The sequence below is a fragment of the Perca fluviatilis genome, chromosome 10 (genome assembly GCF_010015445.1).
Source record: "Perca fluviatilis chromosome 10, GENO_Pfluv_1.0, whole genome shotgun sequence".
In the NCBI taxonomy this organism is placed as follows: Eukaryota; Metazoa; Chordata; class Actinopteri; order Perciformes; family Percidae; genus Perca; species Perca fluviatilis.
In genome coordinates, this window is record NC_053121.1 from 2642422 (window position 1) to 2785945 (window position 143524).

Here is a 143524-nt window from a genome sequence, read left to right on the forward strand (position 1 = left end):
TGTGTGTGTGTGTGTGTGTGCAAATCAAGTATTCCATTTTGGCCTATGCGACTTGTCATTACTGTGTGGATCTTGTGTTTTGAAGTTAGATCCTTCAGGGGAGAACCCTGCAGGCTGAACCATTCCCATGACTCCAATCCTCTTTTGAAGCTTTTCTTCTTCTACAGCACGTCAGAGAAGACAACTCCTCTTTTATCTCGACTGTTCTAACTACACTAAGCCTAGACTACACTTCATCAGCCCGATAAACAAAAAGTATTTTAATTGTTATGAAAGAAAGTGAAAAAAGTGGCGAAGCGGTGCACATTTTCAGGAAAAGTATAAAAAAAGATTAGTGCGGGCAAGTTAGTAGCAGAGAGGGAAGGATGCTCGGGTCGGGTCTGTGATATGATTGGCTGTCTCTGCAGCCTCCCGGCTCGCGGCTAGAAAAGCCCACAGCGTCCCTCGTTGCGTCAGAGCTCAGCCGGAGCGGGCAACGGACGGTCCTGACGCACAGCTGGACAACAGCGGAAACTTTCAGTGCTGGAAGCCAGCGAGGAACTCGTAATTATTCACCGAGGATCAGGCCAATTAGTGGAACTCTGCTGGAATATTGATCATCTTTGAGCACACCACTACACCGCGGTAAGTCATCGACCTCGACTTGATCAAATAGGCTTCAGAGTTTAATTAAAGTGGCAAAGTAACGGTTTGACTGCGCGTGGTGTAAGAAGAAGTCGCCACAGCAACGTGACTGCAGTCACTGCTCCTCTTTAGATTTAGGCTTAAAACTTTTATCCTACTTTGTATGGAAATGTGTAGTCTATCTATCTATCCATCTATCAGTGGTGGAATGTAACTAAGTACATTTACTCAAGTAGGCAATTACCTACGTAGGCTAAACATATGTAGTTTATAAAATATGATGTTCTATTACAAATTAATCCAACAATATAACGGCCTACAAGTGCAGCTGAAACCTGCTTCTGCATTGAGTACTTTTACTAAAATGATCTGAATACTTCTTCCACCACTGCTATCTATCTATCTATCTATCTATCTATCTATCTATCTATCTATCTATCTATCTATCTATCTATCTATCTATCTAACTAAGCTATCTATCTATCCATCTATATTATATATCTATCTAACTTGTAATTATAGGGCTGGTAATTTAATTAACTGGTATTCTTTGGTCATCGTAAACCATTTCACATTTTCAGTAACTGCTGAATAAGTTTGCATGTCAAATAGGTTTCGATTTTTTGCTCACACACCGTCGAATTTCATTGGTAACACTTTATAATAAGGGTACAAATCATATAGTCAAGTAATGTTGAACTAAAGCATAACTCCTGATGATTTAATGCATGATTAAGGCATGATGTAAGATGAATAATTGTTGCTCCCCATTAACAAATGATCAAGTCACTATGGCCTTATGAGACTAGTTCACACCTAACAGATCAATTAAGAAATGAGATGCGACAATATCAACATCTATTCTCACAGAAATATGAAACTATTTTTTAATTTTTTTATCAAACTGGTCGTGAGATGCAAACATTTATATGTTGCACCAAACCAAAATCATCTAGCAGGTGCCAGTTGAGGAGAATAGCTGAGTGAAAATTAGAATTACTGTTCTGCTAAAAGAGGCTGAGCAAATGCATCGGTTTGAAAGAAACCTTTATGTAAACAGGCTCTCTAACCATGAAAATATGATTTTCATGCAGTTACGCAAATGAAAATATAGAAGGCCTGCTTTGTTGCAGCTCGAATTATCACAGTCCAATAGTGTTAATATCCAACCAGTCTAGACTATGCACACTTTTTCGATTTGACAACCTGCGTTGATTGTGCAGCTGATGTGATGGATGGACATGCCCTCACAATAACATGCTTAAATCCAAAGAATGAAACTGTGTCCACTTCCACGGCCTTTTTGTCATTTATAGACAGGATTTATTGGCTCTTTTCACAGAGAAGCCAGTGAAAATGGCAGAAAAAATATATTTCACACTTTGTAAAAGAATTGATGAGGCTATAAAAGTTAACCGTATTTAGAGGCAGTGGAGCTGAAACTCTGTTGATACTTTTCATTTTGAGTCTCATCCTTTCCCATCTTTATTAATAACAACATTGTGATGGTATGCGCGTTGTTGTTATCCCCAAATGGAGACGGGAGGGGGGACACAATGCAACACCGAAAACTACAAGCTCAAAATAACCACAAAGTTGAATCTACACAACAGTTTAATATTTGCATTAATTGAAAACATAATAATAAAAATAATAATACAGTAATAATAATAATACAGTAACAATAATAATACAGTAATAATAATAATAATAATAATAATAAAACAATAATAATGTTACTTGTATAACATCACCTGGGAAAAATGTTTTGCCCACATATCAAAGTCCTCTAACTCATAATCCCCCCACACACACACACACACACACACACACACACACCGGACTGAAGTTAGGATTCAAGTTATCGTTTAAAGGAAACCAAAGTTAAAAGTGGGAATTAGTCCCAAATAAGTTAAAGTATCCAATATTTCACAAAGAAATCAAAGATTAGAGAGAAGTGGAAAAAGTGGAAAATCTCCTGACCCCTCAGATTTATCTCATGAATCTTCGGAGGGACCCGGTCCCTAGGCTGGGAACCACTGGACCCAATAAAGTAGTTAAAACTAGCTCCACCTCAGCCAGCTATAACAGTCATATGCTACTTACACAATCTAATTATGTCATATAGGATACTATATCAGTCACAGGGGTCATTTTACTGCAGAATGAGTACTTTTACTTCTCATACTCTCAGTACATCTAGCTAATAATCCCCTACTTTCACTAAAGTATGATTTTAAATGCAGATCGGATTTTAACTGGTAATGTAGTACTTCAAAAATGTGTTATTGGTATAAGTAAAGGATCTGAGTACTTCTTCCACCACTGCAACTATAGATGCAAGATTATGTTTAATTCTGGTGCAGACAGCTACAGAAAATCAATGTGGTTTTATAATCTTGTAAAATGCTGAATTGTGTTTTTACTTAGTTATTCTTCATCAACAATCAAGCCACAGACCCAATATTAATATTAAAACTAATCCGATCAATTTAACGACTTCAGGTTCAGAGTCAAATTTAGTTTTCTTCTACTAAATACTGGACATTTAATTCTTATTTTTTACATTTAAAGGGACTGTACTCAAAATACTGAAAAAAGCAGGGTGGGATTGCCTCCACGCAGCTCTCACAAATCGTTTCCTAATATGTGAAATACCTAAATTCACGGCCCCGTGCACGAACGTGCACATGCGGCCGGACCGGCTATCAAAACAAAGAACAGAGAAGCTCAGATTACAACACACGCAGAGGGAATGTGACTTCATTCTCTGCACAGGATGCCATTGTTTCACTATATATCTACAAAGCACGTAGTTATTTACTGCTAAATGAATGTTCTGAATGTCCAGTGCAACCCCTTTAAATAGAATCCATTTTCCAAATTCATGTACCTTCCCCACATTGCTCTTTTAATGCCTGCAGGTCCCTCGCATGACTCCTGTCCTCTCAGGCACAATACCTCAGCTCTCACTTCTGACTTTTCCTTTCCTGCGCTTTCCTATTGTTCATCTTGCCATTCTGTTCCATTTCTGTTTCTTTTCTCATTTCTCATGCTCCTCTTCCTGTCCTCTCTTCCCACACACAAAGAGACATATTTTGACCACTAACTTCCTCCTCCATTTTTACCTTGCTGTTGCCAACTTTCCACCTCCTTTTTTTCTAAGAAGTGAAGCCAGCAGAGCTCAAGGTCGGAGATGGTTTCTTAAGTCCAATCTATGAGATCAAAAGGATCAGCCCAGTTAAAACTCAACTTTCCAATTAGATCAGACAAGCCTGCTCTGACATGTCCTAATGAGGTACCATGTTATACAACACAAGAGCGTTATTCAGATTATAATTATTCATTTCAGGAAAAAAATTCTGAACTGATTTCTTGTGATATGTGTGTGAGTTCATCCATGTGACTTTGTGTGTGTGCGTGTGCATGTGCGTGTGTGTGTGTGTGTGGTCAAGGTAATGGTGATGGTGTGAGTTGTGGGCAGGTTTAAGAGGTTGTCATTGTTTTTGGTGTCTTTGGTGTCTTTGATGTCTTTGGTGTCTTTGTTTGCAAATGTCCAAGTGAGTGAGACACAAACATGAGTGTGTGTGTGTGGTGGTGGTGTGTGTTTGTGTGTGTGTGTGTGTGTGTTGGTGTGTGTGTGTGTGTGTGTGTGTGTGTCTGCACCCTGAAAGCGTGTCTCTAAAGATATTGCCGCGATCATAAACCAGCCCATTTATTTCGAGAGATGCCCAAGGGCATCACATGATTCTTGAGAGGCTCAGAGCCCAGCTAGGGCCCTCTGTGAGAGAAAGAAAGTATCTCTACCCCCATCTCCCCCCTCACACACACACACACACACACACACACACAAACAACAGTTACCACTATTCCATTCGTCGTTTACTGTTTTACTGCTCTCTTCTATAATTGTTGCACAAAAATGTTCTCATTGTCAACATACACTGTATACATGTATGCACTATGTACATGTATCCCTATCTAAATCTAAATGCATTCCTGATGAAAAGTTGTTAAAATTTTAGTTTTCTTGGAACAATTTTGCCGTGGCGTTGGTGGACATTTTGTGCGTTTCCCCCTGCAACAGGAAGTTGTTGTACCTCAAATGTACATTGTCCAATCTGGTCCAAGTTTCTCATACTTGATAAAAGACTAAGCCAGAGGAAATTATACGAAATTTGCAATACATCATCTCCAGCGCCTTGCAGAATGTGCAGTATTCAACGGTCAGTCGGCCTCCCTCCTGTTGTCCACACGATGGGGAAGGTGTTCATCTCATCATTTTTGTTGGATATTGACAGCTATTTGGGGGATTAGTTTATGGTGAACAAATTCTTTGAAATTTTTTTTACTTTGTTGTACTGAAAGCCTAATGTCCACTTTATCTACTTTATCACAGTAACAATTAAACAAATCAAGTGCAAAATATTAATAAATGTAGATATACTTCATGATACAAATGTTGCATTATTAAACCAATTTCAAAGTCGTATTACATTTTTTTCTCCTAAAATCTACCCTTTGTTTGTTATCAGGATAATCACAAGTTCTTGGCTTAAAGGTAGGCCTATACCAATCCTACAACAGTTTTTAACACATGGTTTGATCCAGATCTAAACCAAAACTGAATTATGTGATGTAATCCAATTTCAGATTTTCTTTTGAACAACCCATTTTCAAGATTTGATCCAATCTGATAGGCGACTAACCAACAGGCATCAAACTTATTCAGTTTGATACCTAAACTGTGTATCTGCTTTGAACATTTAGAATATTTGGACCTTGAGTCTGTAATAAAAGTTTGATGATGAATAAAGCACTTTTCACAGACATAAACAAGACGGTCAAAACAGTGAGAGCACGATTCCCAATCAGTATTACACAGTAATTACACAGTAATACTATTACACAGTAATACTGAAAGTGCAGACCAAGTACATACAGGTCAACCAAACACCTGTCTAAACAGGTATGTCTTTATCTTTTTAACCCTCCTGTTTGACCCATTTTCAAAAAAATTCTATATCAGAAGTTATTGTTTCTTTCAACCAAATTGTCATAGAAATACCATGGATTGTTTCCATGCAACGCTCTTCACAAGTTAAATAAATAATCAGTTCACTACTTTCATTGAATTTGGGTGTTGAATTTGAGGAAAAAAATTGATAGAACATTGAAAAAACAACAACAGAAACTTCTAAAAAGCACAGAAGAAATGGACAAAGACATTGGAAAAAGTGACACAAAAGTTGTAAAAAAAAAGTTACAAAAAACGTCGGGAAAAGTGACAAAAACAAGGTGAAAAGCCAGAAAAGTGTCGGAAAAAACGAACGTTGAAAATAAAGTTTTTATTTTAAATTTTGACCCAGAAAAACAAAAAAGTTGCATGGTCAACGGGAAGACAACACAAGGGTTAATAGAATCAACAGAATCATCAGACCGCAATAGTGGAGGGAGGCAGAGTGTCCCAGAGTTTAGGGGCTATGGACTCAAAGCTTGATCACCTCAGGTCTTAAGCGTGGGAGGACAGTAAACGTCCTGTGGACAAGGACGAATTTACAGTAACTGAAACAGCAGGGGCAGGGCCAATAATTGGCAACGGGTTTAAAAAATAGAGAAGACTGTAATACATTAAGAGGCTAAAAGATACAGTAGCTCCATTTTCGGAATCAAATCCATCATATCTTGTAAACTGATGGGTTGAAAAGAGTCTAGAACCGAAGGAGATAGAGAAGGGCTAGAGTTGGTCAGGATGAATACTGGACCTATGATAATAATAGTATCAAATAAAATATTAAGATTTCGTTTTAAGCAGACCTGGCTTCCTTTACTAGTGCATTGAAAGAATTCCAGAGATCTTTAAGATACAGGCGGTGCACCTCAAGCCCAGTGGCTTTCCATCATAATTGTTCTGAGTTGGGACACTTCCGTCTCAGGTTACAGACATCATCTGTCAAGTGTTGCAGCCCTAGTCCTAGTCTCGCATTGCCAGACCTCCACAGCGCTGCGGAGGAGGGTCTGGTTAGTCTACACAGCATTCCTGGATGGGAGAAAAACGTGCTCTGGTTTATTGACGTTTCTTTAAACCAATTACAATCGTCTGGGGCGGCGCTAAGCGCCAGACACAGGTGCGGTGCCTCTGCAAAATAGCCTCGGGAAGAAACTTGTTTTGGTGGAACACGTGCACGTAGGGAGGTGAGCTCTGTGATTTAAATGGCTGTTGAGTGTGTGATAAGAAGTTTACTCCAAAAAAAAAGATTAATATAATTTGATTGTCGGTTCTAGCTCGGAGGATGTTTCCCAAATCGACCAGCGTTTAGAATGTCAACACAAAGAAAGTGGAAGGTGAGGGACATTCGGCAGAACCGCTGGCGGCACCAGAACGATCCCGTCAATGAAACGGCGTCGATATAGACTACCCTGGTCCTAACCTTTACAGGTGCCACTTTGTCCTGCAGTGTGGAGCACAGCTCATTAAAAGACTGAAATATAAGCTCTACATCGTTGACAGTAGTATTAATATCACAGAAAAAGTGCTGTGGAAACTGATTAGCCGTATTCCGAGTAATGATACGGGAAAGCAGTTTTCTTTTTATACATAAGGGGTCAACAAAATTCACAGAGAAATCAAAGAAAACACATTTATGATCACTGATCAGTAGGTCATCACAACGGATATGATCAAATACACCCGGTCCACACAGGGAGCACGTGAGTCTGCATGTTTGTTGCCTAGCAGGGGGGCTAGCTCAGCAGCAGCATCCTGAAATAAGACAAGAGAGGTGTGTGTGTGTGTGTGTGTGTGTGTGTGTGTGTGTGTGTGTGTGTGTGTGTGTGTGTTACTTATGCATGCAACTGTTTGTATGCTGATGGTTTTCCGCCTCTCTCTGCAGGACAAACGGAGTCAGACCCACGCTGCCATGCCCGGAGCAAGACCCCATGTGTGGATGTGCGTGAACATGTGTGCGTGAGCGCCTTTAAGTGTGTGTTTTTAGACTGCTTGAGTGAGCGAACATCTTGCTGTGTGAGTGTGAGTGTGAGTGTGAGGATGAGGGCCGTCACCGCTCTGCTGTGTCTCCTGCTGGTCGCCCAGGTCGGAGCCTCTAGATTGGTCCGCGACACCCAGGGCAGCCCCCAAGCTTCAGAAACGTCCAAGAACAACGCCTCTGTCCCGCTTCCGCCCCCACAGCCGCGAGGCTTCTTCCCCCCCATGTGCATTAAGCCTACGGAGATCAAGCACGCCTTCAAGTATGTGAACACCATCGTGTCCTGCCTGATCTTTGTGGTGGGGATCATCGGCAACTCAACGCTGCTCAGGATCATATATAAGAACAAGTGTATGAGGAATGGACCCAATGTCCTGATCGGCAGCCTGGCTCTGGGGGACCTGCTTTATATTATCATCGCCATTCCCATCAATGTGTTTAAGGTGACCACATTTATCCTTTGTGTCTGTCTGTTTGGTGATTTTTCTGTTTTATCATACGTGATAGATGATCTCTAGCCTGTAGACTTTTCAGAATTGATGATCGGAACGTTTCATATTTGAATCTAGCCATTAACAAATGATTTTTTTCAATATTGTTTGTTCAATATCAAATAATAAGATGCAAGTCTTGCGCATGACATAAAATCTTGATTCAACAATACAGATATTTTGCTGGGTCTGTGTCTAATTTAGTATGACTTTAATCTAAAGCAATCTAAAGCTGTGGGGGGTTTTTCAGGAGTGTATATCTGCGGTTTGTCCCTTCATTTAGTGTGTTAAAAGACTACACATAAACTACAAGGGACCACTTAAACTAAAAACTTAATCAAAGTAGATGCGAGCCAACAGATGGTGTGTGTGTGTGTGTGTGTGTGTGTGTGTGTGTGTGTGTGTGTGTGATGTGAAAACATCCAGGGGGCGTGGATGTAAATGCAGTCACTGCCAAATGTCCAACTGGTATGGTAACCACAACTGTGTGTGACAGTGAGGAATTCCAAAAAACAAAGCAGAAAACAACATGTGAAACTCGTTTTATTTTTCCAAAATCTGATCGAACACACTTTTAAGTCATTTTAAGTAAAATGCTGTGCTGCATTTTATCCAGGCCAATCTGAGTAATAGTCATATTTTCTTTGCCTCGGGGGTCCTGCCTTACAGGTATTTGTGACATGATGAGAGTAAATGTATGATTACGATATACAGCCTAGTGTTGCTAGCCACATAACTGCAGATTTTGATAAGTGGCTGGCAAGTGCAAAGCCCTCCACAGCAATCAAACGTGTAGCCCGATTTGTTGAGGACATTGTCCTGATGCTGAACTGATTTTATAACCCCTGGGAGATGAACTTGATATTGGCTAGCTGCCACAGTAATAATGGAAGACACGAGGAAGACAGAACCTCTACATGAACCTCAAAGATGTCTGTCATTGTGTGCACAGGGGACACTGCTCTCATTATAAACGTCTTCCCTCTCTTGTCTGCATTATTTTTCTCTGCAGTTAATAGCCGAGGACTGGCCGTTTGGCGTGTACGTCTGTAAGTTGATGCCGTTCATCCAGAAAGCTTCAGTTGGTATCACCGTCCTCAGCCTGTGTGCCCTCAGTATTGACCGGTAAGTAGACTTTACACACACACACACACACAATTTTTTATTTGTAAAGTAACTACAGCTGTAGGATTAGATTAGAAAGTGGCATGAAAACACTACACAATACTCTACCTAAGACAAAAATCTAACAGAAAGGTGACTTGCTTTCCTTTTCCAAACACAACCAATTAAAATGCTACACTTATTAACCAGGGCACACACCTACTCTTCACATGTGCAAACACTAATTGCTTAACTGATCACTAATCAATCACTGCTTTAGTATATTAGCTCTATAGGCACATAGGTCAAAGGTCAGATTACCTGTTTGGAACAATGGGCAGAACAAAAACAGAGAGCAGAGGGAGGAGGAGAGAGAGGGGGAGGGAGGAGGAGGAGGAGAGAAAGAGTTCAGGGCCACACTTATTCATGTGTGATCAAACACCTGATTGACCAATGAGGAACGAAGCCCATCTTGTACGTAGCGTACAGTGCCAAACCTTACTCAGAATAATGAGAACAGGCATGCAACTATCTAAGGACTATTTTAGCAAATCAAATCAATTAGACTTTGTTTTGCACAAAGGCTAATCTGATAACACCCCCGCCTCGTCTCGCCACGAGACACATACACACACAACACACACACACCCCTCTCAGCAGATTACTTTCCCTCTAGAACATTGTAAATGTAGATATAAGCCTATATAAGACAAAATAGCTTTAGATTTCGAACAACAGTGTGTACATGGTATATCCAAACATTTACTATTATGAAAAAACGTGTTTGCCATTTGATGCAAATGCTTCACTTTGAGATGTGTTTATGGCATTTTGAATGCAGTTTTTCATTTTGAAGGAGATGTGAGGCATTTAGCATTTTGTGTGTGCAGTTTTGGGAATTGTGTGTAGAATTTTGAAAAAAGGAGACATAGTTTTGAAAACGTGTGTAAGCTGTTGGAAAAAACTGTAAATGTACTTGGTTACATTCCACCACGTACAGTTTCAAACAATCGAAAAATCCATTTCCTTAGATGACGCGAGAGTAGATAGATAAAAAAGAGGCTTCATAGGAAAGGAGGATTGGTTCAAGGTAGGTTCACGCAGATAAGATCTTCAGAAAGGAACACAGTGTAACAATTTATGATACCAATTGAAACAGATGAGAGAGACTTTGTTCAGAGTTTTTACAGAATGGAATGTAACAGACTGCATACTGTATACCTGTGTTTGCGTAGCTACCACGCTGTGACCTCATGGAGCAGGGTGAAGGGGATGGGGATCCCTCTGTGGAAAGCAGTGGAGGTGACTCTGATCTGGCTGGTTGCCGTGGTGCTCGCGGTCCCTGAGGCGCTGGCATTCGACATGCTGGAGATGCCGTACAGAGGCAACAAGCTGCGTGTGTGTCTGCTGCATCCAGAACAGACGAGCAGCTTTATGAAGGTAGCCACTTCATTATAACAACATAATAAACACAAACAGCTGGATACTGGGATTGCATCATGCATTGTTTTACCACACACATATGGTCAAAACATCCTGCACACTGATTTAGAGCTCTCTATTAAGGCTAAATTAGAAGAAGAAAAGCTTGTGGATTTTGTTCAACCTGCACCTGATGTTAATTTCAAGTATAAACAGCGCCTGAACAGCATAGCGTGTTTCTTTAAAGATGTATTTTACCACTGGAAAGGGTCTTTTCATTAAACATGGCTGTTTATGCAGTGAAGTGGCACATTTTTTAAATTGGTTCTACATAGTCTCTATCCACAACGTTCCACTTCCGGGATTGCTCCGCCAGATGTCCTTCTTTTTGGCTGGATGTCCGGTACCTTCCGCTTTCTTTGTGTTGGAATTTTAAACTCCAGATCTCTCCAGACAGCTAGCTAGACTATCTGTCCAATCTGAGTTTTCTGTTGCACAACTAAAACTACTTTTGAACGTACACATGTTCCACCAAAACAAGTTCCTTCCCGAGGCTATTTTGCAGAGGCACCGTTGCTCCGTCCGGTGCTTAGCGGCGCCCAAGACGATTGTGATTGGTTTAAAGAAATGCCAATAAACCAGAGCACGTTTTTCTCCCACTCTGGAATGCTGTGTGGACTAGCCAGACCCCCCCAAGTCTGGCAATGTGAGACTATTGTTCAAGTAACAGGCCAGCAGAAAAATTCCAAGTCAAACGCGTCACTTGGAGGTTTTTTTAGCTGGCCTTTGAGTAGGTGAGTGCACTTGCACATGCTACCAGCACTATTATGATACAACGTTGGTTGAATATCGGCAAAGTATCTCTTTAAACAGGCTCTTTCTAGCTCTGCCAACAAGTAATTAGTTCTTCCAAAAAATTTAATATAAGCCATATACACTGCATGCAAACCATCTGAACATTCACAGTATGTTCATAAAGCTGCACAGCAAGACACAAATTCCATAGACATTTCCAGTATGTGGATACTTCAAGTTTATTTAAACCAGAAGGGTCTGAATTGCATGACACGGTAAATAAAGCACAAAGCTGCGATGTCTTTTCATCACTAGAGCTTTATGTCATTAGCAAAATAAGTCAGTACTAAGTGATTTTTATGACCAGAATATAATTGTAATATAGATAATGAAGCATAGTTCACTGCCAGTATTATTATAAAAACAGAAAAGTGACTTTTTTTGTTGAATTGAAATGTAACGCTGTTTTAGTCTACAAAGGACCTGTAGTTCAATTAAAAAATCTCTGACATAAAGATGTTGAAGTGTTTCAGGGGGAAGAATACCAAAATAATACACAGCATCAGTTTCCACTTGAAGTCTTTGTACAATCAATGTCAGTCAAAAAAACTTACTTTATTGTTGCACTTTTTTTACTGGCCATTTTTCTTTTTCAAGTTCTACCAGGATGTGAAAGACTGGTGGTTGTTTGGCTTCTATTTCTGCCTCCCACTGGCCTGCACAGCAATCTTCTACACACTCATGTCCTGCGAGATGCTCAGTCGCAAAAAAGGCATGCGCATCGCACTCAACGACCACATGAAACAGGTATAGGTGCCGGTGACTCATTCAGATCCACTGTAACCATGTAACCACCAACAAGACTGGTAAAGACAGACGCACTCAGTTGTAACAATATTTGTCTTTTGTGACTGTGTGTGTGTGTGTTGAACTGTGTGTGTGTGTGTGTGTGTGTGTGTGTGTGTGTGTGTGTGTGTGTGTTAGCGGAGGGAAGTAGCGAAGACGGTGTTCTGCCTCGTGTTGATTTTCGCTCTCTGCTGGCTGCCCCTTCATCTCAGCCGTATTCTGAAGAAAACAATCTACGACCAAAATGACCCCCACCGCTGTGAACTGCTCAGGTGGGCGACACAAATACACGGCAAACGTCATGAGGGCCCATTGTTCTCTGCTCTGTGACTTCCTGTAGTCCTTACTGTAAACTTTGCCCTTTCCCCCGCTAGCTTCCTGTTAGTGATGGATTACATCGGCATCAACATGGCCTCCCTAAACTCCTGCATCAACCCGATTGCCCTTTACTTTGTCAGCCAGAAGTTTAAAAACTGCTTCCAGGTAAGAGGGCACACACTGGCACTAGAAATATAATATTATTAGAAAGTGCATTTCGTAAAAAAAAGTTAAAAAGCAAAAACAACAAAAACACAATATTACCAATATTATAAATAACTTGAAAAAAGAGTAGAAGCAAAAGTGTATTTAATCCTACCCTTAAAAATAATAATAAATGATCTGTGAGAACACAAAATGCGAACACAAAGTGCAGTCAATAAAAAGCAGTGTGTGTGTGTGTGTGTGTGTGTGTGTGCATGTGTGTGTGTGTGTGTGTGTGTGTGGGTGTGTGTGCGTGTGTGTGTGTGTGTGTGTGTGTGTCCTGCAGTCTTGCCTGTGCTGCTGGTGCTACAGAACGTCTCCCCTGGATGAGCGAGGTTCAGGAGGACGCTGGAAGGGCTCCTGTCACGGGAACGGACTAGACCGCTCCAGCTCCCGCTCCAGTCAGAAATACACAAGCTCTTCATAAACACACACACACACACTTAGACACACACACACACACACACACACACACACACACACACACACACACCTCTACTGCCAAACCCATGTTCCCATTAGCTCCCATCACGGAGGAACAGCTGCCACTGCCAACAGACCAATGAGGAGGGAAAATGGAGCGAGGTAGAAGTCACTCCTTCAGGACTCCCAGCGGACTGAAAGACTGATAAAAAAACAAAAGGACGGACCCAAACTGATGAATGAAATAACCGGACTGTACCTGTTCAGACTGTAACACTAGCTGCCAACACTTATGATGGAACCAAGCCTACATGAATCTGTTCATACTGCGACACTGAGGCTTGTGTTCAGCGGACTAAAAGTCTCTCCGTGGACCAACATTGTCAATACATTTATAAAGAATGTTTATTACGATACTACGATTATATCTAGCCGTAGTGCTTCATGTATGAATAACAGCTTTGATAAGACTACATGTTGAAGCTTTAATACCTCACAGGGAAAGATAGAGGGAAACTGTGACCCTGAGTTATTTTCTAAAAGATTTTTTTCATGTATAAAAATGCACAAATGTGCCTCTGCATATAAGCACAATCAAAAGCTGATTGTCTGACAATCAACATGTATACAACTGCTGAGCTCCCCGACGCCCATGTGCCCTAGTGACATCATGCCAGAGAAAAATGGGCCCCACTGTCATGTGGAAGGCCAATTGTCGGAATCTTTTTTCAGTCTGGAAATCATCGCCGTTTCAAATCATGTGGAGGCCAGCTGTTGTCTGAGAACACTGACAAATACCAGATGATTCCCATCATGCTACACAGAAGAGATCATTTATTAGTAATTTTATTGTTGCGGTATTCATTTTGTTGTACGTGTTTCCACTGTATATAAAGTCTTAACCTGTCTCTTACAATTTAGCCTCTATTTTTTTTAAGGAAATATCAAAAAAACATGAGACGCTTGTTTCATCTTCTAACATGAGGTTATTTTTTCCAAATATTTCTCCTTCATCAGTGTGTGGTCATGTTACAAAGATGATCTGGCGACTGGAAACTACTTGTAAGAGCTGTTTGAAAAATGTTTTTAGCGGGGGTAACGTTTCTTCAACTGTGGAATGGTCATAGAAATGATTTACATATATAGTCGTTTTATATTAGTCGTTTCCATTCAATATAATCCAGGTAGAATTCAGGATCTTGAATGTGTGAAATTTGTGGGCTAAAGAAGGATCTAATCTTGAGAAATGAAATATGTGGGCTGCAGCACAGGAAGACAAATGTGTTCCTAAGATTTCATAATAACTGTAGAGTTAGTACACCTGTAGCTTGAGAAAACTGCTCAGTAATCACGTACTTGTGACACATTTTGTCATAATCGCAAAACAAAAACTTTTTACACAATGTCTGGCTCTTTAAAAAGTCAGACATGAGAATGAAAAAAAAACTGCAGATTACAATTCATTGTAAGAAAACTTAAAAACCTAAAGGAATCAAAATATTTTACAGTGACAGTAGTGAGAGTATGTACTTATGATAAAAGCACAAGATGAATCTGTTTTTTTGGCTCTTAGTATCGTGATATGGTGATGAAAACCTCCCATATTCTGAGTTCTCTATATCAAAGTGAAGAGCAAATGTGTCCTCTTTCAAATCCATATTTGCTGAAAAACCAGACAAGGTGTTGGTTCAACCTGAAGCATTTAAAAAAAGATTCAAGCAACGTATACATTTTCCGACAACATATTTCCATCCTCCTCAAATCAACTGATCACGCAGTATGTGACTCATACAGTAACTCATCATATGTGTTTATGCTATCGTCCCCGTTTTTAGCTACATGTAGAGGCAAATGTGTACTGGAAGGTCTGAGCGGCTTTGTGAACAAGTCAAGACTAATTTGACGTTGAAGATCAAATGTAATGTGAGTACTGGCCCTGATGTTTTGACTTGCATTGTATACTACTTATTTGTTGAGAGTAAACCTGTAATAAATATTATTTTATAGCATTTGTCTTGAGTTATTTAGGGTCATTTCTGGTCGCTAGTGATGCAGTCTCATAGTTGCTGACATAATATTCACATGTTGAACAATATACTGTATATGCGTATACTAAAAAACAAACAGTGTATAGACTCAAAAAGATACAAAAGTAATCCCTCTCAATCATCACCTATGACCCACTAGAAGTGTGTGGTGGTGTCTGTATCTTCAGAGATCCTGCCCTCCGCCTTTATTTTCTGATTGTCTTCTTATTTTGCTGTGGACATTCAGGACGTTTCTGGGCGTCAGCCTTTGGGCAGTGGGTGTGTTGAAAGTGTGAGTGTGTTGATTTGTGCTTTAGAACGTAACCGCCATGAAACAATCAGAAAATTAGAATGGCACTGGGAGAGCGCAGACCTTGGGACGTTGTTCTTCCCACTTCGTTGTGTTCATGAGCTTTATGTCGTAATGTGAAAACAACATGGACGCTACTCCTGCATCATCGAGACGACCTGTCGGGAAACGAACAGGACATACAATATGTGAACATAGAATGGGTGGTGCCCTACTCTGCCTAAAGTTATTATTGAGTGTTTTATTGAATACAAAGCCATTTACCACTTTGTTTGGATTCTTTTATATGTATGAAAAGTGCGATACAAAAAAAGTCTGATTGATTGATTTAGAAATCTTACAGAAATAGTTCGCCTCAGGGCAGATTTCCCTTGTCTTTTTTCGCAGAAAAAAACTGTTAATTGCATTTGCACTGCAAACGAACCGCTCCAGGGATCGATTGGAAGCGAGCCAAGACCACCCTTGGCGATCTCGTCCTGCTTGTTCGATCTATCATCCAAGTGCGATTGCTGTGTTCATATACTGTATGCCCAAATAAACCGAGCTTCCGAAAAAAAAAACGCTCCTGGTTTTGGAACAACTGCTTTAAACCAGCTAGGTGAGAACACCCTTACCGGTCTGCGCTGCGTTCCAGAGGGGCCACGGCGCAGCCATTCAAGTCAGTGCTTGATATTCCACAGCGTGTCCCAGAAGCACACATGAAGCGGCTCTCCACTCCGCTAAAGATACGCACCGGGTCTATTTTCTATCTTGGAGGTGGAAAGACATAATAGACATCACAGATCCTTTTTAACGCCAGAAAAGAGAAGGCGTGGAGTTTAATTACAGGAATGCTTGGAGTAGGGGGTAGATACTAGTTTAATAAACACGTGATTGTTCTGTAAAGTACTTAATGTGCGAGTCGGGCAGGCAAGAAGCTCCCGGTGTGGTATGGCACGTGGCGAAAGATGGAACAAAACTGGTACACAGCCAGAAGGCAGCACAGACGCACCCAGTGGAGAATGGCTGTTACACCTGAGTGTGAACAGAACTAATTTGTACAAGAAATCTCCACAGGGCACCTTTAAGTAGGGTGCTTGTAAAGTTTACTGTAAGTAATTTTCACTGTTTATAGGGCATGCTGACTTTTCCTTTAAAGTGCTCATATTATGCTCATTTTCAGGATCATAGGTTTACATGGTTTAATTTTTTTTTTTAAACACCATATTTTTGTTGTACTGCACATTGCTGCAGCTCCTCTTTTCACCCTGTGTGTTGAGCTCTCTGTTTTAGCTACAGAGTGAGGCATCGCACTTCTGTTCCATCTTTGTTGGGAGTCGCACATGCTCAGTAGCTAGGTAAGGACTACTAGCCAGTCAGAAGCAGAGTATGAGGGCGTGCCCTGACAGTACCTAGGTAAGGACTACTAGCCAGTCAGAAGCAGATTATGAGGGCGTGCCCTGACAGTACCTAGGTAAGGACTACTAGCCAGTCAGAAGCAGAGTATGAGGGCGTGCCCTGACAGTAGCTAGGTAAGGACTACTAGCCAGTCAGAAGCAGAGTATGAGGGCGTGCCACGCTAGCAGCTAGGCGAGCATTATAACGTGTGTTCCAAAGTGACCACGTTTGTCTCTGAAGTAAAGGCTGGACTACAACAGAGCTGTTTGGAGCAGTTGGTGAACAGTGTTTTCTGTTGGAGATGGGAAGTCCCTTGGGGGGGGACTTTGGACTTTTTCACTTTGTAAACCTATAACGTGCACAAAAAAGATGTATAACACAATAAAAGAAAGGGTGAAAAAGCCAAAAAGCATAATATGAGCACTTTAAATGTATCATGTAATGTGCTTTACATCTCTTTTGTTATATCAGTTCCCTGAGTATAACACGCTTTCACAAACGCTCAACAATTCCTTGACTTCCCCTTTAAAATCAGAGTACAGCTGTGTTAAGAGAGAGCGATGCGAAGAGCATTCTCTTGACAGGAATGAACATAAACAATCATCTCTGTTATTAACAGCCTGTCAAAGGTTAAATGTGATTCCTTGAGTTGGGCGTCACGTCTTTCTTTCTTTTTTTCCTTGAGGAGGCGTTTCATTTGGTTTACATCCGATTTCAGACAGAGACCCTCAACAGAAACCATATCAAATGTGTTACAGATGACCTTTTACAAGCCTTTTCCTGGTTTGAAATGATTGCTTTGGACATTAGGTCCCAGGGGCCAGTTCCAAGAGGCAGCTTTATGGAAAGAACTGCTGAAACTCAAGTTCTTTCACATCAGTTTTTGTTTTGAATGTTTTTTCATTCAGTAAATCTGTTTCTTGGAAACTATTAGCAGTTACATTAATTTCTTATTTTGTAATTCATATAGGTTTGCTTCTGAGGTTCAATGTCCATTTTAGAGAAAATTATTATTATTTTTTTTTTCTTAACATCTGAAAAACCAATGAACCCGGAAGTCACACATACTGTACGCTGCTGCATTAAAATATAGGCTAGACAAAAATCTAAAAATAAATCATTAATGCAAACTGACAGTTTTACAAGTACTGCAATAAAGACATTTAAAAAAACAAGGAGAAAGAACAAAAAAAAGAAATCATATCGATTAAGAGTGAAATTATGTCATAATAATGTGTTTTAAATAAAACTTGGTCTGAGCGAGGACTTTGTGTAATAAATTCTGGGCTTTCTGACAGCGGGTCATTTTCAACAAAACCACATTAAACATGGCACAACACTGCAAAATATTGTTTGCTAGGAGAAACATTTGTTCACAGCAGCAAGCTTTAGTCTTCCTGTGTCGCTGAGGATAAATGATTTTCTCAACATACAACAGAAGTCTTGTGGTCACCCTTGATGTGGTCTTGGACATATCGCGGGTTTGGGGAGTTTCCCTTCTACAGCCAGCACTTTAAATTGTGCTGGACATTTTCAAAGTTGAAATGTAATCGTTTTTAAAAGTGCTTATGCTTTTTGGCTTTTCCCCTTTCCTTTATAGTGTTATATATCTTTGTTACAGGTTTACAAAGTGAAAAAGCCCAAAGTCCCCCCCAAAGGGACTTACCATCTCCAACAGAAAACCCTGTTCACCAACTGCTCCAAACAGCTCTGTTGTAGTCCAGCCTTTACTTCAGAGACAAACGTGGTCACTTTGGAACACACGTTATAATGCTCGCCTAGCTGCTAGCGTGGCACGCCCTAATACTCTGCTTCTGACTGGCTAGTAGTCCTTACCTAGCTACTGTCAGGGCACGCCCTCATACTCTGCTTCTGACTGGCTAGTAGTCCTTACCTAGGTACTGTCAGGGCACGCCCTCATACTCTGCTTCTGACTGGCTAGTAGTCCTTACCTAGCTACTGAGCATGTGCGACTCCCAACAAAGATGGAACAGAAGTAAGATGTCTCACTCTGTAGCTAAAACAGAGAGCTCAACACACAGGGTGAAAAGAGGAGCTGCAGCAATGTGCAGTACAACAAAAATATTGTGTTTTTTGAAAATTAAACCATATAAACCTATTTCTGGTACAACCTCTAAATACAATTATGAACCTGAAAATGAGCAGAATATGAGCACTTAAAAACTAACATTTGCTGTTTGCATCCGGTCATTATCATTATAGTAGATTTCAGAGTAAGAAGATATAAGACATTCTTTCTCTTAAGAATGATAATCAAATTCATTAGCGATAAAATGTACCTGGTTAATAAACCTTAGATTAAACTTGTATGACTCTTATCTACTTGTGCTACGGTTACACTTGGTACTGACACTTACACTTTATCATCATCTCATATTTACCACTTGTGGTCACAATGGCTGCTGTTCAACCAAAGTTTCAGAAGTTTGCTTTACGAAAGTTTCCTCTTTCTAGTGTTAGGACCACTAGAACGTTGCGGGAGTTATCCCAAAAGGATCAATAAATAGAAGTCTAGAACTGATCCTGTCTTTCTTATATACTTTCTTGTGTTGCTCTTCATATATGCTCTCTTCACATATGAAAATAGATATGTCCATTTCAAACGTCACTGCCCACATAGTTTCGTGCGTCCTTCATGTTGGCCTGGATGTTAAAGCAATACAATACATTACAAATCAATCTCGCACTGACCTCACTTTTTCTTCCCTACGGTCTAACTCACATTTAATTCTTGTCCAATCCCCGACCAGCTGTTCTGTAATAACTGATTTTCCCTGTTCCTGAGCAAAGTATGTTTTCAATTTCTGACCAACTTGCCAGGCCAGGCCTCTCCTCAAAAAGTTTTCAAATCTGTTTGTCGCATCTTGCTTGAACTATTGGCAACATTGCTTCCAGGATTTCTGCTGAGTACTCATGAACTCAGAGTACAGACAAAAGGCTCTGTCCGTATACGCATCGAACATTGAACATAAATGAGCCTTTAGATGAGAACTCTCACAATTATTTGTAACACTAAATATAAAGCTAAATCTATCTCCACTGCGCTGTGTCAGCACTGAAGTATGGTCTGGCTACACTGCTTATCTATTGTATGTGTATAGGAAACATTCTACATTGGGAAGGTCAATCTGGGATCACCGTTGTTTCCCTCAAGCCTACAACATTCAGTACTTTATTACTTTACAGTAGATTATGTAGGCTTTTTTGTATTTTATTGTCTTGTATGTCTTTATGGCATTGCTCAACGCTGCAAAACCAATTGCCCGTCGGGGACAAATAGACTAAAGTTGAAGTTGAAGTATTCTGGGATAGGGAGAAAAAAAAACGCCCTGGCTTGTTTGCATATCTTTAAACCAATCACATTCATCCTGGGCTGTGCTAAGCCCCGGACGGTGACCTGAGCCACATGTTTTAAACTGAAACGGGGGTGCGTTGAACACCATGTTGTGAGTGCAAGCTATTTGCCTTTTTATTACCACAAGTTTACAAGTTTCACGTCTCTGCTGATAGGGTATCACCTGTGACACAGCCAATCAACGAGAGACACGTCCACCAAACGAGAGAAAGCATAACTCAAAGCCTGATGCACACCGTTCTGAGGAAACATGTAACCAGTAGCAAAACGGTGCACGCCATATTGAGATTGAACTTGCCCCCTTGTAAAAGAGATAGCGGTAGGGGAGGGCCATCCGGCGTGATGTCAGGCTTCATCCCAGCTCTGTACATCCGTTGAGCCAGACAACAGCTTACCTGACTCTTTCCAAAGGTCTTTGCACAAATTGAACAAACAACATATAGCATGTTAATTAGTCAGCCTTAGAGGTAACCTAGAAATCTAGACGCACCTAGCGGCAGCAAATGTAATTTTCAGCCAGGGTCAGTCTAGCAACTCTCCGTTGGCTTGCGAGCTGGAAAAACCAAACACTGGCCGGGGCCAATCACATTGTGTATAGAGTCGGTGGGCGGGCTTATGGCTGCTGCTGCTGGGAACAGCAGTTTTTCAAATCGGCTTTGGCCGCGACTCTGGAAGACTTGGAATTAAGCTTTTCTTTGAGAACATTAGTAGCATTTTTGTAATAACTGCTATCCTGATTTAACTTATTTGTCTCACCTTTTCTTTTTCCCCTTTTTTTAATTATTTTTTATCTATTTATATTTTTCTTCTCTCGTTCTATCTGTGTACGCCACAGTCATTTGGGGTGGGGGGGGGGTTGATGTTAAATTATGATGACTCCATTACATTGTTGTTGGGTTTTGTTGTTGTGGTGAACATTTTCAATAAATATATTGTTAACAATTCTGATAGAATTTCCATTGCTGCACATATATTTAATCAAATATATAAGTTCTACCCACAGAGACAGCCATGCATGATCATGTGAGGGACAGAGGTCTATATGGTTAAACTCAAAAAGTAACTTTAACCTCGTTGGCTACACTCGTCTCTCCTTATTTCCCCTCTCTGTCTTCCTGGCACTGCGTGTAGACCCTCGCAACACATTCCTCTGCTAATTAAGGACATTCTAGCTAACACTTCATCCTTCACTGGACAAACATGGCTTCAAAGGACAGATGAGAGTAATTTTGGGTTCAAGAGACCCATTCTTTAGGTTTGGACATCTTTCAAACACTTTACACGAGTAGTTATGAAAATAAATATTTCAGCACAAGTCAAATGTCTAAGAGACGTGTTATTTGTGTTTGATTTCTAACACACACACACACACACACACACACACACACACACACACACACACACACACACACACACACACACACACACACACACACACACACACACACACACACACACACACACACACACACACACCACACAAAAAAGAAAGAAAATCAAAGTCTTTGTTGACTAAGTTTAATGTCTTACATTTATTACACTAATCATTCCAAAAATCCAGGACTGATGAACACAGGAATGATACACAATGACACATCATGCATCAATCCCAACATAATACAAAAAATGAAAACTGTACAAATGTTTAAATATGACAAGATCAAACTATTTTGAGGAGAACTTTTCATACTACCTTATAGATATATAAAAAGGGACATAGGTCTGTAGAAACTGTGTGACAGCTTCATAGTCACACATATGCAATGCTCTTCACTCCATGGGCTGCTCCTGCCTCTCTTTGAACTCATTAACTCTCGCCTGGAACAAAATACAAGAAAATGAAGTCAGAACTGGAGTAGAGACAGTGTGGTGAGTAGGGCTACACAATTAATCGCAATTTTATCGAAATTGCAATATGGACTAGTGCAATTTCCAAATATATTAATTTAAGACAAAATATGTGTCAAACCAGACGTCCCGGCCTACGAATCCTATCCATCAGATGTAAGAAAAAAAAAAATCTTTCTTTGGTACAGATCCTCACAAAAATCACACTATACATCGTTTTAATTATAATATTTTTCAATGAAAATAAGAATAAGGATACAAAATGATCATTCCCTCCAATATCGTGAATTATATCGCCATCGCAACATCAGTCAAATTAGATATTGCAATTAGAGATTTAGATAAATTAAATATTTAGATATTTTCCTCCTATCGTGCAGCCCTAGTGGCGAGTGACTTTCCTTTCACTATGGGACTAATAAACAGAGCCCACCAGACAACCCAGGGGCTGTTTTTTCCTGCATCCCAGGCGAAAATACTAGTTTTCCCATATGTGAAAATGAAGGTTGGCTTCTTGCATGCCCTCCCCACTGCGGAGAGGTCAGAACATTGGGTCAGCCTCTGAGCAGAAGCCTTGTTGTGGGCAGAGACCCGGACCCGTCCAGCGGGGAAGTTGCTGCTACACACACACACACACACACACACACACACACACACACACACACACACACACACACACACACACACACACACACACACACACACACACACACACACACAGGCTTACTTGAAAGGTGTTGAGAACATGTTGACAGACATCAGTGAGGTCATTCAGGCCTCTCCGCAGCGGCTCGGTTGCTGGAATCCCCCCTGAAACAGACGGTAGATACATCTGAAGAAAACCACCGCCACTCATAGGAATCACAAAAACAACCACGACTGAGGCATTCACTTCGTGGGTCAATCATCTCCACGGGATTCAACAAATGTTTGAGCCCACAAATTTCACACTTAAGCAGCCTACGCATGATCCGCGAGGTAGTGGCGAAGAGCAAACAGACAAAGCGCAGCGCGGGAACGTTCTGGAATTGGTTGCGCCTTGAAAAGGTCAGCGGCAACTAGGTCAAGGTTGAAATCATTTCCCCCCGCGGGGGGGGGCCGCCCCCGCGGCCCCGCGGGGGGGGGGGGGGGGGGCGGGGGGGGGTCGGGGGCGTTTTTTGTTTGGCGGCTTTACACTTGATTGTTTTTTTTCCCTTTCTTCACTGATGATGTAGGCAGTCGTGTGAGGGCTGCCAGAGTCGCGAGAGAAATCAAGAAACCAAGCAGGAGCGACATGCTGTTCAGGGGCCCGTTTCACCAAATTTGCAACATGCAAGCTGCAATTTACAGCGTGGGATCGTTTCTCTCCTTTGCTCACTGATCAAAACAAATGACCTATTTAATCAATGTCACATGTATCGACACATTGGCAAGTGACATTCATTTCTGTCATCTCTGAAACATGACACTGCCACTAAGGGCAATTTGTGTGCAAGCACTGGTTTGCAAATGGCTTTTATCCCTCCTGTTGTCTTCCGGTCAAATTTGGGTTTCTTTCAACCAAATTGTCAAAAAATAATGTGGATTGTTCCATACAACCATTACTCTTCACTAGTAAAATAAAAGATCAGCTCAGTACTTTGGGTGTTTTATTCAATTTTATAGCATTTGAGAGAAGAAAAAAAAATGATAAAAGAACATTGAAAAAAAAATAACAAAAAGGAAAAATGTGACTAAAACATCTGTAAGAAGTGACAAACTTATAAAAAACTTTGGGGAAAAGCAACAGAAGTGTTGAAGAAGAAAAAAAAAAAAATGTAAATTTTGACGCAGAAAAATAAAAAGCTGCACGGTCGACGGGAAGACAACTCAAGGGTTAAGGAAAGGGACCCCAGCACTCAACCAAAGTCAAATTACTGTATATTAGTACTTTGTACTTATATAAGTACAAAGAAATATAAAAATGTTATTCAACAATCAATGTGACGAGCCCGCCTCTCCTGGCTGCCGCTCTTTCCCTTCATGCTTTGTGTTGCAGGTGCCGGTGGGTGTGGTGGTGCCGTCATTGTTTCTTGGCATCTCTTCAGTGTTCCCTGCGTAGGAGAGAGGAGGAGGGGGAGGAAACGCTGCTGAGAGGAGAGAGAAAGAAAAGGAAACTGCAGCGGTCCAGAGGATAATTAACTAGTTGGGATTTGGTGTGTGCCTCCAAAGCAGCTCCAATGTTCACTCTTTATTCTGATGACGCCGGTCTCTTGCTCTTTTCAATATCCGTTTTCTTATTCTGGGCGCAGAAGAAGACTCCTCTTCCTGAAATTTAGATTTTGAATACGTGTGGTCCTCCACGTTTCCTTCTTCAAACTTGCCGGGGCCGGGAAGCTACGATACCCATTAGCAGCAGCTGGGAGTCGAAAACGCGAAAGGCGGCGCAGTATAGCCTGTATGTCCCTTACCAGCTAACGTATTTCAAGATGGCGCATCATTATGGAGCGTCTACCCCAGTTCATGCAAGCGCAAATGTAAAATTCCAAGTTAATAGGAATACTTGGAATTGATGGCGGCGGTCAATATTCATGAAAAAAGGACAAGTTTGTGAACGGGCAACACAGATTTTGATAATGAACAACTACAAACGTTACACACTAGGGCTTTAAACACAAAATAATGCAGCAGCTGATCTCAACAGGAAATGAATAATGAATGGGAATCGACTAGGGCTGCAACTAATGATTCTTTTTCAATTGTTGATTATTTTCACGATTAAAAAGGTGCTGTAGGTAGGATTGTGAAGATCCAGGACTTAGCCAAAAAATGTGAACATCGACAACTTCTCAGTCGCTCCCCCCTTTCTGCTAAAGCCCAAAACGGTCTCCTAAGCCCCTCCCCCCAAAAGGGAGAATGAATGAGACGCGGTGATGATTGACATGCAGTTAGACACCACCCCCTGGCCCTGATTGGTGCATCTGAACAGGGAGCGGTGGATTCTTGCAAATCCCACTACAGGCTGTAGGTGGTGCCAGAGGAGCTGGATTGTTTTTAATGACCGGCTTCATGTAGTTCTACTGGAACATAGGGGCAGTTTCAGCAGATATGACAGAAAGTTAGTTTTATAAGTCTTACCTACTGCACCTTTAATCGATTTGTTGTTAGTTCCTCCAATGTCTTGTTTTGTTTCACAACATGAAGACATATTTAGTTTACTGTCATAAAGAAGTGAAGAACCCAAACAATATTCACATTTAGGAAGAATCAGAGAATTTTAACATTTTCAGTCAAACTGATTAATTGATTAATAAAATAGGTGGCGATTAATCGATTAATCTCAGCAACTCTAGAATCAACCAAAAGTGATTACAACTGCACACATGTGCAAAGAGTTACTCGTTTCTTTTCAGGTTCTTATTGTTATAAACAGACTGCCTTGGCTTTGCTGGAGGTTGATTAAACCAAGCACGACATTTTAAGACATTACTCTAATCTTGCTATAGTCATCTAATCCATTAGTACTGAAAACCATATGAATGAAAAGAATTGTTAGTTGCGGTCCTGGCCCTCTTCTCCCAATTGACATGGGGTCCAGCCACCCTTTTTCATTGTGGTCATGGTGGAGAGCAGTAATAACAGAAATGAATATAGAAAAGTCTGCTAGCTGAACATCTGAACACACAGTGGGAACTAGGGTTTTTCCTGGTGCCTGAAAGGTCATTGTGTCTTGCTGTGATGAGCCATTAGGAAAGATCCTCCCGGCATCCTCAAACTTAGTTCAACAACAAAAACAAGTTGTTCTCTCAGTCTTGCCGAGTCCTTTCATGTGATGGGGCGGCTGTAGGCACTTTGTGCAATGTGGTTATAGTTCTATGTGGACAAGAACAGGAGGGGGTGTATGTGCATGTGTATATGGATGTGTGTGTTACTTAAAGCCAGCCACTGGCCTTTCTTGTTCGGCTGATTGGACAAAGTCAATAAACAAGACTCCAATCAACATGTTTACTCTGCAACACAGCCCGAGAAACGTTTCCTGTCTAGCTGTCCGACACATGTACACACACTAGAAACTAACGCAGATTGTAAGAAGAAGGATAAGAAGATGAGTGACAGGTCTCTCACCTCGTGTCTGAATGCGAAAGTTGATCTTGCTCTCAGACGGATGGGTGATGGTGTAGCCACAAAAATCCACATCCACACTGACGGGAAACAGGAAAGTGAAAGCAAGGTTTGTTATCGTTATCAATGGTTTGCTTAAAAAAAATAAAAAGGGTGTTATTACAAGTTTTCCACTATCAACTCATCCCAGCTGACCTGGGAAAACATGTCCCAGAGAACGTTCAACTCGGTACACGTTATTAACCCCTAGTTTCATTTTGCCCCGGAATTGTCCTTTAAGAGTCCCTGTGTGATATGACCATAAACTGTCAGAATGGCTTCTATGAGTTATAAGGAAAAAAAAAACTCCTCCAGCTGAAGTCAAATCAAAAAATGACAAAAATGAACCATCAGTCATGCTCTTTGTCCTCAAAAACAGCATCCTACGGGAGTACAGGGGTTAAAAGGAGAAAAAAAACCTGTGACCACTACATGCTTGAGTTTAAAGTAGCACTTGTTTAAAAAAAACAAAACCCTTACGTCTTCATGATCATATATCGGAGGGAGTTGCCCAGCGTATGGTCTTCATCGTGCAGCACAAACGTCACACAGCCCTCGTCAGCCCCATCAGCCTGGACCTAAGGATTTATTAAAAACATCACACATACACGCCAGAAGACTTTTAAATCCCTTGAGCTCATCACTTGTCACGCTACCATTAGAATCAAAAAGGAGTTTATTGCCACAGTAGTTACCCTACGTGGAATTTGGCTTGGTGACATACATACACAAACATATTAAACATGAATAAATAAACAATAAATACAGAAACAAATATATACAAAATAGCTGTTTGGTATATAAGACAAAGGAGGCTGAAGGCGTTTAGTGCAGAATGCAAAGAAATATATAGTATGTGCAATGGGCAGATGTATAGTCCAGGATGAAGGCAAGTGCAAAGTGTAGTGACTAGGGATGGGTGGGGGGGGGGTCAGTGGGGTGTTATTGTTAATAAGACTGACTGCAGAGGGGGAGGGGTTCAAACAGTTTGTTATACTGCCACTTAACTTTCTATACTTATTGTTTTACAAGCTGTATATATACTCAGCAAAAAAAGAAACATCCTGCCACTTTCAACTGCTTTGATATTTTAAGCAAACTTAACATATGCAAATATTTGAACATTAAGAGATTTAACAATCAAGACATAAACTGAACAATTTTCACAGACATGTGACTAACAGAAATGGAATAATGTGTCCCTGAACAAAGGGGGGAGGGGGGGGGGGGTCAGAATCAAAAGTAGCCCTCAGTATCTGATGTGGCCACCAGCTGCATTAAGTACTGCAGTGCATCTCCTCCTCATGTACTGCACCAGACTGGCCAGTTCTTGCGGTTGTTGTTTCCATCCTGTACCTGTCCCGTAGGTGTGATATATTCGGAAGTAGCGATCCTGTGCAGGTGTTGGTACATGTGGTCTGCCACTGAGAGGACAATCAGCTGCACTTCCTGTCTCCCTGTAGCGCTGTCTTAGCCCTGGCCACGTCTGCTGTCCTCATGCCTCCTCGCACCATGTCTAAGGCACGTTCACGCAGATTAGCAGGGACCCTGGGCCTCTTTCTTTTGGTGTTTTTCAGAGTCAGTAGAAAGGTCTCTTTACTTTCTTAATTTTCTTATAACTGTGACCTTAATTGCCTACCGCCTGCAAGCTGTTATTGTCTTTTCGACCGTTTAACAGGTGCATGTTCATTAATTGTTTATGGTTCATGGTACAAGCATGGAAAACATTGTTTAAACCCTTTACAATAAAGATTTCTAAAGTTATTTAGATTTTTACAAAAGTATCTTTAAAATATAGTGTCCTGAAAAAGGGGCGTTTCTTTTTTTGCGGAGTATATTTATTAATTCTCATTACGAATAGGCTATATATTTAGGGCAGCAACTAAAGACTGTTTTCATTGTCAATTAATCTCTCGATTAATCTCTCGATAATGGATTAGTTGTTCGTTTATAAAATATCAGAGAATGGTGAAAATGTGGATCAGTGTTTCCCCAAAGCCCAAGATGACGTCCTCCAACGTCTTGTTTTGTCCACAACTCAAAGATTTTCAGTTTACTGTCACAGAGGAGAGAAGAAACTAGAAAATAGTCACATTTAAGTAGCTGGAATCAGAGAATATTTACCTCTTTCATAAAACAATTAATCAAACCGATTAGGCCTAATTAATTATTAAAACAGTTTGTGATTAATTTAATTGTTATCGATTAATCCTTGCAGCTCCTTTCTGTTTGTACTACATTCTGTACTACAATGGTACTGTTACCACACTGCACATAGCTGTACATAGGGCTGGGCGATATATCGATATAAACAAATATATCGATATATTTTTAAATGAGATATGGAATTAGACCATATCGCATATATCGATATAGTTCAAATGTGATCCTTGCTCCCATAGATATGTCGCCGTGAGGTTCTAAACATACGTCAAAACCCGCCGCCATCTTGGAACAGGGGGCCGAAGCATTCAGATCAACGCTAAAGATGCCGGACTTTTGTACTGCTTAATTATGTTCGATAGAGGAAATGAAAAGAACAAACAGCAATGGATAACATTTAACAGGTGACAATGTGTTTTATGATTATATATGCCGCCTTCGACCAGCAATCTGAGCTCCGGCGGGCCGGAGGCGGAGAGCCCGTGGCCGGCCGCAGCGTCTCTTCCCCGGCCAAAAACACAGCTTAGCCGCGCTGCTGCGCTGGTCCCCGCTGATCCAGATCGGACCAGCCAAAGACAGAGTGGTGAACCGGTAGGATCTTACACGTAGTCCAGGACGAACTGTATGTCGATATCCGGCGGAAAGTTCCACTAAGTTTGCCGGCAGGCGGTCGGAAAGAAGCTACAGCGGGCAGCGCACCGTCTGCGGCTGCAGGATCTGGAGCTCAGTGCCCGTTAAAATTACATGTAACGCATAAATACATACAGAAATAAATAGTGGAGGAATGAGCCTGGACATTTCAGTCTGTTTAAACTTCACCTTGAAGCAGAAACTCTTAGTTCAGAAGGGTGAAGTTTCCGTTTGGACTCAGTTCTGTGAACCGATCATAATAAATTTCTTTGTTTTGTAGTCGATAGTTCATCTTAAGTTTATTTAAGTGGAAGCAGTATCAAGTGGAAGAATGGGACTATAACCTAGGCTTACAGGCATGAGGCATTACATTTTGAACAAAGTAGATTATATTAATATCTAAAGCTTAATTGACCTTTGGAACGAATCACAAATAGCCTATGGAGCTTTGATTTCAAAAAAGGTACTCCTGTTATACAGTATTTAGGTTTACATTTTATTGTTATTTGAACAGCTGAGCATTTAATCATGAACCAGGTGAAGAAACCGGTTTATTATTTATTTGATTTTGCAACTGTTTCTATGAAACTACTTGTGACATGTCATATTTGATTTGGGCTTTGACTGAACATTTGCTCTCACTTCGCGGAAAAAAATATCGGGATATATATCGTATATCGATATTCAGCCAAAATATATCGGGATATGACTTTTGGTCCATATCGCCCAGCCCTAGCTGTACATACTGTACATATCTGTCTTTATGGTTCATATTGAATATCCATATTTATTCTGTTTTTCTTATAATAATACACTGCATATATCAATATTATTCTGAAAACTATTATTATGTCACTGCTACTTAATGGCACATATCTGTACATGTTGTTAATATTACATAGCCATATCTATTCTGCTCTTATAAAGGTAACTGCTAATACACTGCACATATTTATATTTAATTTATATTACTCTTACCCACCTTCTGTAAACAAACTGTATACTACTGTCTGCACTGCACTATATTTCTTGTCCTTTCTATACTTGAATATGACATTGCACTTTTCTGCTCTTTTTGCACTTCTGGTTGGACGCAAACTGCATTTCGTTGTCTTTGTACTTCGCACAATGACAATACAGTTGAATCTAATCGAATCTGATTTAATCTAATTGACCATACTGAACAGCATACTGAAACTAACTGTGGGAACACTCAGGTTTGTTACAATACTGCCCCCTAGTGGAGAAACTCGGAGTCAGCTATGGACTAGAAGCAACTGTAAAGTAGGCAAAGTAATTTATGTTTCCTTTGTCATAACATAGCTTCATATAATGCCACTCATACTATCAGTCTACAAGCAATGTTGCATTAAAGAGAACAGCGTTAAGTGAAGTTTGGATTCAGGTGGAATAACTGCTAACGCTAGCTTCTGTAGCAGTTAGCTACCCACGTGAGACGTTTACAAGCAGTCGAAATGCTATTGATAGCTTCTTTTGTTGAATATTTTCACACAAACAGAGTTTAACAATGGCAAATAAATGTAGCTATGTCTATAAAAACTAAATCATAAGTCATATAAGCGTCTTACCATCTCCAGGACTGGTTTCTTTTCGCCTTCCACAGCCATGCTTCACATTCCAACTCTCTACGTCAATACAGATGTCGTGGAGCGTTAGCCCTCTCTGCTGTCTGATAGGCAAGACGTAGGGTAGGGCCTTTGTTCCACAAAAGGTGTTTCTTTTTTGTTGTAGCATAGTCTGGGTGTGTGATTATAGGAGTAACATTGATCAAATATTCAGAAATACCTGACTTTTTAAAGTTATATATGTGGGTACAACGTGAGAAAAAATGTCTGAAAAATGTCTGTTGGGGAAATCTGCTTGGCTATAGTAAAAACAACTAGCCTACTCTCAGAAAGCTGCCATTGGGGCTGAAAAACAGTAAGACATACTTCTAAGATGCATACTAAAATACATTGCATTTTTTAATTTTCTGTATTTGAATAATCAATAAAATGGTTGCTTAATTTCTTTTAAGGGGGTAAAAGAGGAAAACTTAACCTCTCTCCAACTGAACACCTTATGTACTGTACCATATCAAGGACCCCTAAACTGACACAAATTCGACCACAAACCCCCATTTGATAAGATGTTGTCCCCAGGGTCCCCCATCTTAGAGGATGTTTTTTTTTAGATGTTTTATTACTAAAGTGTATGAAACCCATGACTAAATTAGTAGCTAAACATTCTGTCATTTTGTTTCTAATGGATGGAATTACAGTAAAACATATATTATTTCCCTTTTTGCTGGGGACCCCTGGAACCCCCTCAAGGACCCCACTTGGGAGTTATCCATTGCAGTAGCTAGCTTTAAGATTGCCTGTAAGACATTGAAAAGGGCTCCTTACCAACCAAAAACAAAACAAAAATGTCGCCGTAACATGACGTATTTTTGAAAACATGTGACGATAGCACGGCATAACAGGAAGTCATAAAATGTAGTTCTTAAAACGAAACAACACTATTGGGTGCATGGCATAACGAATGTGGTACAAACTACATTACCTAGCCTAGGAGCGAGTTTGTTTTCCGGTCTGGAGGTCTGGGCGATTTGCAAAGCAGAAGTCACTCGAAAGGGATTAGCAAGCTAGCTTGCTAGCAAATTAAATCTCTTTAGATGTTGGAAACTGGCGCTAAATTAGCTTCTTTGGACAGCGTTGACACATCGAGGTATCGTATTAATTTGTATATCACTGTTATTGCGTCAGCTCCATTGCTAGAAACTGGTAACGTTAACGTTATTGCGGCAAACGTCTAACGTTAACGCCAACGTTACCCACCAAACGCCGTGCTACATTGGTCAACAACATCATTAGCTAGCTAGCTAGCCTGTTGTTTTCCAGCCCCCGTTAATCTGTCTTTCGTTTTCATTTCTCGTGACAACTGGATTAACGTTATGTAGCTAGTAACGCATGTTATTTTAGTGTATACTAACGTTAGTAACGTTAATTAACACACATCATCCCCCCTCATTTCTTGATGTATTATCTGTAACCCTAAAACGTTTCACCAGAATCATCCTCTGTTAAGCAATCTCCTCTTTCCCCAGCCTCAGACTCTGCCAGTAACATCTCACTGTTCTTTGTGTGTTGTCAGCGTGTAATAGAGCTGTAACACTAGCTGTTGCCATGGCAATCCTGTTTGCTGTGGTGGCTCGTGGAACCACCATCCTGGCAAAGCACGCATGGTGTGGCGGCAACTTCCTGGAAGTGACTGAACAGATTTTAGCCAAAATCCCATCTGAGAATAACAAATTGACCTACAGCCACGGCAGGTAGGATTTCTACTCACTTCCCTTCACATAGCAGTCACACACTGGTATTCTGTGGCTACATGGGTCTGCATGTCTTAGTCTGCATTAGTGTTAGGAAGGTCCGTATCCCACTAGTATGTACAAGGGGTGATGGGACCACCAGGTAAGTACCATAATGGAAAGTGCACCATGGGTAAAAACAGTGGCAAATTTACCTAGAGAGCTGTTGCTGTATAAAATGCCTCTTATCTGCTGGACAAGTCATGAAGGCAGACCTACTCCTACTAAGTTCACTGACTAATTTTTAAAGGTCCCATGACATGGTGCTCTTTGGATGCTTTTATATAGACCTTAGTGGTCCCCTAATACTGTATCTGAAGTCTCTTTTATATAGACCTTAGTGGTCCCCTAATACTGTATCTGAAGTCTCTTTTATATAGACCTTAGTGGTCCCCTAATACTGTATCTGAAGTCTCTTTTATATAGACCTTAGTGGTCCCCTAATACTGTATCTGAAGTCTCTTTTTATATAGACCTTAGTGGTCCCCTAATACTGTATCTGAAGTCTCTTTTATATAGACCTTAGTGGTCCCCTAATACTGTATCTGAAGTCTCTTTTATATAGACCTTAGTGGTCCCCTAATACTGTATCTGAAGTCTCTTTTATATAGACCTTAATGGTCCCCTAACACTGTATCTGAAGTCTCTTTCCCGAAATTCAGCCTTGGTGCAGAATTACAGCCACTAGAGCCAGTCCCACAATGAGCTTTCCTTAGGATGTGCCATTTCTGTGTCTGTAGCTATTGAGGAGGAGAGAGGGGGGGGCAAGGTGGAGGGTGGGGGTGTGGCCTTGACCAACTGCCACTTTGCTCGTTTGAAAGCCATGATGTCTCTCTCTCTGTCATGGGTGGGCCAAATTCTCTGGGCGGGCAAAGCAGAGAAAGGGGAGGTAACCTTGCTCCTTATGACCTCATAAGGAGCAAGGTGGGAATGCATATTAATTAGGGCTGTCAGCATAACGCGTTAATTGTTTTTTAATCGCATGCCGCCATTTATTAATTTATTTTCACTTCACTCTGCTTCACGTCGTGCCTAACAGGCTACTATTTTGACCCTTTGCCGCACCTTTACTTATCATCAAGCTGTCATACTTCCTCCTAACACATCCTACTGCTGCAGGCTGCAGGCATGATGGAGAAAGACAGCAGAAAACACCATTCTGAATGGCGCTTTTTACTTTCCAAAACTCCCAGACGGCTCAGTAGACAAGTCGAAAGCCATATGCACATTGTGTAAAGCCGAATTAAAATATCACCGAAGCATGTCAAGCTTGAGCTACCAGCTACGAGCTAAGCATAGGACAGTTAACGGGACTCAGGTTGATGCTAGTGGGCTCAGGCAAAGCACTATTTTTTTGGGAGGGGGAAAGAACGCCTGTGTGGAAAAAAAAAACACAAACGCTGTCTCATCAACCGTTGACCACTGGACGTCAGTGAGTAATCAAAATTATTTAGAAGTTACTGCACACTATATTGACTCTGGTAAGTAGGGTTGGGTACCGAAACGTGCCAACCTAAACGGTAGTAACGAGACCGAATAATAATTTCTGTGCCTCATTTCGGTGCCTGACTTTACACTACACCTGACAACAGGTAACGTTAGCCTACCTTTAGCTAGCAGCTGGATTAAACACGGTTAAAATGCTGACAGCTAACGTTAAACAGTGTAAAGTGTGACTGTATTTCACTGTAGAGGATTCCAACAGCAGGACCTAACAGTCTGCTCTGCAGCGCAGCAGCTGCCGTTGTCGGAATTAAACAACACAGACAGGTAAAACAGGTAGCCTCGTGGTGCATTCACAGTAATTGTAAAATACCATTTTCCCATCTGGTGCTTGTTTCTGTCGTTCAACAGCAATTTACTGGTGAAATAAGTTTTTGTTATAGTTATTACATTATTATTAAATCTTTAATTTTGACCATGGCCTTAACAATAAACAAGTTGCTGACTGTTGTTTAGTACCCTTCTTTTTTTTCTTTTTTTCTTTTGTTTACAGTAAATAAATAATAAACTAATACAAATCTTAAAGTCAAGTTCATAAAGTAACTTTCTTTGCATTCATTTGATTTCCAATCAAGATACACTGGTAAGAATTGCTTTCCATTGTTAATATGTACTTAAAAACAGTTCTGAAATGCAAAATAATAGACTTTTAATCATCTGATAAAACATGTGATTAATCGCGATTAACTATAGAAATTCAGCGATTAATCTTGATTTAAAAAAATTAATCATTTGACAGCCCTAATATTAATGTTAAAAAATCTCTTAAAGTGACATTTTCATGCCATGGGACCTTTTTAAAGCCTGAAAAAGGTAATCGTGTTTGCATTTACATGGACATAATTCTGTATAAAGTGGAGAATAATCTGATTATTATAGTGTGTGTTTAAACGCTACTTCAACATGAGACCAGAAACCAGTGATTAGCCTTGGTGTGGTAATGTCCACACGATTTAAAGCGTTTTCTTCAATGATATAATGATTTCTGTGCTCAGTGTGGACTGCCATATATTAGCGCATATTATGTGACAAGCTCTAGATCACTCAAAGCTCAGACATCAGAGCTTACAGAAGGCACACTGCAGGAAACCACAACCTGAAACAATAAAGTGGCATCAAGTTCGAGTCCGACCGATAAAGGATTAGTTATTTGTAGTTATTTATGGGTCCTCACTAAAATAATATGATAATGCAGTTTCAAAATAAACTTGTTTGTTTTATTGTCACAACAGAACAGAGGAACATTAAAATATATTAAAGTTCTGATAAATAAAATGTATAAAAATACAAACTATATATATGAAACTTAAAATCTTTAGAACAAAAACACAATAACAACAACAAAAATCAAAGAGTGTTGCCAACAGGGAGGTTGTACAGCGCTCTCTGGTGGACAGACTATGCAACAGCAACACTCATAACATGGTTGAAGGGTGTTTCGTCCGTTTTTATTTTGTTATTTAAATATGCATTTATCGGCCATTATAAATAGTTAAACCAATAATTTGAAAAAATACCTAAAATCGGCCGATATCAGCCCACCGATATATCGGTCGGGCTCTACATCAAATGCCACAATGGCAAAACGCAATGTGTCCTCACTCAAAACTCTACGAGGAGAATACCACGGTCATTTAGAGTTACAGCCCATTTACCACCTTTTTATGTAGTTAATGTTTCCTTAGACGTTTTACAGTGCATATAGTGTACTATGTTCAACTTTGTACTTTCAACTGTATATCTAATGTAGACACATTTTTTTCTTTTTTTAGCTATCTCTTTCATTACATCTGCCATGACAGAATCATATACCTGTGTATCACTGATGATGTAAGTATATAAATGGCTCCGATATCTGTGTTTTTGTTTAAGGTTAAGTGGGAAGTTGAGTGATAGATATGTAAGGTTAATTGAAATGCACTTTATAGTTGAATATAAAGAAGAGTTGAGAAGTAAGTTGAGTAACCCAGCCACTTGGAGAAACAGAAATAATGTTATGGCACCCAAATACATCTCCAACTCATGTTTTTAAAGTAATCTCTTGAGCCGATTACGACAGGAAGCAGGCTGATACATTACACATTAAGAGTCACAAGGTAACAATATAGAAGGTACATTTTCTGGGAATGTACTTCAAAAAAAGTAACTCTTATATTTAACTTTTTTTGAACTAAAGGACTTTGAGAGATCACGGGCATTCAGCTTCCTCAGTGAAGTCAAGAAGCGCTTCCAGACAACGTACGGGTCGAGAGCACAAACTGCCCTGCCTTACGCCATGAACAGTGAGTTCTCCTCAACACTGGCAGCTCAGATGGTGAGTATGATAAGAGCCTGACGTGAGCATCTTTCTACCACACATACAGATTTACAGAATTTCAAAATATGCTTAGATCACCTTTCCATTTCCATCTTTTCCCCTACCTTTCTTTTTGTAGAAACACCACTCCGACCAACGAGGATCAGATCGTGTCACTGAGACTCAGATGCAGGTGGATGACCTGAAGGGCATTATGGTCCGCAACATAGGTGAGCTTCTCATGGGTTTCCCCATGGCACAATGATGCTTTCAGAGCCAGATTAAATGGAAAGATTACGCTAGACGTACAGAATTTATCAGGCCCCCTCCAAATGGATACTTAATTTGGTGAATAAACAAGATCACTTTTAACTGCCACATGATTATCATGCTAACTTATTTATGTAGGTATTTTAATGCATCTACTTTAGGCTTATTTGAAGGACCTGAGAGAAACTTGTGTAAACCCCCTCTTTCTCCTTTTTTTTTTTCTTCTTCTTTTCCATTTTTCTTTTTTTCCGCTTTGCTGCAGCCAAAAGCATCCCAGAAAAGTCGCAGTGTAACCGTAATGGCTAGCTATCATACAGAACCGGAAACACATTTTCAGGCAATTGGAGTTTTTACTTTACTGTACTTTTTATTAAAACAATATAATAATAATATATTCATTAAAACATATATACAAGTTTAGATTAAGTGTTAGATTGGAAATTTACATTTAAATTTCTTTTATTATTATTATAAAAACATATTTTATAATAATTACTGTGCCCCCTAGTGGCAGATGGGCCCTAGGCGCTTGCCTAGAATGCCTTTGCCTAGATCTGGGCCTGCTCAAAGGTGCTATATATTCAGAGTTTTCAGAGTTTCAGAGTCTGGGCCTGGATTGCCTGCATACAAATCTCACCTCTTCTTCTCCTAGTTTTATTGCGGTTGGCATCCAGCTTATTGGTCCAGCTTCCAAAAACAAAGAATAGAGAAGCTCGGGTTAGAAAATGGGAGTGTGACTTCATTCTCTGCTCAGGATGTCATTACGCCACTACATCTATACATAGTTGTTTGCTGCCATATTAATGTTCTGAATATCGAATATAGCACCTTAATATGACCTCTTTTGAGGTAATAATGAAAGAACATATCCATTTAATTGAATCAGAAAAAAGCTTACTATGTGTTAGTGGCATAAATGAATGCCGTGTGCTGTGGCTGCATCAGTAGCCTCTTCATTATGCTGTGCCAATGATGCACAGCATGATAGTATATAAGTTGGCCTTCATGCCCAAAGCAAATGTTCTGGACAAAAAGTTATGCAATAATTTAATGGCTAAAAGATCTGATGAAAACTGGAGGATTACTGTCTCAAATGTCAGTCACATTTCACCAAGCATTTGATATGAATCTCATTACACTGGAGCCTTTGTGTCTTTTCACAGACTTGGTAGCTCAGAGAGGAGAGAAGCTGGAGTTGCTGATTGACAAGACAGAAAATCTGGTTGATTCAGTGAGTTTAAAGACAAATTTGTTTTCTGGTGCATGATATTAAATGGCAGTATAAATGTTTCTGTACTTTCAACAGTAATCTAGCAAGCTACTGATACACAAATATTGTCCCTGATGTTGTTTTCTCCATTTAGTCGGTCACATTTAAGACCACAAGTCGTAACCTGGCTCGAGCCATGTGTATGAAGAACATCAAGCTGACTGTTGTCATTGTGCTGGTGTGCCTGGTGAGTATGGATACAAAAAAATGTAATTGTTGAGGTGTTGGTTGTTAGTGGGATGCAATGTAATATGCTGGATTATTACTTATAATAGATTGTTGTTTTATTTTCCCATTAACATGTTAAATTAGGATAGATTTTCAGCTATGATGAGGCTCAGCTGTCCTGTACAACTCCTGTATTAACTTAACATTAATAATAATGATCCATTGCAGCAATGATCTGTCCTCAGACGGCTCTACAGCATTGTTTGACATTGACTGAAGGAACTCCTGTGTGTTGCGACTATACGGCTCACTGCACGATTAATCAAACAGTGGCGCAGGAAGTGAACTTTGTTACTGTCCTCTTTTCAGGTGATCCTTTACATAATCGTTTCTGCTGCCTGCGGAGGCCTCAGCTGGCCCACTTGTGTCAAATGAGAGGCGAGTGGGAATAAAAGAGAAGGAGATAAAGGAAAAAAAGGAAGAGGGGGAGAAGCGCCTGTTCAACTCTGCCTGCCAGTGGACACAAAAGGAAACACAACTTTCCTTCCTCTACTCCTCTAGCTTCAACATCCCCGGAAGACACACGTTGCAGCTTCTCCTCCTGCCTCCTCCCTCGCCCCCCCTCTTTGATAGTGTGCACATTCACTTGCCTTCTGGACAGGGAGTCCCACCTCATACCACCACTAATGGACAGCAGCCATGTGGCCTAAAACTGATGTAGAACAATAATCTTGTTTTATAGTAGTCCGTTACATCCATCCTGTCTCATGCACGTAGTGGCCTGATGTATGAGTTTGTGATACTGTCCCATTTATTTATTGAATCCATTCAGAATGATAACAGAATGGAGCACAAAGATAGCAATGATTGCTTTGTTACTGTCCTTTCCTTTGTCCTAATTTCCTTTGATGTCAACAGAGGTATGTGAGACCTGCAAGTATAGGTAGCATGTTGCAGATCTATTAAGAAGGAATACCACAATACTGATGCAGTATACAGTATGTCTCAATTGGCAAGTGTCTAACGAACCATTTTGGCGGTGTGTCATGAATGCCCCTTTTTGCTGAGAAACAGATTCCCTTCATCGTTTATCACCAAGCAGAGTAGTATATTCTAAAATGGATGTTGTAAAATACCAGATATGATCATACAAATAAATATTGTAAATTTGATTGATATTACCGACTGAAAAGATGTAATGGTTCTTTTGAATGCAGCTTGGTTTTTGAGGAAATCCTTATCTCTTTAACACTTTAGTAGGAGGCCATCTTTCACCTTTTACCTCTGCTAGGATGTTCAGTGAGCTCATATGTTCTTTTTGTTAACACAATGCACTTTTTACACTGTACATACATTTGCTTCCTGGCATCATATGATTTATAATCATGTAATTATTGTACATCCAGATTTGAAATAATAAAATCTGATGTATCAAGTGGTTGATCTCTTCAGATGGAAAACAATAGAGATGTCTTGATATTTGTGGCTATCATGTTGGACGTCTGACCTAATTACATTAATAAGAGCTAAACTGAGCAGGCAACTGTAAGTGACTTTAACTGTTGGTTGTAAGGGGACGCCAACTTATCACTAGTCAAAGTTCTAGCTAACAATTTCAAGTTCATCACTTCTACGGGACAATATGAGCTGAACTCCGGTATGACCGGTCGGTAGTTGTGAATCACAGTTTAACACACGTTTGTTTGATAAGGAAAAAGGGAAACGACCAGGTGAAAGTAATTGTTGATTAGCACCTCCTCAGCGGCGCGCTCCCGTCGGTGCTGCTCGCTCCTGTGACAGGTAACGTTAACGTTACAAGCGTGTTGATTTGTAATGTTAAACTATGAGTTTTTACTAACTTAATTGACTAACGTTACTGTATTTATTAATTATTGGGCAATTGGTAAGGCAGTTTATATGTTTCTCCCACATAACTTACCCACTTAAGTTTAGTTTATTGCTACTTACTAAATGTTCAGCCTCCTGTCAACAAAAATGATCTGTAGCGCCTGGGGTCTTGTTTGCTTGATAGGTAACTAGCTAACATTAAGCTAGCTAATTGTAGTGTTTATTGTCAACCGCTGTTTGCTGTGCTCCATTTTTGTTTTTGCCGTTACAATTCATGGTTGGAGCCCAATGTATGGCTAGTAGTCCGCTATGTTTGTAACTTTATTCAAGACCGCTAAAATTAGGTAATACCTGGGTATTTTAACACAGTAGTAGCTTATTGCCCACTCTTTAAAGTGTCTCAGACGTAGTCTAAAGTTACTGTGTTTAAAACCATGTATTGACTTGAAAGAGTATTTTCCTTGCTATTTGTAGATGGATATGTTTACTCCTGATCTAATTATAGCTCAACTGGCTGAAGGAGGGCTCACACAGGGATAATCTGTCAGTCAGGTGCGGAGGGCGCAGTTGTATAGATCCGAAAATGACCTCATGTTTTACGGGAACCAGGTATGAATGAAGTAGCTACTACTCCAAACACACCCAGCAAAATTCATTCATTTGATTTTGGCTTTTAAATACGTGTACATGTCTAACTAGATGACTGTTGACTGCCTGTAAATGCTTGCAACTAGTTTAAACTGTAATTTTATATATATATATATATACATATAAATAAAAGTGTAAGCTATGTTTGTGGTGTTAATCACACATTATTGCAAGGTTAAATCATTTTGTTCAAAAGGTGCTATACAGTACAAACATACAACACCCAAACACTGTTCTAAAATGTGTTACTGCAGAATATAGTTGAATATCCAACACAATTCGGTTTGAGCTTGTGTTGTAATTCTTGACCTGCATCTCAAAAAAGTATCTTAACACAATGTGCAACTTAATGTTTGTTATTGTTGTGGTGTATTCCATGTGAGCCTCACAGTTTAGGCTAACTGAATGGAGAGCAAACCAGGATACATTTGCACAGCTGCTGACACATCTGACATGCCTCTTATTCACTAGATGACATAGGCCCACAGCTTTATCTTGAAAGCCTTTTTTTCTATTTATTCTTGCTGGAGCAGACTGACTAATATTCTGACTGTTGAAAGACAGCCATGCTATTCTCCCTAACCAGGCTTTTGTCCCCCTGTGCTTTACAGAGGACAGCGTTGTCCCTGGTATGCTGGTTGGAATCCCCCAGCTTGACCTGCTGCCCTGCAGTAGTGTTGTGCAGCTCTGTGCCTGGCCTTTTGATGGCTGGCCCTGCTACTCGTAACTGCTCACTGTATGATACTGAAATGTTCAGTCACCCATGCAAAGGCAAGGAAAGGCCATTTGAGCCTTTCTGCATAGTGCCTGAGGGGCTTAAGAAATAGAGGAGCACTGTTCTGTTGATCTCACTTGGTTTTAAATGTATAATGCAATCTGAAGGCAGCAACTTGCATTGGACAAACTTAGTGAGGCCTTGTATCAAACAGGAATGTTGAAAATGCATCTGAGACAATTACAAAATAACCGCATTATATAGTTTGACAAGGCTGAATGGAGTCCCAAAACACAGGGTCCAGTAGACCACACAGTAGCGAGTGAGGGTCAGATATCAGAGGGAGTTTGGCCGGTAATCCTACTAGTTTTGAATGTATTGTATCCACTTTCAGAGTGTATACTGGTTAGGGTGCAACATGCATCACTGAGGTTTGAGGTCTGAATTTCGGACTGGATACTTTTCCAAATTCTGCTGAAAATGGAAATCAAATTCTTAGTTCTTAGAATTCTTATCAAATGTTTAGATTACATAACTAGATCCACTAAATAACTGATTTTACAGGATATAAGACTCATTCTCAGAACTCTGAGGCAATAATACCTATATCTATACCATGGTTTACATCTTGTCTCTAGTTAAGATTAGACAGTGGTTCCCAGGGTCAGGGGCCTTGTATAGATTAAGCATAAATAGCATACGTCTTAGGGGTCTTAGACTGGTGTCCGGGTCAAGTGTCGTTCTGTTTGTGTACAACATGAGGCAGTGTCATCAGACAGTGACATCAGTGGAGGACTTCGGAGAACTTATCAGCTCTAAACAACATTGTAATGCGTCTTGCCATCTTGGATGGAAGTGATTTGTTTTTCTATGCAAATTGTGGTTGGGAACTGTCCTAGTGTAACATTCCCAGAGGAGCCCAGGCCTCCCGCCATTCTGCTCCCATTTTCACTTATCCCTTACTAAAAAAGCAGCCTGATCCATTCCCTCATAAAAGAGGCACTTTGGCTGCTTAGCAACAGTGAATGCCAACGCAGCCTGGCAGGCCGTGGCCACTCCCCTAGAACTGGGCTCGGCATGGATAAGGTAACATGTTGCTTTTTCCTTGCTTGCTCCCTCTGTTAACCTGGGACTGGAGCTCTACACTGAAGCACAGTCCTTAGCTGGACCTTGGCATGCCTGCACTGGGGAGCGTTGTGCAGTCACTCATGGTCTCTGACACTGTGGCTAGTTGGAGAGATTGCTGTCCACTGCTGCAGTAGGCCTGCTGGACTAAGTCACGTTACCTCAGGGAGGGGAGGGGAAAAAAACAGAATCTAATGCCTGCACAGGGGGCACCCTCATTCAGGCTGTGAAGTTACTGATGCACGGTTGACTCTGAGCACAAGGAGGGAGGAGTCGTGGGACGGTTGTCTAGCTGAAGCACACTCATACACCACTGCCTGCCCAGTTGGCTGGATTTAGCGCTTTGGTAGGAAAGCCGTAATGGGATTGTCTCTGAGACGGTAAAATGAGCTGGGTGAACCTGCAAAAAGTGAGTAAACTGACGTGATAACAGCAGGCAACACAGCACACTGTGGAGGCATTTTCTTTTTCTCTTATTATTGAATAGAGAGGACAATTGTGTCAGTATTGAGTTAGTTCATACCATAGTTGATCCGTTTTTTAGTCAAAGGTAAGTGTTGATGACCTGTTCTATTATTGGCTCAGTGTCTTGTAGCCTATTTTCGTGGTTTTATTTTTCCATAAACATTGTCAAGTCATGGTTTGTCGTAGGTGCAGTTGTGCTTTACATAAGTTAATGCCTAATCACGATTTGAACCAGCTAAATCACTGTTCTGCATTGTTATATTGTGTGGGACGATACTGCAGTGGCGTTGGGAGAGGCAGTTCTTTCCAAGGTTCAATGTGCACAGCAGTTTGACAAGGCTGTATATTTTATTTGACTGTACATAGATTGTAATGGACAGTAAGGTGTGCTGTTTCTCTGCCTGTTAAACAAACACATTATTCAGTCAGATATGGATTGTTGATAAAAGCATAGCTGCTTTGATACATCTATCAGTAGTGATGTCGAAAGTAAGGCAGATTTAATATGAACACCTAATAGTTATTCTGGCATATTTATATATAAAAAAAATGTAATTCTCCCAGATGTTTAACCGAAAGATCCCTTTAAAGAATAGAGTAGCGCTCAGATATTCCAGCTCAGGACTTGATTTATGGTGTAGCTGTTGTCACTACAGACTGAATATTGCCCTAAGGTCGAACATTTTTCTAATTAACATTTTAAAGTGTGCATGTCTAGGTTGGGGCCAGAATTATAGTCGACCACGTGTTTGGGATTTCTCTATTACAGTGTCTCGGTTAGAAAAATATCAAAGCATATGAGTTGACACTTGCTGAATGTGTCATTTTTAGGTTCTGATTGAGTAAATGTGCTAGCAAAATAGGTTTGTAAAGGTGGCTGATATTTTTGGTTAATTATAAAAAAACTGTCAGATGTAATTATAATTTTGTGCACTTCAGACCTGCGCCTAACCCTAGTATTATCAGGTCTTTAGACATATTTACAGTTGTCTATGACTCTTTAACTATATAGTTACATCACTAACTCTATACTTTACACTTTATACCTTCTATACATAGGGAAAGAAATGGCTTATTTGACACCCAGACCAATCAACTGCTGCATGACGTTTTGATATGGCTGCAGAACAAACTTCAGTCTTAGCAGAGAAGAGCCAAAGGCAAGCAGGCTGCCACTTAAAAAAGAAACATGAGGTTAACATGCTGCATATTATTAACCCTCTCTTTTTCTTTAGCTCTGGCAACCAACAGAAACCCCTTTTTTTTTTTTAACATAACATAATGTCATAATTTTAATAACATAACAGGTTATGTTTTCTGCATTTTGTTGTGCATTTCCTGGGAAGGTCATGTAGCTTCACTGATCCAGCCCCTGCTTCCTTAATCAGTATACTGTCTGCCTTATTAAGCCATTCAGAAGTGCAGCAGACTATGCACAAATCTTCTCCCAACAAACAAGCTATATGTTGCCGTTTCATTCACTATTTTGGGGTGAGGACAACCGGGAAAGACAGACAATGCCAACTTGTTGCAATAGAAACATGTTAAAGGGACAGTTCAACACAAAATCAAAAATATTTTTTTTCCTTCCTTACCCATAGTGCTATTTATCAATCTAGATTTGCTTTGGTGACTTGCCCAGTGATGGAGAGATTGGCTGAGAAATGTCTACCTTCTCTCAAATGTAATAGAACTAGACGGCACTAGGCTTGTGGTGCTCAAAGCACCAAAAAAGTCTGCTTTCTTCTGTGCGGTGATACGGATGGCTAGCCTGGCTCTGCCCTCCCTGTACTTCCGCTCAATTTTCCTTTTCCTTCAGTACGTCTTCTGGGTTTGCGGTATATTCTTGGGTTTTCTCTGGCCAAATCTTTGGCGGTCCAATCAGCGAACAGAGGGAGTGGCTGAGAACGATGACGTTGAGGTTCTGCGCTAGTTTGAGTTGTAGTTCCGTAATGGTGGCGGAGAAAGATGCGAGCGAAGCCATTTGGTCCGTTGTGGCAACGCTGCCGAATATCCAGAAGTTAAAGTCCGAGCAGGAACAATCTTTGCTGAGTTTTGTTGGTGGCCATGATGTCGTGGCCCTCCTCCCCACGGGGTTTTGGGAAGAGTTAGATTTTCCAGCTCGCTCCGTTAGTGGTGAAGGAGTTGGCTAAGGCTAACGCTAGCGATGCTAAGCCAACTTCACGACCAAATGTTAGCAATTGGTTTTGGTAGATCCAGCATGGCTCTGGGCAGATCCAATAGTTTTTAATCTTTAACAAAGTACCCGCCTTCAAGGAAGTTAACACTTGTCAATGGAGAGTGGCCAGACTCTCTGTACAAATGAAATGTACCAGAGTCTGGTAGGACCAGGCTAATGGTTGGCAGGTGTAATTCAGTAAAAAGAAAGTATTTCCTACATTAAACTGCTCCCAACCAGGTCTGTGGATTATCTTGAGCAATCAGGTCCTGATTTCTGGAAAAAGACATTGCCGTTTCTTTATTTATTTATTTATTTTTTGGCGCTTTGAGCGTCACAAGCCAAGTGGCATCTAGTTCAATTATATTCAACAGAAGGCAGACCTCTATGGCCGATATCTCCAACATTGGGAAAATTATGCCATAACAATCTCAGCTGATAAATAGCACTACAGGTAGTTTAGCTCAAGTGTTCAATTTTCTTATATGCACTGAGATCAGCATCTGGGGTCAGCATACTGAAACACTCTCAGGCAGTTGGTGACTTGATACTCTCCGGTGGTACATACCACAATGGTGCTTTTGTCGTAATAGCGGCTGGCAAGCTTAGCAGCCCAGTTAGCTTAAATAAACACAACAGTACAAAACAAAGAAGTTAAGACTGCTGTTTACTTCTCATGCCAAACCCATGTTGGCTCATTTCAGAGTAGAAAAACATGGCTTGTAACTGCTGGTCCAACCTCACGTTAAAGCTTTTCTGAAACCATGATTTAACAGCAACAGCAGGTGTGTCTGGTAAAATATCTTTAGAAAGGGTACAGATACTAAGGTAATCTTATATTCAACAACCTAATGATAAACATATTGTAGCACATAGCACAACTAGGAGATAATTTAGACAGACTTGGATTACAGCTGTATTCCCTAAACATGATCCTGATGACTTTTGCATTTTTCATTGAGCTAAGTCATAAATAATTAGAGTATCCAGCTACTGTTACAGTGACCAAAGCCTTTTCGAAGCCATGAGCTAAAGTTTACACGGGAATATCTGGGCACAAGTCTTCAGTGAAATTACAAAAATGTGGATTGTGTAGTAACCTGCTTAAAATATTTGGCTTTTTCCTCCTTTACAGACATCTGATCAACAAAATTGATGGATTACTGTTCTGCTAAATGAATGTCCGGGCATTTAGAGCAACAGAATAGGTAAAAAAAAAGTTCCTGACTGAACTCCAAAATGTCAAACACAACATTTTCCATCGACCAAGTTGAGAGCACAGTTCCCCTGCCCCACAGAGAGGCCCTCTCCCTTGAGAGTCATTACAGCAACTCGTCATTGTCGCCTTCACCTGACTCCAACAGTAGTATTTCAAACCTGAGTGACAGAGAAGCCAACAGCTCCCCTGACATCAACATGCTGGAGTGCTGCCTCAGTGACGGCTCCTCTGTGGATAACTCCTACAACATCACCTTACCACAGGATAATGTATTCTGTGGCATAAGCATGAACCTGAACCAAAGTTTCATTGCCACACCTGTTAATGGCAGTGGGAATTTCTGGAATAGAAATTTGAGTCTGATGAGCAACCATGAGATGGGATCAGATAACCATCAGACTTTCTGTAAGAACACAGATGATAGAAGTAACAGTGCAGCGAAGCCAAGTTTAGGGGAGACTTCCCGTAGAGGATCCGCTGAGAATGACTGCTGCTCCCTGAGCTCTGGGGAAATGGTTGTAAGGAGCAACAGTTTTTGTCTGGCGGATCAGTCACTCTTGTTAGTCTCTTCCCTAGAGGAGTCCTCTATCTCTCTGGCTGCAGGCCATCCAGCATTGCCTGCGGAATCTAACCTGTTGTCAACCACTCGGTCGGATCTCCTTGAAAAATCCACAGAAGAAGTCATTGAGGAAAATACAGTTCCTCCGTGTCTTGGCATGACTTTCATTCAGGCAGAGCTCCCCACTGAGGAGAATGATGAGGCAACATCCAACTCTCTTTTAGCTCTGCCAAGTGAGAATGAGAGTGGTCTTATGATGACCTTTGTCTGTGAAACATCTCCTGCAGATTATGGAAAAGAGGTTCAGTTTGCTCCTGCTGAAGCAGAGCTGTTGCCCCGTTTCCCTGAAGCATTTATACCAGATCAAGGCAAAAATGTTGTGCCCACTGTGTCGGCTGTGCAAGACACTGGTAAGGACGTTCATACTTCCACTCCAGTACAAAACACTGGGAACATGATACCCAGCCTCCCCTCCTTTTCAGAGTCTCCCTGCACTGAAAACCCAGGCAGCCCAGGATTCCACCCTGTTAAACGGCTGCAAATCTCTGTGACTCATAACCATTTGGTTGCAGGACTGGTGCCTTCAGACAGCAAAGTCAAGAAAACGGAAATTAAAAAGTTTCCCAAGTCAGACTTCAGCAGTGTAAAATCTAAAGTCGGGACAAGAATAGTGCCAGGCCCTGCTTCACAGCTCAAACCATCTCACGTTAATGTGAACAATAAACACATTGAAGCACATAGAGTTGCAACTACCAGGGTTACTCCTGCCAAGTTGAGGAGTAGCACTGCAGTTCTCTCTGCCACCACTAAAATGGTCAATGATGCCCAGCGTTGTGTGAATACAGGCGCTGCCAGTTTGGGCGTGACAATTATACAGTCATCTGGGCATACTACTGAGGATGGGCAGGAGAAGGGTAGAGCATCCCCACCTTACCAGCACCCTCCTGCAAATAAACATGCTTCAGCAGTCCAATGCAGTAAAGCCAGCTCTGTAACCGAACAGGCAGCCTCAAGCCAAGTAGCAGGCACTGCAGCACAGCATTCTGTCAACCAGACCTTCTGCTTGTCAACCTTAGAAAAATCCCCTGATAAAAACAAAAGTGGCCAAACGAATCACAAACCAACTCCAATAAAGGGCGTATTAAACAAAATTGACGCCAAGGCCAGCTCAGCTTTAGGTCAGGACAAGCCTGCTGTTCTCAAGACGCGGCCTCGCTGCTCATCGGAGAGCTCAGCAGTGTCCTCCAGGCCACCCAGGGAGAAGAGAACAACTGTAAAGCATTCTAATAGCTTCACCATTCACAAAGCTAACACCCAGCTTGGCCAGACCAAATCAGCGCACCTGGACTGCTCTTCTCGGAATAAACAGACAATTCCCACTGAGGCTACAAACCGAAGTGCTGAAAACTCCACAAGAGATGTTAAGAGGATCAGCCTGGTGGTGAGTATGCACTTATAATGTGAACAATTAAAAATTCAGCAAGACTTTATTACTTTATTATTATTATATTATATATTATTATTACTTTTTTTTTTCAAGTAATGCTTATTCATGTTTTTAAATCCAAGCCACATTAAATCCAAAGAATTTTGGACACCGATTTGGTTGGAGCTGGCAGGGATCTCTGGGAAAATGTTTTGTGTTGTGAACCATCAGAGCCAATTGCATAGAGCTGAGGGACTGAGTGAGAAATGTCTCTCTTTGCAGGCAGAGTCCAGCAAATCGTCAACATCGGGAGCCTCGTGGGATGAGCGTAAGAGCAGATTTCGAGCACAGGCATTTCCTAGACAAGCAAGAGGAGCACCGCTTTCACTACCTCCAGCTGCCAGTCCCAGACCAGTCACTCCATCAACCAGGCAGAGGCAGGGAACCTTTGGGAGGGACGAATACAGGACCTCCAAAGCTGCAGGGACGCCACAGTCCAAGCAGAAGAGCAGCACAGGTAAGACTCGTATTAATTGGGCAATGTTAAATACTGTACATGCTTTGAGTTTTTTTTGTTATCCAGTTAAGCTGAGCCTGTGATAACATTGCAAGGGTCTTGGGCAAGTTGTCCTTCATTCGTTTCACAAGTCTCTGTAAATAAATATTAATTTGTTAGAATCAATTCCAAGTCTCATGACCTGCCTTTGACTAAGCAGAGAGCTAATGATTTCCTTTGTGTACACAGAATTGTGCAATAGTTCTGTTTAACCCGAGGTGTAATTTCAACCAGGCACAGTAAAGAAGTTGACATGGCGTGTACTTGAAGGGCCATGTAGGATTGAAGGCATCACCAGAGTTTGTGGGGGGTTTATGTACTTAAGCTGATACACCAGGATCCTTCAAAGAAACACAGTAATGTTATAAGATAATGCTATATACTCTCCAGATGAGTAATAAACAGTTTGATCATCATTTCAGAAATAATGAAAATGCCGTACAAATAATTCATTTATTATTTAAGTTTCAGTTTGCGTAGCTCTGGTTCACTTAGACATGCCAATAATTCAGGTTGTAGTAAAGCAGTTGCCCCATCAGAGGGTAGCATTTAGCAGTTCATCTCGTGCTGATGAGCTCAGCCATGTCCCACAGGAACAGTGTTGGATACAGATGTCACCTCCGGTCTCTTGTCCAGGTCTTGTGGATAAACAACCAGCTCCCTCTGCCCTATTGCTCTTTATAGAAAGAGGAGTTCTGGGGAAGGAGGGGGACTCTTCCTCTGATGGGAAGCCATCTGTACGAGTGGAAAAAGCAGGGGAAGGAAAGGGAGGTTTTAAGCTCACCAGTAGTGTTAAAGTGAGAACACAATGTTTGAAACAAGTGCCCTGAGCACAGTAAAACAAACCGTTAAAAAGTTAACCTTCTCATGCTTCAGCTACAGGGACACTTCACCGGGGTGCACTTTTTTTGCTAAAACTGCAAGATTCTTATATGATAATATTTAACATGTTTGCTGTAGTCAGTAAGAAACATGCAGGTAGGTTTTGTACAATTTCTATATTAAATGTAACAAGAAATGGGTAAGCTGTTAATTAATAGAGATTGTTTCCTAAACATTCTTTTTCATTAGTTTTGCTTATGGAAAAATGTATCTTAAATATCCCATGAAAAGGACTCATTATACTACTACCTGATTTGGCCTGTTTGGGAGCTCTTTAGATATTTTTACTGCCCGCGTTTGTGCCTTTGTACTAGGTTTATGACCAATACACTGCTAAGGTCAGTATGTGTATTTGCACTTAATAACAGGATCCATGCTGCTGATCTTCAATGATTTATTTGTGCTACATTGCCTCCCAGGCAGTCACAGAGTGCAGGCAAAAGGAGAGCCATCCCTTGGAACTGTCTCAACAGCAAGTATTAAGCCTCAACAAAATGGATCCCAACCTCCTCATACTCCCACTCGACCCTTTCTTATGGGCCCTCCTCCTACTTCTAGACTACCAGTACCACACAAGACCCCAGGGCCATCCAGGAGCCTTACTGTGGCCAGGGTTTGTTCTGAGCTGAGTGAAGGTGCTGGAAGAACACAAGGTAAGCCTAACAAGAATTTACATAGTTTTTAGAAATATGATGTTCAGTCCCCACAGGCTATTACATAAAGGTATAAAATCTGTGTTGTACACATGTTTTCTAGGGCTAAGTGTTCACAGCGTTCATTGTGCTTTTTAAGAACACATCTGGACATGAAGGGGAGGGGCCTCTGTTCCAAATAGTTACCCACTTCAGGCCTGGGCTTGGATGTTAATCTCCCTGGGGCAAATCTGTCTCTGTAATACCTCTGCATCTGCCAAGATACATCAGCTTGGCATCTTAAAAACATTGACTTTTTTTTTGTTTTGTTTTTTTTAGCTTTTTCCTATTTTAAGCTCTGTACACAAAAATCTGTGTGAATGAGCTGAACTCCAGTCCACTGCCAGCAAATCCTTCTGTGGTGTGTTGATGTACTGTATGAGGAAAAGGAGTGCTGTTAGACAGTGGGCTCTTCTCCTCCCAGCATCTTCAGCAGCATGTAGGTTTGGCTGAGAGGACCTATTCTCAAACTGGAGACCGGCCCCCTCCCACTTGTATGGTTGTCATGGCAACGGGTTCTATTCCACTCTAGTTCACACATAGCGTTGCCTGGAGGAAAGTGAGCAGACATACACTACAACTGATGCCGTGTGAGGTGCAGAAAAGGAGCCGCATTTCTATTATAATTTTTAGATTTAAAACCAATGGCTGGTTACACAGGACTTCGAAGCTGCACTTGGACTGAATTTCCAGCTCATATTTTCAACAGCTCCTCTTCAATGGCACAGGGCAGTGCAGCATCCAACTGTGATCTCACCCTCTTGACATGCCTGCTCATTGGATCCTATCGTTTTTGTGTCATCCCTTTGTTATCTTTATTTAATGGAAAAGATAGAAAGCTTTGGAGACGTAAGTGAGACTGGAAGTTGAATCATAATACATTGGTTATGATTCAATGTTGAGTCCATGGTGAAGTATTGAGCTTCTGAATATTTTAATCAGTTTAGCTGAGACAACATCAATATTTGTTTTACATGCTAGGTATTCATTCAGTTACTGTTTTGAAATGTGCTCCTATATTTGCTACCTCTTGCTATGGATCAGATTAACGTCACCCTGTGTTAATCTGATTCGTCATCTTTGTGCTTTGCGATCTTATAAGTGTTGCAGCATGATTTGTAGTATTTAACCAGCACTTCTCTACTTGTTCAACAGTTTTTGGAGGAGCTGCACATAAACCATCCCCTTTCAAAACTGTTGTGCTAAAAGCTAGACTCGTCACAACCCCTGGGAAAAACGCTGGACCATGTGAGAGAGACACACACACACACACACACACACACACACACAAACACACACACACACACACACACACACACACGGATGTGTCTCATTTTTAAGCCATTTAGCTTACATTTTGAAGACTCCCTTTCTGAACTCATGTGTAAAGTTGTTTACATCTCAAACACTGGCAAGTACTCACTATGATAAGGAGACCGCCCTGTTGAATCTGACTTGATTGAAAGTAATCTCCCCCAAAACACTCAACTACAAAAAGCTATTGTTACTTACTAATGTAATCACATTGGTTTTTTTTCAGCAATCCAATCGTTTATTTCAGTTGAACAATATGTTTGCTCTAACCTAATGAATTAGTTCTAGCATAAAAGCTGTCTGCGGTTGTGGCTAGCTGCCAGTCTGTGCTACATTATGAGTCAGATTAACTCCAGCTGCTTGTCTCACCTGGATCTTCGGCTCGTAACAGCTTTGGCCACAGCATGCAGACCTGCACCTTCCTCCAGCAAAGGTGCTTCAAACTCTACAGTCAGTCCTCTGAAGAGGACCGCTTCTGCAAGACTTGTACGTCTCACTTCAAGTGGAGCTGGTAAGAGTTTAAATTGTCTCCATTATTATCTGTGTTTTAACTACATATTTAGGTTATTGTGCTTTCTGTAATAATGGTATAGTATACCATTGCTATACCGTGCTAACCCTGTTTGGTTTTTCATAATATAAATGTTGTAGCCAGTCACCCTCTTAAGCTGCATACAGTCCCAACAAGCTCCAGCAATAATGTAGGGCAACCTGTATGCATTCTATGAAGCGAAACCAGGGGCACATAAGTCCAAAAAACACTTGCTGATGCTCAGCGTGCACAGTAATAATTAAAGCTGACCTAAATAAGGTTATCAAAATAGTTATCAACTCCTCTGTTCTCATGTAGATATGGTGGATGGACAGTAATGCCCAGTTCAGTTCACTGCTTTGTTCTTCTAACGCCTCTCTTCAGTGACTGTCTAGCACGCTTGATCGTATACCGCTCGTTGAGCCTCTGTCTAAAACTCTGCCATTTTGACCAGTCTGACTTGACAAGCTGAGTCGCAGGCGACTGGAAAAAAAAAAATTCTGCATTTTATAAAACTCAATTTGGTCAGCACATTGTTTTGAGTCTTGGATTAAATATGTTTCATATAGCTAATAATGGCTAAGGTCACATTTTCACAGAGAGTTGTGCCAGCCAAGCAGTTTTAAGCTCAGCTCATCAGACAAAACCACAAGAAGTCTGTCATCTCTCCCCATCCCACTGCTGGGGTAAGCGAGTAAATGAGAGAAATAGTGGGGGGCGGGTTTTAAATCCCATTGGCTGCAGTGATGCTGTTAGCCCCTCCCACTCCTTTCTCTCCCCCCTCCCCCTCCCTGCTCTCTTTAGCATCTTGGTTCTGCTACAGCACCGCCATCATTAAGCTTGGAGATGCTGCTTTGCTCTGCTGTGAGAGATTCATGTGCTTGGTGAATGGCTGGAGCCTGGCTTTACCAAGAGGATTAAGGGATTTTTACCCTTTTTTTTCTGCCCCCATTGCATCAATCAGGCTGTGCCACAAAACCACTGGCCAGCCTTTCACCTTCTCTGTATCTTCCAACCTTCACAGCTGGGAATTAGATTTTGAATTGGGAGACCTGCCATGCTGAACTGGGTGCCTTCACTCTTTTCAAGGCTGTCTCAGTGGTCGAACTCTTTATACTGTTTTTTTTATTGATTTATTTATTTTCTGCTCTATTTATAGTCAGTTTTGCTGTTACCTGAGGCATGATACAATGAGGCACACCATCGCCTGTGGTTCATAGTCAGCATCAAGCTTCTGCATTTGGAAACTTGTTTATTTTTTAAAGTAATTAAACAGTGGCTGTGTTGCTTTATTTTTGAGAGATGTTATGGTCTCCGAAGCTCTCCCTGTCGAACATCCACGTGCGTCTGACAGCCAAGGGCTTACTCCGCAGCATTCAGCTGCTGTCAGGATGCAGGAAGAACGCTGTGGTTTTCCAAGCAGGTCTGTCAGTTAAATGTTTCTACCAACCATTGTTATTGATTTGGGGTATCTGTGCTATAATACTTAAACCGAGCTTTGCCGTGTTAGCCTCTCACTCAGACCTGCGCAGTTAGCGGTTTCTGAAATCTAATTTTAGGATGGCTATTTACTAGTCTGCAAAGCAGGAGGTTCATCTTTCATTTACCCACCTTGGTCACCAAAACATGTCACCCTGAGCAGAGGTATTGTAGCATACAAATTGTCTCCTTTTTTTGTCATATTGACATTTCAGAATGGCTTTCATTATAAGACCTTTTTTTATAAGACTGTATGTCAAGAGGCACTTTGTCTTGCTCTTCTGCTCACTGGAACACCCAGTACTCCTGTTTCACTCTCACAGAGATGGACCAAGGTTATTTTGGTTCTTGGTCTCTAGGTTGCCCCATGGGAACCTTGTTGTGTTGTTGAACAGGTCTGTGGGAACACATTAGCTTCCTGGGGTTCCCACATTATTTAAAGCATTCTTCTCCTGTTTTTGAATATAATTTAATTTTGTTATGACCAAATATGACAATTTAGATCCATAGTCTCAAAGGCTTTAATAACTCAATGGGATTATGTCTTATTTAAACAAAGGGAATTATTATTAGTTTACTTCAAAGCAAGTCATGGTTTTAGTATGTACAATATGTCCCATGCCTCAGTTAGTTAAACTCTTATTTATGTATTTTTTAAGTGTACAGTGAATGTTTCACTGACAATGATTGTCTGTTATTGTGTCAACCAAGCACTATAACAAGTGCCTGATTGTGAGGGGTCTTATCACCCATCATGCTTTGTGCTATGGTGTGATATCCCCTTACAGCAGCAGAGCACTATGCTGTGGAGTCAGTAAATCACTCAGCGTTTTGATGTTAAGCGTACTAGTTGAATTGGTACAAAATGTTTCTTTGAGCGTGGGAGGACATATGAAATAAAGAGGGCAACATGTGTCATCAACTTTGTTCAGATACTTTGATGAAAATAGCTGCAGGTTTTCTGTTGCCATGGAACAGCAGTCAAGGCAGAGACTGTCCATGTGCTTATATTAAGTCACTTTCAAAGCGCAGAGTAGTAGTATTAGTTTACTTAGTATGTTTATGGAAAACAAAAACCACATTAGTTAGAAATACTGTTAAAAATATGAGATGATAAAGCCAGGGATAGTACTAATTCCTAGACTATTGGTGAATGTGTGAATATTTATTTCTGTTTTGTGAATAAGTGTTAGAATTACACTGGGCAACCCTCAGAAGAAATGAACGTCTAAATTACCGGTAAGCAAATACTGTAGCCTGAAAATCGGGCTGATTTGCCATTTAATTCACTACATTAATCTCTGAACCGTCCACCTCTTTAGACCACTTTGAATTATTTAAAAAGGTGAGCTCATGAATTTTTTAGATTTAGCAGAAATCTGTTGCACAATGTCCACATCTGTTCTTGAAAGCAAGCACAAGATAAAAGCTGGGGGAACATATTCCATAAACATATTTGGAAAGATTTCTGTCTGTCAGTTTCTCTTTAAATTGACATGTTAAAAGTGGCATCAACGAACATGGCTATGATCCCACTTTTCTTTTTTAAATGTCTCAGGAGGGCAAGCGAACAGAAGTAACTACATGTTGCTTTAAGTTAAAAAAGAATAAATTTATAAAAATATAAAAAAAATTAACTATTACATTACAGAGGGATATAATATAAATGTAGATATTTCCACTCTGCAGTAGCTCGACAGACTGAGTTTGTCATTGATGTTGGCTTGATTCTCTATGCAGGCATGTTTGTCCTACATGTTGGCTGTAATGCAGCTTAAGATGTTGTGCCTTCTGTGCTCTTTGCTCAACCAGCAGAGGGCACCCTAATTTAAACAAAACCCATTTTAGGTTTACTGAACTGCAGCTCGATCGAAACGATTTAAGCTGAGCAGCACAGTTGAACTGTTTGTTTGGATCTGTGTACCCTACATGAAGCAAAAATAAAAGAGAAAAACATCAATTCGTAGTGTAAAAATAATGACATGTAGATTAGGAGGATGCAGTCAGGAGATTGAGATGGAAATCTGTTTTGGATGATCTGGGTCCCCTATAACACAAAATATTGAAAACAGCCTTGTGCACAGTACAAGCTTCAGAACATTTATGTAAAACATTTTACCAAGTGAAAGCAAAAGTGAACACATTCTGAAATTCATTGTCTTGTTTGTCTTGAAGGCTGTGCCTTACTTTCATGCTGAACAGTTTACTTTGGCTGTAAGACAGAGAGATGTGAATTGCACATCCAGATACAGAGCTATGTTAACTCAGGTCTGGCATTAATGCATTATATAATTATTTAGATGAAATTAATCTGATTATCCTGTTATCACATAGGTGGTTTTTATTTACTTTTTTGCTGGCGTGACTCCTCAGTTTGGTCTGTTCCCTCTGTTGGCTTTGCCAGCCTGGAATGCTATTTTCTCTGCAGTATTGTGTTGCCCCAATCAGGCCAGGCTGTTCACTCTGCAGCTCCTGGTTTGGCTGTCTACAGTAGGCAAGGAAGATATTTCTTCATGTTAATATTAAATACCTTCCCCTCACTGCCAATAGAAACTGCGGCGTCTTAATTTGAAAGACATCCAGTAAATTCAGCATTATTTTGCTCAAAATGATGTCTACACCCCACAGTTACATGCTGGTGTTATTCTGGGATGTTGTGATGTTTTAAAATGATACCCTGCTTAGTGCATCTATGCTCCCAAGGTTCATAAAGGAAGGGAATATAAACACTTCATGGGCCGGGGTTGTGCGTACATTGTATCAGGGGAGCACACTAGGGTGGATTAATCTACACAACCTTATTTAAAGTACATTTGTCATTGGTGTTACTGTTTTCACTTTTCACTATGTCAATATTTATTTGCATTTTAATTATAATTGTCTCTAACAGCTGTCATCTAAAACAGCGGACAGAGCTGAGTGAGTTTCCCCACTAGCCACTGATGGTACTTTCCACTCACTGGTATTGTCCATATAGCTCAGGTTATTCTCACTGCTGTGTTACATGACACTCACTACAGTCTCCTCATTGACAAACATTGCTTTCAAAGAAACGCACAGATATGTCCCGATATCAATGATGAATGAAGTTAAGAGGTAGTGAGTTGTGCTCCTCTGTTCTGATGTCCGCGTTCTAGCAGAGTAAACAAAATGTTCTTCATTAGTAGGATTGACGGTAGCTATTGTGTGGGGGTGATGTATTTATAAAGCTGATGGAAATCAAAACTACAGTAGTACGGCCTCACTAAAATAAGTTGTACTCGGTGACCAGTGTCTGCAGAGCACTAGATAGATTGAATTAGAATATGGAAAAGTAACTGCATTCAGAGGATCCATTTTTATGTCTGGGCTGTCGGATCAGTGCTGGGAATCCTCAGACTGGCTGATTGGATAGAACAGTTCTGGACTGCAGAAATATATTTGACACTGGAGATTGCTGCATCTCTGGCCCTGACAGGAGTGTAGAGGGTGGGTGGTGCTGCTGTCAGACCCGCTGTAACAGTTAATGGAGGGGGGTTTGATGATGATCAACGTTGTCACGACACTCAACACATGTTCTTTCACAGTGGACAAGAACAAGCCCAAGGCCAGCTCCCGCCACCAACACCCTCAGCAGCAAGCGTCTCAACCAAATCAGCGCAACGGAGCTGTAGATGTGGTACCAGCGAGCACAGCCGAGGGCGGGAGGAAGGACCAGAGCATCCAGCAGCTCAGAGGACTCCTGGCAGCTAGTAACTGCAGATTTGAGGCTGTCGCCATCGTCTTGCAGCAAGCTTTGGCTGAGGTATGAAAAATTTATTCATGAGGGAACAGCATGGACATGGCAAAGAGAGAAAATAATGAAGCAGTTTGCAGCCTCACCAACCTTTTTTCAGAGAAACGTAGAGAGACCTCTTTAAATAGCAAAGACGTGCTGCATATTATAGCGGTAATATTTGCTGTAAGTAATCAGGACACTTCTAGAGATCACTGGCTTAGTTCAGTTTGTGATCGTTGATATTCAATATTCTATTACTCCTGTAATACGGCTGAGTCAGAATGTGGCTCACATTACCATGTTATGGCACTAGGTTGCCCAGTATAAAAAGCTATCACATGTATGTAATATGTATAATATATCTCTACAGTTATCTATAAGAAATCACTATATCTTTCCATCTAGTCGAAACCATGCCCATAATATAATTCAGAAATCTATCATATTTTTACTGCATTATGCTTTCCATTTTACATTATTTACATAGAAAGCTGAGATTAAAACAGTATGCATGTACAGATTAAAAACAGCCGTACAGTGGTAAAAACACAGAAATGCCAACAGCGCTAAAATGTCCGGAGTAAAAGTCGGATCATCTTGATCTCAGACTCTTAACATATCACCTCCTGATCTAAAAAAATTACAATTTGAGGTTTAGTACACGTAAAGTCTAAATGTATCTTTATGACATAACTATAAATGTTGCAACATCAAATCCTGTGTTGATAATACAGGGCAAACCAAATGGCATTTCTATTTACAGCAATAGCAAGGGGAGATGGGGGGGGCGGTGATTGTAAGGGTATATGAGGGTCTGCACACACAGACATACTTGGAAGCTGTCCAACACAAAACGACCCTGTTGTCGTCCACTGAACAACTGAAGCAATCCTGGATCAAAGAGAAATTTAAAAATGAATTTTCATTGCAGCATGATTTGCATTTTAACAGAAGAGCTGAACTTATTCTGGCTTCTGTCTAAAAGCTAACCACAAGTCTTTCAGTTGTACCTTTTTATAGATTCATAGGTTATTCAGGTAGTCTGGCATGACCCTGGAAGCCTTTTAAAATATGGATGTTTAAACTTACTGTTTGTTTTGGATCTGTTTTAATAGTGGTACCATGTGATTGGCTTCCAGGAACTGAATGCCCTGAGGGATTAATCTTCGCACAGTGCAGTACAAACAGGCTTATCCTATCCGCTCCCCTCCACCTGACCCCCAACCATCATACTCCCTCATTTAGTTGTTGTCAAAGCAAAATTATGGTTTGGTGCTCTGACTCTAAAGTATATTTAATGAGAAGCTCTCCAGTCTAATATGAGTGAATTATAAAATAGAATTAAATTGGCCCAATGCAGTTAGTAAAAAAAATCAGATACTCTGTGGCCGGTCACAAGCTATTTCAGTCCCTCTGGTTTACTTTAGAGGTGTCCTTGTCAAACATTTCCCCACCATATGTGTTGGTTGAGTGAAACAACTGCAATGTACCATCCAAATATAAAATAATTTAAGACAAGATTGTATTTAGTGGCTCCTATTTAATTGTATGACCCTGTCTTTACTTCATAGAATTACACAACTCAACCTTTTCCCTCATCCACGTTTCATAAATACAGTACTTAGAATGTTAGTGTTGAGATGTCTCTAATAAGCCACTTTGTCTTTTTCTTTATTTATTAGATTTTAGTACTTTTAAGTCAATAACATGACGTTTTTAATCTTGTTTTGAGTACACATGGAACAAGGGGCAGAGTCAGGCATCAGGTCTGCCAGGACTTCCCTCCAGAGGTCGCTGGGAACTTTCCATCATTGTGTTGCAATCCAGTGGACCTTATCTGACATTGTTGCTATGTCTCTGACACATCAGCACAGGGAGCTGAGGCCAAATCTATTAAATGCACAGTGATGAGGTTGTAAAAAGTAAAAATATAAATATTTTTTTCTGTTTAGCATCCCTGTACTGCAGGTACAGCAGACTGCAGAGGAAAATCACTACAGTAGTGACCCTATTTTAAACCCTACTGTAGCTGTGGTGCTTCCAGCTTAGTGGAGCAGTCCAGCACACAAAACGGCAGTGTTAGTGGGTGAGGGATCATAAACCTGTTGCTGCTATACTGATTCCTTCTGGTTTGTTGCTGCCGTGAAGTGAAAAGTGACTGGTGAATCCATCAATTCGCAAGTTTGTTTAAACAAGCTGTTGTTGCAAGCAATGTTCTACTGTATGGAAGTGCCACAGGGACTCGGGAGGAAAAAAAACAGAGTCTCTTAGCTTCTAACGTGAAACATGTATCTGAGAAACAAGGGGATGTTCATTGACGAGAATTTAACAAATGTGTGAACATGGTCTGTACAGCTGAGAACTATTTCAGAAAAGTGAACCACTGCTTCTTTTTAATTTGTAATACAGAAAGTCACTCATGCATTTATTTCCTTTGGCCTAGATTACTGCAACTCCCTTTACTCCTGCCTTACTCCCGAGTTTGACACCAGACAGATCCCTTGTGGCAGCCCTCTGGATAGTTGCAGTTGTGACAAGAGTTCAAATCAGTCCAAGTTTAGCCTCAGTGAGCTTCAGTGAGTACTGTTGTTTCTTAATTTCTGCTGCCGGAAAGGTGAAAAAAATATAGGTATTCTTATTATGCAGTCAAGTGTCTCCTCAGCTGTTGAGGAGCCATATAAACCGTCAACTGTTTTTGCCTGTTGTAACTTGAGTGCATATGGGTGTAGACAGCTTCTAGTTATGTATTTTCAGAATAGTGTGGAGACTATTGACTGATGGATTTTTGTAGTCATACAGAACATGTATCACATGCTGGCCCATGTAATGTGACAGCTGGTGTTTAAGGCTCAGTGTGTGATCTCCAGTCACCGATGTTTGACTCATGTTTGGGTGGCACTGGTTGTGAAACTGATTACATCAACAAATATAACCACGACAGTTTGTTCCTCTCACTTACTCAACTTTGACTAAAGCATGTGCTGCTGTCCATGCTGTCCCTCCAGTGGACACTAATACAGTACAGTATCTTAAATGCACACAACTTGCATTTAATATCAAAACCTCAATTAAATAGACAAGAATAACAGATTTGCGTGGCAGGTGTGTTGTTGGACGAGTCTGTGTGCATATAGTGTGCAATGGAATCCGGTGGCCACTCATCAGACCAAGAATAGGAGGCAGGTCCTTGCCAGCATAGTGTGAGAATGTCCCAGCTGTTGACGTGATATGGTTATGAACAGCAGCCAAACACTAAGCAAGGGCTGAGCACTGTTTCTTATGATCTGTTTTGGATAGAGTGTAAGCACTGGACCTGGTTCGACATACCTTCTCTCAAAGAGCAAAATGCTTTAAAACACATTGAATTTCAGTGTAGGAATGTAGGTACATTCCCAAATAGCTCGCTTTACCTCACTTGCTTTCTGATATTCACAATATTTCTGGGAACTTGTACATGTAACTTGATCTGGAGCAATTAGTCATTGATCTTAAGTCTAGCATCAAGTGTTATTCTACACCTGACATGGTATCATATTGATATACACTGGGGTCATGTCTACTCTTTGCACTCGGCTAGATGTCCCTCAGAGTTGCATAGCCTTTACCAAGATGGTTAAAATGTGTGGTTTCTAATGCAATCTGAGGAATGATTACCAAGGTGGTTAGTCAACAAGTGACATCATTTTCTTTGATTCTATACAGTGACTGTAAAATCTCCCACAGAAGCTGGAAATATGATTTGTCTCAGAATTCTATCATCTTGTAATGGAGAGATTGTACCTATGAAGCCTGTAGCTGCACAGCCGATTGTAAGGTAGTGATGCAGAGGGGGTGAGGGAATGATTTAATGTAGGTTTGGATGAGTGGTGGGGGGATGGTGCTAATGAAGCCTCTCCATGTATCTCCTGGGAAGGTCACTGCACAGTACAAGTCCTGCTCTCATCAGCCTGATGTCAGGCAGCTCTGAACAATTTATCCGTTTGCTCCACTCTGGCTGCCTTTAGTGCTGTCTTAAAGTGACCTCAGCTCGCTGATGTGGAGGCTGTTCCTATGCACACTGTAGCCTGCCCCCTTTCCTTTTTTTTTTTTTTTTTTAGGTGTAATACGGTAATGCACTCTGCAGTCACTCTCCACAGCCAGTGAAGCGGCTTTTTCAGTCCTGCCACAAATGTAGTCGGAGCAGTCTGGGAGGTGGTGTGTGGAGGTGGTGCGTCCACCTGGACCACTCTTTGTACTGGAGTACTGGCTCTCCATAGCTGGGGGTGGGAGACTCCGGCTACCAAGCCTCAGACTGAGGCTAGATCATGGGCTGTTCTGGCAGCCGAGCGTGCCTTAGTGCTCCCTGCGCTGCAGATCGGGTAACTGGCTTCTCCATTGTTTTACTCTGCAGTGAGGAATAGATGTAGATCTGGGGCATAGCAGGACAGGGTGGACTATATTTGCTTTTGTAAACTGATCAGGGAAGTAATATTTGGCTCATCCTACTTGGCTATTCTGTCACGGGTTCATAATTGAATTAGGCAGACTGTGTGATGTACTGTTTAGTGTGTCAGGGTGTTTCTGTGAATCAGCATAGTCAGAGATAGGTATTGCATGAGAGGTAAACAGTTTTTGGATTTGGATGCGTCAGTTGGAAGTCTGGAGGAGCACTGCAGCTACAGTGCAGCCTCCTCTTTACTGCAAAACTGAGTCAGAAAGGGAGAAGTAAAAGAGTTTGGCAGACAGAAGGCATGTGCTAAGACTGACAGCATGGGTATTTTTCCTTAGTCTTCCTCCCTTGCTGCTGTGGTGCTGTTAATGTATTTGCATTTGGTAGTCAAACACAATATCGAATAAGGAGAATATGTATTTATCAGATATGTGTCAGGGTGTTGCCCTGTCAAAACCTTTCTTCTAATAGAGAAAAACCTTTTAGATTCATAATGCTGGCACTGCTCATTTGTGATCTGAAATGTGGCGATTTAGGCTCATCAATTGCATTGACCTCTTAATGAGCATGTGCATGACTGTTTACTTTTTTTTCTCTGCAGCGTGATGAAGCCAGAAGGCAGTGCAGGGATCTGTCCCAGGAGCTGGGCAACCTTCGAGGAGAGCTGGGTAAGTTAGGTCACCTTGGTCACACAGCCGTGTTTAAAGTTGTTATCAGTAAAGTACACACTTCTGGTTAGGGTCTGCTTTTAGTTCCCCTTTTAGTCCCCCTTAGATGACAAGTCAGGAAATATTTGTATAGATAATGAGGACAATACAGTGTTCCTATTGTTTGCAATTTTTTCATCTTGAGTATTTAGTTGCTTACTTTGTTCACTTATTGTGTTGCTGTGATCTAATGCAGTTATAGATCTGACTCATTGGTACTTTAATTTAGATGTTTATAATATGTTTGGCATTATTCTACATTGATGAATTTAGTCACCCATTCATTACATTGCGCAAATAACCTTCTGGACTGACAGTCATGCAGTTCAATGTAATCTTTATTTTACGTATTAATGATAAAATAGTTTAGTGCTGTGCCTTGAAGTGGTGTGTGCTGAGATGGGTTAACTGTAAGCAGAGGAGGTCTTGCTCCTGTTTGCTTTTGCCCACCACGTAGATACCCTTAGATATGCTTTTCCTCCACTTGTTAATTGCTTTGTCCTCGGCTGAAAATCACATACCGTGTGAAGGCATGTGTGTGTTTAAGCGTTGCTGAGTAAAGTGGTCTCGGCCCATTCCCCAGGGAGTGGCAGGCTGACCTCTGACCCCACCCACACAGGAGGGGCTCCCAGTGGTGGAATGCCACACCACCTGAGGCCTTGTGAAGGCTTAGGGACAATGTTTTCTGTCTAGCCTGTGTGCTCTCCCACAGAATAGCCTTGCACGTACAGCCACACTTACGCTCACACACCAGCTTTCATCTCTCTTACTAAAGGCAGCAGCAGTAGTGTTGTGGCTCCTCCCCTCCCTCACAGCCTCGGGACTTCCACATGATTGCTCTTACATGCTGAGCGCTGTTATATCTGTGCTTTAACACATTTTTCACTTCAGAGAGGCTGTAAGACCAACACTGACCTCACATGGACCTTTTGGATTATGTGTAGTAAAAGATGTTTGAAGTCCAGACACGTTCTTATAAGTCTGCTTTTAGTTAATTTCCTCCTCCGCCTGCATCCCTGCCTGCTGCCACAGTGATCTCACTCCTCATACAGCAATAAATTGCAGTCTTGGGCCACAGCCAAAACTGTTATACGACCACACCCCCTTTTGTCATTCTTCGCACGTAAAAAAAAAAAGCCTCTGCGTTATCTGTGACACTTCCAAACCCCATCACCCTGTTGACTGCAGCTAACTTAGATTAACTGGCCGTCCTCCCACCTATGAGCCATGAGGTGTTTTTGTGAGTTGGGTTAGTACTAGAAAGGCTAATATACCAAATCTCTGTTGCATATGGTTGCAGAGTTCTGGGCTCCGTTTGTTGAGCTGTACATGCCAAAGCCTGATAGATTGTCCCTATGTTGGCTTGGCCACTGTTCCTGGATCTGTGAAGGGGAATCTTCATGCTCATGCAGTGCCGTGTTTATACTGTAGCTCAGTTTTTAGCAGTGCAAAAACACAGACTCTGGGACTTTATTTACAACCAGACAACAGGAATACGCAATTGGATCAACAGGATTTGGCACTATTTGTCTGTGACAAAGTTGTTCAACATGACTAAAATTGCAACCCTCAATACAGATAAGTGTGAACCAGTAAAGATATTGCATGTTGCACTCATGGCTAACGAGGAACCTTCAACTAATAACCTTTATTCGGGAATAGTACATGTACCTTTATTGTGCCCCGATGATTGGTGAATACAGTCAATGTCTCTGCCACACATGTAGCGTAGGACAGCAACATCTGCGTTCAATATTATTTTACACCCACTACTGAAGTCATACATAGTCTCAAGCTCTAAGTAGTTGTGGTTTATTGTCATACCATGTATTTAATACCAAACCTTTGAAAGAAAATCACCTGCTTAACATGACAGCAGACGTTCTTGTTCTGCACAGCTGTTTTTCTAACTGTACACAATTGGTGCGACTTCTCTAGTGAGTTGAAGTTCACAATTAATATCAAGTGTTTGTGTACAAGCACTGAGACTGGAGACAGGTTATGGAGTTTGTCACTGCCACCCACTCCAGAGCAGATATAAACACTTGGCAATTGGAAACAGTTGGGAAATATTGAGACTGGTTTACACAACAAAAATGAAAGCCACCAATTGCACAAACTTAAAAATGACCAGGTGTGGAGGGAACAAGCCTGCTTTAAGAAATGTTACTTATGTTGCTGGTTTCAAGAGATTGTGAAACTTGTTCCCATATCTCCATCTGCCTATAAATAACTGCGGTGTAGTTAACATTTGCAGTCAAGTGCAAGAGGAACCTCCCCTTGAATGTCAGTTTTTCCATTCCTTTTTGGAACGTATTTAGTGTCACATAATTTCATCAAGAGAGAAGTTTGCTAAACAGTTCTTCAGTGGACGTATCTCTTTTTTTACACAAGCAGTTACTCATAAAAATTTTCCTTACCCTCTACACAGCTGCATACAATCCCTGAACACCATGCCAATGTCCTGCCACCCTTTTACCAAAATAAAATAAGTTGGGTTTTTCTCATTTCCAGTTTGCTCCGTCCATTCATCTGAACGCCTGGAAAAGGAGAAGGATGAGTTGCGCGTTGCTCTGGAGGATGCCCTGCACACACTGCAGGAGCAGCACCAGAAGGACCTGGCCGAGCTGGAGCAGAGACTGCAGGCCTTCTACCAGGCCGAGTGGGACAAGGTCCACCTCAGCTACCAGCAGGAGACTGACAAGTGCAGGTCTCTCCTGCACCAGCAGGTTCGTCCCTACTCCACCTTGTTATTAAATTAATGTAATGAAAGCTGCTCTCTCTAAAGGCTCAGACACAAGTGGAGGGTGGGGCGTTCTTTGTTAATTTTCTGTCATTGATGCAATAAAAAAGTTGTTTGTTTTGAACTTTTCTGTGCGTCAGGAGAAAATAAGTGTGAACCATCTCAATGTTATTCTAAAAAGTCTATCCTGTGTTCTTTTGAAAGATGGGAGAACTTAAAGACAATCATGAAGTCATGAAGCTGGAACTAGAGAACAGCCACGCAGAACAGCTGCAGTCTGTGAAACAGCAGTATGAAATGTCACTGGAAGGTGAGTCAACAGTATTCATGAAACTTGATCCATTCTCTGATGCTGAGTTTTATAAGATTATTTGAAACTCTACAAACTCAAGCTGAGAAAGCTTTGGGTGTATTTTAACTAAGGATATTCTACTTCAATAAACAAATGTGCATGTGTGCATTTTTGTATTGCATAATAAGATTACATTGTGATTAGCTTTGAGCTTTGTTGTACAGTTTTGAGATTTCTAAAATATTTCTGATGTCATAAAACTTGTTTAGAGCTCAGAAAGGTCCACAGTCAGGAGCTGCAGTCTTTGGAAAGAACTTTGAAAGAGACAGGAGACGCTCTATCTGTAAGCTTTTTATTAACGATATTCACACAAACAATAGCATGTCATGACATGAGGATAATTTATGAATTGATGAGTGCTAGTGTATAAAAGTGACTGAAGTATACTCAGTGACTTTGTTGTCCTGCATACATCCACAGGGACAGATTGAAAAGCTGACGATGGAGAACAATGCCCTAATTGAGAAGCTAGCTGCAGAGGAGAACAGGAGGAAACAGCTGGCCGATAAGAGTCAGGTAATCTTATCAATGTGCTTATTATAGCAGAGCTCCACTTAAGAAACATCTCATGACTCCAGTGTTGCTTTCCTTTAAGCATAAAAGGTGACAAAACAATTTTTACCAGAGATATAAACTACCAACAAACAAAAATCATGACACAACCTTATTTTTAAGAGCTGTCTATTAAGGTCAATCAACCATTCTTTACTATGTAAAACAGTGTGGGTTAAACCATGTGTTAGCTACAACACTGCCCTCCCTCTGGGCCCAGAGTGTAGATTTTAATTTTCCCAGAGTGCTGTTGTACAGTGAGGATGCCACTCCTCATCAGTGTTAAGTGGCTGCCCCATGTACCCGGCATTCTGCCCTGGCACAGCAGAGTCATTAATGTAACTACCTCACATTACCCTACCACTCCACATCTCCTATTAATAGATAAGAACAGCAGTAGCAACAGCTCACTGTTACACACTGACCACTCGTAGTTAAAAAAAAAAAAAGAGAGACTAGGAGTAGTTTAAACACTTCCTTCATGCAGAACACATTATTTGCATGTTTATAATTTTTTGATGTCATGTGTGACGTCTAAGCTTCTTTGTCCCCGTGAGCCCAGAGCAGAGATTAATGTGTAAGTGATTCATGGCGCCCTCTGTTGTGTGTTTCTGGATTTATGGCCACATGACATTTATGAGGCTTGCTGTACTCATTTTTGAAGTATTTTTGAAAGTCCCTGAACCTCTGGGCACTACTTATTTGTCCCCGCAGAAGGACTCCCACGCCCTGTATCTGGAGCAGGAGCTAGAGAGCCTCAAAGTGGTGCTGGATATTAAAAACAAACAGCTCCACCAGCAGGAAAAGAAGCTGATGGAGATAGACAAACTGGTGAGACCTGAGGGGGATGACTGCTGGGCATTGAGACGAGCAATTCTGCTGCTAAATAAAACCCACTGCCATCACTCAATCATTCTGTGGATTTTTATTTCTTTCCAGATGGAGAAAAATGTGAAGTTGGATGAGAGCCTTAACAAGGTCCAGCAGGAGAATGAGGACCTCAAAGCCCGCATGGAAAGACACGCTGCACTGTCAAGGTAAGACACGTGCGTAGGGATGGAAACTACACTCTGAAGCATCTAACCGCCCGTCTCCGTTCACACTCCTTAAGCTTCACTGAACTTTTGAATCACCCTATTCAATGAAATGCCTGCTCCTCTGTGCCATAGACCAGCATCATTTTCTAATAACTATTAATCAGTGAGCCACCCTATCACCCAATTACAAAAGCTGGCCAGTCTGACATCATGTTGCCTGAGCTCATTACTATTCATGACCTCGCCCAGTTGCGCTGGGTAAAGGATTCTCATTCGCCAATAGGAGTCAAGCAGCTTAGCTCGTTGAATATTAATGAGAACTGGCAGAAATCGAGCTGAGTCTTCCTGCAGGCTTTCTATACCACGCTAGAATGGCTTGAAACAAGGTAACCAAGGCATTTTTTCCACAAAAAATGTTCCAGAGTCCATGGTAGAACTTCAGACATTACCACAAAGTCATGAAATACGTGTGACAGGGCACCTTTAAGGCTTTCCGGAACAACCTTTGTAATGGTAATTTGATTTGATTCATACTGTAGGTAGGAGCTTCAGTTGAATGGTTGAGTATTTTCTGTCTGTAAACCTTTCTAACCTGTGTGTTGTGTTGATGCGTTGCAGACAGCTGTCGACGGAGCAGACAGTGCTGCAGGAAACCCTGCAGAAGGAGTCCAAGGTGAACAAGCGTTTGTCGATGGAGAACGAGGAGCTGATGTGGAAGCTCCACAACGGAGACCTGAGTAGCCCCCGCAAGGTGTCCCCCACCTCCGCCTCCTCCCCCCACTCCTTCAGCTTCCAATCGCCACGCAGCTCGGGCCTGTTCTCCAGCCCTCCAGTCTCACCCAGATAACCATGGGCCCCTGCTTCCTCGAAGCACACCCTCTCTTTTGAGTTATCCCTCTGGAATTAAGAGCCATGTTTGTTTCCTGTTTGCTTAGCAACACAACAGCCTTTGACTCCTTGGAGATTGGATGAACTCTGACACTTTCTGTACAGAGGTACAGACCATTTAAAAAAAAGAAATGCTGCACAGAAGCACTTAATAAGCAAGGTCTTCTTGTTTTTTTGCCTTTCACGTCTGATACTATGGATGGGGGGGGGGAAGGAAATCTCAGGACTTCAATGAAACACTATTTTTGTTACTTGTTGGCAGAGGCTTTTCTCAGAACACTCCCATACACCGTACATGCAGTAAAATATACACACACCTGCATGCAGATATAGCCCAGTGTGTGTGGGAGAGCACTTGTTTGTGTCTCTGGAGACCACAGCCCTGGAAAGTCTGAATTTAGAATAGCTGTGAATACAGATGGCACTGTCCCTTCTCGTATTGCCTTTTATTTAAAATACACATGAAATATGGAATTTCTTTCTGTTGGATCCCTGCACCATTTCTCACAGCTAACTGTGCAAGAGTGACATTCAAATTGTCATATTACTAACATCCAGCTGCTAGTTAGTACACCAGGGCTGTACAAGTCTCAATCTATGTTCAGAATTTCTTTGAGGTATTTTATATATATATATTTTTTTTAAAGGTTGTTAATTTTACACCTAGGTTATCGGTTTAAGAATCATCTGTGGCCTCAAACGTGTTTTTATTTTCCACATAGGTTTGTTTGTTTGTTTGACCAAGGGACCAATCCAAGTCTTTGTGCATGTGTTTGAGTCTTGGTGATCGCCCCTCACTGAACCCTCCTAATGCAGCTTTAAAGTTGGGGTCTTTGCAAAGAGTTGACCAGAAGAGGCTTTGCTTGTACATGTCACTGACACTGCAATGTCTCAAAAAGTGTGGAATTGATGTTATTGGTTTGTTGACCCTGTTTGAAATATGCAATTAATAAAGTCTTGTATTAAATCTGGTGTATCAGATTTGAGCTATTAAACTGTGATCCACATATTTTTGAGCTACTCGCAGCAGATGACACTAATTAGTTACATTTAAAAGGTATATTATAGGAATTCAGTTTTTCCTGGAACTCGGCAGTTATCACTTCAGTCTCCTAAGTGTTGTGTTTGAGCCAAATATACTTAAATGTTTTATAAACCACAAATATTCATATCCTCAGCTAAAGTATATTCCAAAATCATAACAACCAAAACAACTTCTCAGCAAAGTGGAAACTGCAGCAAGTGTTGCATTGGACCGAAATAAGTTCTGGGCCCGCAGATCACATTCCACATACGGAGTGCATTAGGACGTCAGCCTGGCACACAGCTCAGCTTTAAACCAGATTCTCTTCTTCACAGCGTGCCAGAGCAATTCTCTTGTCCAGCATCATTATTTCATTTCAATGTAGCGCAAAGGCTAACTATGACAAGTCAGGGATGTTTAATTAGGTGTCCAACACAGAGTGCCAGGGTTTACAGCAGGGTGTTGTCCCTGTCAGAAAGAGGCCCATCAAAGAGCACATTTGTTTGTACTTTTATTTTTTTAAATGTATGTACCACTTGCATTAATTACAGCTGACGTTCTTCACCCAGTGTCATTCTGATGTACAATGTGAGCAAACATGTAGAGCTCACACACACACAGATACAAAGAAACCCTACTTTATAAGAGAAGTCTGAACACTTGACTCATTTTAAAATGTTCCAATTAATCTAGTCATTTTTCAAAGCCAGATCAAGGAGAGATGACATATTTTAAAGTGTGTTTGGTAGGTATTCAAGTGACTCCCGCTTTTCCATCTCAAAGCCTTGAACTAAGGGACTGTTCTTATTTATTTCAGGGGCCACCGGAGGAGTTTTGGGACCTTTAGACAAAATAGACATGACCATCTCCTCGCCAGTAATAATTTTTCTATGACCCTCCAAAACAAATTGGAAAAGAGGCATGACCCTCCCCCAGCAATTCGATACCTTCTGTACTGGTTTGCACTTGGCAAAGATGCACAGACTGTCATTGCTTTTTTACAGCAATGACATTTTTGATTTAACCTGTGCATTCTCATCAGACGCATCCCACTCCTCTGTTATGGTCTGGCGGCCATTTCAGTAGATTTACTCACTGACGTTGTTGTGGAAACAAAATAAGCATGGGAACTAAATGCACACTTACTGCATTACTTCAAATACTAATAAGTTACTCCTCTAGTAAACTAGTATTCACATGAAATAAAACAAAACATTGAGACCATTCAGCAAAGGACACTGGGTAACATTCAACACACAAACTGGTTGCTATGGACTGTCACTAGGCTTCCTCCACTTCGCCGTTTAAACAAAGTGGAATAAACGTAAATCCAAATCTACACAAAACCCGCAATCAATTAGTAAACTGACATCAAATGTGGCATTTAGGAAACCTTTATTGCAACCTTGGCATGGTAAGATGTCCAGACTAGCAACAGTCATTTTCGTTTTTTACGTCCTGATGCTCGCATCGTCAGCCAGGTAATATTTTTTTTACTAAAGCAGTATATGAAATCAGATGTATTACCTACCACCATTTAGTTGTTTTGTGTTATTTAAGATATTTATAAAATATCTGGTCATGCCAGACGTAATTATTCCACAAATTTTTTAAACGATGCAATTATCCGTTTCAGCCACCAGGGGGGCAGTGCTCCCCCTGCCCCACAGCAAACTCATGACCCTCCCCTCAACAAAGAATAAAAAGACATGACCCTCCCCTATTTTCCTCCAGTGGTCCTTTCCATAAATACTGGCTAGTCTGCAGCAGAGCTTTTAAGGTTCTTTTCTGTCAAAGAAATGTGATTACCAAGGCCTTCCTGCATTGCTGTTTCCTCGAGGTCAGACGTGAAAAAACGCTGAGAAACAACAGTCAGTGTAGTCATAAAACTGCCACGCGTTCAAGCATCAAGGCCTTATGAGACGCAATATTCAATATTGTTTTTAGAATAGTCTAGCTGCACAAAGTATTAGTAATAAGACAGCTATGCAGAGGCTAGTCAAAACACTGTAGCAGTTGAAAGAAGGAAAGACCCTGAAAATGACATTAAAAAACATCAAAGTAACTTCATTATTATCTTATTTTTTAAATAAAGTTTAAATATTCTGACTCAGAAGTATGCAGTGCTGTATAAGATGTAATCACAGTGCAGGTCATTCCTTCTGGTCAAATTTAATTGAACCATCTACAGGTTGTCTGGACCGAGTCTGGACTGACGATTCCTGTTGTCCCTGTCAGAGAGAGGCCCATACCCCACTGACTCCACTACCCAGAACTCATTTGTTTGTACTTTTATTTAAAAAAAAATAGCGCTTGCATTAATTACAGCGTACTCTTTGTCATCCATTCTGCAACGAGTTTAAGAATCTATCTTAAACCCATACTCCTGTAGAACATATCATGAAGCATGTTGGCAACCAGTTTGGGATTTTCTCTCCAAATGTTCCCAGAGATGTTCAGTAGATTTAAGATCTGGTGGACTGTGGAGGAAAAGCCCTGCAGGTCAGCACTCATTCTTCTCTGGACTTCAGATAGTGTTGCGTTCATGTGCGTGGGCTGATCGTCCTGCTGCAAAGTGAATCCTCTCCTCAGAGCTTTAAGCCAGATGAAGTGTAATGTGTCTGCACAAATACAACTTTTTTGTAGTTGCTCCAAAATAAGTGAAACTTTTTCAAATGAACTCTTCAACAAAAGATGTAGCAAATCTTTATTATGTTATCACAATCTGCAATCTAGAAATACACCCATAACACTGGTTCTGTTGCCGCGGCTATTTGGAGATGATGTCGATCGTCACAGTTGTCTCACCGTACTGGTTCTTGGCGTTACAGACGTAGTTTCCAAAGTCGATGGTCTCCATGTCTTCTACAGTCATGACATTCTGGGACAAGCGCGTGGTGTGGCCCATTCCTCTGTTAACCAGCCTCCAGGACGTTTGGATGTGAACTGGGCGGCGGCCCTGCACAACAGAACAAACAGGATTTATGTTAATTGTTAGTGACAATCAGGGCAGGAAAATGATTGATCCATTGTTCACAATGGTTAGGTAATCCACCATGGTTTATCAACAACAAGACCTTAAAGTCCCCCTCCAATTTTTCTTGTGTTTTTCTTATTATGACCTCACTTGAATGCTTGAGCTTCAATGTGCAGAGTGATGTGTGTGTGATGTGCATGTGAAAAAACCTACTTGGCAATAAAGCTTTTCTGATTCTGAGATTATTTTAACATCCATCTGCTGAAGGGGGAAGTTTTAATGTGCTCATATTATGCTTTTTGGCTTTTTCCCTTTCCTTTATAGTGTTATATATCTTTTTTGTGCATGTTATAGGTTTACAAAGTGAAAAAGCCCAAAGTCCACCCCAAAGGGACTTACCATCTCCAACAGAAAACCCTGTTTACCAACTGCTCCAAACAGCTCTATTGTAGTCCAGCCTTTACTTCAGAGACAAACGTGGTCACTTTGGAACACACGTTATAATGCTTGCCTAGCTGCTAGCGTCATACTCTGCTTCTGTATGGCTAGTAGTCCTTACCTAGCTACTGAGCATGTGTGACTCCCAACAAAGATGGAACAGAAGTGAGATGTCTCACTCTGTAGCCAGGGGCGGATCTACCGGGGTGGCATAGGGTGACACCCTTAAAGAAAGCCTTGCTATCCCTGCTGCCACCCCAGTTGGCAGCAACGAATTAAAAGTTATGGCCAGTTTGACAATTTACGAGTGTGAATCTCCAATGTCCAACTGCAGTGTGTACATACTATTTCTCATCAAACTGTGATTAAATTCAGTATATGTCTGTCATATGTTGCCCCCCCTCAAAAATTCCTGCCCCCCTCTTGCCACCCCATAAATATTTTTCTAGATCCACCCCTGTCTGTAGCTAAAACAGAGAGCTCAACACACAGGGTGAAAAGAGGAGCTGAAGCAATGTGCAGTACAACAAAAATATGGTGGGTTTTTTGTGTTTTTGAAAAACCATGTAAACCTATCCTGATATAACCTCTAAATACAATTATGAACCTGAAAATGAGCATAATATGAGCAGTTAGACACAGGGGTGTCTAACTGTGTGTCAATCACTGTTCATGCACACACATTTATTCTCACTTGAGGGGGGAGGGGCTTAGGAGACCGTTTTGGACTGAGAAGTTGTCGATGTTCAAATTTTTTGGCTAAGTCCTGGATCTTCACAATCCTACCTACAGCACTTTTAACTGATTATTATTTCTAACCACTGACAAAGTGTCACACTTGAGACTCCATACATCTACTGTCAGAATACTATATATATACTTTCTATATTTCCAATTACTACTGAATGTATTAGAGTTTTTTTTAACCGTTGTTCTACAGGGCATATAGTTTTGTTGAATTACTCCTGGTTACAAAATAAATGTCTCTGTTGGACATATTAAATTGTCCTCTTACCTGACCAGGATAAGTCCAGGTGAAGCTCACGTCCTCCTCTGGCTCCCCCAGCACGCTGCAGGTCACGTTGACGTTGTCTCCTCCTCTCACAGACTCCGGAGACACTGCTAGGCTCACAAATGGTGCCCCGCTAGGAACTGTCAACAAGAAACAGAAAACAACAATGTCAAAATTTGTAGAAAACATTTATAGATGAAAGCTTAGTTGGTACTTTAACGTCAGTCCAAATTCTATTTCTCTCCATCTGCCGGCCAAACTTGCCATGGCAGCTAATTTGATCTAAACAACACACAATTTCCATTTCATAAATTCACCTCCCATCCTCCTCCCATTTTTTAAAATCCAAGCTGTGTTTCCATTTCTGTTGGCGAGCGTTCACATGTACCAAGCTCAGCAGCGAGGAGGATTTTGACAAATGTGAAATACAACCTTTTCCTGAAAGCTAATGAAGCACTGGGTTCATGACTTTGTAAAAATGCCTCTCACGGTGGTTCTTGGTGCTTTTAACCAGGACTGTAGTCAAGTCCACCTTTGTCGAGTCCAAGACAAGTCCAAGACCAGGACTAGTCGAGACAGAGTCAAGACCGAGTCCAAATGAGAGACTGTAAAGCCCGAGACAGAAAAAAAAGAATCCTCTACAAGACCACTTACTTACCTGTTCATAATGTATGTGATGCGAGAGACAGTATATCCTCTCATTTGGTAATGATCAAAAAGAAAGTGCAGCACTGTAGGATCAATTAGGCCATATTATTTACTTTAAGTAGAGCAAAAGTCTGGAGTACTACAGCACTGCTTCGAACCAATAAAGGGACAAGTAACGTGGTTATGTTTGACAGTTAAAGGCACAGGAAAAATGGTTACTCATCACTAAACAATGAATAAAGTATTCAGATTCTGATTCTGCACTTGGAGCAGCATCACCATATGTTACTGTATTTATGGAAATTCCGCCGGATGTCGCTCTTTTCCGCCAGATGTCCCGTTTCCTTCCGCTTTCTTTGTGTTGGCGTTCTAAACTCCGGTGGATTTCTGAGGACTGTGTTTAACTTCTCCTCAGATCTCTGCAGGGTTAATCCAGACAGCTAGCTAGACTGCCAGACCCTCCTCCGCAGCGTTGTGGAGGAGGGTCTGACAATGCGAGACTACTGTATTTATAACCACATTGAACTGCATCCTTACCCTCCACGTAGAGCAGCTGGTACTTTGTGGAGATCTGAGGCGTTCCCTTGGTCACAGCCTTGCAGTAGAAGACCCCCTGATGCCCTGGGCTGGGGTTCTTCAGGACAAACCCCTTGGTGGGGTCATAGGTCACCTGTGTCCTGTTGGCTGTGATCTCCTCCGGAGGGACTTCTCTGTGCAGGGACACCTTGGCCTGCGGGTCGGTCACGCGGCAGGGCACCACGGCAGGCCGGTCTGGGCGCAGGTACACGATCTCAAAGTGGATGGCGGAGGGGACGAAGAGGTTGTCTTTGTCTGTTTGGACAGAAAACAGTCAAATAAACTGTAGGGTTCCAGGGGATCCCCAGCAAAAAAGGGAATCATTTATTTTCACTTTAATTTCATCCATAAGTAGTCGGGATTGACGATCGTGACCGGTGGATCCTTTTATTTTGGGAAACAACAACAAACTTCGCGCTAGCAAGTTACACGCTAAAAAAAGGCAAGTTTTGAAGAAAATTTGGATCGTACAACAAGGTAGGTCTGCTTGGTTGGTTTGGGGAATTATTGTAAAGATTTGCCAGGAATATGTTTATGATATTTACATTCTAACTTGGATGTTTTGGGACCGATTGGTGGGGACAAAATACACACGGCGATACACAGTAACAGTTAACTTCATTTAATATTTCATGTGGCGTTTTCTTTTGCGGGGTGCAGATAGGTCTGGCAATGGGAGACTAACCAATAAGTAACACAATGACAATGACAGAATGTATGACTCATTTGGGCCTGGGTTTCATACACTCTCTGTAATATAACATCTAAAAGCGAAAATCCCAGATACAGGATTACTGATCTTATTAATAAAGCATTAATAAATATCATACATTATAATTCATCATTAACCATTCAGGAAAGTGACATCATGTACTCTTGTGAATATCTCTTATTGCTTATTTCAAAAAAAAATTTTTAATGTAAAGTGCTATGTGCTATGTATCCCATGAATCACCTGTGAAATAGATGTATGAGACATAGGTGCGATCGTGGTCCCTCTCGCACTCTGTGCCGTCGCACACGATCACCCAGCAGCTGTAGGGCCCCGTGTCAGCAGCAGAGGGCGACGTCAGGACCAGCTGACTGTACTTGTCACTCTGCTTGATGCTGGACACGGGAAACGAAAACATAAGACTTTCACATTCACATCAACGTACGGTATAGCATGACAAAAAGCTGCCGTGTAGGATTGGGCATCGAGAACCAATTCCTGCTTGGAATCGTTTCAAAAATTACGATTCCAGTAGAATCGTTTCTTTATTGGAATCGTTTGGAGGATTTGGTTTCAAATCCGATCATCGCTTCCCAATTTAACATGCGCAAGTTTTGGTTTCCGTAGCAGCCAGGCGCTTGTGTTGCAGCCGTGGAGCACAGTAAGCGGCGCTCTAGTCTGGCTTTATTTTACATTGAAAAAGCTGTAAAACTGCAAACCAATATTGAATCAAAATAAAACTTTCCTCTTATTTGTGAAAATAGGCATGTGACCCGCTTCAACTCCACCCCTCAAAGAATCGGAATCGATAAGCGATAAGAACTGGAATCAAAAGGAAGAATCGCAATTGGAATCAGAATTATTAAAATCCAAACGATGCCCAACCCTAGTGACGTGTGCTTCCAGCACCTGAGGCGTGAGTCGTTAAAGGTGTCCAGGTAGGTCGGGTATGACCAACCAATAGAATCGCCTTTGCAGCGCAGCTCCATGTTCTTCCCAGGAGTCAGAGTTGTGGTCTGGCCCAGGCGCAAGAAGCGTCCCTTATCTAAAACCTGGGTCAACAGGGACTGTCCTTTCCCTACTCCATCTTTCGGTTTGAATGGTCGTCGCTTCCCCCCTGGACGGATGCGGTTCTCTCCTACATCTTTTTTCCGCTTGGCTTGCTGGCAGGTACCTAGATACACAGAAAGAGGAAGGTGCGTTATAGAGGCAAGAGCAAAAAATAAATAAAGACAACAAAGATAAGTCGCAAAATCATGTGTTACTGTACTGTGCCAAAGACTCCGGACTGGTGTTCAGTATGCCTTTCTGGAGAGCTACTCTTTGGGTTTCCCCAGCTGTGACAACAATGGAACAGGAAGAGTAAAATCCTTAGTACTGGCAGAAAATGTCCAGCACCCAGCCTCAGCAGTTTCTCAGCGGGCACAGAACACATAAACCATTAAAGACAAGGAACAAACGAACAGTCCATAGTGTAGACTTTCAGGGTTTGTTGTTTTATTCTTCCCTGCAGCATTAACAAGGAGGGTCAGCAGTGAAGGCCAGTTAATTAGAACCATCTGCTGCATGCTTTGGATGCAGCTGGTTTGAGTTGGTCTGCAGAAATACTTTGCAAAAACTCACACAACTTAACGCAAACTTTTACAATTTCCATGCATTATTTAAAATTCAAATATAGCAGAGAAGTTGCAATGTACATCTGAAGGAAGACAAAATGATTGACAATTGTGTTGATCAAGTGATCAAGTCTTTGCCTTATGTGAATGTGATTTACTTCTTTGTAAAATTCACCTCCTATTCTACGCCCCTTTACAGAGACTGGTGCCCCCAGCCAGTATTTACACAACCTCAGATTATCTAATCCTCCCACAACCCCCAGGTTACACTCCAAGTTCTCGTGATTTAAATAACAGTCTTTCGGTTCAATCATAACTCGTCAAGACAAACACTTTACTCACCATTTTGGAGCTGCACCCAGAGCAGTGCAAGGCAAAGCACAACCCAGAGCTTCATAGTGTGCTGACGGGATGGTCTGCTTTGCGGGGCCTGGAGAGATCGGGGAGGTTTGGTGAGGGGCTCAGTAGGAACACTGCAGGCTCCCGCTGCCCTGTTCAGATTTCCAGCTCCATCCTCACAGACTGAGAAGAAAAGGGAAAATAACTCCAGAGCCCTTCTGTTTACTCCCTCTCCTCAGACCAAAAGAACATCGACACAGACTCTGGAGCCCTCTGCTGGACCTGAGTGTGAATCAAGGATAGCTTCACCAAGTTTCATCTTAAAACACTACTGAGTTGAAACAGGTGATGTTACAGGCAAGGTGAAGAGAAGAGAAAATGTTGTTACCAAGATGTGAACATAGGTTGGTAAGTAACAGTTCATGCAGTTCAATGTCTTATTGTAATCTGAAATGAAAGAATAGAACAAATGATCAGAAAGTTCTTCCCAACTCTGTTGCAGAAGTTCCCATAAATGTGTGGCACTTGTAGGTTGCTTTGCTTTCACTTTTCTGTCCAGTTCATCCCAAACCAGCTCAATGGGGTTTAAGTCTGGTGACTGTGCTGGCCACTCCATGTTTTTAAGCTTACCATCTTGTTCTTTTTTGCTAAGGTAGTTCTGACATAGCTTGGACTTATGTTTTGGGTCATTATCTTGCTGTAGGATGAACCCCTGACCAACTAGGCACATACCAGAGGGTACTGCATGGCGCTGCAAAATGCTGTGGCTTTTGGTTCAAGGTGCCTTTCACTCTGTACAAATCACCAACCCTGGATCCAGCAAAAACTTCCTCCTCCATGTTTGACAGTTGATGTCACACACTGAGGAACCATCCTTTCGCCTACTCAACGGCGTACAAAAATCCTGCGTGATGAACCGAAGATTTCAAATTTTGATTCATCAGTCCATAGCACCTTCTTCCAGTCTTCAGTAGTCCATTGACGATGTTTCTTGGCCCAGGCAAGCCTCTTTTTCTTATTCTGACGTCTTAGCAATGGCTTTCTTGCTGCAACTCGACCTATCAAACCTGCAGTTCGAAGTCTTCTCTTTACAGTTGATACTGAGACTTGCTTATTACGACCACTATTAAGCTGTGCTTGAAGCTGTTGTCCTGTGAGCCGCCTATCACGCAAGCTGTTGACTCTCTTGTCAACTTGTCTTCTGATTCTGTTGGGGCTTTGGGTCTGCCAGACCTCTTCCTGTCAGAGTTTCCCCCAGTTTCTAAGTGCCTTTTGATAGTGAAGAATGCTGTACTCACTGACACCTTGACTTTCTTTGCAATTTCTCTGTAGGAAAGACCAGCATTCTTAAGTGGTATGATGGTCTGTCTCTCTTCCATTGTTAATTGCCTTTTTCCCGCCATTTTTATAGCAACACACTACTTTCTGCAGTACAATACTGTTGAAATAATGCTCACGAGGGTACGGTACCACAGTGTGTTACAAAAATACTTTTATACAAACAGAGGGGGTTGTAAGTAATCCAGACAAGTGTGAACACCTGTGGGAATTGGTAGCACCAACTTTCAAAGCTTGATCAACCTCCATTGCTGCAGAACAGCTTTACATTGTTTACCCATTTCTTGTTCCCTGAAAAAGGCCTTTTTGTAAAATACTGAAATGTACATTATTTTTCAGTTTTGGGTAACCTTACTTTTTTTTTTTAACCTCAGGCAGTTCACCACTTACCTTTGTACCATTTCAAGCTATTCATTGGACTTGAACTGCTAAAATTTCAATAAAAAACAAAAAAAATGGGGTGTTCTAAAACTTTTGACCGGTAGTGTACATTCATACATTTATACATACATACATACACACGTACACACACACATACACACATACATACATACATACATACATACATACATACATTCATACATTTATACATACATACATACATACATACATACATACATACATACATTCATACATTTATACATACATACATACATACATACATACATACATACATACATACATATAAAGAGCTACACCAAGTAACTTAATTTAACTTACATTAAGCGACTATATAAATTCAATTTATTATATTATTATGATACATACATACATACATACATATAAAGAACTACACCAAGTAACTTCATTTAACTTGATAAATATGTAAAACAACCATTGAAAACACGAAAATAAGCAATATGTCAAATTTGTAAAAGAATGCAAAACAATGAAGTTATACGTTTATGATTTATTCGTTTGTCTAGAACATCGAACATGTATATTACAGCATGTAATACTGCATGGACCATTTTAGAGGGATTTGCCGGATGTGGAAATGAGGGTTTCATGTCATGCACATCCAAGCTAGACCAAGATGGACCATCACATGCTCTGATGTCATGGAGTCGAAGAAGGCCCTCCTGATATTTGCACGCTCTTCCCCAGTCGATCCATAGATGAAGCAGTAGGCTGCTGGGATGATGATGTTAGAGTTGAAAGTGGCTTCACAATTGTGTGTGTACACAGGGGACTCAAAACACCGCCTTGTGTTGAAGAGTGTACGTGTCCCCCCACCATCACCACCTGGGCTCTGCCTGTCAGGAAGTCAAAGATCCAGTCATTGAAGATGCCGCAGCCTAGATCCACGTATCCATGGAATTTTCTTATTCCAAATGCTTCAAATGGCCCCTTCATCGCATCACAAGGGCACTTTTTTCCTCCTGTTTTCTGTCCCCCACATGACCCCTGATCGCAGTAAAGGCTGGTTTTGTGATGTTGTGATGTGGCAAAACAAAGTCAAAGCATCCATGCACATAATAGGCTTTAACAGAATAAAAATGCAGAGTGATGGCAAATGAACGCAATTTCTCAGTCTCAGACCCTTGAACATTTTTCCTTCGTTTAACTGTCAGCAACGCTTTTGACACTTCACTTAAGGAGGCTTCCAGCATCTGTGCAGACTGGTGAGATTAAAATGTTCTCCTTCAGCTTACTGATAACCTCAATTAAACAGGAAGTCTTTCTTTTCAATCGTCTATAGTCTTGTTTCTTTTTTTTAAATACAATTTTAGTCTTTTACGGAAAGTGACAAATTGTTTTCCAGATTCCAGATGTAACTTCCATCTCTGACTGTTCTCCAGAGGTAAAAGAAATACCTCTGTGTGCATACTTAATACTTGACAATGGGGAAGGCAAAAATAGTTTGGACAGCAGTTAAACTTGGTTGTCTTCTCCCACTGCCAGGGTGAAACCACTCCATGGTGAAATGTGCAGTAGAGCACACATGCAGGAGTTAGGAAATGGCTTCCAATTCTTGCAGTTCATGTTGCTGACCTCTAGACGCATCCTTGCCTTATCATGGACTGGAGAACTGTAAAATAGTTTTGTCATCAGTTGAATGGTAAGACATCTCATTTTTGTTCTTTAACTAAGGATGCTGGTACACTACAACATACTATACACACAAGTAACTTACCAATAATAATTGTGTTATGTTAAGTCATTTTTCAAACCTGATCCTCTCCAAAAGAAAATGACAGTTTGAAAAGTAAGGTAAATGGAATAAAGCTATGCTAAAACTTTGGCTATGTTATTCATCTTGCTAGCATTAGCCTAAATAAAAACACATAAATTGCTATACTATAATGAGCATTTATTTTTCACATACCAGAACGGAACAAATTGATTCACTGGCATCTGTTCGCTTCACGCAGTTGTTGGCAACCCATGAAGACATTTTACTGTTCTTAATTAAGTTATTACTTGTGTAAAAACCATAAACTGCAAAAATAAGATTATTAATAGTATACAATCTGCCTGCGCTGAATTCGAGCCCTCCCCCTACCTCACACGACATGCCCACTTAGGGAAATTTGCCTTTGTGAAGCCTTTTTTGCTGAAAGAAGGTAAGATTAGAAAAAATTATATTTTAACATTAAGTAATAATTATTCATTTGCAGGCAACAGCAATAAACAGCCCCAGGTTTACATGTAGCAAACCGTCATATTAGCTATTAGCAAAAGCATTAACGTTAGCTAGCAAAAGTTGTTGTAGCTTAGCCTTAGCTAATGTTGGCTGTTATCCAAATACCGGTACAAGTATAGCCTACAGCATAATTCATGGAGCTAACAGGACAATAGTGTCATGAACATAGACAGTATAAAACAGGTCATGACTCATGAGAGCCTGATAAAAGAATAGTAGCCTACATTTTACACTTTACGTTGCATAAATAAATACTATTAGAAGTAGAGTAAATATGACATATATTTCTTTTTAAACACAGGATTTAACTTCTTCTCAGAGGTAAATTATGCACAAATAAGCAATGTGCCTATCCTCTGCATGTTTTTCTCTGAGGCTGACCTGAAATTCAGCCTTTAGTCTCTCCAGGGTTGCACCCCAGGGTTGCACCCAGGGACACCCATCAATGTCTAGATGTTGCCTCTGCAAAAGCCACATGGATGGAGTCATGAAATTCAGGTGGCAATCTGTCTCTACTGGCTTGCATGTGGCACCTCATACAGAGATTTCTATCTATGAGGATATCTTCGCCATGAATAGTCCACAGTTAAGTGGAAGAGATGATGGCCATCCTTCACAAGTGGAGGCAGGCTTAAGGCTGTTTTATGCTTCTGCAGCAACTCCATGTCGTAGCTACAGCGTCGTGACCCTTTCAGAGTTCTGCGTCGAGGTTGAACGCGTTTCTTTGCATCGCGGTGCATTTCACCGCCGGAACGCTAGGGGGTGTGTGGTTTCCGGAGAGTCAATCGCGAAACTCTGCCATTTCCGACGAAAGAGAGAGAGCCAGTTTATGTTATGTTAGCAAGCAAACTTTAGCACAACTGCCCACAAAGTACTGCTTGCCGGAGAAGTGCTAATTTCAAAACGTTACTGACATAGAGCCACTTTACAAACAGATAACCCAGTCATTGTAACCAAAATATGTCTGAGTTTATTTGCAAAGCTTAAGTCAGTGAACTAGCATGTTGCTACTCCCCACAGTAGGCTGCTTGAAACACCGACTATCAACACATAGGACCTGTTGACCAATCACAGTCCTTGCGGTCTGTTGCGCCTCGACGCAAAGTTACTAATTTTTCGAGGTGCGCGTTGAGCTACAGCGGAGGGCTCGGAGAGGGGTTCGCGTCAACGCAGAGGGGTCTCCGAGGACTACGCCGTTGATTCAACGCAGAAGCATAAATCAGCGTTTAGCTCGCCTTGATGACCATGAGGCATTCTGCTGCACTGCTAATGCATTAGATGGGTTCCACATCTACATACTCCCACCTGCTGAACCACAAAAGAAATTGTAATGCAAGTTCTTCCCTTCAGTGGTAGGCTACTCCAGGGTGTGTGTGACAGCAAAGGGAAATTTCTGGATTTCTGGATCTGGACTGTATTGGACTGAACGAAACATTTAGCAGAAACACAAAAAAATACATGCTTCTATGTCCTTTCAAAATGGCCACATGATGGCAACATCGACCTTAAAAATGAATCAGTTCGTTGATTCATGGCCTAACCTTTCACCAGATTTCATTGAGAGAAGTGCTTTTTTAGAGATCCTGCTAACTAAGACGAATGGAATTAAAACGCAAGCGCTTCTTCTGTGGTAATAAAAAATAAAATAAACACCAAACACGGTCTTACTGGAAAATACATTTATTGTACTAGTCTGCAGTTGGTAACAAATGATACTGACATCATGGTTACTTCTATGTACTTTATAGCCTGTAACCTCACTGGAAGACTCTACACTATTAATGTAGAGGTTCAGTGTAGTAGAACCTCACCTTACATTACTCCTGCTGAGACTAGCTTCTGTATTTGTTCCACATTCATTTAAACCACCACACTGCACATATCAACCCATCAATCCCCAACATCCTACAGCCTCAGTATGTGGCCGCTTAAAGGACTATTTCAACGCAAAATGAACCTAGGGGTTAATAACATATGTGTACCGAGTCAAACGTTCTCTGGCATATGTTTTCATGCTAATCAACTGTGTCTCTAGCTTGAAACAAGCTAACGCAAATCGGTGGTTAGCTGCTAACGCTAGCTTTCGGGGCAAATGGTATATCGCTGTTTTATACCACAAGGCTCAAAATAGCACCACACTTCAACGGTAGCATAATGAGAGTCCCTACATGTAAACCGAAACATTCAGAACTTTGTAAGTGTACAGACAGTTTATTAAAAAGATAGATCATAAAGCAGCTAACCACCTGTTTGCGGTAGCTTGTTTAAAGCTAGAGACACATTCGATTAGCTTGAAAACATATCCCAGAGAACGTTTGACTCTGTACACATATGTTATTAACCCCTAGGTTCAGCGAGTGTAGGATTGGTGTAAAAACTGGCAGTACAGCAAACATGTTTTTACTTTTAACTAGAGCTCACTGAGCCTTACAAGGGTGGGCCCTGAAAAGCTCAGAGGAAAGAATGTAAGCACTGAATCTTCATGCAGTTCAGTACAAGCCGGTTATAAAGCATCACAGACTCCAGGCTTTGAAGAAAGACACTGAACACAAGAGAAGAAACCTAAAATAAATGCCCCAATTCATCTAAATGATGTGGCAAGACATACCTTTGTTTATATACAGTAATACTTTAACTTGGATACACACTGCTAGTCCGACATGCCGCCACTCCGACATGCTTCTATTCAGACATGCCGCTATTCCAACATGCTGCTATTCCCTAACCCTAATCCCTAACCCTAACCCTAATGGAAACAAAAATTGTCAGAGTCGTGGGTTTGAAAAGAATGGAAGTGCCGCCACTCCGACAATTAGACCTCAATGTCGGAGTGGGGGTATGTCGGAATGGATGGCGGAACCCCTTTAACTTGTCATTAATTGTTGTGCTTCTTGTTAGGTGGCAAAGTACTCTGCTTAAGAGATAATCATTTCATGAAGGTTATAATAACAGCATGTCTGTAACTGTATCAAAATAGCACAACGTATCAGACAAACAGGAAAATACAGCAAGATGTTATCTGATAGAAAGATACTACTACTAAAAATACATTTGGAGTAAAGTTCCGTATCAAATAACAATCTTCATATTCAGATTATAACAGTTCGTAGATAAAACAAACCCAAGCAAAAAAAAAAGAAAAAAAAAGTAAACCTGTCCTGGATGAAGCCACCACAACAGCTACAGCTACCTCAATAAGTACAGCAAAGATTGATATGATCTGTTACATAACACCTACAAAAGCCTGACATTCTCCACCAGCACTTATGGCCTACTTCTATTAGCCGAGTGGTAACATGTTAAGTGCCGACAAAACTATTTGACATGTTGTACATTGTGTCTAAATGTGGCGGCGTCTTGATGGTGTTTTTATACATATAATCCCAATTTCACATGTATGCAAATAAAAACAATTCTGCACAAAATAGCTCTAAAATATATTTCAACTTTATGATTGGCAGCATATCTTTAACTAATGTTGGTTCTTTTTCAGCATCCTACACTTATGTCAAAGACAATTACTCTTAATAGTAGTACATAATTGGTGCAATGAAATCTAATAATACTGTTAAATGGATAACACAGATTTTCAAGACTTTACTCTTTTTTTTTTAAAACACTCGTACAAACCTGTTTAAAATGCAACAATTAACAGAAAAGACAAAATGTGTGTCATGTACTAAAAAGTCCATAATGAAAGAGAAAAGCGTTGCTGCAGTCTTGTATCAGCTGCTTCAGTGTTAAAGAAAAATGATCATCACCCTCCAGTGTGTTACCTGTCCTTTCAATTCTGCCTCCATGCTGTCCATGAAGCGCAATGGGACCTAACGGGATGTGGATCCATCACAGTGACGGAGCGGCTCCCCATCGTGTGGCCGCTGATTCAGAGTACTGACGCTGCCATCGCAGACAGAATGTGTTTGTGACTGACGCACACATGGTGAAGCTGTGTGAACAGGTGCATCAAGGCAGAGCTGCTGGGTGCTTTTATGCATCTGTCACCTCACAGAATCTTTCACTCTAACACCGGCTGGTCTTTTCTGGGCAAATCAAACTATCCTGGTCTTTTCCCGCTGCACCCACACCAACCGGCTTCTCCCCGCCTGTCTTGTTGTGTTTCTGGGTGCTGCTGCTGTTTAAAGGACCCTGGAGTTTGCGCTGGCGCTCCACACTGTGCCACATTCCGTAGCCAAAGTAGATCAGGAAGCCTGAGAAAAGTGTTAAAGGAGATATGAGGTACTAAAAAAAACACTGGCTAAGGCATCACATCTTAGAGGGTGAAGTTTAGGGCTTGACTAAAGAAGTGTCGACTAACACTCATATGATTTTGCTGGTGATAATTGATAAGTTGATTAAATTTTTTTAATTTAAAAGATATGTGTGCTTTGAGTGGTCTTTAAGAGCAGAAAAGCGCAATACAATTGCAGATTGCATTTCTCTTACAAAGAATAAATAAGCAAAAAAAAAAGACTAATTGACTAAAGAAATCTTAGTCGACTAATTGACTAAGCAGGGGCAGCCCTAGTAAAGTTTGACATTTTGGCAAATGTTTTTAGATGAGAACATCAATACAGCTCTCATATGTTCACTAAATATGAAGCTACAGACAGGAGAGTTTAGTTGAGTTAGTTTAGCTTAGCTTGTACGAAAAATAACGACAAAATCCATCTACCAGCACCTCTAAAGCTCATTCATTAACATGTTAAATCTTGTATGTTTGTTTAATCTGTACATAAACCTAAGTGTGAAAAACATCTCTGGTCACTCGTCACTGGTCCCGGCAGAGACAGAGTACCTTTGGACAGAGCCAGGCTAGCGGTTTCCCCATTTCCATTCTATATGCTAAGCTAAGCTAACCATCTCTGCTTTTAGATTCATATTTAACATACAAGTGAGAGTGGTATTGATCTTCTCATCTAACTCTTACGCATATTTCCAAAAATGTCAAGCTACTCCTCTAAATGTTCGCAATGGGTTGAATGTTCGGACCAGTAGTTAAAAGGCACTCACCAACAGCCATCCACACGGAGAAACGTATCCAGGTATCTCCACTCAGCTGAACCATGAGGTAAATATTGACAAATATGCTCAGAATGGGCAGAAAAGGCAGAAGGGGAACCTGCGATGGCAGCAAGCAGAAGAATCCACCATCAATGTATTTGCATCGGATCAGTCTCATCCCATAATGCAGGTATGAAAAGTGTTGGGTCTTTGTAAATTATCGAGTGTGGTCTAGACCTACTTTATCTGTAAAGTGTCCTGAGATACCTCCTGTTATGATTTGACACCATAAATAAAATTGAATTAAAACGGTGCTCTCATTGAGCTGACACGCACCATGAAGGAGACCTTGGTGCTGGTCTGAGGCTGTCGGCAGACCATGAAGACGCAGCCGCTGAAGATGAGGAGACACACAGACAGCGACGCCAGGATCCACACCTCCATACCAAGGATGGAGTAGATGTGGTACGTGGTGAGATAGCTGACCACGCACACTACCAGCACTGGGGTTTAAAAACACACACACACACACACACACTTAATTCTGACGTCTTTTGTCCCATAACATTTTTTTTTTAACCTGGCCTGCTTACCTAGCACACAGACGGACATGTTGACCACACTGGAGGAATGCTCAGAGGGTGAGGCGGGAGGGTGCAGGACAGTCTGCAGGGTGGAGCTGCCACCCTTCAGCATGTTTAGGTGGGACTCCGACTCTGTCAGTTCAGACTCACCCTCCACAGAGGACAGGTAGTCCCTCTCACCGGTGCCTGCCCGCCGCTCTAGGACTCCATCTGGCTGGTACCTGGACCGCGGAGGCGTCAAGGGTTAAAGATCATAAGTCTGCATTTCATTTCATTTCATTTTCACATGTTCAATGTTTTTAGTGTCTATGAACGCTACTCTTTATACAGCTACAAAACCCCTTTCTTTGTGAAATAGTTTAGGGTGGTTTGGTTTTACTTTACAAAACAACTGAGGCGTATAAATAAATGTTTAAATCAGGGAACGAACACTGTGTCTGTGTTTACTGCGACTGTGGTGATGAGTCACTTCGGTGCAACCGGCAGAAGTGTACGGCAGGTCCAGAGTTTTAAAAGTAAGTAGCCTACAGGAACATAAATGAACACCTTCATTCGCTCAAGCAGCCCCTTCATGTTCCTACAATGGGAGCATTCACAGCTCTTACATCACCAATGTGATGCAATAACACAAGGCGCGTGTTACACCAACGGGGCCTGTGGGCTTTTAGGAACGCTATAAGGGCTGTTTCGCAATGTTCGCCAAATAAGATTTCTAAAAGAAAAAACACCCCCAAAAAAAAAAAAAAAAAAAAAAAACCACCCAATAGGCAAAGTTTCAATGGACATCATGTCAACCAGAGCTTTTAGGTCGAACAGGAAGGCCATGATGGCTATAGCAAGCAAAAAAATCAAAAATATGCAATTACCATAAACACTTTCCCTTTTACAAATAAACATTTATGCAAGAAATATGATCACCTCTGATTACTGGAGCAATCATTCTCACAACATACACTAAAAAGCATTTACATCCACACCAATAATAGTCTAGCAATTATAAATGGAAAAGCTGCACCATCAAACAAATGCACATGAACACGAACAGATGCAAAGAAAACTTCATGCAGACATGTTTTCATAATAAAAAAGACCCCAAAGAGCTAAATGTTTTCATTGGCTGACAGCTGTAATCATCTCCATTACGAGAAATATTTGATGTGAGATACACTGCGGCGTTCGCTCTCTTGTATCTCAGCACCAGACTCCAGTATGGAGCTGATCTCAGCAGCACAGGTTCAAACACAAGGTGGTGGTATGTCCGCTGCTCCCAGTTCTACCAGTTGCACAGTTCATGGGCTGTGCTCTAGGAGAGTTGGTGTGTTACAGGTCCCTCCCAGGGTTCACATCTGCCTGCTGCAACCACATACTTCACCATATCGTAAGCTTTAGAAGTAGATGTTTGTAACAATGTATGAGCACCACATCAGTCCCCAAAGGCCAACTGTTCTTCAGTATCTATATTAATGGACCAAGCTTCTAGTCTGAAAAGTGAAGCCAATGTGGAAGTGCCTTTAACCTGCGTTCTATCTAATATCCAGTAGGGGGCGACTCCACTGGTTGCAAAAGGAAGTCAGTTTCTATAGAGGTCTATGAGAAAAACAAGGGGGTAAGCAAGCATCCGGAAAGCGTACCTCCTGTGGGGAGATTCTGAGGCTAACAAGCCATCACCTCCCGTTAGCATCCCATTGACTGCCATTCATTTTTGCGTCACTTTGACAGCGAATAACTTTACATCTGAAGCGTTTAAAGACTCTATTTGTCGATTGTTTATTTCTAAAGAAAAACGACAATGTATAAAAGGCTCCATTACCTTGTACCTCACGTTATGGCTCCGTAGAAGACGTTTTTGTAAAAATAGTCTAACGATGTGTCATAACCACGCGACTTACTGTCGTACAGTAGAGAAATTACCGTATAGTACAGGAGAAGCTCGCAGGCAATTACGACTCACATTAGCTGTTTAAGTTAACTAGCATTTTAGTTAGCAATAATTAGCCTGTGCCTATGTTATCTCCTTACATATACCTACGCTCTCTGTCTCTGCAAGATTGGGAATGATTGAGATTTCTCTTGGCACAGCTACCAGAAGACTTCACACTTTCAGACAGGTTACTCACGTCACATCTACGTCTTCAAGCTCAGTTGGAGGCTGCGCAGTACGGAAAAGTGACTTCACTGGTCTCCGTCGAAGTATATGGCATCGCTATGTCCATTTCTTATACTGTCTATGGGAAAATGACCCTACTTCTGCCTTTAATTTATTACCTCAGTAAACATTTTCATGATGAGTTTATGGTCTCAATCGCTACTTTCAAGTCTTCTTCGATACAGCATGATGTTCGTTTTGGAAAATAATGGTCCCACTCACAGGAAAATAGACAATAAAACAGGGCATGCTTTAGGGTGTGGTCGCACGCCGACATTAAAAGATTTTGACGATTTTCTGAACCGCCGTATATGCAGATTTTCCACTTTAGCATTTAGTTTAGCGTTTATTTTGGCTCAGCGCCATTGCAAAACAACACTGGCTTGGCTGCGTCATCCAAACTCAAGGATTCAAAACAACAGTCCACAAACCAATTGGTGAAGTCTATGCTGCTACGTCCTTTATTTATTTTATCTGTATTTCTTCTTTAATTTTGAAGGTAGAAAGTTTAAATTTTGTTTCACTGTGTGGTCAGAATTGTATTCTGTTCCAACTGTAACTACACCCTGGAGTACACTTCTACATCACTGCAGCAAGGTGAGAAGGTAATGCACTGAAGCAATAACTAACTCCTAATTTCCAATGGTTGCGGAACGGCTCCGCTGCAGAACGGGTTCCGTGCTCTGCCGTCCGTCAATACCCACCAGGTCCGGATTTGTTGCAGAACGGCTGCGGCCATGACTGACAGCTGAAGTCATGAGGACCCACGAGATGTTTCTGTGCTCGACTTCCTGTCCCGTACAATCTGAATTGTGCTGAATTGATGCGGAGCGCTCCGGCGTCCGCCGTTCCGGAGCCATTCCGGAGCCGTTCCGCAGCCATTCTGCAACCATTCCGCAACCAGTGGAAATTGCCAGTAAGAATAAAGTAGGTGATAAGTGGCTCTTAAAATATTGTCAAGTGGATGTGAAATGACTACAAAGGTAACTCTTAAAGCTTTAATGCATAATTATTTGTTAAATTAATGAACGTCCGTTACATTCAAGCCATTGCCAAATGAGTTGCTACAAAGATAATTAACTATCAGCTCTACAAAACTCTCTCTGTATATTTCTCAGCATGGCTATGTTCAGAAGATTGTGTCGTCCGATGACTTTGGTGCACAGAAGCTCGAGTGAAGATAATGACCTCTTCTGAATAGTCCATCATGTTATTTTTTAATCCTCCTTGTGGAGGCGGGGTGGGGGCACGTGCGCAATTACGGAAGGCTTGTATCATGTGGATGCAACAACAGTGGTGTTGTCATTACTTAGAATTCTACACACTATAGCTTTAAAATAGTACATGATCATGAACAGTGACGCTGTCCAATGTGGTGACCATGTTCTGTAAAAAAAATTAAAGCTTTTTTTGGATTGCATTTTAACAGAAAAATTGTACAGTAGGCTTTCCTGTAACTGTTAACAATTCTTAATCAACAATTTAATGACATGGAAGTAGATTTAAAGGAATAATTTGACATTTTGGGAAATTCGTTTATTCGCTTTCTTGGCAAGAGTTAGATGAGACAGTACTTTTAGTTACAGTAGCTTTACCGTCCCGTAGCTTATTCTCTCTTTTTATATTTAGAAAAGTGACTAAAAGCCAAATGTATCAGCTTTAAAGTGCTCATATTGTACTCATTTTCAGGTTCATATTTGTATTTAGAGGTTGTATCAGAATAGGTTTACATGGTTTAATTTTCAAAAAACACCAGATTTTTGTGGTAGCTCCTCTTTTCACCCTGTGTGTTGAGCTCTCTGTTTTAGCACAGAGTGAGACATCTCACTTCTGTCAAAGAGTATAGAAGTAACAAGAGGCGAAACTCAATAGAACGTTGTGTTGCGTTCAGTCCAAGATGGCAGAGCTGCACTCTTTAGAACGTTCCATTGCAACAAACGCACCCATGACCGAGCTGCAGCTTGCAATGGAACGTTCTATTGAGTGCAGCTCCGCCATCTTGGACGGAACGCAACACAACGTTCTATTGAGTATTGAGTACTTCTATACTCTTTGCTTCTGTTCCATCTTTATTGGGAGTTGCACATGCTCAGTAGCTAGGTAAGGACTACTAGCCAGTCAGAAGCAGAGTATGACGGCGTGCCCTGAGAGTACCTAGGTAAGGACTACTAGCCAGTCAGAAGCAGAGTATGAGGGCGTGCCCTGACAGTAGCTAGGTAAGGACTACTAGCCAGTCAGAAGCAGAGTATGACAGCGTGCCCTGACAGTACCTACGTAAGGACTACTAGCCAGTCAGAAGCAGAGTATGAGGGCGTGCCACGCTAGCAGCTAGGCGAGCATTATAACGTGTGTTCCAAAGTGACCATGCTTGTCTCTGAAGTAAAGGCTGGACTACAATAGAGCTGTTTGGAGCAGTTGGTGAACAGTGTTTTCTGTTGGAGATGGTAAGTCCCTTTGGGGGGGACTTTGGGCTTTTTCACTTTGTAAACCTATAACGTATATCTATATATATATATAGATATATTGTGTTATGTATCTATATATATATATATATATATATATATATATATATATATATATAGATATATAACACAATAAAGGAAAGGGAAAAAGCATAATATGAGCACTTTAACAATGTTTCTAATGTTTTCTCACATGCTTTTGGAAACACCATCACCAACTTTAACATGCAAGTACCAGCATCACCAACGTGCATAGATAAAAAGCAAACAAACAAGTCCACAATACAACCCCATGATATATACGAGTCCTTGTCTCGGGAGCTTACCCGCAGTGGTACCTGCCGCCATGGTGGCAGCTACAGGAGACTGCCGCTTACTCACTTTGGACATAAAACTGAACAAAATTCCATCTCGTGCCATGGCAAAGAGAATGCGTGGCAGAGGGAACATGGAACCCAACAGGCTAGGGAGAAGAGGGTTCATGGTTACGTTGAGGGCATTCTGGGAAAGAAAACATGACACCTGCACAACTGTGAAAGAACAACATGTGTACATTGAGGGAAAACCTCCTACAAACTGGAAGTGTTAAAGGGTGGGTCAATTTTGGGAAGAAAAAAAACAAAAAAATGTCTGCATCTTTGACTGTGTCTTTCACAGTTGTTTGGTGGAGAAAGATTAGCAGGAATCTCCCTGGACTCTCCCCGGCTCTCACCTGCTACTACACCAGATGTCATAGTGGCAATAAGTGGGGTCTTCGTCTTAGGATTGATTCGGGCTAAGACTTTGAAAAGCACCCCATCCTGTGCCATAGCATAGATTACACGAGGCATGGGGAAAATGGAGCCCAGCAGACTGCATGAGACAGCAGAGACATGCAAGACCAACACGTTAATCAAAAGTCCCAAACACAGACAGACACACACACACACACACACACACACACACACACACACACACACACACACACACACACACACACACACACACACACACACACACACACACACACACACACACACACACACACACACACACACACACACACACACACACACAAAACCACACACATTTACACCAACAATCACATCATCAAAGCTTAAGAGCATGATTAAAGTCAATGAGTGTCTTTCTTTCCTGTTGGAACTCCTGCACATAGCATAATGTATTGCTTTTCGCACAAATCAATTAAATCAATGGAATATAATAGATTGAACAGTTTGAACAGGCAAATTACATATCACCAGTGTCTTTAGACAGTTAAATTTGAATGTTTAAAAATAGATTTTTTGTTGTTTTTCTCAGTTTTGAGAGCCAGTTTGGAGTTGAATTGTAGGGTGTTCAGGTGCCCTTGAGTGAATCCATTTCTCAGGAGTGTAAACATTTAGTTCAAGCATATAAAAGCACCACAATGTCTGCCAAAGGGCTTTCACAAATGGTAGCAGTGTGAAAACAACTGCCAAAGGGCAGACTCCGAAATGACAGCCTAAACGCCAATTGACTGACTTATCCAAAACTGTATTGTTTTGAGTCAAATTTGATAATATGCACATGAGTGCAGACCATGGGATAAGATGGTCACTGATATCCACCAGTGTTTTTTGATGGAAAAAAAGAGGGAACTAATAGATCAAACCTTCAGGAAAGTAAGACGGCATTAAGTCAAACCAATATCTTGTTTAAAGACAGCCTTATTTATGATACTTTAATTATAAATCGTATATCACAAACACATGCAGGTCTCTGAAAATAGAGAGAATCAAGCACTGCGCCCACTATGTCCCATTAAGCAATACGAATCAATCCAATTATAAGACAGATAGACAGAGATATGTGGTCAGAACTTTTGCCCAGATCTCCCTCACCATTGTCACCCATTTATAGCATGCACATCGATCAGAAATTAAAGTCATTATAAATTCTGCTGACTCAAATACAGTATGCTTTCGTCTACCATGAATATTGATATTTTGCGCTCAACTTATTACACCAAAGGAAATCCAGTGGTTACCTGGTGGAGAGGGCACACAGTGAACCTGCAGCGACCACATATTTTGCAGGGCCCCAGTCCACATATTCAAAAGCCATGGGCAGAGGACTCTTCTCGTCCAGCAGGTAGTAGGGCATCATCAGCGTGAGTGCGGCTGACACGCCAAAGTACGCCAGGAAACACACGGTCAGTGACACCACGATGCCGATGGGAATGGCTCTCTGAGGGTTCTTCACCTCCTCGCCTGTCACACACAGATACACAAATATCTTTACGTTGAGCCAGTGGCGGACTAAGGGCGTGGCCTCAGTCCGCCACTGGCTCAACGTAAAGCCCCCGAATCTTAACTTCAACTTTGTGTCATTTACCCTCAGTCTCTTTGACTGAACCGGCAAATTAATAGATCTAAAGTTCTATTGATTGCTCTGTCTTCTTTTTGTCTTTGTGAAGCACTTCGGTGCAAACTCGTTTCCTTTAAAATTCTATATAAATAAAATAAACTTGCTATATAAATGAAATAAATTTACTAGGGAAATATTGCCTTTGTTTCATAATTAGAAATGCTGTTTACGCCAAATTCTTACCATACATCTGTTATGTAACTTAAAAATAGATGAAAATGTTTACCTCTCTTCAGGTGGCAAGAGTGAAAATGAGTCATCCTCAACATTTGTTGTGTTTCAGAATGATGAAGACAGTTTCAGAATGATGAAGACAGATACAAAAAAGGATGTTGGCTGTGATTCTTTTTCTTTGTAACTATCATGTTTCTCCCAAATGATGTACAGATTTGTAGGCATTCAATAACCAAATAGCCTGAAAAATAGTGCATATAGCTGCTGTAATTTGAGCATGCCCCCAGACCCCCCTCTAGGGTTGTGCTGAGCCTTGAATGTTTACAATGTTTGGCTCCGCCCCTGCATTGAGCTTCGAGGAAGTCACACTAAATCCCAACCTATCACTGGCTCACCTGTAGTTGCAATGCAGTCAAATCCAACAAAAGCATAAAAGCAGGTGGCAGCCCCAGCTAAGGTCCCACTGAAGCCGTAGGGCATAAATCCTCCGACTCCATAATCACTGCTCACGTTGGCCGTCACCGTCAAGTTCCTGCAACATAAATAGAAATGAGAAGTTTGACCACTGCTGCCTTGTGTGTGCAATTTCTTAGCACTGCATTAACACAAACAAACCAGACTAATAGTACTACTGATAGCTATGTTTTGCATGTAGTTTAGGGAACAGCTTTGCATTAATGGGCTTTACAAACATATTACTGTAATAGTTACATGAATACATTACCTTGTAACTATGGTGACATTTATAAGGGATTCTTCAGTTATCTTCCAGTTGTGTGTGTCTCCTTTGACGAAGCCGGAGATGATGACGAACAAGAGTACGAGCACGTTGATTGACGTGAAGACTTTATTGACCCAGGCTGACTCCTTCACGCCAAACGACAGGAGTCCTAAGATGAGCAAATGGGCAATAGAGTTCATAACACTACTTTGCTGTCTGTTGTAGTTTGATTGAAATGCCAGCAATACTTCAATCTATATTTTATCTGTCAAGTAGTTGCAATGTGTGTCATCGTTATAATTCATTGATAATATTATCGAGTTGTGCCACTTAACCCAGAAACCTAATACCTTTTTAAAAAAACACTGGCACTTGATGCATTTTAAACATCTTACATATGAACAAGAGTACTGCAGTTCTGTAAGGCTTCACAGTGAGAATCATTGCATTGGCAGTCCAATGGATGCAACACGTGATAACATTTTAAGTTTGAGCTGGAGGGTCATTAAGGTGGAATTTAATGTCCAGTTGAAATCCCTGGACTGTCATGAATCTGACCACAGGAAATGAAAATAAAGTACTCCAAGTCATAAACAGCTACTGACAATCCTAAACCCTCAGTTACTACAGTGCAGCTTCTCAGTGACCTGAGGTTGTAATCCAACTGTAGTTGCACTAAGCAGTTCCCAGATGTGATTGTGTGTGACTGTGGGAAAGCGAAGCGGTGTGCTGCTGAAGACTGGCAGGATGATCAGGGAGTTTTAAAAACAGAAGGTGGGGAATGTGGTCTGCTCCATAAAGCACTTATCCTGTGTCCTGCCATCTCTTTATTGGATTATTCCAGCTGTGGCTCATGAAAGATGGCTGTGTTAAACATCATGCACCGATCCTAATTTCCGTTTCATAATCGACCTTAGGATTTTAAGCTTTCATTTGCTGTCTTACCAGAAAGCAGCAGTATCAGGCAGACGGCAAAGAAGTCAGGGTACTGAGCCAAACCAGGAGAGTTCATTCTGAAGTAGTTCTTACAGAATACCTCTATGTGTCCCCCTATGATTTCATCAAATGTGCCACTCCAAGCCCTGGCAACTGAGGAGGTACCTGTGATAAAATAAAAAAGAGAAACCATGAAGAATCAGCATTTTCTTTAAATATTCAAAGACTGTCCCTAACTCACCAATCACATAGGAGAGAATGAGGTTCCAACCCGTGATGAAGGCCCAGATCTCTCCTACAGTCACATAGCTATAAAGGTAAGCAGAGCCGGTCTTGGGGACGCGTGCGCCAAACTCAGCGTAACACAGGCCGGCCATGACCGAGGCTAGGGCGGCAATTAAGAAGGAGATGACTATGCTGGGGCCTGAGTCGCCCTTTGCCACCTCGCCGGCCAGGACGTAGACGCCGGCACCCAGAGTGCTGCCAACTCCTAGGGCGATGAGGTCGACGGTTCCTAGGCAGCGGCACAGCTTTGAGTCCTCCAGGCTGCTCATGTCGACCACTTTCCTGCGCACCAGGGAGCGGCCGAATGACAGAACCTGCTCCAACATGTTGACACCTGCTGACAGAGGGAAAGAGATAAGAAAAGACTGAAAATACCTGTGCAGCGTAGGTCTGACCCACTTTTTGCGTCTAGCCAGGCGGCCATGAACTTAAATGACAGTGTAATGCTTAATGAAATTCATGCTCTGTGGTATGAGTGGATATTTTTGATTGGATGAATCGATCGAAAAGGTCTATTTGGATAGGTGTGTGTACATGCAGCATGAGGGCCTGTGACACATGTAAAGAAATAATTTAATCTCACTCAATCATTACTATTATTCTTTCTCTAAGCATCAATATTTGCACTCAAATGTTGTTATTCAGTAGAAGAATTGTGAAACAGTTTCAACTCCACCCCTGCTTTTCATTTTAAACAGCTCTTACAGCTTGTTCTCTAGAGAGAAAAAATGCTGAATTGTCAGTATTGCATAACATTTGTGGATCAACTAAAGGTGGGATTAGGACTGTTGAGAGGGATGTTAACTCTGCAAACTATGGCGTGCATTTTCAGTATGCTGCCAAGTGCTACAGCATGGTAAAGTCCATACAGTACAGTAAGAGTCCCATTAAAATCCATTGTTTGGGATTATCGTGCAGATCTAAGTACTCAAAGAGCTGCATTCATAACGGGTCCATGAATGCACCAAGAGAACACAACAAAGGCATTCCAGTATCTCTCTTTACTAATTATTTAAAAAAAAAAAAAAGTGCACAAACTGCTAGGTCGTCTTTGTTTTCGTTGTCTTGTATCTAAAATGTCTCTTTTCATTAGTGAGATCCTGCCTAACATGTTTGCATGAATACAATTAGATGAATGAGGAATGGAATATGCCCTCCAATGAATAGTTTCTAGCTTGCTTTTGAAGTGAAAGCTTCTTCTTTGAACCAAAACTTTGATTATCTTGACTGTAAATTAACACTGACGACCGTCCAAATATGCATTGACCCCCATTTAAGTGTGGTGGAAGTGAATTTTGGTTGTGACAGCTCATTAACATTACAATGTGGGCTGTAATACAGTGCCTCCAAGAATACAGTGAATGAAAAAGTGAAGATTGCGAAGACGACAATCAGATTTTAACCAAGTGAAAATTCAGTTTTGGAAACTGATAATAGAAATTACAGTCATTTATACTGTCATGTAAGATGTTACCTGCATCATTATTCCATACACGCATGTGTGTTTTACATTGTACAGTAACAGCAACATCTGGGTCATATCTTAAACTGAACATGTTGAATTTCTTTGCAAAGACTGCCGGTTCACAAACAGCTCACAGCTACTGCAGAGGTTTTCACTATTAAATTCCAGCTTTAGTTTTTCTAAATGTATGCAAAAACACTGTATTTCATTAGAGACATGCACCTACCTGTTAGAATGACTCTGCGTGGATATGAAGGGTCTAGGTTCAGACACCAAAAAAACAAGCTGTCAGAAGTGTCAGTGCGTTTTTTTCCAGCTTGCACAGCAGATCAGCTGCACATGAAGTGCAGGTAAAAAGTCAAATAAGATCCACTGCTCCCATGAACTGCTGCCTCGAAACTCTGCTTCAGCACTGTGCTCAGCACTTATTCATATGCTGGTATGTACACTGAGCAGAGCAGTACTTTTTACGCCTCCTCTCAGAGTTTCTTCATAGGATCTGCCCTCGCTTTGCCCCTAGACTCCAGCCTCCAGTCCCACCGCTGCCAGGGGAGTGACGTCCCCTGAGCAGGGAGGCAAGGGGGGAGGAGGGGGCCCCAGGGAATTAGGGTGGGGGGTTGTTTCACCTCCGTGCTTGAGGTTTGGGGGAGTAAAACTCTGTGGAGACAACATTGCACCATAAGCTCTCACCATGGGCTCACACACAGCCGGGCAGAGAAGAGAAAGGGAGGAATCTTGATGGTAAAATGTGTAACTTCTAATGCACACAGATCCCAGCTGCCCAGATGCTTACTGACTACTGATAAATGGTTAGGCAACTGGCGTTAACAAACATTGAGGCAGACACTTGTGTTTACCCAGTGCAGCCCACAGGAGTGCTGCTAAAAGCATGGGTGCTGATTGGTCAATGAAGGGTGGACGAACTACAGTACCGGGGGGTTAAGTCCTCCTAATGGAAGACAGGTATTGCTCAATGTTCCCTGAGCTATTGGACCCATGGATATTACAAAATCAACAGCACAGCTCACTTTGGTGTACCGCCAAAAGCCTGGCATCTCCACGGCAACTTCAGTTACAAGTTTGAGCTCTTGGAGAAAAGAAGAAAAAAAAAGGCACATTTTTCCATCAAACACTGCCTGCGAATTACAACTAAGGTTGAGTTCGCAGTGGAGAGAATGTCTGCCAAGACCAGCTCAAACTAGCTTAAGACCTCAGTGGGAAGGTGGCAGCTGCTGCTAGAAACACCGTCCAATCCACAGAGCAGAGACTCGACGGCATGACAACAGCCAGCTCTCTCTTAGTTTGTCCATCCAGCCAAGCAGTCAAATATCATGGCCCACCGCGCACCAAACCTTGGCTGCAGGGTTGATTATCTGACCTGCATGCTGATGGGAAAGCCAGTGTTTTCCTAAGTGGTGGGCAGGATGGAAACACTACTGTTAATACTGGCTGTTTGTCTTAAACACTCACACATTGATCTACAAAATGAACCTAAATACATTTATCAGATTTAACACAAATGCAACCAAAAGTCTGCACTAACATTACAAAATGACTGAAGAGCATGAAATTGAGAAACAGGGATTTTCTAAACTGTCCTGTGACTTTAAGCGTATTTTGCTACTTACAAAGGGGTCCTCTGCGCTTATGAACACAACGCAATAGATCATTGAAGCTGGTGAATAACATTGTTAAGTTAAGCATCTTGAAATATTAATTGACAAACATAATAAACATAATCATCCACCAATATTCATTACTGGATATTTATTGTCATATGGACTATCTGGAAGCACCATTTTATATATGATACATTTCTGTAGCAAATGCCCAATGAACAGTTTTGAAAACAAATCAGGATTACACATGTGATTTGCCTTTAGGGCTTCACAATGAATCGTTTTTTCATCATCATCACAATATCACCTTGCACAATAGACACATTGCGAAAGAAACTCAGGGTTTTTTTCTTAGTTGAAAGAGAGCATCAGTAGAAAAATGGGATATTAAACTCTAACTATCGTTCTTTTATTTTAATGGTGCCTTCTGTGTTCAGTTCAATGTTCAATAAAAATAATGTTGGAAATAATTTCCTTTCAGTTTGTTTTAATTCAACAAGCAATGTGTTGTACATTATACATTATACTAAAAGCAGTGTAATGCAGTACAACTCGCCTCTACAGACCGTGTAATATGGACAAAGCAGAACTGAGTACCCTTTAATATGTTTTATTTATCCAAAGTCAATTGTTATTGCGGTATTCAACGATGCTAGTGCATATTGCATAATTTCCTGATATCTTGCAGCACTATTTTCCATGATATCCTCATGGACCACAATGAGCTTTCAAGTTTTTATACATGCACTGTAACCATGGAAAGGATGGAAAGGAGTCACTGGCTCACCGTATCTTATTGTTGACATGCGCTAATTCTGTGAAGCCAATTGAATGCATTTGCCCTCCGATGGCTGAGTGACCTAGCTTCAAAATTGTGGATATGGTCAACAGATTGAGTGGTGTTTGCCTTGCGGACACCGGGACTGTTCGCTCCAGTTAACACTGGTGTCACCAGGAAATGTTAGAGTGAACAATTACTGATAAGGCACACAACAGCTCTGACAAAAATTTAAAAACAGCAGTCTTTGGGGCAGGAAGATACTTAGACCTCAAATTGACAAGACTGTAACTAGTTTATATGGATGTACCTAAGTCAAATAAAAAACCGCATCACAGATAACACAGGTTTCAGTGTAGCTTACTGGGAAAAATTTAAAAAATAAAGGATAAACATAGGTTAGAAATTAGTTCAGGAGGCCAGTATTAGTTATTATTAAATGTTAAATCTACACTAATGTAATGGTACAAAGTCTCTTCATTTTACATTTTAAGAACAGTCTGGGGACTGAAGCCAGAAGACATTACCTGTTCTAAGTTTACCTTAATACTCTTTTTATTAGGTAGGAGGATGGAGTATTATTTATGAATGTAGTCATCCTCATTGAAGTCTCCCTCTCCCTGCGCCGCTTAAAGTGATTTCCTGTATCTATCTAGGTCAGCGTACAAGCCTTGTATGCTCACAGGTTGTTGTGTAGTGGGTCTTAAAAACTACTGCATTTGCACAAACTTCCCTGGTTTAGGAAACTAAAGGTTTGGATGAATCTTTTGTTTTGACACATTTGGCTAGAGTAACGGATCCCTTAAATATGATCTGTGATGTTCAAGAATCTTTTGGCCTGCGGGTTAATTGTGGCCTTAAGCTGACTTTACTCCAAGTCCCTGGGGACTTCCAAAAAATGAATTCCACACTGGGAGGCTAAAATGTGGGTCAAAGTAAAACTGCCTGATATGCATAATGGATTTCAGTTTAAAACTCTAAAACCGTCCCTCTGCACTATCACGATCATTTCACATCTTTAATTGGCCTTTAATATGAGGCAACTACACCTACTAGACAAGTACCAGTGATAACACAGATATCAACCATGAACAAATATCAGTTCAGTCATCAAGGCTGGATGGTTCCAATTAGAATGCACATAACATGATTGGTCATCTAAACAGGGAGTGTTATCTGATCCAACTGAATTGGTTTTTATAGTCATTGGACAATCAAGCTTTTTTTGGTCCTTTACACATGAATGCAGCACAGTACAGTAGGAGTAGGAGTGCAGCGAGGCTGTCAGGCGTCAGTAAGTCAATCACTTCTGCTTAGTTTAACTAACTGCTTTTATTGTTTTTTTTTTCTGTCTACTGTCCTGCAACAGATGGCTCATGTGCTCATTGGTGTGCAAAATACTACTCAATCTAAAAATACATTTGAAATTTTGTATGACTTGCCAAAACAACAAAAATGTAGAAGTTAGGAAAAAAATATATCAGTTCTCTGTAAAGGTACTTTATTGTCACATACATGTAGCAAAATTCGCTCTCTACATTTAACCCATCCCTCAAGGGAGCAGTCATTTACAGCGCCCGGGGATCAACTCCAGATCTGAGCCAGTGCCTTGATCAAGGCTACTGACTGGAGAACCTAGTACATGTTTTTTTGATGGTGGGGGAAACGGCGCAAACATGGGGAGAACATATAAACTCCACAGAGAAAGGCCCGGAACTACCCGGAACCACCTTGCTGTGAGGCCACAGTGCTAACCATTGGGCCACCATGCTGCTGTGTGTGTGTGTGTGTGTGTGTGTGTGTGTGTGTGTGTGTGTGTGTGTGTGTGTGTGTGTAGATTAAATGTGTGTGCATCTAGTTTATATCATATTGGATCCATCTGTGTTTGCACTGGGGAGCTTCTCAAAATAGCTTCACGCTCTGTTTAACAGTGCGACAATCACTTAAGCAAACTCAGGTTATTTTCTGCTAAGTGTGTGCAATACTGTATCCAATAGATTTAGCCTTTAAATAGCCCTTTATACCAGAGAGACAGCGAGATCCTCTGAGTTGTCACCTCAGTGGCAAGTGCATGGCAGTTGCTGGAGAGGCGTCGAACGGTTGTCAGAACAGTGGCACCGCAGTGGCAAGTCTGTGGCAGGTGCCAGGGCAGCGGCAAGCAAGAGGCACTCGCTCGACACCCGTCGAGGAGCAGCCGAGCTGAGCGGCACTACAGTGGCAATCTGTCGGCAGTTTAGAAACTCTAGGGCAGGGGTGTCAAACTCAACTTCACTAAGGGCCACACTGGAAAAGGAGAATCGCATCAAGGGCCAGACATATATTTTCATGCTTTTATTTCAAAAAAGTTAAATATCTTTGACTGTATTATTACATGTCTAAATTAGCCTTCTCACTTACAGTTTGGTCCACATAAAGCCCTAAAAAAAGGCAGCAAATAGAAATCTTAGAATTTTGTTTAGGTTTAGGGTTACATTCCATCTGTAGTCCGTTGCTACTGGATAATAGGTTGGGTGTAATTGGCTACCAAATTGGGAGAAATTATGAAAAAGGAAACGTGGCAACATAGGGCCTAATTTGGGGAAAATAAATCTTAGAAATGTGGGAAGATAGGGCCTAATTTTCAGTGAAAAAAAAAATTCTTAGAAATGTGGGAACATAGGGCTGTGGGAACATAGCCTAGGGCAGGTGCTAGCGGTGGCAAGTGAGCGCCACAGACTTGCCACTGTTCTTACCGACACCTGTCAGACACCTGCCACGCACATGCCACTGAGGTTTCGATGCCATTTAGAAGATGTCGGCCCTTCTGTTATACCATCTGCTGGCTTACTTTGCGACACACGCCTTAACATTGGGCTGGCTGGCTGAAACAAATAACTTGAGGTTTTAGTCTTGAATCGACTTATTGGTGAACACTTAGTAACGACAGTTCAGTCCGCATTCTGAAACCATTAAACGCATGCCGCCACATTCGGCACTGGGCGGGCTTTAGGACCCAGCGGTGCAGCTCTGATGAAGAAGGCAATAGCACAACTAGCAATATTATGGTAGCGTTTACCTGTACGCTACTGACGAACAACCTTAACCATTTAAGCTAACCTACAGCAGCATATTTTAACACTATTGTACACATGTTGTACTGTTGGTAGTTGTCTTGTGACGGGTTCAGTGAACGCAGGAAGCTGCGGCTCATCTCTCAGCTGCCGATGGAGCACATCCGACTACCAAAGGTAACCGAGAGTTGCAGTGATTAGCTACAGTGTTTGCACTGTGACGTTACCTCCCGTGTCACCCTGGTGTCACCTCAACAAACCCCGCCAGGCGCGCTCACGGTGACTGCAGATTTTTAATGCCGAACATTAAATAAACATACAGGAGGAATTAAAGGGCGTGTGCTGTGTTGGCCACGTAGGCAGCCAGGGTTCTCCTGCTGCTATCGGCCACACTCGACGGCAGGGTGTGTTCATATTTACAGTCCATGGTATCAGTGCATTTAACACGTGCGTAGAGCTGTGTCAGGGCTTCTGTATGAGCGGCTAAATATGTCCTGGGGATGAGGCGGTTTGATGTTGTTCTTCCTCTTCCTCCGGCAGGTGGAGAATGTCAGGCTGCTGGACAGAGTCTCCCCCAGAAGAAGTAGGGTGGGCACCCTCTACCTGACAGCCACACACACCATCTTTGTAGAGAACAAGACTGGAGTGCGCAATGAAACATGGGTAGGCAACAGCTCAGTACACTGAAGAACCAGAGAAAACAATGTGTTAGGACAAACGGTAAATGGTAAGGAATGGGTCTTGGTGAGATGTTGTCTGAAGGCCTCACATACAAGGCACAATAGTACAGTGGGTACGGAAAGTATTCAGACCCCTTTAAAGTTTCTTTCTTCCTCTTTTTTCATTGCAGCCATTTGCTAAAATCAAAAAAGTTCATTTTATTTCTCATTAATGTACACTCAGCACCCCATCTTGACAGAAAAAAACAGAAATGTAGAAATTTTTGAACTGAACTGAACTGAAATATCACATGGTCATAATTATGACCATGTGATATTTCAGTATTCAGACCCTTTGCTCAGTATTGAGTAGAAGCACCCTTTTGAGCTAGTACAGCCATGAGTCTTCTTGGGAATGATGCAATAAGATTTTCACACCTGGATTTGGGGATCCTCTGCCAGTCTTCCTTGCAGATCCTCTCCAGTTCCGTCAGGTTGGATGGTGAACGTTGGTGGACAGCCATTTTCAGGTCTCTCCAGAGATGCTCAATTGGGTTTAGGTCAGGGCTCTGGCTGGGCCAGTCAAGAATGGTCAAAGAGTTGTTCCGAAGCCACTCCTTTGTTATTTTAGCTGTGTGCTTAGGGTCATTGTCTTGTTGGAAGGTGAACCTTCGGCCCAGTCTGAGGTCCTGAGCACTCTGGATGAGGTTTTCTTCCAGGATATCTCTGTACTTTGCCGCATTCATCTTTCCTTCAATTGCAACCAGTCGTCCTGTCCCTGCAGCTGAAAAACACCCCCATAGCATGATGCTGCCAACACCATGTTTCACTGTTGGGATTGTATTGGGCAGGTGATGAGCAGTGCCTGGTTTTCTCCACACATACCGCTTAGAATTAACGCCAAAAAGTTCGATCTTGGTCTCATCAGACCAGAGAATCTTATTTCTCATAGTCCGGGAGTTCTTCATGTGTTTTTTGGCAAACTCTATGCAGGCTTTCATATGTCTTGCACTGAGGGCTGCAGGGATAGTTGACTTTGTGGAACTTTCTCCCATCTCCCTACTGCATCTCTGGAGCTCAGCCACAGTGATCTTTGGGTTCTTCTTTACCTCTCTCACCAAGGCTCTTCTCTCACGATTGCTCAGTTTGGCTGGACAGCCAGGTCTAGGAAGAGTGCTGGTCGTCCCAAACTTCTTCCATTTAAGGATTATGGAGACCACTGCGCTCTTAGGAACCTTGAGTGCTGCAGAAATTCTTTTGTAACCTTGGCCAGATCTGTGCCTTACCACAATTCTGTCTCTGAGCTCCTTGGGCAGTTCCTTCGACCTCATGATTCTCATTTGCTCTGACGTGCACTGTGAGCTGTAAGGTCTTATATAGACAGGTGTGCCTTTCCTGATCAAGTCCAATCAGTTTAATTAAAAACAGCAGGACTCCAATGAAGGAGTAGAACCATCTCAAGGAGGATCAGAAGAAATGGACAGCATGTGAGTTAAATATGAGTGTCACAGCAAAGGGTCTGAATACTTATGACCATGTGATATTTCAGTTTTTCTTTTTTAATAAATTTGCATACATTTCTACATTTCAGTTTTTTTCTGTCAAGATGGGGTGAGTGTACATTAATGAGAAATAAAATGAACTTTTTTTGATTTTAGCAAATGGCTGCAATGAAACAAAGAGTGAAACATTTAAAGGGGTCTGAATACTTTCTTTACCCACTGTATATGCTGTAGAGACAATTCATGATTTTACTTTATTTAGATTCTGTAGTCACTATGTGCATCCACGCGTCATGCTGTGCTATAAAGCACACAATAATAGGTCCATGTTTGTCTCACCAGGTGCTTCACAGTTTGGTGTGCAGCGTGGAGAAACAAGCCGCCGCACCCTCAGGATGTTCTCTGCTTATTCACTGCAAGAACTTCCAGGTTCTTCATTTCGTCGTACCTCGAGAGCAAGAGTGCCATGATGTTCACCTTTCCCTGCAGCGTCTCTCCCAGCCAGGTAAACTCTTTACAAAAGATCAATTCGGGGATGCTATTGCTCAAATGTGACTTAAAACCAGACCATCACAACTTCAGCTATATCGTCTGATATTGGCTTTTTGACAGCTATATCGGTTTCCGTGTTTAATGTCTGTGTTGTATTTCTGTACAAGTATAAAATATTCTGCCTCCAGTATAAAACCTAAAAAGAACTGAAGGGATCCTTGTTAAAAAATTATTTGTTCAACAAGAACAGAGAAGAAAATCATATCAGCTGATATATTTTTATTAGAAATGTATTCTCCCATTTATTTGTATCTAGTGACAGCCTCAAAGTCCAGTATTGGTCGGGCTCTAACTTTCATTTCGTATGCTTTTGCAACACTTGGGTTTGGCTATCGCCTACAAATAGGAGGTTTTGTGGATCAAACTTTAGCTGTCAACCAGTGTTGTGCCTTGCAGAGCGTCACACGGAGCTGTATTGCTTCTCCTATAAGCCTAACGTTGATGAGAAGGAGAGATGTCAGGAATGGGACTTCTTGGACCTCAAGGCTGATTACAGCAGAATGGGACTCCCAAACTCCCTGTGGAAACTCTCCCCTGTCAACCAACACTATAAGGTCAGTGAGCCGACATCTATGACCAGTTGTACTTGTTTTATCCTAATATGGACATGGCAGAAGCTTAGACTGTCGTTATATTCCTTTCAAAGGTGAGTGACACGTACCCCTCTGACCTCTTTGTACCTGCGTCCGCCACACCTCCGGTCATAGTGGGGAGCTCCAAGTTCAGAAGCAGAGGCAGATTTCCTACTCTGTCTTACTACTCCAACGAAAATCATGTGAGTTGACTGCATACATTTCCTCTTTTTATTTTCCATGTGCTTTTGATGACAAATCAAGTTAATTCAAGGGGCATGAAGCATGGGTGACATTTCTCAAACTCTGGCAGTGCTGAGTCATATGGCTATGGATAACAACACTGACAGAAACCAATGTCTCTGATTCAGACCCTGCTCAAGCAGGGAGGGAAGCTTATTAGAGGAAAACCTATAAAGGCAGTTATTTGGCAGAAAACTGAGATACAAGATCATGCATTAAGATGGAATATGTCATGACCATAACCTCTTCAGGCAGCCAAAAGTTTTAGTTTTACAAAAAGAAATGCAAGCCAGATAGTAAGTTTTGAAAGTCACCAAACCCCCAAAGTAAACTCCTGTTGAGTTATTTATTTATTATGGCCGTTTCTTGCAGTAAAAATGTAAAATATTGTTAATTTGAAACTAAGGATGGACCAATCCCATGCTGATATCGGGCTGATACTGATAGCTGAATCGGGTATCGGTGACAAAGGAGCCGATCTCTGCAATTCAATTCTATGTTTATATACTAGAAACATTATATACTGTAATTTTAATTCCTGTTTAAGTTTTGACAACTTTTGTTGCTGCATTTCAAAGGTTTACACTTGGATTGTAATTCTTGTTCATTTTGAAGATTTTTTTACCAAGTTATTTATTATTTTAATATTAAATAGTAATTTACTAAATGTATATCTATGTATGTATTTGTTAAATTTTGTTTTGCAAAGTTAAGAAAAGCAATGTTCAAGCCTGATGTTGCCTTATACATAAAAAAATTATCCCAGTCACTTCCACACAGTGATGCATACAGCTTATTAATGAAACACTGGTATCGGCCGATGCCCAATGCTTATTCCATCCCTATTTAAAACCAGATTTGAATTATCTAACTATCTAAATTAGATATGGGCATTGAGCCTGACATAAAATAAGTGCAATGGATGATGCTCTGATGGGACCAAAGTAGCAGCAGGTTCTTTATTTTGTTTGGTTTAATTTGCTCTGATTGTCTGACTGCTTATGTGGGTTAAGGGCTTTCATCTAATAATGTATTTCTGCTACAACACAGCTAAGCTACAGGGCAATATGAGACTTTGTGTCTCATAATGCGAGACACTGAGCAAAAACAGATGTCCAGTCTGATGTTTTTTTTCCATTTCAGTTTTTATTGATTAAAAAAAATATGGCTTGGTGCTTGGCAACAAGTAGATCTTCATCATGTCAGGATCACAGGAGTAGACTTTAGTAAAATACATGAAATAAAATGTATATAAATAAAGTGAACACACATACAAAAGTCAACGCATTCTCACTCCCATCGCGTAAAATACGGATGCTTGGTCAGGTACCTTTGGCGTTGTTATTGACGCTAAAAGTCTCCTTTAGCGTCAGATCTTAACGCGCTTGGTCGGGACTATTGGTGTCACTTTTGACGCAGTTAGGTTAAGGAAAAGATTGTGGGTGGGCTTATAAGAAGTTACGTTTTTGTGATACGCAACAGTTGGGTTTAGGAAAAGAGGAACGGGACAGTTGGGTTTAGGAAAATTGACACACAGGACACAAACCCCGTTCTCCGGGGTGAAAGTCCTGGGTTGTTTGACCCATCTCCCACCCCAACCAGCCTCCCTACAAGAAATTTCGGCTACTCCTTACTGTTGCCCCTCTTAATACTACATCTTCACGCACAGCGTAGCTGCTGCTCTGCCCAGTGCGTTCTACGCACACGGTGAAGGGAGCTTTTTGCGTCGTATCTGACGCTGAGAGCCACTGGCCGTCCGTATTTTACGAGTTGGGAGTGAGAACGGGTTGCAAAAGTACGAGACAGTAAAACAAAATGCATAGAGAACCTGGGCCATACACAGGAGATCCTTAGCCATGAAATGTAAACAGGCACTCAAACAAAAGACGTCCATTCTGTCTTTAAATCAAAGCATGACTCATTAGCATTTTTCATATCTGAATCAGGAAAAATCCTGAACTTTCATAATCCCTTCTATTAATCCTTGACTGGACAGTTGGGAGTGCTTTATGTGTGTGAGGTCAGTTTCCCAGGGTTGAGGGACCAGTGTGTGGAGCTCAGTTCATACAAAGAGGCTCCACTCTGGTTCAGGGAGCCAGCGGGGTCTCCTCTCTCTTGTGGCTACTAAATGGAGATATAAGAAATTGTGTGGTTGATTTATTGAAATTGAAAATACAAGGAAAGAAAAAAGTACTGTGACTTTGTATTCGCCCTAATTGTTACATTTTGAATTGTGTATTTCTAAAATGACATCCCAAAGTAATAATTCAATTAAAATCAACTGTCGAGTGAGCATTCCTGTATGAAGCCAGAGTGTCTCTTGCCTCCTCCCAGGCTGCCATCTGCCGTAGCAGCCAGCCCCTGTCTGGTTTCAGTGCTCGTTGCCTGGAGGATGAACAGATGCTGGAGGCCATCTTGAGGTCCAATCCCCGCAGCGACTTCATGTATGTGGTGGACACCAGGCCTAAGGTGAGCCCTTCATGCCTGCGAAAATACAAGTCTTACAGTACTGTGCTGTATGTTCAGGTGGGCTTTATTTTCCATACTGCGTTTAACCAGCTGGATGTTCTCTTAGCAAAAGTCTTGAAAAACATCCTAGCTATGTGTTTGTTGAACCATGATCAATATTATGTAACAGTTTTTTTTGTATTGCCTTTGAGAAAGTATGTTCTGGCGATTAATCAAACATCTTTCTAGCTGAATGCAATCGCAAACCGAGCTGCGGGAAAAGGCTATGAAAATGAAGACAACTACTCCAACATAAAATTCCAGTTCATTGGCATCGAGAACATCCACGTAATGAGAAACAGCCAACAGAAAATGCTGGGAGGTAATTATCCTGTCTTCCTGAAATGATTTCTCGCACTGATTCTTTCGATTTATTTACTGTAGATAGAGATTGGAAGCCACAGCAGTGCATTCATCACGTTGTCAGAAATGTTTCACCACATGTGTGTTTGTGGAACGTAATGTATATTTTCTGGCAATGTCTGTTTTAAAAGGCCGCTGCTTCTTCACATTACTAAAGCAGAGCGGTACCCCATGCTACCCCTGTGGCTTTCATATGCACTCATGCGGACTGGACTGTGCTGCAATCAGGCCTCAAATGAGCCCACAGGAGAATTTCTGGGTATTGTGCAGGGGTGCTCCTAGGAAGACTTTGAATCCATCTGGATTTTATTTCTGAGCTATTTTGGTTTCCCGGAGTGGACAATCCGGGACCTTATCCCCCAAAGAGAGACTGAGGGCGTGAGAATGATGTGATTTCAAGTCTGAAAAGTTATAGCTGTTCTTAGTTGTGATAACTCTTTGCCCCCTGGCAGCACAAGGGAAGTCTTTAAATGCTGGAGACTGCAACTCTCTCTCTACCCGATTGCACACTTCAATGAGATTTCAAAGACCCCCTGCCTGGCAACATTGGCTCAAAAATTCTTCTAAGTGGAAGTCCGCCTTACTAGTATTTATAAAAGGTTGAATGAACCCATTCACCTGCTTGCTGTCCTGTCAGTGGCCTCAGAGCGCTCTTACAGGTCAGCTCACTGATGTAGTGTCAGCAAAAAAGTACTTTGTCTCCTCTGTCAACACCTTAATGAGTGAGCAGATGTCTTCATACAGTTATCTAAAAGTGTGTTTGAATTATGAATGTTATTGTAATAAATTGTCCTGAGCAAATGAAATGTCAGCTGAGAAGAAACGGGTCACTCTGCCCCTCAGTCAACTTGCAAATATTTATGTTGAACCGTGCAGATGGAAAAAAAATGAATTTTAGGTTTCAGTTTTACAAGATAAGCAAACAGAATGCAGGAAGCCTTATGGTACAGAAATGGATCTGTGTTTAATTGTCTGCCATGCCTGTGTTATTGCATCTGGGCATGGCTTTGTCTCACATTCATATTATAAAATACCCAATAACAAGACCATGTTAGCATGAGTACATCTGAGGCTGATGGGAATGACATTAGTTACCTCCACCAAGGAGGTCATGTTTTTGGCTCAGTTTGTTTGTTTGACCGTCTGTCAGCAGAATTACAGAAAAACCTCTGGCCCGATTTTCATGAAACTTGGTTGAAGGGTGTAGCGTGGGTCGAGAAAGAACCCATTACATTTTGAAACAGATCTGAATCACAAAAATATCCTTCGCTTTTAATAACATTGCGAGATAGGGCATTTGTTCTGCAGGAATAATCAGAAAAATGTGTCCCCGTTTGGAAAAATAAGCCAGAAAGTCAACATTGCGATATAGGGCATCCCTCAGTGGATGTCTGCACTCTTCAAGTGCCCTTCTAGTTTTCTATGGATTTGGTCATCAACCAAAGTATTGGACAAAACATTTTTTTTGACATGATGTGAAGGGATCACAGAAGTGATAAAATGCATCATGAGGGGAACATGAATTTCTGCGCCAGATATGTCAATCCATAGAGTAGTTGCTAAGGTATTTCACAAAACCACAAATGAACCTAACGGTGGCACGAAAGGAGTAGTCAGATGTCTCTGAAGTCATTAGGATTCACCATCTGGGTACCATGAATATATGTACAAAATGTTGTGCAAATCCATGCAGTAGATAGAGTAGAGATAGTTCACAAGTGACAACATTGACCTGCTGAGAGGAAAAGTAAGGGGCTCACCAAAGTCATCATCTGCTGGGGAACATGAATATCTATTCAGAATTTCATGGCAATCAATTCAACAATTGTTGAGCTATTTCTTTCTGGACCATTGGACATTGCCATCCACAGAGCCACGCTGCTAGCGGGACTAAAAACGTGAACCGTAATGTGAGAGGCTGAAGGAAATCTGTTTGTTTTTTTAAACAGTGTGACCCATATTTTCTCATGCCATGCACAGATTCCCTATAAATTGATTTCCATGGATGTTGTTAGTGATGAGAAACTGAATGTGAGATTTAATAAAGTCCAGTGATCAGGTATGTTCCATGTTTCCTGCCAGTGAGACAGCTGTGTTGTGGTTACAGTGTGTGAGCTGCGTTCCCCCTCCATGTCCGACTTCCTGGAAGGTCTGGAGAGCTCAGGCTGGCTGAAGCACATCAAAGCGGTTTTGGATGCAGGCATCTTCATCGCTAAGGTCAGTCTGGAGGTTGATCCCTGCTGTCTGCCTCACAACGGCACTCAATATTAGCTTAGGTGTTTGTGTGTGTGGGTTGTATCCTGTATTTGTGATACTGTCTGTCTGTACATTCCATTAGCCTACGCTAATACAGTCTGATACATCAGTCCTGCAATAAATCCTTCAGGCTAACCTCACAGATATACATTGGGTGGTCAAAATAATAGAAATACCTATCAGTAGAACACAAAAAGCACACTACAGCCTCCAAAATGAGTTATTTGGATCACTGCCCTCTGGCGTTGAACTTCTTATACCCGTGGTTACAAAACTTTTTAACGTCAAGGACCCCTTAGCTGACACAAATTAGACCACAGACCCCCCATAAGATTCTGTCCCAGTGTCCCACATCTGATCAGACTTTTACTTTTAGATGTTTTATTAAATCTCCATTGTGTAATGTTTTGAGTGGATTCTTAGCAAAAAACCCTTTGTTCTTTCACAAATATGTGCTCATTCATGTGTAATTACTTCCACCAACGAATCAAAGTATTCTCATACACGTAGAACCTGATAGCTGATGTTAGCAATGAAATGGTACCAAAATAACGAAAACGTAAAACTATTATTACACTGGAAGGAACACTCACGGACAAAGTCGTACTTCTTGGAATAATACGGCTACTGTAGGAGTTAAAATGCGATCGGAATGGGAGGGGCTAGAAAGTAATATTCAGTTTATTCATTTCACCTATACAACCTTTTTTACACAATGTAGTTCATAAAACATATCTTTCATGTATACTACATGAACTATAGTATAAATTACTATTTCCCTTTTACCACTGTCCATCGATTATATTCCTTACTATCCTTCCATTTCTGTTAAATATTTCATGTCTTTCATCTATTCTGCATTACTGTCTCCACAAATATATCTTTTTGTGTTTTTGTTATAATGCATATCACTTGCACCTATCTCTTTATTTGTTAATATTTTCATTTTATTCATTTTTTCATTTTCTTTCTTTCTTTCTTAATTGCTCTTTATGCTATATATATATATATATATATATATATATATATGTGTTATATGTGTATATATATATATATATATATATATATGTGATATATATCTGTTAATATATGTGTATATGTATATATATATATATATATATATGTGTATATATTATATTTATATGTATATATGTTGTATATATATATATATATGTATATATGTATATATATATATATATATTATATATATGTATTTTTTATTATATATGTATGTATGTTGTATATATATATATTATATATATATGTGTGGTTGTATGTATGTATGTATGTATGTATGTATATATATATATATGTATATGTGTGTGTGTATGTATGTATGTATGTATGTATATATATATATATATATATATATATATATATATGTATATGTGTGTGTGTGTGTATGTATATATATATATATATATATATATATATATGTATGTATGTATGTATGTATGTATGTATGTATGTATATATATATATGTATATGTAGATAATATATTATATACACTGTATATATAATTATGTGCTCATTTTTTTGGTAAATGAAAACATTTTGCTATAAGAAATCCATATCTACCAAATAGTGGAACTTTCTGCCTACAATTCTGGCATGGATCAATGCTAATATTTGCACTTTGACTACAGTAGATGTTTCTAAATGTATTATTTTTGTGTGTATGTGTAGGCTGTTGCAGAGGAGGGGGTCAGTGTCCTGGTTCACTGTTCAGACGGCTGGGACCGCACCGCCCAGGTGTGTTCGGTGGCGTGTGTGCTGCTGGATCCTTACTACAGGACCCTCAGAGGACTCATGGTAGATGCTGAACCTTTACCTCTTTGTATTTAAGTTAAGTAAGTGCAGAATTGCATCTTTTAAGTAGCATTGTGAATGTCACATAACCCTCTGGTACACTCTGCATCATATTCGTATATCCAGTTACATTGTGGCTTTAGTTGATAGTAGTCCGTACTGGTCTCATGAGTCTTGTTTCTTTAATCAGAAGGATTTACGCAGGCTAACTTTGAATCCTCCAAGAGCCACTATGGAAAATAAATATAACAGAGAAACCTGCTTTTGGGAATTGCACCCTAAAGTCAGAGGACAATGACCCCACACAGAGGGTGAAGATCTTCAGTCATTCTGCAGGGATTAACTGTGCACTATGTCTGAACCTTTTAATCATAACGTACTGAAATTGTAGAGAAACTATGACCCTATTTGGGTCTTCGCACAAACATTTTTTTTTTCTGCTCTTAGGTTCTTATTGAGAAGGACTGGGTCTCATTTGGACACAAGTTCTCTCACAGGTTTGACTCTAAAATATTACTTTCATAGTATCTAAGTATCTTCGTTTTGATCTAACCGTCCTCGACTCTTCTCCAGATGCAACCACCTGGTCGGAGACCCTAAAGAGGTATCTCCCATCATCGATCAGTTCCTAGAGTGTGTGTGGCAGCTGATGGAGCAGTTCCCCTGTGCCTTTGAGTTCAACGCGAGGTTCCTCATCACGATTCACAGCCACATCTACTCCTGCCAGTACGGCAACTTCATTGGCAACAACCAGCGGGAGAGGATAGAGCTAGGGTGAGATTTAAACCTGCAGCAACCATCAGTTTCTTTTCCTTTTCACAGCACTGACATGTTGTCAGAGCCACCGCTGTGAGAGAAGTGACAGCCAGTAGTATATTACATCACCGGGTTGGTTTAGAGAAGTGACAGCCAGTAGTAAATTACATCACCGGGTTTATGCAAAGAGAGAGGACTCTGTTCTAGAAACAAAAACAAAAAAAACGTTATTCTGAATCTTTCTTTCATTAATCATGCCTTTATATTGTCTTTATCTTTTGACATTCGTACAGATTGCGTGAGAGGACTCACTCTTTGTGGAGTTATCTATGGAAGAACCAGGCAGACTACATCAACCCTCTGTACCGACCTGACCACAGCCAGACACAGGGGCTCCTCCGGCCGTCTACTGCCCCCTACTGCTTTAAGTAGGTCCTTACAAACCATAACAACATGCAACTTCAAATCTGGTATACACATATTTCCTATAAATTGTATGTTAAAAACAGTAGTTACTGAGTTATTACTGCTTTTTGATGACTCCATATAAATGGTAAAGGAAACAAAGGAAGGGTTGAGTTCATTTCAGAGTTGTAAATCTCTAGCTTCGCTTCCTGTAGGTTTTGGAGAGGGCTGTACAACCGCTTTGACCAAGGGATGCATCCTCGGCAGTCTGTAGAGGATTATCTGAAGGCCATCCAAGAGGAGACACAGCAGCTGGAGGAGCAGCTGGCTTCACACACACAGGTATGACCAGGGGTAGTCTATATCCACGACGCCAGATACCTGTCTTTTCAGCCAATTTCTGTTTCCTTCCTTTCTTTGTGTTTTAATTCTAAACTTGTGAGGACTATGGTTAACTGCTCCTCAGATCTATGCAGGGTAAATCCAGACAGCTAGCTAGACTATCTGTCTATCACGACTAAAACTACTTTTGAACGTACGCATGTTCCACCAAAACAAGTTCCTTCCTGAGACTACTTTGCAGCAGCACGGTGGCTCCGTGCAGAGCTTGGCGCCGCCCAAGACGATTGTGATTGGTTTAAAGAAAATTCCAATAACCCAGAGCACGTTTTTCTCCCATCCCGGAATGCTGTGTGGACTAGCCAGACCCTCCTCTGCAGCACTGTGGAGGAAGGTCTGGCAATGCGAGACTAGACCAGGTATGCGTTATTATCGAACCCACGCAACTTTGAGGCAAGGCCCGCCCTTCAATAGCATTCACACACTACTATTGGCCAGGCGTCTATGCTTTCGCTAGGTAACGTAACCAGATTTGTTCAGGTCCTATCCCCTGACCAATCGGCTATCCTAACCTTAACCACTCGAGGTCAATGCCTCACCCCAACCAATCGGGCTGCTTCGTAGGGCGGGACTTGCCTAGAAGTTACGTGGGATCCATAATAACGCACCAGGGGTAGATGCATAGACTTTATAAGTGAAGCCAAAACATCTCCATCGCCCCCTGGTGGCTGGATACAGTATAGGTCATAAATCTATGTTAGCGGGCGGGACATGGACCAAACTAAAAAATCAAAGTACACATCAAAATAGTTTTTCCCAAAGATGGTTTCTGTCAATTTAGGTAGTTCTTATCACACTCATTGTTAATTTTTCTGCTAAGTTTTTTATTAGTTATTTGATGCTATAAAAGCAGGGTGAAATGACATGATTGACAGCTGTGATTGGTCAGGCGGGTGTATGTGGCTCCATCGCCCGGATAACTACTGCACAGACTCTGGCTTCAAAATTACAAGATGGCGGTACCCGTATCTGGGATATTTTGGCTTTACTTTTGTACAGTGGGAGGAAGTGGAGATGCGTCATCCATCTTTCTTTCCTTTTTTTTTTTTTTTTGATATACATTCATAATGGTTGTCATTTCTCATGAGAAAAAACAATGTCACACAGGGTTTTTCCTCATTATAAAAAGTTAACTGTAGTCTTTATGTCTTATATTATCAATAGAAAATTGCTCATCTGGAGCAGGAGCAGGAGTGGAGTGTTACCCAGAAAGCAGTCACCTTTGATAAGAGCCCCACAGCATGGGCTCTTGGTAATGACCTCGGCCTGGCCAACACCCCTCAGGACTACACTGGCGGCTTCATCACTAGCAGCCCCTGCCAGCCGAAAGCACCAGACGGCCGCCAGATCCTTCTGACCCAGGACTCCAACCAAACATCTGAATCCAACTTCTCCAACGGCAGCGACCAGGAGTCGGGGATCGCAGACGTGAGCTGTCATTCACCTCTCAGCGTGGACAGCACCAGGGATCCAGACTCCGATGAGGCTGCCTACTCAGCTGCCTGAGGAAATGGAGCATTTGTTGGAAGGTGTAGCGGCGAGCAGCCGTCCACTGTGTCCACTGATCAAACACTACTGTATCTTTTTACGTTCACCGTGTAACCCGGTTGTTGGCTAACTCCAGTGAAAAGTGTTATTCGGGTTGCACAAGTAACTTGCACTTTTGTTTGCGTGTGGTGTGGTGGACTCGGCCTGTTGCCACATGCATACTTGTTGAGTGTTGTAGTACTGTAGCTGACTACATTTTACTTCTTACCCTCTTACTTTCCCTGCTTAAGATTCTAAAAGAAATGGCAAAGCTGGATATGGCTATTGTTGACTGCAGAGTTAAATAACAGAAAGTTAATACACTACACAAGAAGCAGTTTGATGTGGGAGCAGTTTGATTGAGTTAAGGACAATTGTGAACAATTCAATGCACATGTAGGCAGAGTGTTTCAACCCATCAGATTAATGATGAGCCTTTTAGGTGTCTCTGCTTGCTTTTTTTTTTTTTTTACTATGGTCTTCCACACAGTATACTTGTATTGATTAGGAATTTGGCTTTGCAGTGTCAACCTTATGAACACAAAGTTGTCAGAGGCACTTTGATATTGAGTTTTCAAAGCAAAGTGAAACAATTGACAGAGCTCCAAAGAGACTAAATCATCATTTCAGTTGCATTTTTCGCGCTTTAAGAAGGCAAAATGATTTAACCCTTGTGCTGTCTTCCATTCGACCATGCATCGTCTTCCCGGTCAAAACTGAAAATCAACACTTTTTCTGATGTTTTTGTCTCTTTTTTTCTACACTTTTGGCACTTTATTCAATGTTTTTTGGCACTTTTTTTTGACGTTTAACGGTTCTTTTCACTACCATGTTACACATGTTTATAACATCACCAACACCAACTCATTACTAGTTTTACACTTATTACTTATTTTTGGAATTCATGGTCAATAAAAAAACCTAATTTATGAGAAATTTTACCTAATTCTTGAGTTCAAAAAGCAGAAATTATGAATTATTTAGACTAATATTAAAGGAAGGACAATCACAGAAGGGTCAGCGTTCAGTCAGGATACTGTTTCAAAACATTTCAGTTTTTTTTTTCAAATGCTAAACAATTGAACAAAACACCCAAATTCAATGAAAGTAGAGATCCGATCTTTTGTTGTACTTGCGAAGCACGTTGTATGGAATCATCCGTGTTATTTTTTGGGCAATCAAAATTGGGTAGTTAAAAAGAAACCCATATTTCTGATATAGACATATAGACAACGGGTCAAATTTGACCCGAAGACAACACGAGGGTTAATAAAGAAGGACTCAGAACAGAATTAAACAGATCAAACAATGACACGTGATTTAAAAAAAAACAAACATTGATAGACAAACTGCATTGATAATTTTAAAAAACGCAGACTCAAGTTGAAGATCAGATTGAGTCATCCCTGGAGTAGTGTTTGCAAAGATTTAGATTTTCCTTTTTCTGTGTTTTGGTGAATTTAAAATGCCTAATTTAAATGCTGCCACGCCTAATGGTCACTGCTACTCAATCACAGGCAGTCTGGAGTCAAGATTTCAGTCTGGCCTGATAGAGCACTAATCCTGTTCAACCCAGAATGTAGCTCAAATGGCAATGTAGCAGTGTTTCAACCCTTAAAGGTCCCATGGCATGAAAATTTCACTTTATGAGGTTTTTTAACATTAATATGCATTCCCCCAGCCTGCCTATGGTCCCCCAGTGGCTAGAAATGGTGATAGGTGTAAACCGACCATTAAGGTCTATATAAAAGAGACTTCAGATACAGTATTAGGGGACCACTAAGGTCTATATAAAAGACTTCAGATACAGTATTAGGGGACCAATAAGGCCTATATAAAAGAGACTTCAGATACAGTATTAGGGGACCACTAAGGCCTATATAAAAGAGACTTCAGATACAGTATTAGGGGACCACTAAGGTCTATATAAAAGAGACTTCAGATACAGTATTAGGGGACCACTAAGGTCTATATAAAAGACTTCAAATACAGTATTAGGGGACCACTAAGGTCTATATAAAAGAGACTTCAGATACAGTATTAGGGGACCACTAAGGCCTATATAAAAGAGACTTCAGATACAGTATTAGGGGACCACTAAGGCCTATATAAAAGAGACTTCAGATACAGTGTTAGGGGACCACTAAGGCCTATATAAAAGAGACTTCAGATACAGTATTAGGGGACCACTAAGGTCTATATAAAAGAGACTTCAGATACAGTATTAGGGGACCACTAAGACCTATATAAAAGCACCCAAAGAACACCATGTCATGGGACCTTTAAGGACATATTGTGACTGAACAGAACTCACTCAGCACACAACAGTGACCTCGGGTGTGTTTTGGAGTTATTACGCTACAATAATAAACTAATGGTTAGTTGTGGTTAATTGGTAGCCTGGTCCTACCAGACTCTGGTCCATTATCCTGGTCCTACCAGACTCTGGTACATTTAATTTGTACAGAGAGTCTGGCCGCTCTCCATTGACAAGTAACTTCCTTGAAGGCGGGTACTTTGTTAAAGATTAAAACTATTGGATCTGCCCAGAGCCATGCTGGATCTGCCAAAACCAATCGCTAACGTTTGGTTGTGACGTCGGCTTAGCATCGCTAGCGTTAGCCTTAGCCAACTCCTTCACCACTAATGGAGCGAGCTGGAAAATCTAACTTTTCCCGAACCCCATGGGGAGGAGGGCCACCACATCATGGCCCCCAACACAACTCAGCAAAGAATGTTCTCGCTCGGGCTTTAACTTCTGGATATTCGGCAGCGTTGCCACAACAGACCAAATGGCTTCGCTCGCATCTTTCTCTGCCACCATTACGGAACTCCAACTCAAACTAGCGCGCGACCTCAACGTCCTAATCCACTCCCTCTGTTCGCTGATTGGACCGCCAAAGATTTGGCCAGAGAAAACCCAAGAATATACCGCAAACCCAGAAGACGTACTGAAGGAAAAGGAAAATTGAGTACGTAGAAGTACGTAGGAGGGCAGAGCCAGGCTAGTTGATTGGCACCTTGTGGTCCACACCTGGATATTTCAACTTATTCCACAATGTCTTGTGATATTTACAACTACAAGATGGGGAAAAATGAGCTTTGACATTTTATTGAATAACAAACTTTATACATTCCTGTCCACAATATTGCAAAAGCATATTTGCTATGATCAAACCAAAATTCTTACCAAAGGGAATCGACCCTCAACTGGTATAAATAATGATGCGTGGTAAGTGATAGGACTACTGAATACTGAACCAGCAGAGTAGAGCATGTAAAACTCTCAACTGTAAAATTAGCATTAAAACTGCTGACTTTAATAGTGTGGTACACATTAGGTGCACTCCAATACTGCAAATAATCAATGCAAAGATTATAAGCAAAGCATGTTAACATATTTTTGTATTATGACGTTTTTTTTGGACTACTTGCTTTAATGCATGTTGTTTTTATTTGTATGAAATATACTAAAATGTCCGGTCATAAAGAATTCTGACCTTATATAAAAGAAAGTGCTTTATATTGCTGCGTTCATCTGTTCAGGTGGAATAAAAGCCAGAATTTTCAAACTGATCTTAATGCAAAGTTGTGTAATTTTTGTCAATTTTCTTTTGAAATAAATACATTATTGTCAATCATATTGGTTTAATCATTCTTGATTGTGTTCTTTCCTGACCTTGATAAGGTCAGTTCATCTCTTATATCCCTTGTGGTATCTAGCAATGCAGATAGGTTTGGTTTTAGATTTCTGGATAATCTACAGAGCACACTGTGAATAGTTTTTAGTAGTTACTGTTGAATTTTCATTTTTCAGCGCTTCTTTGTGTTGGCTGTAGGCAGAAATTGCATAGACAATTCCTCAATCCCTGGACAAATAAAACCAAAACTATCTGCATGGCTTAATAACAAAAGTGGCAAATGAAATACCATGTTCTTTTGTAATTTAACTCAACCAACCCCCTAAAAATGGTATCCATGATACCCTGACCCTCGTACAAGTTGACCAATGAGCTGCACAGACCATTACACCATGTATTATTGATGCATGAGAGGTGCAATTTTGTCAAACGATGTATGTCTGACTGCATTGCAGAATCAGCTCAATGTACAGACGACGACAATACTTTTCATGTTAACTGGTATTAGTAGGCCTCTACCAGATACCACTACCGGGGTCCGTGTATCATTGGATAATACGTTATTCATTTCTAAATTAAAAATTAAAAACACCTATATTTTTTTTATTGAGATTTTAGCAGTTCAATTCCAATGAATAGCTTGAAATGGTACAACAGTAAGTGTTGGAGAACTTTTGGGAAGGGGCGAAAATACTGGTTAGCTGATTGGATAAACCATCTGTCTATCACCTATGTTGGTGATAGACGGGCCAAATCAACCAATCACATCAACGAAGCGTATGAAAATACAACCACAAGCCCCTGCTGCTGCAGGCAAAGCAAAGCTCGTTAGCTCTAGCTCGAATTTACGAATAAAAGGCACCCTTTCAGGTTCCCCGTCCATATTCCAAAAGAAGGATCCAAGAGAAAAAAGCATTAGCAAGCAGCTAATAGAATTAGGGCTACCGCTGGCTGAAAATACTGGTTAGCTGATTAGATAAACCATCTGTCTATCACCACCTAAACCCGCCTCAAAACCAACGCTGATTGGCCCGGTCGTTTGGCGAACGGCTCCAAATTTTCTCTATCTCAAGATGCCAGACTGATCTGCGAGTGGAAAACTGGAGCTCGCGAGATCAAGACAGTCTCACAAGGCTAGTGTTGAACTGCCTGAGGTTAAAAAAAAAAGTAAGGTTACCCAAAACTGAAAAATAATGTACATTTCAGAATTTTACAAAAAGGCCTTTTTCAGGGAACAAGAAATGGGTTAACAATGTAAAGCTATTCTGCAGCAATGGAGGTTGATCAAGCTTTGAAAGTTCCCACAGGTGTTCACACTTGTCTGGATTACTTACAACCCCCTCTGTTTGTATAAAAGTATTGTTGGAACACACTGTGGTACCGTACCCTCGTGAGCATTATTTCAACAGTATTGTACTGCAGAAAGTAGTGTGTTGCTATAAAAATGGCAGGAAAAAGGCAATTAACAATGGAAGAGAGACAGACCATCATAACACTTAAGAATGTTGGTCTTGGCCTACAAAGAAATTGCAAAGAAAGTAAAGGTAAGTAAAGTAAAGTAAGTAAAGTAAAATGTATTTGTATAGCACATTTCACATGATAAAAATCACAAAGTGCTTCACAACAAATGGATGGATACACAACATTTATACATTACAGTACATAATCAAAATCAAAATAAACAGAAATACAGTTAAGACACATAAATCCGGCCTAACCACCCTATGGTCTATTTAAACGCCTCTTTAAAAAGAAGAGTTTTCAACTGAGTTTTAAAATTTGTCACTGAATCCAAGCAGCGTACAGAAGGAGGCAATGCGTTCCACAGCCTAGGTGCCACAGCTTGAAACGAACGGTCCCCTCTAGTTTTAAAATGTGTACGGGGGGCAACAAAAAATCTGTGACCTGTTGATCTCAGACTACGTGAGGACGTACGCAGCTGTATCAGGTCAGAGATTTATGGGGGCGCCTGACCTTGTAGGGCTCTAAAAGTTAGAACCAAAATTTTGAAGTGTATTCTAGATTTCACTGGTAACCAATGAAGTGAAGCTAAAACCGGAGTGATGTGTGCCCTTTTACTAGTGTGGGTTAAGAGCCTAGCAGCAGAATTCTGGACAGTCAAAGATCTTTCTTATCAAGACAAATAAAAAGACTGTTACAATAGTCTAAACGGGATGGAATAAATGCATGAATGATCATCTCCAATTCGGCCTTTGATACCAAGGCTCTTATCTTAGAAATGTTCCTTAATTGAAAGAAACAGTTTTCAATAAGTTGCTTCGAGTGTTTCTCCAGAGATATGGCATCATCAAAAACAACACCTAAGCTCCTGAGACTCGGCTGAACAGACGAGCCTAAGGCACCAAGATGCTGTTTTATCTGAGAGATGCTCTGCTCAGGGGCAATGATTAGTGTTTCAGTCTTAGCTGAGTTCAGCAGTAAAAAGTTATCATTTAGCCACTGCTTAATCCCACTCAGACAGTTGAGTAAGGATGACAGTTTATATAACTCAGTAGGCTTAAAAGAGCAGTATAACTGAATGTCATCTGCATACAAGTGATAAGAAACATCCTTAAACTGGCTGATTATATATCCTAGAGGGAGTATATACAAAAGGAAAAGAATCGGTCCCAGGACAGAACCCTGAGGAACACCACTCGATAGACCTGCGGTATCTGACATGATCTGATTTATAAAAACACTAAAACTTCTACCGGTAAGGTAAGATGAAAACCATTTTAGGTGTCAGTGAGTACAGTATTCTTCACCATCAAAAGGCACTTAGAAACTGGGGGAAACTCTGACAGGAATAGGTCTGGCAGACCTAAAGCCACAACAGAATCAGAAGACAAGTTTCTGAGAGTCAACAGCTTGCGTGATAGGCGGCTCACAGGACAACAGCTTCAAGAACAGCTTAATAGTGGTCGTAATAAGCAAGTCTCAGTTTCAACTGTAAAGAGAAGACTTCGAACTGCATGTTTGATAGGTCGAGTTGCAGCAAGAAAGCCATTGCTAAGACGTCAGAATAAGAAAAAGAGGCTTGCCTGGGCCAAGAAACATCGTCAGTGGACTACTGAAGACTGGAAGAAGGTGTTATGGACTGATGAATCAAAATTTGAAATCTTCGGTTCATCACGCAGGATTTTTGTACGCCGTCGAGTAGGCGAAAGCATGGTTCCTCAGTGTGTGACATCAACTGTCAAACATGGAGGAGGTAACGTGATGGTCTAGGGCTGTTTTGCTGGATCCAGGGTCGGTGATTTGTGCAGAGTGAAAGGCACCCTGAACCAAAACGGCTACCACAGCATTTTGCAGCACCATGCAGTACCCTCTGGTATGTGCCTAGTTGGTCAGGGGTTCATCCTACAGTAAGATAATGACCCAAAACATAAGTCCAAGCTATGTCAGAACTACCTTAGCAAAAAAGAACAAGATGGTAAGCTTAAAAACATGGAGTGGCCAGCACAGTCACCAGACTTAAACCCCATTGAGCTGGTTTGGGATGAACTGGACAGAAAAGTGAAAGCAAAGCAACCTACAAGTGGTACACATTCATGGGAACTTCTGCAACAGAGTTGGGAAGAACTTTCTGAAGAATATTTGATTTCCTTTGTAGAAAGAATGCCACGAGTGTGTTCAGCTGTTATATCTGCCAAAGGGGGCTACTTTGATGAGTCAAAAATTTAGAATACATTTTGGTTTATAAATTGATTCCATGATTTCTTTTTTAACTTAAATTGTTCATTTGTTCTATTCTTTCATTTCAGAGTACAATAAGACATTTAACTGCATGAATTTCAATAAAAACCTGGAAAAATTGGGGTTATAAAACTTTTGACCGGTAGTGTATATATATATATATATACATATATATATATATATATATATATATTTCTGATTATCTGAAAAAACGTTTCTGGTGTCACAATCAAAAAACGAAAAATCAATCAAAAACTAAACAGAGCTCCAATCTATAATGTTGATGAACATCTGTCCAGCTGTACTTGTTTGTCATTATAGTCTTTCCAAAATGTACACTACTGGTCAAAAGTTTGGGGTCACTAAGAAATTTCCATTCCACTTCATCATAGACAGAATACCAGCTGAGATCAGTTGCATTGTTTTTTTTAACCAAGGCAGCAGTTTTCCGATTACATTATGTGCTTACATAATTGCAAAAGGGTTCTCCAATGTTTTCTCAGTTAGCCTTTTAAAATGACATCAGATTAGTAAGCAGAAGGTGCAGGTGCCTTTGGAACATTGGATGAATGGTTGCTGATAATGGGAAAAAATGATATCAGATTAGTAAACAGAAGGTGCAGGTGCCCTTGGAACATTGGATGAATTGTTGCTGATAATGGGCAATGTAGATATTGCATTAAAGATAAGCCACTTCTTTCTACAACAGCCGAGAACCCTTTTGCAATTATGTAAGTAGTGTATTTGTGTCAAATAAAAGTGACTAAGTCAAATATAAAACTTCAAGATTAGGCTTATATGAACAAAAATATGTGTGTATAATAAGAAATAGGAAAACGTATGGTGATGCAGCCATCACCCAAAATTAAAAAAACAACACATAAATACAAATTTTTGAAATTTAAAAATGTTTAAAGGAAATCAGTTATTGAAGCAGGCCAGATACCTTTTATATATATATAAATGCCAGAGACGGTTAGTTAAAGGATCTTTGAGCAGGAGCACTGATCAAATACATAACGACGTGGGAGGTACGCCATGCATCCATATACGCAAATGACGTTTCTGTTTAACGTGATGACGTCGTGTTGTAGGCTCAGCTATGATGGCAGCCGTGGGTTGACATCGATACATTACTGAATATAAACTATTTAAAAGTTAGCGGAAAACCCCTGACATAATAACTTAGAACAAATTAACAGTTTTCTGATAGCACACACTTAAACACACCCGCCCGGTTTGGGGAACGGTAAGTTCACGACGCTACAGTGAGCTTTTGCAGTATCAAAGTGGCGCTGAGTGTGTGTGTGTGTGCGCAGCTAGTTACTCGTCTCTTTCATGTTTTTACACACAGACACACACACACACACACACACACACACACACTCTCTCTCATGTCTGTCGAGCTAGCCGTGACCCTGAGAAGTATGTTGAACCTGTACACAGCCTCCCACCTGAGAGCCTCCACTGTCCTGCTCATGTTAGCTTAGTCTGTAGCCTGCTAACTGCTACAGGTAACCTAGCTAGCCCAAAGTGCGGCTGAAAACGCCTGCGACGAGCTAATGTTAACAGCACCAGTCAAACAAGTCCTGCACATCTCGAATCAATTGTTAACATGTATGTTTGCGTCTGTATAACCTGTTCATTGAGCAGTAAACGTTAAGTATCCCAGCTGAAAGGAGGCACAAACGGCTCTGCGTTTGAACTAGCTTCCCCAATCTTTAGTCTCCCATTGCCAGAACCTATCTCCACATCGCTGAGATATCTGATTTGATCCCCAGAGCAGGTTGTATCTCCTGCAGTTAATATTATGTCGTTATGCACTTGTTAGCCAAATGGTTTGACAGCATTTATTGTGTGTATCTGTGTTGTATGTCTTTATCCTGCCACCTTCTATCATTTCGTCTGTCACAGGTCAGCATGTTGGGGTAGGTCTATGAACCAACTGTCTTTCCTTGCATCCTTCTCTTTACATGAAGAGGCACTATGCCCGCAGCTACTGTGGATCACAGCCAAAAAATATGTGAGGTTTGGGCCAACAACCTGGAGGAGGAGCTGAAGAGGATCCGACATGTCATCCGAAAATACAACTACATTGCTATGGTGAGGGGTGCTCATCACAGAGGGCAAAAAGCTGTCAGACACAGCCAGATTTCCATTCTGCATAATGACTTGTCTGTCTTCTTACAGGACACAGAGTTTCCAGGTGTAGTAGCCAGACCAATTGGAGAGTTCAGAAGCAACGCTGACTATCAGTACCAGTTACTGCGCTGCAATGTGGATTTGCTCAAGATAATCCAGCTGGGCCTTACGTTTATGAATGAACAAGGGGAATACCCTCTGGGAACATCAACATGGCAGTTCAATTTTAAGTTTAACCTCACGTAAGATGACTTTTGTGCTTCTCCCACTCTTTTCACTTATATATGAGTCAAATGCACCAGTGGCATGCACATGATTCTTTGGGAAGAGTATTTCAGCTTGCCTACAGCACACAGATGAGACATTAGACTAAGTTAACACATTTCTTTCCAAAACAAATTACAAAGTTTGTGGTCTGTCACCATTCATATTTTCAGTTTAGATGTTGTTTAAGGGCAGAATTTAGAACTCTTTCAAATGCATACACTGACAGAGCATAACACCGCAGACAGCTTTTAAAAATGCAAACTGATTTTATGATTATGACGCTCAATTACTGTTCTTATACCTACTTGGTTGTCTTTTGTGATTGTAACAATAACAGTGTGACGTGTCTTTGTCGTCAGAGAAGACATGTACGCACAGGACTCCATTGAGCTCTTGACCACTTCAGGGATTCAGTTCAAGAAGCACGAGGACGAAGGCATCGAGACACTGTACTTTGCAGAGCTGCTGATGACGTCGGGAGTGGTGCTCTGCGATGGCGTCAAGTGGCTGTCTTTTCACAGGTATTCTGCTTTTGCAATTGGTAGCTTTTGTGTGCAGTCAGGTGTATAGTACAGACAGCTGCATAGCAACGAGTATCATATCTGTCGTGCCCACTGTGTTTACAGTAATCACAGATTGTCTGTCCCAGGTACAACATCTCTTACTGTCACTATTTGATTGTCAGTTAATAATCAAGCATTTATTGGACAGTTTGCACTTATCAGGAATACATTGTGTTAATTGTGGTATCATTTGACTGCGTTTGCTCACCACCATATATCCAAACAATTCATTTTATCAGTGTGTTATGTGTTTAATAACATATTATTTCTTAATGTATGGTCTTTTTTGTCATGTCTGCACACAGACATCCCCCTGTGTTTAAATGTTTACTAATGAAATGTGATGTGGCCTTTCAGAAAGCATCATGAAAAGTGTTTGTGGATTTTTGTTTTGTTCGTTTATGTTTTTTTGTGTCTCGTTTCCTTAGCGAGAGGTAAGATGTTACGCAGAACTGTGATCGTTTTGCGACTCACGTTACATTTTTTAATTTGCTATTAAATTTGCTGATCAAGTGTAATGAACACTTGTGCTGTTATATTGGTCTCTCTAGTGACTAGCAACTCTCTCTTTTTGTACCAGTATTTTCTACAATCTGCTGCTTAACATCTTCATTTCATACTCAGTTTCCCACTGTGTCTCCATGGCAAACTGAGGCTAAAGATAACCAGGCTTTGGAAAATAAACAAAGCTTAGGTTTGAAACACCACTGTCAGCTCTTTCAGGTATTTAGAACACACCTTTACCAACAGGCTTTCATGTCATGTTCTTTTTATTTATATTATTTGTTGTCATATTTAGTTTATTCTGTTTTTATCATCGTATTTCTTTAATTCATCCTAATTTTCATTGATTTATTGTGAATTAACTGTTAATCTTATCGGTAGGGCTGTCTATCGATTAAAATATTTAATCTCACATTTATTATCTGTAAAAAATGTACATTAAAGGGATATTTGTCAAGTATTTAATGTTCTTATCAACATGGGAATGGGGAATGGCTGTTCATTCAAATCTATGTAGGCCTCTATTTATTATTGGAAATCAATTAGCACCGCAAAACAATGACAAATATTGTCAAGAAACCTGTGTAGCTGTGTTTCTGTTATCCGGTAATTACTGTTCCCGTGCTCCGGTGCTCCAGGTTAGCCATGGTTAGCGATGCCAGTTTATACGCTGTTTTTCTGCATACAAACAGCGCAACAACATTGTCCACAGATAGAATATGGACAGTGCTGCTTGTACGACTGATTTAGTGAGGCACAAAATAACACAGAAGTGCTTATAACTGCACGTTACTACGGAGCATCCATGTTGGGTTTTTAGCTCGGGGTACTCGGTGGTTCCCCAAGTCCAGTGTCAGTCCAGTGCTCTTCAGTCCGTACTAGTCATCATAGTGGAGCCTGTGTTAATAGGTTAAAAAAATGTGTGGCTTTCAAACGAATTTGCGCAAACACAGTAATAATGTGTTACCTTTGACAGCCCTACTTATTGGATAAGTGGTCTGCTGTGAATGTGTTTTGGTTCCTATTAGTCACTGATTAGTAGGATACGTGTTGCAAAATCAAAGCCCCAATTCACAAGACCTTTTTAGGATAATGCAGTGTCTTTTTTTGTAGTTATTTGCATTTGCAAGTACAGGCATAAGAACAAGAAAGCCAGTCTGCCTGTCTTTCATTTATCATTGTGTCATATGTGGCAGATTGGACGTGACAGAATCTCTTACAGCCTCCTGCTGTGTGTGCTCTTTCTAAAACCTAGTTAAAAGGTGTGCATGTGTCTGTGTATATGTGTTTTGTAGTGGCTATGACTTTGGATACCTGGTCAAGATTCTGTCCAACGCTAACCTGCCTGAGGAGGAGGTGGACTTCTTTGAGATTCTTCGCTTGTACTTTCCAGTCATTTACGATGTCAAGTACCTCATGAAGAGTTGTAAAAACCTGAAGGTACCTAAATAAATATTTCAGCAGGCAGCACAGAGCATCTCCTGTATTATTAAGTCAAAGCTTCACACCTTGATGTCTGTTGTGTGGCCCTCATGTGTTACCTTGACTAGAAGCGTGCGCCTTGAGTGACTGCCAGTGATTTGTTTTCAGGGCGGGCTGCAGGAAGTCGCTGAGCAACTGGAGCTGGAGAGGATCGGACCGCAGCATCAGGCCGGCTCGGACTCTTTACTCACAGGCATGGCTTTCTTCAAGATGAGAGAGGTAGGATCCTCAAGTCAGACACGGGGCCTTAAAAAGTCTTTGATTCGCTGAAGAATTGTGTTCTAGGTTTTAAATCATTTCAAACTGGTCTACATTTTCTCAATGAAATGCTCCTGCCAGGCTTTACAATGTAGTTTTTTCCCCCCATGGTGTTGGTTTTCTTTCTTTCCCTACTCCAAATATAATTTGCTGAATTACGAATACAAATGAGAACAACATGCATCTTATATTGCAGCCAAGCACAATAACGCACGAGTCTCTTTGGGAACAGATTTTATTCTTTAGCTATTGGGAAGTGCAAGTTTAGCCGTGTTTCCGGACTCTGATATTGACTTTATTTTTTATTTTTATGTCATGATATAGGTCTTAAATTTAATTTATAATGGTCTTAAAAAGGTCTTAACGTGCTCATATTATGCTTTTTGGCTTTTCCCCTTTATTGTTATATTTCTTTTTTGTGCACGTTATAGGTTTACAAAGTGAAAAAGCCCAAAGTCCCCCCCAAAGGGACTTACCATCTCCAACAGAAAACACTGTTCACCAACTGCTCCAAACAGCTCTATTGTAGTCCAGCCTTTACTTCAGAGACAAACGTGGTCACTTTGGCACACCCTCATACTCTGCTTCTGACTGGCTAGTAGTCCTTACCTAGCTACTGAGCATGTGCAACTCCCAACAAAGATTTAAAAGAAGTGTGATGTCTCACTCTGTAGCTAAAACAGAGAGCTCAACACACAGGGTGAAAAGAGGAGCTGCAGCAATGTGCAGTACAACAAAAAGATGGTGTTTTCTGAAAATTAAACCACATGAACATATTCTGATATAACCTCTAAATGCAATTATGAACCTGAAAATTACCATAATATGAGCACTTTAAAAAGTTAAATTTGACTTGGTGAAACCTGCAGAAACTCTGGTCAGAGAGAAGAGTTCTGTGGAGTGAGTGGGGGGGGACTCAAACCTCACAAAGCCAGCCCAAAGTATTACTTATAGGGATAGTTCAGATTTTTTGAACTGGGGTTGTATGATGTACTTCTCCATAGTCCGTGTATTACCTACAGTAGATGGCGGCCCCCAGTTTGGAGAAGCAGGCAGAAGTCCAGACACGGAAACTAAGCAATGTACTGTGGACGTGGGCAGCAGCTACTGTAAACGTATTTTAGCCACTTAAAAAAAAAAAGTCTAAAAGTGTACACTATATGTAGAACATTTGTACTGCTTTACCTGGCCATCAAACACCTCTGTTTAAGTTTTCGCTGGGGGGGAACTAGAGCCGATGTCTATGCTCTCGTCTTAGCCGCCAGAATCCTTTGACAAAAACTGTAATTTTACCTCGCAGAACACAGGAGTTGCTGGTCTACCGCTGCCTCGATCGGTTAGTTTGTTAGTATTGTTAGTACCTAACCCTTTAAACTAAACTAAAAAACTAACTTTCTTATGACATTAAATGATGAAAATGAATTGGTGCATTCAATATGAGAAAAGGAGGCGAGCGTCCCTCGTGCTTACGGTCTTAAAGGCTTCAACAGCACAAACAAATCTTCATCCATCAGTGACGCAGCCTGGGAGAGAACAAAAAAATGTTCTTCTTCCTTGCTATCTTAACATTTTTAACTCTGCGCTCTCTGTCTGTCTTTCTTCCTCACACACCAGGTGCCAAATATAACATGAGCATGCTGCTTTTTCAATAAATGGGCTCGACATATGTCCCTTATGTCTGAATGACGATATGCTATCCCCTAACAGAGAGACGAAGCCAACAATGTTACATTTTCTTGAATAAGGGGCATCCTCAGTGGACACAGACCAGAATTTGCAGATGTATACTTTGCAATGCTGATGAAGATAAAAAAATTAAAAAAAGAGCTTATCTTATATTCTCTATCTTAATTGCTGTGCAGCAGTTTTACCACCACAAGCTGGGAAGAAACACCCCAGTGCCTGTATATCACATGATGATGCTAGCATAAGCATACACTACATTTATGACTGGTTCCAGAGGATAAGACTTTAAATAAATGCATTTAATAATATGATTTTAATTGTCTGTTCTCAGTCTCCTGTGTTTTGTTTGTCTTATCTTTCCCACAGATGTTCTTTGAGGATCATATTGATGATGCAAAGTACTGTGGTCACCTGTACGGGCTCGGCTCCGGCTCTGCCTACGTCCAGAACGGAACAGGGAACGCTTACGAAGAAGAGGCGAACAAGCAGCAGTCGTGACATCCCTCTGAAAGCTCGCCCACATGCACAATCAGTGCGGCGCTGAAGCCGAGCTTTCGCCAAACGGATGATGTTGATAACGGAAGAACACAAAAACATACGCACATCATTTAGCAAGCTGCTTTTCATAGGCTCTGCTCACTTTAGACAACTGAATAAGATGGTCAAAAAGAAATAATAATCACAGCTGTCCTCACACATGCCCATGCTGGCTGCTCGTGTGTGTGTGTGTGCGTGTGAGTGTGCGTGCGTGCGTGGTCGGTCTTTTAGCACTACAAAGCAGTGTAGACGTTTTGGTTTGGATCAGTTGAATTTAACATGCTTGAAAAGATGGGATTTTAGTTTTCCTAAAATGTTCTGTAGACATGTTTTGCACTTTAAAGCTCTAACCTGATTTTATATGGAAAGCTGAAGAAGAAAAAAAAAAAAGGTTTCCGGTGTCTTCTCTCCTCTTTGTTGCCTTCTCTACGTTCCTTTTACATTGTGATTATATAAACCTTTACTATCACAACAACTGCTCTCACCACGCTCAGCCTTAATACTAGCTGCATTCTTATATCTTTTATTTCAACTTTTATTTCTTGTGCTGGTTCTCTGATGTTGAGCTCCAGTCAACACTCAAAGACACCACATGTCAGTATGCTCGTCCTCTGTCATTGGATCTCCTGTATGATAATGAGAAAGGGAGCCGTCAGTCAGTGTGTTTACATGCACATGACTGTTTCATTGAAGTTTTTTTTATTTATTTATTTATATATATATATATATATATATATATATATATATATATATATATATATACACACACACACACACACACAGTTAATGTTTATAATGACCTGAATAAGATCTAATAATCCCACTTTAAAACAAACTGGTGTATTCTGCTTGTTCAGTATGAAGATGGTATATGAGGTGAACACATTTTACTCCTTACTATTAGTTTTCCTGTCTGGATTCGTGATAATGATTTACAGTATGCACTAGATGCATACAAATGCTTTTTGTTGGAGGAATATGGATTCTTTGTGCATGTAAACACGCTCATCGACATTAGCACATAAGAACTCCGATGCATTACCTCTCCACATGGTCTTGCAATTATTTCAACCAAATTCACCAGACCTTAAAAAAAAAAAAAAGTATAAAAACACTCGCCTGCTGTAAGACATGCTGAGGTTACCCTGAACTATGTTAAGTGTAACATTTTTGTAGAGTTTTAGTGTTGTAATAGACAAAACTTTTACTCAATGGAAAAACGTTGACTTTTAACGTGCACCTTTTTGTTCCCTGTGGAGTTTATTCCACTTGTAGTTCTGGCCCTTTTGAATGACGTTTTTATTTGTATTGCTTTCTAGTTCATTCATGCTGCGTAGAAGAGCCGCATGTACTAAAATGTTTGAATAAATGCTGTGTTCTAGTTGTATCCTGAACTTCCATAGGTGTGTGTTGAAGTGTAGGTTCAAGACTTAATAACCTTCCTGAGTGTCAAAGACTGATAACTGAAACACTTCTTTCTTTCTGCAGCACATCTTTCACTGTAACGGAGTAAAAGAAGAATATGCAATATACAAGAGGATTGTTTTTAGATCATTTTGTAAATAAAGGCTTGAAACTTTTCTACCATAATATGCTCTTGTCCATTACGTCCCTTTAAGTGGCTCAGACTTCCTCTCAATGCGCAACAAAAGACTTGAAATAAGGAGGCTGAAGATGAGCTTATTTTATTCTTATAAGGCATTACAACTGTACAGTACATTGCCTCACACATCCATGTTGTCTCGAGTCATACAGACCGAAGAATAGAAAAATATAGATTGACACCGACTGTCACAATGAAGCTTTTTTTTTTTTTTTTTTTTAAACGAGCAGACATTCTACCAACTCATTTTCAATGGTTTGATTTCCAGCCAGAATCCTCAGAAGATGAAAATATACTGTACAAAGCAGCTGGAGCTGGAATCTCTGGTTTTTTTTTGCTCTGCAATAGATCCACAACATGTTGTGAGTTAGAAAAACAACTCAACAGTATCTGCTTTTTGATGGCGAACAGATCTGCAGCGTTACACAGAGACAGTCCGGAAGCTTTTGGCCGGCAGTTTGACGTGTACTGTAGGCTGCCAGTCTCTGTTGATATTTGGCAGAGGGGACACGTAGCACGGAGCAGCACCAGCTTTCAGGTTTTTTAGTATGACGGCAACATCCTCACTCATGCTATAACGAGTCAGAAGAGCCCTTATTCAAATGTAATTACTAATGACTACACTTTTTTGTCAAGCAAAGGTAAAATTGTTGTGGTAAAATTCACTACAGCAAGGTGTGTTTGTGTTGACATCCTGAGATGAGAGCATGCATCAAATCAACTTTCAACAACTTTCCCAACAACTCCCCCTCCCTCCCTCCAAAAAACCTTCACTGAAGGAACAAAATGGCTAAAGGAATATCACATCACATTAACACCTAATACTTTATACTTCAAGTGCAAACTTATAACAGCATCTACCTATGTGCTAAGCTACATAAATACCATAAAACAAACTTGTAGATAATTCTGAGTTTCTGTTACATGAACTGTAACATACAAAAGCAGCTCAGATTGACTTCCTCGTTTACAAAGTGCAAAAACATCTCTTCCATTACTGCTCTCTTCTTATTCATATACAAACAAAAGAAAATGTGAAGGTTGGAATGCTATTTTAAGTTGTTCCGAAGCCCAAAGAGTTTCAGATAGCAGCAGAAATTGTTGCCGATAGCAATAAGAGTAATTCTGATGATAATTAATTTGTCTCCACTTTGTAGGAGTCAGTCATGTAAACCTCTCAGAAGCAGGCTGAAGTGTAGAAAACAACAAATGATGATGTCACCGCCACGTCACGTTCCGATAGGCACAACACCGAGGAGGGGGCGGCATAGACCTGTTGGATGAAACACATAGTAACATAAATGTTGAATGTATATCGCAGTAATACGTGGATAGTGTCTGTATGACTGTAAACTCACTTTTCTGGGTTGAAGGTGTCACCTCTATCTCTAACTCAGGTTATGCCTCATTTTCTATGGTCATCCCTAGGTTACTGGCACCTGAACAAACACATAATAATAATAATAATTATTATTATAGCTACTCCGCAGCGATGCTCAACCTGGGTTGACTCAATAACATGACTTTCCTGGAATTGGACTGATTAGACAATTTAGAATGAATGCCTTTTTATTGTCACTATACACATGTACAATGAGATTAAAAGCAACTCCTTTTCCAGTGCCAACATGTACGTAAAATAAATATAACATGGAATAAAATAAGTAGTGCAAAAAAAAGGGTAAGGTGCACAGTTCTGAGATGCTATATACATATGAAAGAAAAATGGTTTTATATACAGTGTGATATGCAGTGTGGGTTATTGCACATTATTTGAATATTGCCCAATAGTGGTGATCATATTCAATGATAGGAATAGATATAGATACATTAAAATATGCAGGGAAGCCGTACAGCACAATGCCCGATTAGATACATGTATGATCATCTTGTAACAACAGGGGAGCAAACTCAGAACCTTTGACGCTGTAGGCAGGCGCTGATCTCAGGATGCTATTATCTGGGTGATGACACAAGTGGCCTCAAAACATCTAGTAGACAAGGGGCAGGGTTGCATGAAAACAGAATTTTAAACTATTGTAAAAAATGAATTTCTCACTAGAAAATTCTGAGAATTTGTGTGCTTGGTTAAGACAACATAGATATGACTGTCATTTATTTTCACCAAGATCAATAAATGACAAACTGATGTTTGAAGATGCTCTATTTTGCATTGACTGCAGTGGCATCGATGAGGACACAATAAAAAAAATGTCCACACTAAATCTACAGTCATCTTCGAATGTTGTGAATTCTTTCCATGAACATCAAAGATTTAGTTTGGAAGAAATTGCTTTGTTGTAAAATTGTAGCTGTCTGCTGTAGCGCCACCATCAGGACTATTAGCACACAAATCCCACTGATTAAGTTTGGCATGGGACTGGACTTTAGTGCAAAGTTTGGTGAGTTTTCATACATGGGAACATAGATTTACTAGGAAGATGAAGAAGAATAATACTGGCAAAAACAATAGGGTCCACGCAGCTTTGCTGCTCGGCCCCTAATAATAATAATAATAATAATAATGTTAATTTAATATAGCACCTTTTACATAACAAAGTCACAAAGTGCTTTAAAAGAGTAACTGTTGAAAAATAAAACCAAAAAAAACAGTAGGCCTACAAAGAACATCAATAAAAAAGAATAAAATAAAATTTGAAATAAAAATAAAAACAGTAAAATAAAACATATATATATACATATATATATATGATCCTACCCTTCCTGTCTTTGTCTGTTGCACTGTCACTCTCTGTCCAGGAGGGGGTGCTGGTGAGCAGTCGACTCTGAGACTCCCTCAGCGGCTTGGAGGGGAACTGGCGGCCCTCTGCTGCACTGGAAATGCACAAATACACATAAACAGGGATGAAGCCAGGAATCAACCCACTGGGGATTATTTCTGAATAAAATAGTCCTATCATCATATGATCACGTATGATCCCGAATTGATATATCTCTATCTGAATGACTCATTCCAAACTGCCAGGCCGTAACAGCTGTGATGGGACTGTCCTGCATCATTACACCTACAGGGTTAATAAACCGCCACAGGCTCACTTGCAGTTTGCTTTTTTTTTTTTTAATGGATGTGTGTGTTCTCTCTCCCCTACATCCAGGATATCTTTCAGAGGCGCTGTGCATGCAGGGCCTCCTCCATTGTGAAGGACACCCCCCCCCCACACACACACACACACACACACACACACACACACATACACACACACACACACACACACCCCACTGCCATCAGCAGAAGATTTCACCTGAACTACACCCTCTGCTCCATTGTATGACTACCCTGGCCTGCATCCACACTTTATACCGGCCAATCATCACCTTAGTGCCTCCTATTTATACTATGCATAATTACCACTGAGGTGGCTAGTTAGCCATTATTTGTATTATCTAGAGCATTATTCATATTTATATCTATATTTTCATTTATTCACAACGGTTACGCGGCTCATGCCTGCTCTTTGATCCATTGCACTATTTATCCTGTTACACTAAATAGTTAGGCATTTTTATACTATCAACATTCTCATGGTTTTATAATTCAGTTGTACAGCATTATTTATATTTAAATCAATATTGTCATATATTCACAATGACCATATTGTTGATTGCCAGAACGCCTCACATTGGGAGTGAATGTTACTGTTTTACTCTTTATTTGTGTATTTCTGTGTCTACGTTGCATTTTGTTTTTCGTGTATGTGTGTATTTTTGTGTTGGCACCTTAGGCCATGGAAAAGGACATTTTGTTTCCTTGAGACACTTGACTCACCCCTTGCTGGCAGGGTTGGAGCCCCTGGGGGATGAGGGCTGCTCTGGGTCCAGATTCACCAGACAGGTTGGGAACGAGCAACCGTCGCCTAAACTAGAAAGCCGCAGTAGAAAGATGTTTAAAAAAAACTAGCAGATAATACATCTGTTTAATACAGTAGGTTATATAAACATCAATGGAATTACATGTTGGGTGTTTTATTGTATGTTTGTGGAAAGGATGGCTAATAAAGAGTGTAGATGTTTAAGATATGTATGTACCTTTTGATAAACTGCAGCTATTGTGGCTATCAGTGGCAATTATGGAATACTGGTCAATGCTAAAACATAGTAGCTTAAGTAGAGGAGAGGTCTGAAAATGTCACAAATACAGCAATATCTATGATTAGCCAACATAAGCTCCAAGTCCCCTGTAAGAGGAGGATTGTGTTATTCTGTCTTTATAACGTTACATAGTCTCACTTTAATGTCACTATTTCCACAAAGAAATGTTCCATGGCTTTGAGTTATTACAGTGGTTTGGTTTGTAGAATAGTAACCAGTTGTTAAAAATAATGGAACAAAATGGGCTTCTGTATGCAATTCCAACTGGATCTGAACTGTGTTCATCACATCAACAATGTATTGTTTATACATAATAAAAAATGTAGAAAAGAAAACGGGGTTTATGTTTTAATAATTTGACTGTGATTGCCAAAAAGCTGTAGGTATATTCATAATAGTATTCATTCTGTCAGGATGAATTACTCATTTTTGCAAAGCTGAAGCTTGTGCATGTATTCACTGTGGAGATGTTGTTTGCTGAAGCTAATGCTCTCTTGTCCCCTTTGAGACATTTCCCTCTTTTGAACCATTTTGTTTCAAACTGAGTGACAGCGCTCTCTAATGCCCAACTGAAAGTGCTCATATTATGCTTTTTGGCTTTTTCTCTTTCATTTATTGTGTTATATATCTTTGTTACAGGTTTACAAAGTGAAAAAGTCCAAAGTCCCCCCCAAAGGGACTTCCCATCTCCAACAGAAAACACTGTTCACCAACTGCTCCAAACAGCTCTGTTGTAGTCCAGCCTTTACTTCAGAGACAAACGTGGTCACTTTGGAACACACGTTATAATGCTCGCCTAGCTGCTAGCGTGGCACGCCCTCATACTCAGCTTCTGACTGGCTAGTAGTCCTTACCTAGGTACTGTCAGGGCACGCCCTCATACTCTGTTTCTGATTGGCTAGTAGTCCTTACCTAGGTACTGTCAGGGCACGCCCTCATACTCTGCTTCTGACTGGCTAGTAGTCCTTACCTAGATACTGTCAGGGCACACCCTCATACTCTGCTCCTGACTGGCTAGTAGTCCTTACCTAGATACTGTCAGGGCATACCCTATACTCTGCTCCTGACTGGCTAGTACTCCTTACCTAGGTACTGTCAGGGCACGCCATCATACTCTGCTTCTGACTGGCTAGTAGTCCTTACCTAGCTACTGTCAGGGCACGCCCTCATACTCTGCTTCTGACTGGCTAGTAGTCCTTTCCTAACTACTGCACATGTGTGACTCACAAAAAAGATGGAACAGAAGTGAGATGTCTCACTCTGTAGCTAAAACAGAGAGCTCAACACTCAGGGTGAAAAGAGGAGCTGCAGTACAACAAAAATATGGTGTTTTTTAAAAATTAAACCATGTAAACCTATTCTGATATAACCTCTAAATACAATTATGAACCTGAAAATGAGCATAATATGAGCACTTTAAAAGTGACTTTATTCATTTAACACTTCTCTGACATCTTGAGTGAGACTGTTTGAACTGCAGAAGCCCTTTCTAAAGCAAATGTGTGTCATTGCTGTGCATATTGATGCTGATTGGCAGGACTTTTATAATCAATATCACAACCGTATATAGTTATAGATGCAATTTAGGCTTGAAACACCTCAGTAGTAGATTTTAACAAAACATGATACATAACCTAAAAAACTGTGCATGTCATAATAGTGATCTTATAAACAAAAGATCAATAGACACCATTTTGAAATCTGAATGTACTGTATACAGATGCTGTGCTATAACTACACCTGGACTGAATCGGCCTCCATAAATATTAAAGGTTCATACTTGTATTTTGGGTTTCTACTAGAACATGTTTACATGCTTTGATGTTCAAAAAATACATTATTTTTCTCATACTGTCTGCCTGGAAATACCTGTGTCTGAAACTCTCTGTTTTAGCGCCTGTCTGGTTAAGAGCCCAGTCTGATCTGATTGGCTTGTGCGAAGAAATATGGCTTATGCAAAGGTAATTCTTAAGCCATGGTTGGAGATACTCAGATGGGGGGGCGGTATATTCTAATAAGTCTGCATGTGACATATGAGGAACCAAATCTGAATGGCTTGTTGAATCATCACCATCACTATCACCATGTTTTCTAATCCAGGCAGCCCATAAAAAAACATACACTTTGTGGGTTGGTAGACACTCCATATACCTAAATGTATGTGCATAAGCACTGAAAAGGTTTTTTTTCGTGATATGTCCCCTTTAATGCATTACATATCAACATAATGTGCTTATGTACAGTCGATCCATGTCTGAGACGCCATATGACCTCTCAACAGGTTATAAGTTGGATTTGACTTTACTGATCTCATTGTTATTCGTAGCCACACTGCAGTTGCACTGACTTGTGGTTCTTCAGACAGAGCCTGAAGTCTTTGACCTGCTTGTCCTTTAGTCTAGACTTAAAATTACAGGTCATCAGGGCTCCTAAACTGTTAAACAACCTGCCAGGGAAAGTTATAAATAATTAACACTAGACTTGCTTCATTGGATTGTTTCTTTAGTTTGCCCTCCTCGAGTCTTATGTTTCTTTTCTTTTCTTTATAAATATAAATTGTATTCGATAGATATTTTTAGAGGATCTTCTTCGGGTTGTCTTTGACAAATGCCCATAATAATAACCTTACCCGGAGAAAACAGGAATCGGCCAGTATTTAAGTTCATCCCCAAAGACCTGGCGGAAGTTCTTACTGCAGCCCAGACTGAAACCGTTCTTATCGATGCCGTGGCGAAACACTGGAGAACGCACAGCCTCTGAGATAACACACATGGAGAAGACGTCAGTCAGTCAGACATGAAGATGGATATCTCAGTCTATGTAATCTATTCTTCAGACTATTAGCAGGAGCTCATTCAGACAACACATGAATGGCTCTCGCTGAACGGCTACATCAGTGGAACAACTCTGAATGAAAGTGTCTTTGTTGTTCAGGAAAAGCAGATCTGAGACTGTGCCACCATGTGTGAGCAGTGTCTGTTACTAAGCTGCTTACTGCCCTGAGCCTTATGTCTTTGCATTGCACTGTAACATACTCCTCTGGATAATCCACACTCCTTAACACACAGACAAAGTGTGCCACTGTGCACACATAATGAGAAACTGCTTCGTCTGATAACGGCCCACAAAGGCTCATCAAATCGCTGCGCTGATGAAGACTGATGGTGGGAAAAGTGCAGTGAAACACTCTTCATCATTAGTGCGAAGACGACACTGTGAGCAGACTGAGAGCAGATACACAGGGCTGAGCGAGCTGCTGTCCAACACAGGCTGTATACAGTAATTACTGCATCCACAAACAGAACACACATACATGTAGGCATGAAGTTCACCTACCCAGGGTGGATCTGTTTTTGCAGACGAGCCAGCAGTGATAGATGAAAAGCGAAGCCAGGCTGACTGAGAACATGGAGGCCGAGAAGAAGAGGAACAGGATGTGGAACTTGGCCTGAGTGTCTGGGAGGCTGTTCTGAGGGAGAAACAACAACCAAACAATCAACACAACTGCACAAAAACAGAGCGAGACACTACGACTGAGTGGGATCTGGGAGATTTCTACTCAAGTGTTCTAGGGGAGCTCATTAAGTTGTTTCTATCTCAATGCCACTAACTAGTTAGTTGGTTCATACCAGATATTCTCTCAGACGGAAATGTGCTCTACCTCCAGCCTTGTGAAAAAAAGAATCAAATATCACGTATTCAACACAGAATGCATGATTTTTATTTTGTGCAAACCCAACACCAGTGCCTGAACTGGGTCATTTGACTTGATTTTTGTCCACATGAGTGGACTTTTAATTATACTTTTAATTATTAACAGTATTATTAATAGGCTTTCATATGATATCATAGACCGTACATACATTCTACGGCTAATATTTATACCACAATTTATTGGGGATAACCATGCAATTATATGTAAAATCTGACTCCCAGCATCCCCATGTAGCCCGAATAGAATTATTTTTTATAAGCACATTTTCAGACACTGTGACAATTACGCTGTGAGATTAGCAGTCAAATCCGGCTCCTTAGATTGAACTGTATAATAGTCGACTATTCTGTGTCACCCCTAAAAGAAATATAAATGAACCAAAATATATTCAAGACACATGCAATGATCATGTCATGCAACTGCTGAATTATGGTACTGGCACTTTTTTTTTTATCCAATTCAGGCACTGCCCAACACCCCAAAAAATACATAATATAATCAATGGTTCATATTGTGGTGAGGAAACTATACTTACCGTCCAAAACTTAATGAAGTACTGAAGATCTGTAGCAGTTATAAAAAGGCAGTAGAGTAGCGAATATGCCAAGAACAGCATGAAAAACTTGTAGTTGGAGAATCCCACACAGTTGTTCACCCTGCAACAAGGATGAAAGGATGTTCTCATTAGTACATGTTCAAATATTTTCTAAATGCAAAGATACAGGAGTTGAAGAGATTATTTAAAGGCGCCTGTCGTCAATATTCAGAACATTAATATAGCAGTAAACAAATATTTGCTATGTAAAGATATAGTGCAGTGATGGCATCCTGAGCAGAGTAAGAAGTCACAGTCCCTCTGCATGTGTTGTAATCTGAGTTTCTCTGTTCTTTGTTTTTATAGCCGATGGACCGCATGTGCATGTGAGTGCGTGTGAGTGTATGTGAGTGCATGTGAGTGCCTTGTGCGTCGTATCAGACCTAGAGGGCCCTGTCAAAGCGTCCGGAGTTGAGTTTGGTAGCGGTCTGAGAGAGCCATATGGAGGCAATCTCAGCCCAGTTTTTTCTCAGTATTTTGAGTGCAGCACCTTTTAAAACAATTGTGCAGCAGAACAGTAAATATTGGGGATGGGTTGGTGGGTTTGTGGATGTGCACACAAATATTCTAGGCTTTATTTTTAAATGACCCATTTTCCAGCTGTTTCAGACTGAAAAACAGTTTGCAGAACTTTTTGTTTTTAAGAAAACAGAATGCCAGGTCCTCTAATTCATATGAAACAAACATATGAATATAATTCATATGAATTAACCAGTTTTGTCTCAGAATGCTAAGGACATGTTCACACCAGGTATTTGTGAAGATTTGTTTCATAAATATTTTTACTATTTCTATTTTATTAATAATTAAATATTTTTACACAAAAGCAACTCCAAGAACCTATTGCTTTATAAGCCAATGGCGCTTTGCATTATGACTTTTTATATTCAGCTTCTTTCATGAATTTCTCTCATACATTATTGCAAAGAGAGCAGACAACCCGATCATGTTTAGCAAAAATTACACCAACTGGAATCAAATTTGTTTTGTCTCCCTCTGCTGCCAAAATGTGTCATATGGCAGGATGAGAGGGTACAGTATCAACATCTGCCCAGTAAACAAGCCCTTTGTGCTCCCATGTGATGTGTGTTTACGAGCCCTGTAAACTGGAATGTGACTGGGCAGTGTGGTGCTAAAGAAAAACAATGAAACCATGAAGCCTGAATACTGTGGGGCCTTTAATGAAAAATAAATTATATAATGACGATGATATAACAACACCATGTGAGTGCAGTGGTAAATTAGTACAGTGTCACTGATATTTAGTTAAAATCCTATTGTCACTACATACCATGGGCAGTGGTGATCCATCTTCAGGATGCATCTGTAACACAGCAGGGTCAGACGTCAGAGTAATTGAATCTTACTCTGCCTGCCAGAATGCAATATATGGTGTGGTCTGTTCTCTATAGGTGCATGAGCAGAGAGCCATACTTATCACAGACTGAACAATGGTGACATCGATCAGGCTTCAGCAGCTGGCAGCGGTCACAGAAACGGATTGCTGAGGAGACACAGCCAATTCAATCACACAGCCGTCAGCAGCAGCACCTCTAACACTTGACCACGGACTTACAAGGTGAAGGGGGTGAAACGAGCTCTGAGAGCTGCATGTCAGTCTTTAGACTGCTCCTGTTGTTCTGCATCAGCGACAGTGTGTGCTGTACTGTACCTCCAGAATTGGTGCGGGTGTAGATGGGCAGATCCTTGGCTATCCTCCTCAGGATCTCCTGCTGAGACTCCCCCCGATCTTCACGCTCCAGCAGCTCTTTGTCAGAGTAGGACAGGTGAAACTATGTGGGGCAGAACCCAGAGGGAAAGTCAAACAACACCTACGATTTTGCAATAGTTTAATCTGCGAGCAATGCTGTTTACTTCCAATGTATTGTATCCTTACTTTTGTCAAAACAGAGTCAAATTATTTGTCACATAAGCTACAAGCTGTGTTAGTATCATTAATGCAGTGATGTCTGTCACTGTGAAGCCGCAGCTCAGTAGGCAGTACATTTCTGTATCGTCCATTTGTTTTGGTTCTTTCTGCCCCAGCAGGCAAATGGGAGCAACGCACCACAGCGCTGCAATATTACTTTCAGCCACTCAGGCGATTTATGATTGAACAGTGGCAACAAATAACTCTGATGCTAACAAACAACTCAGCACACATGAAATGACTTTTATTACAATCTC

The 143524-nt window shown here is 40.9% G+C and overlaps 9 protein-coding genes across 18 annotated transcripts in view; 5 read left to right on the forward strand and 4 right to left on the reverse strand.

Annotated features, from left to right (window-relative positions):
* Positions 1-432: 432 nt before the first annotated feature.
* LOC120567036 (endothelin receptor type B-like) lies at positions 433-15222 on the forward strand. Its single transcript, XM_039813824.1, has 8 exons — positions 433-624; positions 7518-8053; positions 9114-9226; positions 10441-10645; positions 12080-12229; positions 12407-12540; positions 12643-12751; positions 13077-15222. The coding sequence occupies exons 2-8, from the start codon at positions 7673-7675 to the stop codon at positions 13215-13217; spliced, it is 1233 nt and encodes a 410-aa protein (XP_039669758.1). The 5' UTR covers positions 433-624; positions 7518-7672; the 3' UTR covers positions 13218-15222.
* A 6583-nt stretch (positions 15223-21805) lies between these two features.
* Positions 21806-30782, reverse strand: polr1d (RNA polymerase I and III subunit D). Its single transcript, XM_039812799.1, has 5 exons — positions 30653-30782; positions 26751-26848; positions 26235-26311; positions 22879-22961; positions 21806-22121 (listed from the first exon to the last, which is right to left on the reverse strand). Exons 1-5 carry the CDS (start codon positions 30689-30691, stop codon positions 22074-22076), a joined length of 345 nt encoding a protein of 114 aa, XP_039668733.1. The 5' UTR covers positions 30692-30782; the 3' UTR covers positions 21806-22073.
* Positions 30783-31653: 871 nt separating this feature from the next.
* sybl1 (synaptobrevin-like 1) lies at positions 31654-39408 on the forward strand. Its single transcript, XM_039812798.1, has 8 exons — positions 31654-31793; positions 32220-32397; positions 35712-35769; positions 36116-36253; positions 36375-36465; positions 37669-37736; positions 37870-37962; positions 38313-39408. Exons 2-8 carry the CDS (start codon positions 32252-32254, stop codon positions 38376-38378), a joined length of 660 nt encoding a protein of 219 aa, XP_039668732.1. The 5' UTR covers positions 31654-31793; positions 32220-32251; the 3' UTR covers positions 38379-39408.
* A 444-nt stretch (positions 39409-39852) lies between these two features.
* Positions 39853-69042, forward strand: mtus1a (microtubule associated tumor suppressor 1a). 6 transcript variants are annotated; one of them, XM_039812792.1, is made up of 16 exons: positions 39862-40400; positions 46059-46131; positions 46222-48142; positions 48410-48644; positions 49985-50218; positions 51413-51505; positions 51963-52082; positions 57149-57366; positions 62370-62436; positions 64990-65204; positions 65423-65528; positions 65780-65853; positions 65991-66086; positions 66837-66953; positions 67062-67159; positions 67778-69042. In XM_039812792.1, the coding sequence occupies exons 2-16, from the start codon at positions 46103-46105 to the stop codon at positions 68004-68006; spliced, it is 3852 nt and encodes a 1283-aa protein (XP_039668726.1). In that variant the 5' UTR covers positions 39862-40400; positions 46059-46102; the 3' UTR covers positions 68007-69042. The 6 variants fall into 6 exon arrangements, with proteins under 6 accessions (XP_039668729.1, XP_039668726.1, XP_039668728.1 ...); XM_039812794.1 differs by lacking the exon at positions 39862-40400 and adding an exon at positions 42502-42688; XM_039812791.1 differs by lacking the exon at positions 39862-40400 and adding an exon at positions 42502-42688 and having other exon boundaries at positions 46059-48142.
* A 2710-nt stretch (positions 69043-71752) lies between these two features.
* Positions 71753-77606, reverse strand: pdgfrl (platelet-derived growth factor receptor-like). The gene is made up of 6 exons (XM_039812580.1): positions 77393-77606; positions 76344-76608; positions 75678-75829; positions 74684-74977; positions 73502-73638; positions 71753-72030 (listed from the first exon to the last, which is right to left on the reverse strand). Exons 1-6 carry the CDS (start codon positions 77445-77447, stop codon positions 71842-71844), a joined length of 1092 nt encoding a protein of 363 aa, XP_039668514.1. The 5' UTR covers positions 77448-77606; the 3' UTR covers positions 71753-71841.
* Positions 77607-83038: 5432 nt separating this feature from the next.
* slc7a2 (solute carrier family 7 member 2) lies at positions 83039-98066 on the reverse strand. Its single transcript, XM_039813922.1, is given in 12 exon segments — positions 83039-85582; positions 86385-86493; positions 86712-86878; positions 86969-87223; positions 87730-87789; positions 92280-92419; positions 93576-93798; positions 94525-94661; positions 94854-95019; positions 95796-95951; positions 96028-96408; positions 97763-98066. Coding segments are annotated over 11 exon segments (1971 nt in total). The 5' UTR covers positions 96398-96408; positions 97763-98066; the 3' UTR covers positions 83039-85394.
* A 4853-nt stretch (positions 98067-102919) lies between these two features.
* On the forward strand, positions 102920-117471 carry mtmr7a (myotubularin related protein 7a). The gene is made up of 14 exons (XM_039814302.1): positions 102920-103160; positions 103524-103646; positions 105487-105649; positions 106093-106250; positions 106343-106471; positions 108846-108980; positions 109209-109341; positions 111490-111599; positions 113326-113451; positions 113896-113945; positions 114022-114222; positions 114498-114632; positions 114825-114951; positions 116173-117471. The coding sequence occupies exons 1-14, from the start codon at positions 103137-103139 to the stop codon at positions 116512-116514; spliced, it is 1956 nt and encodes a 651-aa protein (XP_039670236.1). The 5' UTR covers positions 102920-103136; the 3' UTR covers positions 116515-117471.
* A 7472-nt stretch (positions 117472-124943) lies between these two features.
* cnot7 (CCR4-NOT transcription complex, subunit 7) lies at positions 124944-132901 on the forward strand. 4 transcript variants are annotated; one of them, XM_039812826.1, is made up of 7 exons: positions 124944-125124; positions 125790-125978; positions 126066-126259; positions 126644-126805; positions 128647-128791; positions 128942-129052; positions 131144-132901. In XM_039812826.1, exons 2-7 carry the CDS (start codon positions 125862-125864, stop codon positions 131273-131275), a joined length of 861 nt encoding a protein of 286 aa, XP_039668760.1. In that variant the 5' UTR covers positions 124944-125124; positions 125790-125861; the 3' UTR covers positions 131276-132901. The 4 variants fall into 4 exon arrangements, with proteins under 4 accessions (XP_039668760.1, XP_039668758.1, XP_039668759.1 ...); XM_039812824.1 differs by having other exon boundaries at positions 125790-126259; XM_039812825.1 differs by having other exon boundaries at positions 125855-126259.
* An 82-nt stretch (positions 132902-132983) lies between these two features.
* Positions 132984-143524, reverse strand: part of zdhhc2 (zinc finger DHHC-type palmitoyltransferase 2) — an 18269-nt gene continuing 7728 nt past the window's right edge. Inside the window, exons 4-14 of one of the 2 annotated variants that reach the window (XM_039812822.1) lie at positions 143010-143130; positions 142772-142841; positions 142629-142661; positions 141278-141398; positions 140657-140695; positions 140364-140496; positions 139657-139783; positions 136705-136797; positions 135637-135752; positions 134276-134356; positions 132984-134190 (exon numbers count right to left, since the gene is read on the reverse strand). In XM_039812822.1, coding sequence (XP_039668756.1) covers positions 134316-134356; positions 135637-135752; positions 136705-136797; positions 139657-139783; positions 140364-140496; positions 140657-140695; positions 141278-141398; positions 142629-142661; positions 142772-142841; positions 143010-143130 — 894 coding nt within the window. In that variant the 3' untranslated portion in view covers positions 132984-134190; positions 134276-134315. The remainder of the gene's footprint in view (positions 134191-134275; positions 134357-135636; positions 135753-136704; positions 136798-139656; positions 139784-140363; positions 140497-140656; positions 140696-141277; positions 141399-142628; positions 142662-142771; positions 142842-143009; positions 143131-143524) is intronic. The other variant, XM_039812823.1, reaches the window with a different exon arrangement.

Bases quoted from the DNA above. Each gene is read 5' to 3' on its own strand.
- polr1d (XM_039812799.1), bottom strand. From the start codon at position 30,691: ATGGCTGTGGAAGGCGAAAAGAAACCAGTCCTGGAGATG. The intron at 26,849-30,652 runs GTAAGACGCTTA...ATAAATCCTTAG, and splicing joins AGAAACCAGTCCTGGAGATG to GTCCAGGCTGATGGGGCTGA. The intron at 22,122-22,878 runs GTAAGCCTGTGT...ATTTTGTTCCAG, and splicing joins ATGTTCTCAACACCTTTCAA to GCGAGAGTTAATGAGTTCAA.
- cnot7 (XM_039812824.1), top strand. From the start codon at position 125,862: ATGCCCGCAGCTACTGTGGATCACAGCCAAAAAATATGTGAGGTTTGG. The intron at 126,260-126,643 runs GTAAGATGACTT...CTTTGTCGTCAG, and splicing joins AATTTTAAGTTTAACCTCAC to AGAAGACATGTACGCACAGG. The intron at 128,792-128,941 runs GTACCTAAATAA...ATTTGTTTTCAG, and splicing joins AGAGTTGTAAAAACCTGAAG to GGCGGGCTGCAGGAAGTCGC.
- mtus1a (XM_039812791.1), top strand. From the start codon at position 46,163: ATGTCAAACACAACATTTTCCATCGACCAAGTTGAGAGCACAGTTCCC. The intron at 48,645-49,984 runs GTAAGACTCGTA...ATTGCCTCCCAG, and splicing joins CAAGCAGAAGAGCAGCACAG to GCAGTCACAGAGTGCAGGCA. The intron at 50,219-51,412 runs GTAAGCCTAACA...CTTGTTCAACAG, and splicing joins AGGTGCTGGAAGAACACAAG to TTTTTGGAGGAGCTGCACAT.
- sybl1 (XM_039812798.1), top strand. From the start codon at position 32,252: ATGGCAATCCTGTTTGCTGTGGTGGCTCGTGGAACCACCATCCTGGCA. The intron at 35,770-36,115 runs GTAAGTATATAA...TTTGAACTAAAG, and splicing joins ACCTGTGTATCACTGATGAT to GACTTTGAGAGATCACGGGC. The intron at 36,254-36,374 runs GTGAGTATGATA...TTCTTTTTGTAG, and splicing joins CAACACTGGCAGCTCAGATG to AAACACCACTCCGACCAACG.
- mtmr7a (XM_039814302.1), top strand. From the start codon at position 103,137: ATGGAGCACATCCGACTACCAAAG. The intron at 103,161-103,523 runs GTAACCGAGAGT...TTCCTCCGGCAG, and splicing joins AGCACATCCGACTACCAAAG to GTGGAGAATGTCAGGCTGCT. The intron at 103,647-105,486 runs GTAGGCAACAGC...TTGTCTCACCAG, and splicing joins GAGTGCGCAATGAAACATGG to GTGCTTCACAGTTTGGTGTG.
- LOC120567036 (XM_039813824.1), top strand. From the start codon at position 7,673: ATGAGGGCCGTCACCGCTCTGCTGTGTCTCCTGCTGGTCGCCCAGGTC. The intron at 9,227-10,440 runs GTAAGTAGACTT...GTGTTTGCGTAG, and splicing joins TGTGCCCTCAGTATTGACCG to CTACCACGCTGTGACCTCAT. The intron at 12,230-12,406 runs GTATAGGTGCCG...TGTGTGTGTTAG, and splicing joins TCAACGACCACATGAAACAG to CGGAGGGAAGTAGCGAAGAC.
- pdgfrl (XM_039812580.1), bottom strand. From the start codon at position 77,447: ATGAAGCTCTGGGTTGTGCTTTGCCTTGCACTGCTCTGGGTGCAGCTC. The intron at 74,978-75,677 runs GTGATTCATGGG...CTGTCCAAACAG, and splicing joins CTCATACATCTATTTCACAG to ACAAAGACAACCTCTTCGTC. The intron at 72,031-73,501 runs GTAAGAGGACAA...TCTGTTGTGCAG, and splicing joins CCTGGACTTATCCTGGTCAG to GGCCGCCGCCCAGTTCACAT.